Source organism: Chroicocephalus ridibundus, chromosome 1 (assembly GCF_963924245.1).
Source record: "Chroicocephalus ridibundus chromosome 1, bChrRid1.1, whole genome shotgun sequence".
Classification (NCBI taxonomy): domain Eukaryota; kingdom Metazoa; phylum Chordata; class Aves; order Charadriiformes; family Laridae; genus Chroicocephalus; species Chroicocephalus ridibundus.
The window spans coordinates 136,416,846-136,525,577 of record NC_086284.1 but is presented as its reverse complement, the minus strand read 5'-3'; the positions used below and the strand labels follow the sequence as shown (position 1 = coordinate 136,525,577).

The window sequence follows — 108,732 nt, the reverse complement described above, 5'->3', positions numbered from 1 at the left end:
CTTCCTTAAGGAAGCTCAAATGTCACCTGACTAGGTCCAGCATATTTTAGTTAAACTCTACAGCTGTTGTAAAGTCTGTAAACACATACTCACACAGGTTGGACAAATGAAGACAATTTCATGGACTTTTTAATACTTCCTTTATTAATTTTTTCTGTCAGGTAATTAAAACTTTGTGTTAAAGAGAAGAAAAAAGTCAGTGCCTGAGATATTCAACACAGATCAAATCCAACTTTAGTTAAATGAAAACTACTATAGATAGACTACTGTTTTATCCTCCCACCCCACTTGATAGCCTTTCTATTCTGAGATGAGTACCTGCACTTCTGAGATTGTCAATTTAATACAGTATTTGGTAGTATTACAAAGACATCCAGCCATGTGTGAATCCCGGCCTGACAAATAAATGGATTTCCAAGTACCTATCACATTAGAATCTCTTGAATACCATCCCTTTTTACTTCTCTGTAATCTGGTTCATCATTAACGGTGCAAGTGAGATCCTCTCTCAGCTCTATCTTCCAACTTTTCTGAATAGCGCATTCCTCAGTTCCTGTATTCCAGACACACAGCTTTACTACCTAGTTTCTATCTATACTGCAATTAGTTCCAGTTGTATTAATATACTAAAATAGGGACATACCTTTTTGCTATGGGTTATCCTGTCCCAAGACACTTCTTTACCTATTTTTATATTCTCCTTACTTGATTCTCTTCCTCCTCTCCATCTAGAGGGATTAACACAATGGTCTTTTCCAAACTCTTGTTGTTATTACCTGGTTCAAAATGGTAATTGGTCTAATCAGCCTGATCCCACAGGGCCACTATTTCAGCTGAGCAAACAGACCTATTTGAAGAATCCCCTTTCAAGGAATGCAAACAGATCTGTTTGAACAGTCCCCTTTCAAGGAATGCTTCCTTCAAACATTTCAAAATCCTCCTAATAGTATCTATATTGAGAACCATGCATTATTGATTACTTTCACAATGATGAGAATAAGTCATTAGAGTTTACCTCAGCCTCAGTTTCTTTAAATATCTTTCCTACTTAGCCTGGTGTAGTCTTCTTCAACCTGTTTCACCAGAATTCAAAGTTGTCACTATCCTGATACAAAGAACAATTAGCAGACTCCATGCCAATATCACGAGGATGTTTTTTATGCCCAGTTCGCATACTAGATTCTGGCAAGCTACACATACTTATTTCAAGATCTATCGTCATAAATGGCCTCTCTATTTTTACTAAGGGTTCACAATCTTAGAGGTCTTGGATGTTTAGCTGAATCTCTCATTCTTTCTTCTGTTTTAAATCATTAAGTCTTCTAACCCTTTTTCCAGTCCTCGGTATGTTGTCTCTTTCCCTTCTAGATTTACTTTTATGGTTATCTCCACCACCCATTTCTCTTGTGCTTTTAGTTTCTTGCATTGCTGCTTCATATTTTCTTTCCGTGGGTTTCACTTGCCTATTTTTCAAATATCATTGACTGTCTCTTCCATTGCTAAGTCAAATCTGTAACTATAAAGACAGGAAGCAAACTGTTTCCCTGAATTACCCTGCACAAGCTGAGATTTTTCTCCTTGATTTTGTTTGGTACATGCCTGCTTTTTCCCCCCTCTTCCATCACATCTGTAAACTCTTCCTCTTCTCTCCCTCTTCTTCAGAGGCACACTACCCTTAAATTTTCTCTGTTATTTCTAACAAGTGATGGTGTACGTAGGAATACTTTCCCCTCATACTTTTTGTCCACTTAAAATAACACACATTCCATTTTTGTGTCATACCTTGATGCTAAAATCACCTTGGTAAATGTCGAAATCTTCTTATTCCTAATATTCAAGAAATAAAGGCAGTATTTCTGACCAACTTGTCCATTTTGTGTCTGGCTGCTTTTTTTGCTTTTAAAAACCAAACCCAAACAAAACAAAAACACAAACAAACAAAACCAAAACTTTCTACCTAGGCCATTTTTATTCCCTCACATAGAATCTGCTAAGTGTGCATCACTTGTGATCGGGCAGCATTCCCCTCTGACCAAGTTGCATAAAGTAGCATTGTATTTTAAATTGTGATTCCTTCCCAGAAATCGATTTCTAAAGCCATGGATAATGTAAATATTACAGTTAAGCCTGAGACACAGTAGTCAAACAACCTACTACTGAATTAGTACTTTTTAGAAAAACAACCAAGTTTAGAAATTATTACAATGTTTTTCTCTTCTTTGAACAGATGTGGCCTAGCAGACTGTCCTTTAGTTTGAGTGCACTGTTTGAACAGGATAGGGAACAGATAAAAATAATAAAACACGGGATTACTCAATTAAAAATTTTAATATGTCTACATACTTCTGTATATTTCAGGTTGATTATCCAGAATGTCATCGGCTGGTTGTATTAAACTGTGCGTAATACTGGCTTGTTGGAAAATTTGAATATGCTTCTTCTTTAAGATAAATGTTCCTAGCAATAAATTAAAAAAATGCAGTTAGTAAGTGTTTTCTCATAATATAGAAGTAACCTGAGACACCGGAAGATGTAATGCATAAACTCTCATAAATGCTCATAAAATTCAGAATTATTAGAAATGGAATTTCATTTAATTAGATATTTTTTCTCCAAAATGTATGCCATGTCCCAAAATAGCAAATTTTTTTTCATCATAAAATAAACTTTCAAAAATCTCACAGTGAAAAACTAGATCAACACAATTCTGAATTTTTGCTTTCCTAATAGGAAAGCATCAGGCACTTGAAATACTTTTGCAAAATGTATGTATGCATGCATGCATGATGAAAAAAAAGAAAAAAAAAGACTGGAAGAATAGAACACTGAATGACTTAGTTTGATTATTTTTTTCCCTTCACATATTATCTTTGTCCTTTCCCATTAGAGCAGACAAAAGACCTGTCCACCAAGACACATCCGCTAATTAGCTAAAGTATCACCTACTTTTGTCATACATAATGGAAAAGCTCCATTTGTGCCATTAGCTTAACCCTGAGCTATCAGAAACTGACAGTTCTACTGGTATCCATCCTTTTTTGTTTCAGAAAACTAAGGTAAATTAAAGAAACATGTACTGTTTTACACCTGATAATAAAATAAAATAGTTAATTCTATTTATTCTCCGTTTTGCTATCTATATAAACTATCTGTTGTCAGTGTAAAACTTTTAAGAATTCCAGCTACTAATTCATACATGTAAGTCAGTAACAATCATAACCTACTCTTTGAAGATGTTTAAATAGTACTGAAAAACATACTTAAGCTGAATTGTTGATTTTTTTAAAAGTATAAACTTGTAACAAGTATATTAAAAAAGTAATAAACAATACAAGTAAAAAAGCTCTTTGACAGCCAAGGTATTGTGTTAACGGTGAAGTGTTTTATTTGAAAAGAAGAAAACTCTTTTGGTACTTACTTTGATTTCTGCTCCTGAGATAGCTCTGCGTTTATGTTATCTAAAGCCTGGCGGCGTTCCCGATTCTGTCGTCGTTGATGCCTCTCTAAAACCAACTGTGCTCTTGCAACCTGTATACTTTGCCTGTCCCATTCAGCATCTCTTTGGCGTTCTTCCTCTTTTAGTCTCTATGAGAATGAAAAAATGCTTCATTTTCTCTTCATTCAAAGATGAAACAGTCTATATAAAGTCCCATTGGTAAATTCATCCAAACAAACTTGCTCGCCTTTATTGAACACTAGGGGAAGCATTTGAAATAGGGAGAAAAAGTAACCACTTCCAAACCAGGTAGGAACCCATGCATTAGGCAGAGGTAAGATACTGCAGATGAGAAAGCTATCCTTTTCCAGGTAGCAAGACAATCCTAACTCTGCACGGCTATCCTTTTCCAGTAGCAAGACAGTCCTAACTCTGCACGAGGTATGAAAATTAGGATCTGCTGCCTGGCAGAAGTTAAGCAGTAGATTACTATTTCTTTCTGACATACTAGCTCTCTAAAAACACAGAGCAGCAAGACAGATTTTTTAATTTTATTTTTTTTTAAAGTTCTTGTTAGGAAGGGTTGTAACTTCTTGAGGTCAGAAGTTAGTAGTCATCATTATGACTTATAATACGGGTAACTGAGTGTACTAACTGAGCCATCAAGACCAGATAAGTAAATCCAAACCATTTTTTCCTCTACTCCATTATATTGTACCTCACTTCCCTGACATCACATTTAACTGATTCAAGAAACCAAGCCTGAAAAAACCCTCACTTTTCTCGATGGGGTTCATTTTCTGCTAGCTTAACTACTTGAATGTGTTCACTTCAGGGTCATAAGAGAGCCGGGAAAATGACAGTTCTACCTTCACCTTTAATAACAGCAGTAGGTAAGACATGGTGTAGCAAAAGGTATTGTAGAGAATAAAAAATAAAATTGAATAGCTATTCATTAGCTGTTATGAATCCAGCCTCTACGCTGAACGAGGTAAGTAGCTTCCTACTTCACAATACCTAGGCCTGCACACTTGTGACTGCATAGGAAGGGTAGATTTCTTCATTTTGACTGCCTGCTTCCATACACCTTTTGACCGTTATTGACATTTAGTTTTTCTATTGTCATTTCATCCCAGAGCATGGCTCATATTTGTGTGGTATGATAGAAAGGAAATTCTGTCGCATTCATGAACTCTTAAGACTACGAAATATGCATAATTAGCATCACTGGACCTGCTCTGTTTGTCTTGCTCGAGTACCCTTGAGCATAAGAACAATACTCTGGCCTGCCCTGCTCTCACCCTCAGCTCCTGGCTCTTCTTCCCCTGTGGAGCAGCCCACTCCTGCTCATCCCTTGCAGGAACTGCTCATGCAGTCCCAAGTCCTAAACTGTACCATGAAGCCTGGCTCTCAGGCAGTGCAGGACCTTGCTCCCCAGCTGGGCCAGTCCCCTTGGCCCTGGGCTCCACAGCAACCTTCTTCCCAGTCCAACCCCAGGGCTCCAGCCTGCTCCTGCTGCTCCATGACATTTCCCAGCTGCTTCAGAGACACTGTGTTCAGTTTGATTAATTAAAGTTTGGGTAAAATTCAGGTCAACAGAAAACAGTCTCACAATGGGACACGCAGGGCAAACAATATTTTCTTCTACAAACTATAATATTATGAAAACCAGGAATACAGAATATGCACAGAAGCTGAAATACCAGTTTCTCCAGAACTTGTTGCTGTTGAGAGTAACGGATTGCCATCAGCTGATCCTGATTCATTCCCTTCCATCGATCTGTGATCACACGATGTCTACCAAAGGAACTGACTGCTTGTTCAGGGTTTTCGGAAAGTAAGTCTCCTTGAAGAAGGCTGGAAATTTCATCCATGTCATCCTTCATTTTTTGATACTTTTCCAACTTCTTTCTCTCAGCTATTTCAGCAGCCTAAATTCAGTGAAAGCAGGGAACCGATAATTTTTCCCAAGAGAAAATATTAACTAAGGGATGCAACAAAGCGCATCACAATAGATTTCTTTCCAACTTGCATACTGTTGTCAACAGCATGACATAGGAATACTGTGATCATGGTCCTATTGACTAAGATTTAATATCTAACTGAATACCTTTCTTTAATTTTGTCATATCAGATACAGCAAGTAGTTTGGGGAAAAATAATTTTTTTTATAAGAAAAGCCAGAATTAAATAAAAATAATTTCACATTTATCCTCAAGCAAATACCAGTTGATATTTGGAGGCCAGACACAACATGGAAGAAATTTATGATATAAATTTACAATCTTGAATCACTAGCCTTGGTATATATTACATATGAGATCTACGTAGAGAGCATAGTTAAGCAAACAAACAAACAGATAGGAGATGCCTACGTTAAGCCTGAAGATGCAGCCTTGAATCTGTTCCCTTTGCTGATACAAAATGCAAACTTGAATCATATTATGTGAACATATCTGTAGTATTAGAAATCATAATTTGCATTTCCTATGGAAACCACTGTTCCTAATGTCCACTATAAGGTCATAGTCTCCTATTCAGAGGAAATTTTCCCCTTACAAAACTTCCAAAAGCAAATATGATGATTTTATTTTAAAGTAATTACCTTCCAAAAAAGAATTAGACTAAGTAAACTTATTTGGAGAAAATGATAATGCTATACATCATCCAGTTCTAATCCTGTCTCATTCTTCCATAACGCGTAAACTGAACCATCTGGAACAATGCACAGTGCCAGCTTCCATCTGGACAGAGGATAGGTAATGTCCTTCTTGCTAGGGCACAAAGAGCACAGGTTGCCAGACCTGTCCCTTGCATATGTAGCTTTACACATATATCTTGACTGCAACAGATCAATGGATACTTATCTCTCTGGTTTGTCCAAGATTGTCTCATGCTCTGTTCAAAAATCACCGGCTTGAGAATATTCACTTTGCAAGTTAAGTAGAACAGCTCTTTACTTTTCTTGCCGATTTTCTTAAATCTAACAAGCCTATAAATATGAGGTCATTAACTTAGAGATCCTCTGTAATCACAGCCTCTCATTTTCTTAACATTATCTACAAAGTATCTTGGAAAGGATTCAAGTCCTGTGCTATGTAAAATGAGAAGAAACTTTCTTTCTGATTTCAAGAACACAATCAGTCTATCTACCGCTGTACTGCTAAACTGTGCATTCCCAAGTGTTATTATCCTTGCTGAAGAACCTCTTTCTGCCAACAGTAAGATTCTGCTATGGAATCACAATCACACCAAAAGAAGCAAAAAATGTATATTCTAGTCAGGACTCTGGGTAGCCTTCATTTCTGTTACCTGGCTGGCAAATTAAAGTGATTGCTACTTATGTATGAATGATTTCAGAAGGAACAACTGACAGTTCAAGCTAGTAGTAAAGGTCTTCTCTCATACCAAAGACAAAAGCAATGTTGGTATTCCTGGTTAACGCATACTAAGGTGAGAGAAAATCTGAGCATTAATTAAAAAAAGCACCAGTTTTCTAGAAACTACACACACTTAAATGCTTACAGTACAGGACCCTTCACCACTGGGAAATATGGTACCACATAATCAGTTAATTGTCCTGCTAATTAATTCCATAAGAACAAAAAGAACCCTTAGCAATAAGCTTGTCAGCAATAAAGTCATTAGTAAGCAGAGGAAGCTGAACCACTGTCACAGGGGGCGGCAACATCAAACCCTGTAATGAAGACAGGCTGTGATGAACTGAGATATCCTACTTTCAGTCATCTGCTGGAATTCTTTACCAATTGACTAGCAGATTGACCAAAAAACATTTCTCCTGGAGTACATTACTTACTGGGTTTTATGTTTGCGGTTTTTTTGTTTGGGTTGTTTTTTTTTTAAAAAAAGAATAATCTTTTTTTTACATTCCCTAAAAATACTGGCAACCTTAAGGATTACAGATGATGGCCACAGAGATAATGACTGATCCAAAATTAAATTCTAGGAAATTTCTTCCTCTCTGACCATGTATTTCCATATTATACTTTATCCAAACTACCGTAACTGTGGGTTGCCTTAGAAAGGGTGGGTTTGCTTTCTCCCTTCCTTTACTGCTACCTCAGACTGCGCATTCACTCCTCTCAGTCACATTTATCAGTCTCTCATTCTAGACCAGAATTCATTTTCTTTTGGATTTGAGAAATGATCTAACACATCCTGAAGCTTTGTGATCATTAGATTTCTGCACAGCAGAAAAAGTGGAATGAAACGTAGGGAACAAGAAAAAGCTCTTTTGGCAGTCACTGACAGGTAGAGCAGATGTGGGTAGAGAAAAACGCAGTGTCAGACTGCACCCTCAAGTGGTTAAGGTCTTCAAACTGGCTACTCAGAATGCTGAAACTGCTGAAGACTTCTGTTTGATGCATCTGAGGTCAGATCAAGAGATTTCTTCTGTGAAGTTTATCCTTAGGCTGAATGCCCTAGTTTTCTCTCTTGGGAAAGAGATGTACAGAAAATGCCTCTGTAACATGGCTTTCTCTTAAAGACAAGAACACTGAAAGGACAGGCGACCTGAAATCTCTGGGTAGCATCTTTAATACAGAAAAGCTGCAACTGTGCCAGCACATCATTTCAGGGAAAAAGAAGAGATTTTCTCAACCATTCAGCAAATTAAGGAAATGCTGAAAACAGTATTGTGGTCTTAACTAACTATGTTAGGAAGAAAGACAAAGAGCTGCAAGCTGTAACTCAAATCTATACAACACAGCAAGGGACAGCAGAAAATAAGAGGAAACTGTTGCCCCAATCTCCATTATCATGGCCTTACGTTAGAAAAAAGCAAAGAGCAAGTCTTTTTTTTGATATTTACTATGCACGCAAGGCAAATAGAATGTATATGCCCAAACATTAAAACCCACAAAACCATCCCATTCCCAAACCCTGTCACAAAATCAGGAATTTTTACATGGAATCAATTGGTATGACAACAATTATTTGGGATACTACCACTACCCTAAGTGCACCAGCCATTTAGGGTACTTTTGTGGCTATTTATATAAAACATGGTTCAACATCCATGACTTCAAGAAGTAAAAGCCTTTTCAATTACCTTGGGCTATCTATAAACAAAATTATACACCAAATGTACCTTGAAATGCTCAAGCAACACTTACAAAAAGATCTGCATGCTTACATACTTAAAGCAAAAGATACCATACTTGATGTAGGTAATTTAAATGTGACTTATTTTGATGTGATTTAATAAATTTAAGCTAATTCACTCCAAATATAGTTTAACCAAACTAACAGCATCCATCTTGTCCTTTGAGCTGTAAGTACAAGCTGAACGGAAAAAAAAATCTGTACCGTAAGATAAAGGGCTGGAGCATGACAGATAATGGTACTAAGACAGATAAAGGTTCATATCATGTTTCAATAGGTTCCAAAGCACGCTTGCTAAACAACCAAGAGACAGGTACACAAATACCAAGGAAGTAGTCAAAGTGCCAAAACCAGTGGTTCTGGGGAATTAACATAAGCAATAAAGACAAAAAGCTACTGGCAGTAATGTGCCCACACAAGCAAAAAGAAAAGCAGGCGGACACAGATAAGATTGTCCAGTGACTGATATAAAACCAGAAGGAAGCATAGGAGGCTTTTGCTGTACCCTGATTGACAGACTACAAGTCCTTGAGAGACTGGAGAGTTGTTGCTGCCCTCTAGTCAGCAAGCTGAGAACCAGGAGGGAGATCTTTGACAGAGGGTAACTCATAGAGAACAGCTAGATCCTTGCAGAGGACAAAGTGAATAAATTCTATCTTCCAATTACTGAAACAACTTTGGAAGTTAGCTGCTAAGAAACCTCTGTGAAAACATCATTCGTCATTACTCATTGTACTTTTGCTCATCTTGTTTTCCTTCTGTGACTCCACTTTTTTTAAAAACAAACCATCAAACCCTACATTAATTTACCTGGGTTCTATTGAAATCTTTAATAGCTGCACAAACAGCACGCCTGTTTTCTTCTTCTTTTCGTTGTTGCTCCATAGTCTTTTGGTCAAGTGCAATCCTATTCTTGTCATAAAGATCATCTAAAGTAGATTAAAATGAAATTTAGTCAATATTCATGGGCATGATGTGCCATGTGAGTAAGACACTATAAAACAGAGAGAGACAGAGGAGCTACAGATACAGTAGGCTGAATTACATAACTATTTCCAAATCCTACCACCAAAGCTTTACATCTAGGAATCTCAGGTGACTCATGAAATCAGTTTATTAGGTAACCAATCTTCTCTTAACAGTTAAAGTTAAAATGAAAGAGTATGTTAAAGCCTGTTATGCAGAAAAAAATGTTTCATGACAAGTTAAAGGAAAATCAGCATTATTTTTTCTGCTCTGGAACAGTAAAGATTGGACAATTTGGTCTGATGAAGTAAAACATACCATCTACCATGCAAAACATGGATGGTTTTTCAGAATGCTCTGATACTTCATTTGAGGCGTAAAACAGAAATGAAATCATCATGTTATTAAATACAGATTTCTTAAGTGACATATTGAATACATTAAAGCTTGTGAAGTGAAAACTGCTGCAGGTTTTTTTCGACTAAAAGCCAAATGCTGAATATACTAAAATACTGCTATGTCAGACTCTGACACAATAGGCTACACCAGAGATACAGATACACCAGAATTTCAGAAAAAGCAGATTAAAACTGTGTTATCTTCTTTTGTTACCTGCAACTTTTTGATCAGCTAATGCATTCTTCCAGTCTCTCTGTTGCTGAAGAGACCACTCTCTTAACTGCTCCTTTTGAAATTTCATCCTCTGATTATAGTTTAAGTCTTCGCCCATAAACTTCTGCAAGCCAGATACGGTACATCGAGGATCATCATCCGAAAGTCGAGCAGGTTTATCCTTCTTTAGGGCTTGCGGATCAGACAGGTCAAATTCACGTCTTGTTTCTGGCTTCTGAAAATTCTTCTGAAATTCAGTGATAGCCTTATTTATGTTTCTGATATCATTTTTCTGTCGTTCTTCTAACATACACATTATCTTGTCATTTTGCTTCATTTCATTAGCTACAGAAAAATGAACGCAATGAAAATACACTTCTTAGAAGTGCACATGTATCATGGAAGTGCATATGTAAGATGGAAAATAAAACTTTGAAGAGGAATAAATAGCATATAAGTCTTCAAACTTTTATACTTTAGGAAAGAGTATTTTATCTATGAGTATCAGACCAGGAAACACTCTAATGTTAATAATATTTACTTATAAAATACTTTCAGTTTTTTAGGAATCAATTATCTTATTAATGTTACTATGAAATATATGCATGTGAAACAAAAGCAATAATAAATACTTGTAAAACTATGAGGTTTCATTTGATTAAAACTTGCAGTAGCACATGAAGTGTACTGTATACTAATTCTTCCCATTTACTTTTAGTTTACAAGTGAAATACATTAAGTTGCTTATTAAGAAAAAAAATATTGGGCTCCCAATGAAATGAATATAGATAGTTGTTTCATAGTTCCAATAATTTTTCTAACCATAGCACTAAACGAACTGAGTGGCACAAACAGTTTGTGACAAACTTAATAGCTCTTGTCCATTTAATCAAAATGCTGTAATTGATTTAGTTTTAAAGAGAAATAAACAATCAACAACAAAAAAACCCATCCAAAACTCGCCATTCTTGCCATTTAAATATAATTCACAAGAAAACGTCATTTGCTCTGCTGCCAGACTACACATTGCTTCTGGCAGTTTCCTAGGAGTCAAAGTCTGACAGGTAATCTGCCAGGGAAATCACAAGCAGACGCAGAAGCACAGCATGGAAGTTGGCAGCTCCATTCCAGCTCTTCTTGAAACCCACAGAGCGCTGAGTCTGTAGGACCTTTTCACATGATACCACAGGAAAGCATTCCTAACACAGAGGGCCACAAAGGGTTTTGAGGTCGGGGGACACGGCTGAAATATTTGTGTGGCTATGTGTTCTGATTCGGCAGTGGCTCTTACTTACTGCCCTGTTGTACATGACTCATGCCTGGAGCAATAATAATCCATAGAGGATTCTATAGATCTAGATATTCTATAGAAGAATGACTAGACAGAACATGGGCTTACTCTACAAGAAAGCAATCAAACAAATTTGCGACTACTATTCTGAAAAGAACAGCATTAAGTAATTAAGTTTTTTTTAAATGCTCCCTTATCTTCAGGTCTCTGAACAATGCTATTCATCAACACTTATTAGAAGAAAACACTGAAAATTCTGGCCTATTAGGAAATGTATACCAATTTAATCATCTCAATATAAATCTTCAGATACTGAGGAAAACAGATACTGTACCAATGCAAATGTATGAGCATAAATAAGACTACATATTATGGTATTCGGTTTGTATGTCTGAATTTAGAGAAAAGCCTTTAATTGTACTTTTATATATATATATAAAAATACATATATATATATCTTGACGGATAGATTTATATAGATAGAGATATATAGCAAGACTCAAGGAGACAGGCTCCATTTGGAAATAAATATGGCAGTTTTAAGTACTTGAAGAGAAAAAGCAAGCAGGAAACAGATGGTAAATTACATTTAACTCTTCACAGAAATATCAAAGTATCTATGAATATACCAAGTTCTTCATTTCGTGCTTTTTCAGCTGCTTCTTGAATTTTCCTGTCCTTGACCTGGGTATCCAGTGCATCTTTATCAACCTATTAAAGTGAAAAAAAAGCAGCTCTTTAAGAGATACTATGTTTGAATGATTAAAAACAGGCATTGTCAAGCTGAGTTGATTCACAGTTGTATGAGATAGATATAAAACCACTACCAACAGAATATATATACATCTCTATTTAATGTAGGCAATATAAAAAGAAAATCCAGAAACAGCAAAATTCTTATTTGTTTGCTTTCCTTTAATAATCATAGATATATTCTTCTACCGAATCAGAACAAACCACAACATTTACATGATATTTAGAGCTATAAATGTAAACATTTTAAGCTGCATTATACAGAACATGTTTGCACCATCATATCTGGCATTTTTACTTAGTTTTGGTGGGTTTTTTTTTTGCTTTCATTTATAAAGTGGGTAAGTATTTTGACAGTCAAGATGACAGGAAGTTGTAACAGTTCAGATTTGAAAAAAATACAGATTGTTCACTATAAGTACATTGAAGAAATAACAGGGAACAGAAAGAAATTTTCCAGTCCTATCTGATAGAGTGTGAGATTCACCTGTTTGACCAAATGCAATATTCAGTGCCACTTGAGATACATGCGGACATCTACAATCAGCTGACGGATACAATCCGTAATAGTCACATCCCTGGAGAGGGGTAGCTGAGCAAGGCATAATAGCAGCCACCTACATTTTAGGCAAAAGAATCGGGTCCCGTATTTGTCTACAGAAGGTGGCAAATTAATAGTCAGAAACATGGATTTTATTTCTTCTTTTTTGTTTCACTGGTCAAGTCACTTAATGTCTTTGAAAGATTTATCAAAAAACAATGAAAATTCTTCGAGAAACTGGTAAACTACTTTGATAGTCTTTGACTAAAAACTATTCAAGACAGAAAGACCTAAACAGATCATGGCTGAAAATATATGTTAATGCTGTAAAGGACTACTGACTATACCAATCAGGCAAAGAGGTACATCTGTAAGCAGGAGTGAAAGCATAAAAAATTCTATAGGGTATAATTGTCCAAAACCAATGGAGTTGTGGGTGTACATATCAACTCATTTAGAGGTCTCACTTGGGAAACCAAGCTTTCACTGTACTATAGGAAACCCTGTTAAGAGAAATTCAATATGACTCCATTAGTAACTTCTGGCAATAATACAGGTGAGTCATTGTGAGACTTGTGTGTGTAAGTTCAGCTACACTATCAGCTCTCCCCCTTTTGAGCAGCTTTCACTTGACAAGAATAGATCCCTAAAACAACCATTCTTAGTCCCATTAAGCTACAGATTTAACTTTTAAGCATTAAAATAATAAATCCCTTACTATGAACAGTTTGAAGCAGCTGATTTTTAATCTACTTGTATTTATGTATAATAGTTCATATATAAATGGAAAGTAATTTTTCATTTGGACTACTCATCTGAACTCTTGGGAAAGTACTGATTGACTGAGGATAAACTCTTAAAACTCTAAGTGAAGAGAGCGGTATCTTACTTCTCCATTACTCAGATGAGGAAACAGATACAGAAGTCAAAGTAATAATAAAACTAGTCAAGGAGAAAAACCAAAATCTCAGTTCCTGTTCTGCTTTCCAGTCAGTATATTATCTCCATGTTTTTAAACTACTCAGTTTAAAATTCAATCAAAAGGATTTGTGGTCTAAGCCAAATATTGCCTTGAATTTTTAATTTTGTTAGAGACAGCTGCTCAGCTAAACTGGTGAGAAAGACAGTGAGAAAGCAAAGAATCTAAATCCACATCAGAAATGCTGATGTAGTATATCTCTGTATAAATTTGTGACTCTTCATGCTTTGGACTTGGCCTAAGATCAAAGTAAAAGAATAGCCCCTTCTGTCAGCAGTCATTGCTCAGGCAAGCAATAAGGTACATCAAATGACGTGAATCAAAATATTTACTAAATTTCTCCAACGGGCTCTCCTTCATTTTAGATGTTTGTCTCATGTAAATGGACCTATCAAAACCTGTCTGATAGTTAGTTCTGCTAAAGTATTTGAGAAAGACCTTCAGACGGTGTAGTTCAGTATTGCTCAATAAAGTACATAGAGAAATACCGATTTTCATTAGTTGAGAATTTCTGTATTACATTGTCAGGAAAAATCAGACACATCAATTAATTCCATATACATAAACATGGCCTGATGGATCTGTCCTATTTTGCCTGATGCAGACTAGGAACCAACTGCAGGATCCCTTTCAGCAATAAATCTCTCACAGCACCGATTCTAGCTTCTAGTGAGAAACAGATGAGGGAAGTATCTGCACCGCAGAAAGGTAAAAACCACTTATTTATTTACACCCCATTGCGTGAGCTGACTCCGCAAGGATTCTGGCTTACCCCAAAGCAAAGCACAGAATCACAGAATCGTTTTTGTTGATGATCTTGAAGTTGTCTCTTCCAAAGTCCAACCGTTAACCTAGCACTGCCAAAACACCAATAATCAACGTTGCTCAGCACTACGTCTACATGTCTTTTAAACACCTCCAGGGATGTTGATTCCACCACTTCCCTGGGCAGCCTGTTCCAATGCTTGGTAACCCTTTCTGTGAAGAAATTTTTCCTTACATCCACTTTAAACCTCCCCTGGTGCAACTTGAGGCCATTTCCTCTTGTCCTATCATTTCTTACTTGGGAGAAGAGACCAACCCCCACCTGGCTACAGCCTCCTTTCAGGTAGCTGTAGAGAGCGATAAGGTCTCCCCTCAGCCTCCTTTTCTCCAGGCTAAAGAACCCCAATTGCCTCAGCTGTTCCTCGTAAGACTTGTTCTCTAGGGCCCTCACCAGCTTAACTATTCTTCTTTGGAGATGCTCCAGTACCTCAAAGTCCCTCCTGTAGTGAGGGGCCCAAAACTCAACACAGTACTCGAGATGCAACCACGCCAGTGCCAAGTACAGCGGGACAATCACTTCCCTGGTCCTGCTGGCCACACTACATGCGTGCTACATTAAACTCCTACACAGACACTGAAACACAGGTCTTGATCTTTCCTTCCTATTAAGGAAAAATGAAATCTTGCCTTTGAACCCTATAGCATCGAGACATAAGTCCCCCTCGTGCTCTCTCACACACAAACAAACTCCAGCAACAGCTGCCAAAAATAAGTGTTGACAATACCCGGAGAATCTCAAGTCGCTTTCACCAGCACAACTTTTTCAAAGCGCCTCATCAGCCCTCTAAAAGACCCACCAGGGCGTTTTCCCCCGGTTTCCCGCCCTTACCCGGGACCGCGCGTGCTCGCAAGCACTTAGAAGGCGCTGAGGGGGCGCGCGCTCCCTGCAACCGCTGGGGCAGCTGCATCACCCCCCCTACCCCAGTCTGCCCCAGGGGTCCCCCCAGCTTTAGACCGGTCTCCTCAGGACGACATATCGTAGCAGGGTGAAGGGGGGGGGGGGGTGGCGCCATCCCTTCCCACGCTGCGCCGGGGGCTTGGGCCGCGCCCTCACCCCGATGGTCCGGACTCGCGCGTTGAAGATGCGGCTCTGCCGCTGCAGCTCCCGCTGCCGCCGCCGCTCCAGGGCGGCGGCCTCCTCCCGCAGCTCCCGCTGCAGCCCCGGCCTGCTCATGGCGCCGAGAAGGGCGACCGGGAGCGAAGCGCGGCCCGGCCGAAGCACCCGCCGCCGGGGCAAACACAGCGGGTCGCCGTGGCAACGGGAGCCCCGCCCCCTCCCCGCTTCCCCCGCCCCCTGCGCGCGGAGAGGGTGGCCGGGCCGCGTGGCCAGGAGCGCGAGGCGGGCGGTCATTGCGGGTGTGGTGTTGCCGCCTGCTGAGGGGAGAGGCCGGGTTGGGGGGTTGAGGGCAAGCGGAGGGGGTTTTACCTCCCCCAGAAAATAAATTAGTAAAATACGCTCGTTGGTTATTTAAATCTTGGTGGGGGGAGTTCACGGGCTACCGGTCTCTGTGCCTCCTCGCCCAGTGGTGCAGGGATGGGTTACCTGAAGCTGCTGGTGGTGAAGGACTTCAAGTCATGGCGGGGGCAGCAGCTCATCGGCCCCTTCATGAGGTTCAACTGCATCATCGGGCCCAATGGATCAGGTAGCAGGCTGGGGGGTGGGAGGAGGGGTCAGCAGGTGGTAGGTAATCCTGCTTCCTCATCAGGATTTAGGTTTCCATTTTGGGGTATTTGCTGTGTCTTTTCTGTGAACACCCTGGGCCTGACAAGGAGGAAGTAATAGCTACATGGGTGCAGGCCCAAGAATAAGGCCAGGATGGCTGCACTGCATAGGTGGTGATAGCTTGCCCACGGAGGAGTAGAGTTGCAGGGCTTTGAGGAGGGGAATTAAAGACTTATGGGCCTGTTTAAAGTCTCTTCATATGCACCCGAGGGAGTGGCAGCACAGGCAAAGTTTTGGAGGCTCCTGATCTACCATTGCTTCTTTAACTGAAAGTATAGATTTTTCCAGCATGGAAGGACAGAGGCAGGGTGGCTGAAGGAATTTACATTTCTAGTTGTCTTCTCTGTTTTTTCCAGCCATTGTAGAATGAGTGGTTTGCAAACAGCACACCTTGCCTGTGCCACTCCAGTTTGTAGTTCAGCTTAGTAATATCACATAAAGATGGTTTTACTTTAATACTCTGGATTGTAAATTGTAGTAATGGAAAGCTCCTTCTTGATTTGAGTCTGTGGTATTTGCTGTGTGAGTAAATGCCTCTGGGAAGGAGTAGCTTTGCAGGATGGTAATAGCTCTAATTTAGCATGCAAGAGCCTCCACTTGTAGAATGGACTCCACATTGTTATACTATGGGTACTGGAACTTTTTAAAATTTGATTCACTTCTTTTGAAAGTTCCATTCAACAAATGGGATTTTATCTTTTATATGCCAGAGAAAATAAGATAGGAGGTGAGGGCTATCCTAACAAAGAGCCACAAGGGGCTTAGCATTTGGTCTTAGTTTTCCCAGCCTGTTAATGATTAAGTTCGTGAGTTAGATTTTTAGATCACGTTGTTTCTTTGCTTATCTAATTAAAGTGAGTTCTATGTATGTAAATAATTTGCTTAGCTTTATTATCATATTCTTTGTCATCCTGTCCTCACTGTTTCAAATTGGAAAGTCTCAAAATTATGCATATGTTTTCCAGGTACTCTTCCAGTTAAATCTGAACACATTTTATAGATTAATCCAGGAAGAAAAATTGTTAATAATGTGTAATGTCTGAATTGAGTTTTTTATTCATCTATTTACCCCCTAGTATTCTTTCTTTTCTGATATTTTGTAGAATAAGTCAAAATATTGCCAAAGTAGCAAGGTTGAAAGCAGAAACTAATTGAGCTGTCAACAGAAATGCTCAGGACTAAAGGGGAAAGGCAAAAAGAGGATTCAGTGAAGAGAATTTTTGTCTAAGGGGTATGATCAGAGAACTTTGCTGTGATGAATGGATCTCGGATAATACTTGTGTTCTTTAGAACACTGGAGTTCTAGTTATATGATAGAGTGGTTATGCAGCAAACCTCACTGACTGCGTTATATGAAGGAAACTGCCAAGTAAGGATTATGATGTTGCTCGCTCAGTTTAAGTAGGGACCTTTAGATATGCCTGTGTTTAAAAAACCAATATATATATATAAAAAATTATTCAACAAGGCTGAACAAAGAACAAATTAGTTCTGTGATGATTTTTATTACAAACAGGCTTATTATCTGCTGCCAGTGTGTTACATCTTAGAAATGTGTTTCTTTATTATGTGCAATACTTTTTCCTCAATGAAATATAGAATTAATAAAGACTGTTGCATTTATGCATATGTTTTTTAGTTAATTGTTAATCAAGGGCCTACTTTCATTTCTGCCATGTCAAAGCAATTTTTTTAATTTTTATTTTTTGAAGGAAAATCTAACATAATGGATGCTGTTAGTTTTGCGTTGTGTGAAAAGGCATCTAATTTGCGAGTTAAAAGTTTTAGAGAACTTATTCATGGAGCGCATGTTGGAAAACCAGTTTCTTCTACAGCTAGTGTGAAGATGGTATATTGCGAAGAAGATGGGGAAGAAAAAACATTTTCAAGAGTTATCCGTGGTAGGTACTAGGCTCTGTTGCATGTAAGTTCTGTTGTCTTATGTGTAAAAATGGAGACCAAGAATATTCACTTTGAATTCCAGGTGTCTAATATTCTTTTGTATTTGGGCGGATTAAGCCCATGAGTATTGCAATACTTCTTATGGTACTTCAGTAGCATTTTGACAGCCAAGTGTTATAGTTGAAAAAACATACTGGGGCAAAGTTGAAAATTAAACAAGTGATTAATATATGTTCTTTGCTTCGTACTGTGATCTGTAGATTTTCACTTGGAATGTGTAGGTGGTGTAGGCTCTATAAAATGGGGTCTGACACCTTGCTGCAGGCACGAGCACTTAAGCAGCTGTCAATACCTTTTATAAGTATGCAACTAGAATTTTCATACAGAAAAATGAAATTATTGAAATGACTAAGGGAAGAATTGAAATCTATTTTCTTCTTTGAGGAAATTGTTCAGTTAAATTGTTCCACTAGTTTTGTTCTTTGCCTATGGATTTTGTGTTTTAGCCATTTTATAGTAATTTTTTTTTTCTTATTTCCTGCTCTAGGTAGTTGTACTGAATTTTTTTTCAATGATAAATTGATCAGCCGATCTGCTTATGTATCTGAGCTTGAAAAAATAGGCATACTTGTCAAAGTTAGGAACTGTCTTATTTTTCAGGTGAGCATTTAAGGTACTTCATAAGGAAAATAAAAGCCTCTGGGGTTATTTCATGGGAATACACAGTTACGTATTTGACAGAAAAGAGGGCACCCTTAGCTAACTTCAATATGTTTTTTCCTGACCTCAGCCATGGTCATAATGGAAGTAATGGGGTTTGTGCGTATGTGAGTGCACTGGTAAGAAAGCAGCTAATCTGGAAGAAATTGAGTACTTGTGTTATTCAGAGTATATAAGACAATGTGAGTCTCTACTTATAAATGTTTAGTGTATTAAATTCTAGGAGTATGATAAGTTTGAAAAGATAATTTCATCTTAAAACAGTCCTATTAGTCAGGATCCATAAAAATGTATAGGGTTTTTTGTTAAAATTGAGGGATCAAAAATCCTACTGGGTTATTAGGTCACAAGTATTTAATGATACAGGTCTGAAATGTCAGGTACTTACGATGAGTATAATCCACAGGATTGTCTTCCTCACAGTTGCTGAGGAAAATTCCCAAGTAGGAACTGTTTTTTCCCCTCTTATAGAAACTGTATATGTGGATTCTTATTGTGATAATAATTTCTACGATAAGGGCATTTACCCACTATACAAGTAGGATAAAATCACAAAGCTTATTTCCTACACTTTACTGAAAATGGTAATTCCTTCAGATCAGTGAAGATTTGAGCAGCTAACACATGGACAAAAACTGTGCACCCATTAACTTTGGGACTTATGTAGTCTTCTGGTGCACTGATTTCAGCTGTTTTGCTTTTGAAATAATATGGGGGGGGAGTGTTAGTTTATTTTTCATTGAAAATGAATTTTAGTTCCTTTAAAGAGGCTAACAAGATTTGTCATTCAGATACTGCTCACTGATTTGTGCAGGTTGATTTACTTTGAAGGTGTTTTTCATAGCCCTTATCTGACATTCTGGAATTTTTAGTGATGTGATTTAATTAGGTGAGGTGGCTATGTGATAATTCTTTTGGTACTAAGCTTTTCATTGGGTTTGAATCTAAAAGTATTTTCATCCAACTCTTAACCATATCTGTATCAGGGAGGTAAATCTGTACTACATGCTCTTAGAGAAAAAATTAATCGTTAGACAACGTAATGATCTACAGTGCTGTGTTATTTATTTTTTTTTTGGCAAATTTGTGTTAGGGCACGGTAGAATCAATTGCACTGAAGAAGCCGAAGGAGAGAACTCAACTTTTTGAACAGATCAGTAATTCATGGGAGTATGCTGAAGAATATGAACAAAAAAAGAAAAAAATGCAGCAAGCAGAAGAGGATGCTCAGTTTAATTATAACAAGAAAAAAAGTGTTGCAGCAGAACGCAAACAAGCAAGGTTAGAGAAAGAGGAGGTAACTCAAAGTTCCATCTTTGCATATTAAGATCTTTTGCATATTTTATGAACTTAAATACAGGTTTTCTTAAAAAAAACCCAAGCCAACTTCTGTTGTTTTTCACCTAGTATGTATGCCATAGTATGGCATAACATATAATAATTTAGTATAATGTGAAAAGATAGAGGAATACATATAATCTAAATAAACAAAAGTAGAATTGCCTTTATAATTGTTAACTTACATGTTTAAGTTTTATGATTAGTGCACATAACTGGAATTATGGCTACTGGTACCTCATCTTACATCACTTTGGACTTGAAATTAGATCGCTAGTGATTAAAAATCCTTTTTATAAACCATAAATAAAATTTTAATGTTGGTAGGCAGAGCATTACCAGATGCTTCTCAAGGATCTGGATGAAGAGAGGATACAGCTGAAGCTTTTCCGGCTTTATCACAATGAAAAAAACATTAATTTATTGAAAAATAGTTTGGATGAAAAGAATATGGAGGCTAGTATCAAGAAAGAGTCTCTTTCTACAGCAGAAGATGAATTTAGAGCCAAGAAAAAAGTGCTTGGTGTACTGAACAGAGACCAACAGCACATGGAAAGAGAAATGAAGTAGGTTTTCCAATTAGATTCTCCGATAGTTGAGTTAAAGCATAGCCTGCACTGGGAATTGCTTGGCAGGCATGCATTTCCTGTTAAAGCAATTGGGTGATAACCTCAACACTATGGAAGTCAGTTTGTAGCAGTTTACTAAACTAATATATAGATATTGATTTCACCTCCACCACCGTGCCTAAGTTGTCAGTAATTTCATTATATAAATACCTGTTTTCTATTAAATTTTTTAAAAGGTTGTGCTTCGCTTCTTATGTTCCTATTTTCAGTGGATAGTGGGGGGAGGCAGGGGGGAATCACCTGTGGGTATATAACCTTGCAGGCAACAGCTGATTATTTGCTTGCATGTGTGGTTGGGAGGAGGTTGTTCCTTTTCTTTTTTTCTTTTTCTTTTGGTGTGGTTTTGTTGCTTTGGATGCGTTTTGTGGTTGCTTGTTGGGTGGGTTTTTTGTTTGTTTTGGGTTTGGTTTATTGGCGGTTGTTTTTTTGGGATTTTCTTTTTTAGGACTCTGGAAGCATCACTGATTCAGCAGAGACCCCTCTATATAAAAGCAAAGGAAAACACTTCCTACCAAATTAAGAAAGTAGAAATGTCTAAAAAATCACTACGGGACAAAGAGAAATCCTGTGATAAGGAAAAGCAGAACATAAAAGAACTAGAGATAGAACTGAATGATATTGAGAAGGCATGGAGAACATTTGAGAAGAAAACTGAAGAGGAGATGTTGCAGAGAGAAGCACGTATTGAGCTGAGAGAAAGTCAGGTGAATTGGGAAGCCAAGAAGTACTGTTTACTAGCAAAGTCCAAAAATCCCCGCTGATGATGGAGAAACCATTGTTTTACCAATAACCTGGAATTTCTAATGATCTCTTTGCTGTTGTCAGCTGAGGTACAGAAATACTGTCTTCAATTAGGAAAAAAGAAGAAGACAGCAAAAATGCAAACAAGACTTGCTGGTATACATACCATCTACTGTGGGTCAGAATCTAAAATTGAGGTAGCTCACTTGTGAGCTATTTTAAATTGTTTTAGAAGAAAAGGACTGCATCGCTCTACAGTAAATTCACATTTGAAGAAGCTATTATTGCAACCATATAGCCAGAAACACTTTTAAAACTGTTAGCTGCTTTTCTCCTCTCTCTTCCTTAAAATAGTTTCTGATCAATTCATGGAGAGGTTGCAGGGTTTTTCTTTTAGTTTGTGAATCTTCCTACTCTGGACTTCAGAAGCGTTTGGTCAGTTAGTCATAACTTTGCAGGATTGTTTAGAATGCTGTAAAACCAAAAAGACATGAGAATGCTGTAATTTTAAATACCAAAACTTGCACTAATTTTGGGCTGTGGAAAATCTTGCTGTTACCTTAACTGTGAAGTACTGTAAACTTTATGAACTTCCCTGACAAATAAGTCATTAGAGGTCTAAAACAAGACTGTAGGCAAGAACTACTAAGTGTAACCTTCCAGTTGAATCTTCCTCTGGTAAAATATAACTTCTGATAATGCAGTTAGTAGCTAGAAGGGTTCTGGAAAATTGGGTGATTTTCATAATCTTAATTATGATGAAGTAGCAATTACTAATTGAGGCTGTAACAACATGAGTCTTCCCACATTCAGTGGATGGAGTAATTATTTTTTTTTTATGCTATTTGTCCAGTTGGAGCGCTATAAAGAGCTAAAGGAAATAGCAAGAAAGAAAGTAGCTACACTAACCCAGCAGCTAGAAAAACTTCGTTGGGAAGACAAAGCGGATCAAGAAAGGCTGAAACTTAATTGGAGGAAGAAAAAAGAAGTTGAGGTATTTGTATGAAGCTAGAATTGTCTTTTAAGGAGAAAAATGTTTCTCTACCCCTCCCTCTGGTATAAATGTCTATATAAATGTGTTTAGTGCTTTGACATAAACAAATCATCAGCAAAGGAGATACATTGCAAGTGTTAGTTCAGTTTTCATATTGCAACACATTGAGCAAAATGGCTTCTAAATTTGTTCAGATAGTGGTTGCGTGGGCCCACACTGAAGATTTGGTTTTGAAAGCTTTGCCTCTAATATTTTATGGTTACTCAGAAAGTGTGCTGAACTTTAATCAGTTCCTGTTTTTATAAGTGTAGTGTTTCTTTCTGAGATGTCTTACCACTGTTGTCTATCTGTATGACATTCGCCCTTTCAGGGCTCATTTTGATCACAGCTACCTTTTTGCTGAGATGGTTTTCAGGTCAGTTGTGTGTATTAGTGTGTTGCAGTTGGAAAAATCTCCTTGGTGTCTGCTGTTCTATTGCACTTCATAGGCAGGGTATTTGGTGTGAATACAGATCATTGCTGTCATTTTGTTTCTGATTTCTTTTATCATTGCAGATCCAAACAGGTAATAATAAAATACCTACATTTTTCATTATGACTTGGTCACCATGCCTGATGCTCTCTTTTTAGAAAAATTATTTCGCAACTCGTTGTTCAGCCTGGCATTATGCTTCTGATAGAAGAGAGTGAAGCTTAGCTGATGATCTGTCTTTTTCTATAAACCTTGCTCTATTAGGTGGTTTTTTTTTTTTCCCAAACTATGTTAACCTTGCAGTTTTGTCACCTAATAAGAAGTTAGAAAGGCAGCATGCATTTCTTCACCGTTTAGTTATGGAGTCAAAGTTTGGAGGGGACTTTTTATGTTGAGAAAACTGAAAAATCCATCAGACGAGACACTACCAGTTCTAGAGTTCCTAACACCTCATTCTTGTACATATAAACTTGCTTGTATGGAAAAGCCTATATTCTATTGCATATGAGGATGTAGAGCCATCCTTGCCATGATATCTAAGTTAATACTTGGTACATCCATTTGCTCTTGATAGAGTACTACTTTTTCTTTTTGAAATCCTAGTTACCAGGAAAATCTAGTTAGTATCTAGAAGTGAAATAAATTCTATTGCTTGTGCTTCTAAAACTCTGCAAGTCCCATTGTGTTGTTGAGAGGGAATACAGGGATACTTGGGAATTCATAAAATGCATGTCTGACCATTCAATGTTGGCATTACTTACCTGTACTACTGACATTTGGTGATCACTCTTCGCAATTCAGCATGTTTGTGACCGCAGCTGGCATGCTGTGTCTAGCTCTGGGCTGATAAACATAAAAAAGGATACTGCCATACTGCAGTGAGTCCAGCAGATAGCCAATGAGTTGGCTGGGGCTGGAGCACCTGGCTTACGAAGAGAGGCTGAGAGAACTGGATCTGTTCAGTGTGGAGAAGGAGAGGTGAAGGGGAGACCTTATCGCTGTCTGCAGTTACCTAATGGGAGGGGATGAATAAGATAGAGCCGTGCTCTTTCTAGAAGTGCAGAGTGATAGGATGGGAGACAACAGGCACAACTTAGGACACAGGAAATTCCAAATAGCTATTAGGTAAGCTATTTCATCTCAAGGATTGTCAAACGTTGAAGTGGGTGTACAAAGAGATTGCGGACTCTCCATCCCTAGAGCTAGTCAAAAGGTCACAAGCAGTTCAGAAGTAAAATTAAGGTTTAATAAAATGTGTAGGTAACAACTGTATTTTGTCTTTCATTTGCTTTAGTTAATGTATTTTTATTCAATTTGAGTAATTGAAAATACTTATTTCACTGTTTGTTTTTTAGTACAGTGCTTTTGTGTCAGGTTAGAACCTCTACATCAACTTCTCTGTCCTTAGGAAAAAGCTTCTGTTAATCTCGGGCCAAAAAAAGCACATTGTTATTTTTTAGCACCTATAATTTACTAACACTGTGTTTAAAGTTGTTTTATTTGATGGTGACATGATTCTTCATGCTGAAGAGGCTTTCTCTGAACTGTAGCCAAACATGAAAAATCCAATAACGGCCTTAATAAAATAATTTTCCTTTATTATTCATGGTACAATTCAGTGTCTACTGTTGAAAAAGAGATGCTATTACTTCATCATGAAATATCAACAAGGCAGAAAATATCTGTCTTGGTACTTGTTCTGAATTAAGAGCTTTGTATCGTGCTATAAAACTCATTTTCCTCTGGTTTGTTTTTAACAAGTTCTATTTGCAATTGCATAGGAAAGCATAAAACAGACTGTGGAACGGATAGAAGAGCATAAAAAACGGATAGAGAAGTTGGAAGAATATGTTAAGATATGCACGTATGTTAAGAAAAATTAAAACCTGATTATATTTCTTGTGTATTATGTATTTTCAAATTAATGTAGCAGGTTTCTAATTATTTTTCTTTTCAAACTTTAATAAGAATTAGAATTCATACTAATTCTAATTAATATTTCAGTTACTTCAGCTGTCAAAATAAAGTAGGAAATATGATGACTCATCCACATTTTGTTTGAAACCAATGTCATAATTGCTTCTGATTTCTTGTAGGTGTGCAAATTGTTACTACAGGTAGGGTATGGATCTATTAGTGTACAAATTCTGGGTGAGAGAGCAAGGCAGTACTGTAGTTGTGCAGCTCTAGGAAGCAATTAATATTTACATTGAGTATTAGGAGCACAGTTCAGTTCTTGCTTCCTGAGTCTTGTTTTCTACCTGATTTTTACCCTTTGTGCAATAAGGTATATAAGCCTTTCATTGAGCAACCTGAAATAACTGTGATGTTTGCCGGTGTTTTGTGCAGGAGGTCGGAGTTGGTGATCTCCAGATTTTTTTTCTCAACCTCTGTTTTCTGTGTCTGTATCTTTTCTACGCATCTGTAACGCGTGCTTTGGCTTAATGCTGTCTGTGTACTGAATAAATTTCTGCCACAGACAGGGAGCAGCAGACCCACTGTGATTGGTGTGATGCAAAGTTATTTTAATTAAGTAGTTGTAGTAGAGTGTGGTAGAGCCTTAGTGACTCTGGAAGTGCATAAGGCGAGTTGTAATTTTACATAAGAATTCTCAGTCCTTCTTAGGTTTACAATATCAGACCTTCTCCTGATGGAGGATAAAACAGTATGGTTGCATATTGCACAGGTAAAATCTCTCACTTGAACTCAATTTTGAAACCTTAAAAATAGCTTAGACTATAGAATGCAACATGTATAATAAGTATCTTCTCATAGATACATAAAATCTTTAATGATTATCATGGTCTGTGACCACAGAATGACTAATTTTATAAGCTAAAAGCTTGTATAAATGAAATAGTAAATCGCTCTCCTATTTTTGCTTCCATTCAAAGAGAGTCTTTAGCAGAGAAAAAACAGCAAGAGGAAGTGCTAACTAAGGAAATTGAAAATTCAACAATACGAATAGCTGAAGTGAATGAAGAATTGAACAAAATAGTTGCTGAACTTCAGAATGCCAAAATTGATTACCATGAAGGAAGGCGTCAGCAAATGAGAGCAGAGATACTGGAAAGTCTCAAAAGACTATATCCAGATTCTGTGGTAATTGAATGGCCTCATTTAAATGCCTTATTTTAGAATTAAGATTTAAGAGTTCTGTCTTAGACTGAGTAAGCAACTAGAGTAAATTGGACTGTCTTGAATATTATTTTGAATTGTATGCTTGCTTGAGTGTACTTAGTGAAATAGTATTACTGAAGGAATAGTAGCATATGCTATCATTATTTTTTCACAAATAGATTACTGCTTACATGAAAGAATAATTTTGATCTTGTTTGATTTTGTGGTGTTTTGATTTATTTACTTTGTCTTTTTGGTTTTGTTTTCTTCTGTCCTCAAACATATTTTTTACTTACTTATTTTAAACAAGTGAAGGGAAGTTCAACTGTGAGACCATTTGTTCCAGAATGAATACTTCTTCCAAAGAACAATTTTTCTTAGATGCATGACATTTTTTATGTTACCAAGTGGTCTGTCTTTGTTTATCAGTACTTAAAGTACTCTTCAATAATGCCATTAAGTGTTCTGTGTATTGATTCTGAATTGTCAGCAGACATTGGTTGGTTTCTGAGGCATATTTACTTAAACATGTTTACTTCAAGGTTGGAAGTCATTCCAAATAAAAACTTTTTGATAAATCTAATCAATTGAATAGTTGGTCCCTGAGGATGTCTCAGTAAAAGCAGTCCTCTTTGATATATACAGTCAGTTGAGCTGTACAAGCTGGGAATCTTCTTTTTTTTTTTTTTTTTTTTTTTTTAAATGGTTAGAAGATGATATATCTCTGCTTCTGTGTACTGCCATAAGAACATTTTTAAAAAAAAAAAAATGTTTTCAATTGTTCTTTTTCTTTGCTGCTTCATGTTTTGCAGAACCTCCTCAGAATCATGGAAGTCTAATCCTATTGTTTTCTCAAGAGATTAAGAAACTTGTTTTTCAGCTGTTCTTCAGAATTTTTTTATCCATGTTAACAAGGCGTTCCAAAAAATCAAAAACATGTTTGGTATATCTCTTTTTGCTCACACTTTGCATTGTATCCCTATTTGAAAAGAACTGAATCAGACTGGCGATACCTTGCTGGCTTAGGGGAGGGATGAAGTTCAGAACGTTCTCTGTCATTTTCCTTCAGGAGCTGCAAGTTTAAGAGTACATACAGATGTGATGGCTTCTAACAAATAAAAACTAGATAAGTCAAATTGATTACATAGATTATCCTATCACAGAGAGTCTTAATGATATCTGCTTCAACACCAGCATGTGAGGCATCAGAGTTGCTTCTGAGCGTCTCCTTACGCTCTGGTGTACTAGTTCCAGATTACTGAATGCAATCCAAGTTAAAGTCTCAGGATGGAAGGGTCATGACGCATTTCATCTTCTGGTAGTCCGCAAAGTACTCAGGCTGAACTGGAGGAAACCTTGGTGCCTGTCCTCTTGATTTCATAGGCAAAAAATGGCATACTGTTTCTAAGTGTTCAGTTCTTATATCCATTTTAAAGCTTCTGTTCTTCTGTTAAAACATTCTTGTAATAGTTCGTGAACATTCCAGTTACTGGAATAGCCATGCAGCAATGTGATTGCTGCTGTATGAGTGACGCGTGCATTTTCATGGATTTGCAACAAAGTACATTTTGCAGCTGATTACAGTTTTTACAATAATTTTCAAAATTACATTCCTATACTGGTAGTTTTAATTGGCAAGATTACTATTGTTATAGATTCAGTTGGGCTTTCAATATTTGTTTTCACTGAAATTTGGCATTCCATCTGGACTTAAATGCGTGTGTCTGAACTGAATGTATATAGATCCTCTGTATAGTTTTGCGTGTCTGAAACATTATGTGTCTGAGCTGCAGATAGAATCATTAAGTAGGTGACACTGTGTAAGAAAACCAGGGAACTAAATAAAGACCTTGGTGTTGGGTGTTAGCCTTGCTTCTGCTGTTTTTCAGAAATGGGAGAACATTTGTCAAGAGAAAGGAAGGAAAGTAGGTCATAGTAGGCTGTGATTTGATCTACCGGTAATTATCTCAGTTACATCATTCATGAGAGAATACTGCTGATGACCTGTCATATACAACTCTTACCACTTGTCTTCCTGTTCTCATTTGTTTAAATTTGAGAAGGCTAAAACTGTAGATATGCAAGAGGAGACCAGTAGCTGTATGTCAACAAGCAGAAAAATTGATCTTGCATAAATGTACAGGTTCTAATGTTCAGAAAGTGCATTAGTAGCTTTAATCATTCAGGGAAAGGTCATTTTTACCTACAATTACAGAAATGGAACAAAAGTATCTTTAGGGAGCATGTACAGCAAAGAACTGATTAGTTTTATCTGTGGAGGTGTTATTTCAATATATGGCAAAACAGGCTTGATTATTTGGACTATGCAGTACAAGAAGACCAGTTTTCCTTCTTTTCATGCTACTAAAGTAGGCAGATACTTCCTTTTTGTGTTGAAACTGGAATACTGTCTCGCTTGCTACCATTTTCCAGCTTACAGTTCTATTTATTTAAGACCTTATTGCCATTCAGAGATCTTATTGTGGGTTAGATTCTTTCTTTCCAAAAAAGATGCTTAACTAACATGGCTGTTTTCATACTTCTAGAAGTGTATGCTAGAGAATGTGAGTAAAACATTGAGATACGTAACTGTAACCTCAGGGACAAAATTAAATCCCTTCAGATTTTGATGGCATGCTTTGCTGTTTGGATTGATGACTGCTACAGTTTTTTTTGAGATGTCTTTTTTTTGTATGTTTTCTGATACAGTTTTTTTTCTGATATGCAGACATTGTAAGAGAGTGCAGATGGTAGATAGGTAACACATTCTCCTCTTACTCCTTTAGTATCTTGTATGCAGTAATATTATTTGATATCTAAATAACATATTACTATTTCTCTATATTTCTATCTTCAGTTTGGAAGGCTGCTCGACTTATGTCATCCTATTCATAAAAAATACCAGCTTGCTGTTACCAAGGTATTCAGCAAATACATGACTGCTATTGTTGTTGCCACTGAAAAAACAGCAAGAGATTGCATTCAGTTCCTAAAACAAGAAAGAGCTGAACCTGAAACTTTTCTTGCTTTGGATTACCTTGATGTAAGTACATTTTTCTTTTTTTTGTCATCAGCAAGTTAATACACTTATAAATCTTGGCTCGTTTAAGCTTAACTAAAATAGGCTTAAGTGTTAAGGCAAAGCACTTACGAGGTAAACTTCATGGGGTTCCTGTCAGCCCACTTCTCCAGTCTGCCCAGGTCCTTCTGGATGGCAGCTTGACTATCTGGCATATCAGCCATTCCTCCCAGTTTGGTGTCATCAGCAAACTTGCTGAGGGTACACTCTGCCCCATCATCCAGATAATTAAGGAAGATGTTAAACAGGGTTGGTCCCAGTGTTGACATGGCTAGTTACTGGCCTCCAGCTGGGCTTTGTGCCACCAGTCACCACCCTGTGGGCCTGTCTGTTCACCCAGTTTTCATTCTATCTGACTGTCTGTTCATCTAACCGATATTTCATCAGCTTCTCTATGAGGACCCTTATGAGAAACAGTGTTGAAAGACTTCCTGAAGTCTAGATAGACAGTATCCACTGCTCTCCCCTTGTCTAACAGGCCAGTATTTCATTGTAGAAGGCTATCAGGTTGGTCAAACATGACCAACTTGGTGAATCCATGCTCCAAGACTTTCTTGTTGTTCATGTACCTGGAAATAGTTTCTAGGATTAGTTGCTCCATCACTTTTCTAGACGTCAGGGTGAGGCTGACAGTCCGGTAGTTCCCTGGATCCTCTTTATTGTCCCCTTTTGAACACAGGAGTGACGCTTGTTTTTCTCCAGTCCTTAGGCACCTCTTTTGGTTGCTGTGATCATTTAGAGATTATTGAGAGTGGCCTTGCAATGACATCAGCCAGCTCCTTCGGCACTGGTGGTTGCATCACATCAGGGCCCATGCATTTATATATGGCCAGTTTGCTGGAGCATTCCCAGACCTGATCCCCTTCCATCAAGGGGATGTCTTCCTTGTTCCAGACTTTCCCCTGGTCTCTGGAACCTGGGATTCCTGCAGGCCAGTCTTGCTAGTAAAGACAGAAGTGAAGAAGGAATTTGGTACCTCAGTCTCTTCCATATCCAGTGTTGGCAGGTCCCCCGGCTCATTCAGCAGCAGGCCCATGTTTTCCTTAGCCTTCCTTTTATCACCTTTATAGTACAGAAGCCATTTCTTCGCCATCCCTTGCCAGATTCAATTCCAATTGGGCTTTGGCTTTCCTAACTGCATATTGTTGTGCTTGGACTGTGCCTCTGTATTACTCCCAGGTTACCTGTCCCTGCTTCCACCATATGTATACTTCCTTTTTGTGTTTGAGTTTTGCCAGGAGCTCCTTTTCTTTTATCCATGCAAGCCTCCTGGCATTTTTGCCTGACTTCCTGCTCATTGGGATCATAGCTCTTAAGGTCAGAGAAGGTGGTCCTTGAATATTAACCAGCATTCTTGGCCCCCTCTTTGTTCTGGGGCCTTATCCCATGGGACTCTATGAAGCAGATGTTTGAAGAGGCCGAAGTCTGTTCTCCTGAAGTCCAGGGTTGCAAGCTTGCCTTTTGCCCTGCTCCCTCCTCTCAGGATCCTGAACTCTCCTATCTCATGCTCACTGCAGCCAGGGCTGCTATTGACCTTACCATCCCCAGCAAGCTTCTCCTTGATGGTGAGTAGGAGGTCTAGCAGAGCACCTCTTCTCATTGGCTTCTCTATCACTTGGGTGAGGAAGTTGTCGTCGATGCTTTCCAGGAACCACCTGGATTGTTTATACTCCACTGCGTTGCCCCTGTAGCAGATATCGGGATGGTTCAAGTCTGTCATGAGGACCGGGACCTGTGAATGTGGTGCTGCTTGTAGCTGTCTGTAGAAGGCCTCATCCACTTGTTCCTCCTGGTCAGGGGGCCTGTGGGGGACTCCCGCTACAATGTTGCATTCACCTGTTCTTTCTTCAGTCCTTACCCAGGAGCTCTCAATGGCCTCATCATCCTTCTCCAGGCAGAGCTCTGTGCATTCCAGCTGTTCTCTCACACATAGGGCAACTCCACCTCCTCATCTTCCCAGCCTGTCTTTCTTGAAGAGCCTCTGTCCCTCTGCTGCAGCACTCCAGTTGTGGGAACCATCCCACCATGTCTCCATGATCCCAAGGAGATTGTAGCCCTGCAACTGCACACAGATCTTTAAGTCATCTTGTTTATTCCCCCATGCGTTAGTGTATTTGTATTTCATGCACAGTGAGTAGGTGTACAGATTTAAGGACTATAGTATATACAGACTATGAAAATGAGATCTGTTTCTGGTCTTGCAGTGACTGAGACCCCTGTTCCGTTGATTTGTACGTCCTGTCCCCAGACAGATTTGGACATCCTTTGCTATTACAACATGGATTCTCAACACCGCTTATTTGCTTTACAGGTGAAACCAATCAACGAAAAGTTAAGAGAGATAAAAGGAGCTAAAATGATGGTGGACGTTGTACAAACTCCATTTGCTCCACTGAAAAAAGTCATTCAGTTTGTGAGTGGGAATAGCTTAGTCTGTGAAACAGTTAAAGAAGCAAAACAAATAGCATTTGATGGACCAGTGAGGTTGAAAGTAAGAAGATTAATTTTGTTGCATATGTTTTTCATTTGCAGTTATGCATTCGATGCCATTTACATAATTCTTCTATAAACATACTACAAAGTATTGGAGATAAACACAGAAGAACACTACGCTGTTTAGTCTATTCCCACACAGATAAACCCCCAGATGTTTCACATGGTTGTATTTTCCACTGTATGGTTTAAGTGATTTCCTAGGAAAAGGAGGCAAATTGGAGGATGGTTAGTGTCCAAATATGTTTCTTGGTATGGTCCTGTTGATGAAGAGGAGGAAGAGAAAGGAAGGATAATCCTGTTCTTAAAACTGACTGATGTAAAATTACAAACTTTACCTTGCTGGCTTTTCTGCGAAGAATTACTTTCAAAAAATCTTTTAAATATCTGACAGAATCTCTTAGTTGTAGATGTAGACTGTGTTGAGTACTGGAAGCTGCTCTGTCTCTTCTTATCCATATCTCTGTTGCTGTCACAGTCTGTAGTGCCCTTTTATGCACTTAGTAAACCGTTTAAGATCTTGATTAAAGCAACCTTAATTTGAAAGTGAGTATGAAATCGTGTTTACTTGGAATCCAGTTAAGTCACAAAAACACCCACATCCTTTACTAAAATTTACTCTTTCTGTTTGCAAACAAGCTGTTTTCCTTCACTCCGTTATCACACTGCTTGGTTTGCTCTACCGAGCCAGATGCAACCTACCAAGCCAGTGTGTACACAAATGTCTCATAGTAATTTCCTAAATGCAAGGAAATTGTACAATTTCATTTCCTCTTCTGATCATTTGCAATAGTACCAAAATGTGACTAGTGCCAAGAAACAATAGACATTTTTTGTGGCTTCGTGTATCTCATTGTAGCAGGTTTGGAACAGGGGAAGACAAACTGGAGTCTAACTCAAATATGATTGTCACTCGTTTAACTACTGTATCTTGCTGTAGTAGTTCATGGGATATTTTGGCTGCTTTGTGTTCAGATTTATTTATTTGTTTTTAATTTACTTTTTTTCTTCCAGACAGTGGCTCTTGATGGAACTTTATTTTTGAAATCTGGAGTGATTTCTGGAGGATCAAGTGATTTAAGATTTAAGGCTAGATGTTGGGATGACAAAGAAATTAATAAAATGAAAGAAAGGAGAGATAGCTTGATTCATGAGTTAAAGGTAGGTCTCTTAAAAAGCACTTAACTGCAAAAGGTATAAAGGAGAAGTTGTATCTAATTTAATTCAGCTATGGGGAGATGATTTTCTGAAAAGGTGGTTTTTTAAAACTTCTAGAGGATGAAGATAGGACATAAAAGCTGTTTATCCTCTTCTAGTTAATAATAATCACCGTGAGTCTCTGTCCTAAACTGGTTGGTTGATTCATACATCACAGAGACAGAAAGCCAGGACAATATTGTTGATAAAAGTTCCTTCAAGGAAAAAGAGCTGTTGTTCAAAGTACCTGAAGATTTGTAGTGAAAAAGATGATACGTTTTGTCAGCGTGAAAATACGTGCACGGATCAAAGCTTGTCAGTGTAAAACGCTTTGTCATTACCTCCAGTTAGTTTGGAGGAGCGATAGAGTAGGAACTCAGGAATTTGCAAGCGTGTGCTTATAAATCTGTTACAAAAAGACTATTGAATATGACCAGTGCTATCCACATTTACCATAAATGGGGCCTGTGTCAGTGAAGCTAGCTTTATGTAGTGCATGAATCTGAAAAATTAGTGATTTCCAAATAAGTCACCTTTTTTTTTTTAAAATCCTTTTTCTCCCATCCTAATATTTTTCTAGGACTTAATGAAGATCAAACGTAAGGAGACTGATTTGAAGCAGTTGCATACTCAGTGCCATGGGACTCAGACACGACTTAAATATTCACAGAGTGAATTAGAGCTTATTAAAAAGAAACATCTCGCTAATCTCTACATGGTATAGTTCTAAGCCTTTATTATTTTTATGTTGAAAACTGTATTTTTTTACCTAAGCTGTAATTACCAGTGAAGTAAATACTAATTCCTTATATAGTGGGGTTTTTTAAATTCAGTTTAAGTTTTACAGACAGCAGTTATGACTCATGAATTGATAAGATATATAGAAATTAACTTACATGAGGCTTTTCCTATTTAGTTTTTAAATTTGAATTTCTGGTAAGCGTGGTTTATCATTTAGTAACCTTCAGAAGTCTGTAAGTCAAAATGCACGTTAAATGATACTTATAATGTAATTTACTTTTCTACTCATTAAAACTGTAATCATTGCATGCAAATTAGTAATAATAGCGGGTAAGTGGCATTTGAGAAGAAAACACTTAATGTTAACCAGAAAAAATACAGTTAATCTGGAACAGAACTGTCTCTCAATTTGTAGAAAGTTGACCATCCTATTAAGAAAAATTGCCGTCTTTTTCCTTTCTATCTAGGAAAAATCAAAACTGGAAAGTGAACTGGTAAATATTGAGTCTCAGCATGATATGCTGAATGAAGGAATAGCAAAAAGAAAAGAAAAAATGGAAGAATTTCAGAAAAAAATTAATGAGGTAATGCCTTCTGTCGTAGTCATATATAACAGGTTATGCTGTGGTACTACAGAAATTTCTTTCTGTTCCTGCTAATTTTTAGAACTTGGACCACTTCTAACTTTGTAAACTACTTTGTCAACAAGGGTTATAAGTTACTCCAACACTCTTCCCATATTCTCTACTTTTCTTACCAAGGTAACTGGGAAACAGAAATGCACTTGAATATATGTATCATAGCTTCGCAAATCAATTTCCTTAAAATTCTGTGAATTCTATGTGCCAAGCACCAACCCAACCAACCAGATGCATCTACTTCTTGAATATTAGATGAAGCTTTGCTTAATATTTACACTGTAATTTCATTTGGTGTAGGAGAAAATTTTTGAGTTTGAAGAAGATGGGTTGGTTTTCCCACACCTTTTCCTGCTCCCCTAATAAATATGATTTCCTATTTTTTAGTTTTGAGCAGGGACAGTCCATTAAAGTTTGCAGCTTTAAAACTGTCAGTGCAAACTTTCACTATAGATCAAATCCGAGAAGAATACTCTCTAGGTCTTTCATGGCCTGAGGGTAACATTTGATAAGTTTCAGCTTGCTCTTTCTCAGACTCTATTGTCTAAGTTCTTTGTAAGAAACTGTAGTTACAGGATCTTTCCTTTTTGTGGAGAGGTAGTTATTCAGTGTGACTGCATGCCTAGACTGTAACTTTCTTTTGAGGTCTTCCTGGACGGTGTGGATCTGTGACAGCAAGTACGTACCTAAACTCTGTATGTACCCACAAGATTTGCAGATCTCTCACTAATCAGTGTACCCACTAGGTAGACAGTCTGTGCATGGGTGACTACTATTCTGAAAATCGTTCTCATTGCAGTTACAGCAGGACCTATTCAGTATCTACGTGAAAGTGCTCTATCAGTGTCTCTTAATCTGGAAAAGATCCATCACTTCTGCAACCCACAGGCAGAATAGATCAGGAATGCCCATACCATTGGGAAGAGAGCTGGGTATCAGTTTTCTAGAGCTGCGAACAGTTCTCGGCACTGCTGGACTGCTTTTATCTGAACTCCACAGGTGTCATGTCTAGATAATGACCTATTACACCACCATACACTAGAAAAGTAGATGAAGAGCAGCTTAGTGTGAAGATTACTTTTTGTTTCTGAGAAGTAGCCAATATCTCTGCTTTATTTTCTGTGCACTGTGATTACCCTGGGAGAGTGAAGTGAATAGTAGTAAAGCCTAATCTGGTAACAAGAGGGGTTTAATACTGTGTTCTACTGGAGTAGACAATAACTCTGACCTCTGAGAAATAAACACCTCAACTCTACTTCTCTCTGGAAGCTGCCTTGTTCCTACTCTGCCAAACAAAGGAATCTGGTACAAACTATAGAAAAGTGGTGCTGCAGTTCTATCTGGAAAATCCTCATTCCTGCACCTAGATGCTTGTGTAAATGTAGATTCTTAGAGAAAGAGAGATTCTTCAGCACTATCTGGAATTACTTGAGGTGTATAGTACGTATCTAACTTAGTTCCTGGCCTCTGAACCTTTCTCATCAGTCTTTCTTGGATTAATGTGTGGCTGGAGTTCTGCATCTAAAAAGGAGCCAAAACTGCTGCATGTTCTCTGTCTTGCTTGTGGTACAGGCATGAGGGAGTGCAGACATCCATCATCTGCAAACACTGAGATAGTCATTTATGTTTGGGCCTTAAGAATTCCACATGGAGAGAGCTTTTCTTTTGCTTGTTCTGCAAAAAAAAAAAAAAAGGCAAATGGAGGCTGGTCATCATTTTCTGAAGAATAGTGTTACTTGAGTAGTAAACTTGATTTGATGTAGTATTTGATATCTGGTTAAACAAGCCTGCATACCAAAACAATACAGAAGATACTGGGTTTTGACCTGTAAAATTCTCTTAAAATTTTGTTCAGTCCATTGAGTTTTGTTTTAAAGGCTTTAAGCTGTTGCAATTTCTTTCTTCAGTCCTGCCATATACCCTATTTCCCTGCTTAAATGTTTGTTAAAATTTTAGGACTGGTTTTGGCTGAAGCTTTTGTTAGTATATACTGTATAATTAAGAAATGAGAGATTCTGTGCTGTGGCTTTGCTATAAATGGAACATAATAATTCATACTTATGGATCACCTGAAATAAAATGAATTAAAATGAAGAATGGAACTACACCAAGAAACCTGGTGTATCTGATTAGCATCCTGTATACCACTCAGCTTTCTCTTCTTCATTTGACTGGGAACTGCAGGCAAAACCGGGGTAATTGGTTACACTGTGATGACTTTAATTGTCTTTGGAATGACCAGGTGCTGTCAAGAAGAGCTTAGATCATAGCTACCTTTTGCAGATCATATGCCTTGCATCTGGCATTTGTACTGAAAGTGTATTTTGAAAATGTCAAGTACAGATTACTTCTCAGTAGTTCAATTGTCTGGTTTTTAAAGTACCTTGAAACTCTAGCCTGTAGCATGAAGTGGTTGTCTAAATGTTTTACTTCCGTGACTGCCAGAATAGTATAAATGTTTTCTGCTCCATTTCCCTTTATTCAAAGGTTGAAGATGCTGTTTTCCGGGAATTCTGTGAAGAAATTGGTATAGAAAATATTCGTGTATATGAACAAGAACATGTGAGACAACAAGAGGAGATTGATAAGAAAAGGTGGTATTTGTACTCAAAATGTTAAAAAGTGGTTTGTATTAGATTGGGCACACTGGTAAATGAGCAACTCCATCACAGGAAATACCACAAAAACCTAGAAGACTGTAAAAGGTTATATTATCTCTGCAAAGATTAGTTAGTAGTTTGGGTTTATTAGACAGTGAGAGTCAGTGACACTTTTCTTTGCCTTGTTTTTCTACACTAGTGCTACCAAAATAGTAAATATTACCTTTCAAGTTTATAGCATAGTTTTCCAAAATCCACATTGGGAAATGGTTATATCACAGATTAAGCATGGCATGAAGGCTCACTCACATCAAAAATTTTAAAGGAGAAATGCGTGTAAGATGCAGTGATTTGGTCTAGGAACATACTATTAAGGAAAGCAGGATCTTAATTTTCTCACGGGCAACCTCAACTGGTATTCCCCTCAAACAGGCACACGTCACAGGAAAGCAAATGTATATCTTTGAGAATGTTAAAATGAACTATCTCTTTGTACTATAGGCATTTTCAGGCAGATGATAGTTCGTGCATTTCCTGACATTATTTATAGAAAAGACACCTTTTCTACCTGACTAGTGTAATGGCCTGCGCTGAACTCCATTTTCTTTTCAGCTATCTCTTCAGCTGCTAAGAGACTCTCTGACTGGTTTTTGGAAACTGGTCCAAACGTATGTTTTTGGCTAGGGCTGCAGTGAGGTGGTAGTGCAGTGCATTCAGTTATAGTTAAAGCACCTGCTGGCTGAGGTGATTTGGTCATTTATTTATGTTTGCAAGTGATGAAGTCTGGTAAAGTGTAAGAAGTTAGTAACAGAACAATGAAAAGAGGAGCTTTTTGCGTGGCCTTGTGCTGCGCTGCACATACAGCCTTGGCCTTGCTTGTGCCCAGTCTGGCCATCATTAGTCCTGTAAGCCTGTGCTACGGTGCCTTCTTGCCCAGGTCTGCAGAGCCTGGAGCTGGTGTTGTGCCAACCCGTCTGCCTCAAAACAACAGATGCAGCACTAGTAGTAAATCATATGTAAAAACAAATACAGGTCTCTCAATTGAGAGATGATAAGCAATACTGAATATGGCTTAAAAAGCTCTGGTCTCAGGCTTCTTAATTGCCATCTCCCAATGGAGACAGATTCTTTATAATATTTGGATAAACGTACATGCCAGCTAACTAGGAGGCTTACAGAGGCTGAGCAGGGAGCGCTGGCATTGCGTCAATACACAGCATCAGTGTAGCTTTTGCCCAGCTCATATCTGTTTCATTTACAGGTACGTCATTCCTACTGAGATAGTTGAACTTTTAATGTTATTTTCCATGTTGAATGCGGCCATACTATATTTTTATATTGTATTTTTTGAACTATTACTACTGTAATTTTTTTTTGTGTACTTTTCAGTATACCCACATGATGTGGGGTAGTGGTATTGATGATCGAAATGCATGCAAAGTTTTGTGTTCACGTAGAAGATATAATAATGCTATCTAAATAGTCGAAGTGAAAATACATCTTGTAACAACTTGAAATTACAGCTACCAGCCTGCTTTGTAAGTGTTCTTTTGAAATACTGTACTTTGACTAGACTGGAGTTTGAAAGTCAGAAGACACGACTGAACATGCAGCTGGAATATAATCGTGATCGTCTACAAAAATCAACAAACGCAATCAGCAAGTTGAGGGAGACCATTCATAAAGATGAAGCTGAGATTATCAGGCTGCAGAAGGTAACTGTAAAATATATATATATCTCTCTCTCTCTCTGTCTGGGGCTGAGAAGAAAGAATACACTGAAATACAATTTTGAAAAAACGTGGTTGATTCTGTTGAGTAATTCTTCTAGGGCTTAATTCAGTGTTGACTTTGTTAAAATGCAGTTTCGTATTGTCATTTTAACCTTGGAATAACCTATCATATTAGGGTAATTATTAATTATTAAAAATAAGCTTACTAAAAATTACATTTGTGATTACTGTATGTACACTCATATATTGTGTTTAGTTGATATGAAAATGCAATATATGACTACAGATAAAACTAGTATAATGTGGCTGAGATGCTTTAGAAGATACTATGAGTAACAGTGAACAACTCTGGTGCTTTGCATCTTTAAGGTGCTCCACAGCCAACAATAGGCTTAAAATAATTATATGAAAACTAATTTAGATTTTTAGTTGAAGTAATACGGATTCTTCCTTCATAGTGTTCTTTATTCATAAGTAAATTTTTTTCCTGTGTTAATGTTGCATGTTAAATAAACTGTGTTTGTGGTGCGCTGGAAAGTGAAGGAGAAAAGATGTGTAATAGTGCTTTGAATAAAAAACAAAAGTGAAATGTAAAACTGCCCCGCAGTGGGCAAAAAATGCCACATGCATTATTTGAAATCTGTGTTTTAACGTTAGAAGACATGTATTTCTGATACTGAGGAAAACCAATACATCCTTAAGTCAGTGATGTGCAAAACAATGTCTGACTTCATGCCTGTATGCATAATTCTTCTGAAATACGACTTTGAGCAAGTTCAGATATTTTTGTCCTGGAGAGGGATATTGTGTATTAAATTCTGAAGATACTTTGTCCTGATACTGCAACACCAGTAAGTCTTGATTCAAGCTCCTGTAATATTAGTCTCTTAAGGACCATGTCTCCATGCATGTAGCATTAGTTTTACTATATTCTAGCACCTCATTTCTACCAATTTAGCAGTGGTATGGGTTACACAGGAGGAGACTTTTCTAGAGCGCCTCCACAGGTTCTTTGTTCTCTGTGGATTACCTCACAATTTATCTTTAATGAACGATACTTTTTAAAGGATTTCAGTTTAGCTTGGGTGTTGCTAAATATGTTGTAGGTGTGCAGCAGATGGGATCCTTCTTGCAGGGCTAAGGGACTAATTGAGGAAAAGGGGGTAGCCTGCGGATCATAGGCATCCTAGGATCCCTGCCTTGTTTGATGTTTTTATAGTTTAATCTGGTAGAGTCAGAAATATAGAGCTGGCTGTGCCTCTGTATACAAAACAACTGGATCTGCCTGTGTATAACATGGGCTGTTTTCTTAGTGCCTTTCAGATTTGGTGCTGTAACGCATTTGAATGTATTGTAACAGGTTTAAACTTTATCTCTTTCTTTCTGTGTAATACAGTTTCCATAGCAAGATTTTTGGTGAACAGTTAAAAATGTAAATATTTCTATGCAGGATGAGGAAAAGCTTCTAAAAACAGTGAATGAAACTGTGGAGGAGCAGCAACATCTTAAGGATAGATTAAGTGCTCATAAATCTGAGGTTATAAAAGCCCAAAACGAAGTTGAAGAGTTCAGAAAGACGTTGTTAACTCTCAATAGGTAATTACTAATTGTACTCCTGGGAAAATGATTAATGTGATAATATTTAGAAGAGTTTTAGTGATCAGACGTTTGAATTTCTCTTGTTCTGTTTTCTTGTGAAAGATTCATTAGAGACACGGTAATTTGCATTTATAGTATGTATTAGTTAAGAAGTGTTTCTAATTCATTATATAGTTCCCAGAAGTAATGTGAATGAGATTATTTCATGAGAACTATCCCGTAGACCATACAGAAAACATTTATCTTCTTATCTGCCTAGTGCTAGGTCTCATTGTGATTGCTGATAAATATATAGTGACTTCTGATAAGTATGTATTAAGTTACAACTTGATTGAGGGAGGCATATTAAGTGTGCTGGTAGTTTCATATTTTTGAGTTGTGCAGTTGGTTCAGTTAATGAGACATTTTTTTTTTCCGTTTCAGTGTTCTTATTTTCTCCAGCCCTTTCAAGTGTTGGATGCCTTAAACTAATATTAATTTTAGGTCACTATTATATCTTTACTGTTCTTTTAAATCAACTGCTTTGGGGACAGTTTATACTTCAGTTTTCTTAATTTTGCTTATTATTGATGTGTTTAATGTCCCTTAATCAGGAGTCGTCTTTATGGTTAAAAAAAATCCAACATGTTGGCACATATGTAAACTTGTAGAATTTCATATAAACTCATAAATTATATGCCTAGTAATTCATTTTATAAGCATGCAATTTTAAAAATATAAGACATGTCTCTGTCTTATTTAGCAACTTAATGCTATCAAAGGAATTTGTTGCAAAGAATCAAGGTGTATTTCAAGTAGAATAATGATAAAAGATACTTGATTAAATTTTAAAAGGATGAGATCTCCATATATGTTCAGCAGAGCTGAGCGGAAGAGAGTTGAGTTGTAGTTAGGAAAGGTGGATATTTGAACGTGCTATAGTGTGAACTTGGCAATGTACTGAAGCTGTGTCCGTGCTACTGGCATTTACTTTGCAATAGAGTTTAGAGTTAACACAGAATAGCAGAGTGTTAGCTTCTGTGCTAGAATAGTGCGTGGTTCCCAGCTCCCTCTTGAGTAATTTGGGAGAATGAAGGGGATGGAAGAAGTTAAGTACCATTCTCCTTCATGTTTGATGGTGGTTATAGAGGAAGAAGCCCTCTGTGCGTCATAACCGTTTTTCATGCTGTATGGCTGTGGATGTTATTGGCAGTGATGCTTCTGCTCTCTAATTGTTTTGTGCCTTTTGTGTATATAGGGAAGCTACAAAATTACAAAAAGAAGCTACAGCTTTAGAAACCTCTCTGGAAGAGAAAAGACTAAGACGACATAATCTACTTCTTGAATGCAAGGTGCAGGACTTGAAAATAAAGCTCTTGTCTGGATCACTGGATGACATCAGTGAAGTAGAGGTACTTAAAATGTTTACAGAATATGGACGTTACAGAGGAGCAATTATTCTGTCTTGAATTTAAATAATTTATCTTTTTCTTACAGGACTGATTGTCTTAGATAGTAATGTTAAAATAAATACACTGTTTTCATGTGATCAGGCCTCATCCATTCAAGAGGAGGATTTTTGTAGACAAAAATACTGTTTGCAGGTATTTTTGTTTGTGCCTGAAAGGTATTCCTGTGAAATATGTAAAACTGCTGTGGTACAAGAAAATTGGTATGTTGGAGTATTCTAGATATACATATGTAAGAGGACACACAGGAGTCAATTCAGAAATGTAAATAAATAAGGCAGTACATGGATTGAGATAATATTTGGTTAATCATCCATAATATAAATGCTGTCTAAAATCCTTTTGTTTTCAGTAGATGTAGATATTCACAGAAATCAGGCATAGGCTAAAATAGAAAGACTCCTGCTATCAGAGGATTGACCCTCGTTATTTTTCTCCGTCTTCCCCCTTTTTCCAGTATACCTTTTGTGAGGAGAAATTAAGCTTTCTCCACTGTTACAAAAGAAAAGAGCTATGGATTTTGAAGGACTTCTCACAAGTCTCTGAATTTGGAAGGAGTCTTGCTCACCCCATTCTCTAGAAAAGTACTTTTGCTGGAGGATAGGTATGAATGAGTGGGTCGTAAGACAAAGTGAAGGCAATGAGGTAGGCAGCCTTCAGAGGAAAGGACATGAACTGCTAATCATCAGAGTACGTAGGAAGCTCAGCTGTCACTGTTTATGAATAAGGAAGAGATAAAACCAAGGAGGTGAGCCGTAGGAATAACAACTTAGATTCCTAATTAATGGCACTGAGAGGACCAGTAAGATTTGGTTCTGAGAAAGAATCTTGGTGGGTAAGGGACTGATAACGACATGCAGCACATGTTTCATTCAAGGGAAAATAGCTGTTTGAATTCCAAGCTTACAGTGTCCAGAAGATTTTGCCATACAGAATTGAAGCTACTCATTTCTTCTGAAGCCAACTGAGTGGAAGAAATGCATCGACTTGTGCACTTCAGAGCTTTTCCTTGAAAGGGGATTGAATTATCATGGGAATGTAAATCTTTCCAATCAGGAGATTTACAGTATGACATTGTTCTAAATATATTACAAATAAAGCATTGCTGCTTTCATCTTAGCTTCAAATTGAAATTAGCAGATGTTTTCATTTTCATTTAAAAGGTGCATTTTTTTTACTTAGACTCATAAGATCTTAACTGACTGTTAATTCCATTTTGGCTAGGGGAGGAGCTATGGAATAAGTTTACCTCATACCATCTTATCGTTGTCTCCTCATTTTATATCCTTTTAGTCTATAGTTCTAACAGTTTAAAAGTTAACGGTCATATTTTTGAACTGGAATGTCCTTCATGTTTATAGCTAGGAACTGAAATAGAAGACACTCAGACTACATCAAGTATCTATGAAAGGGAAGCGGCAATTCAGATCGACTACAGTAGCCTAGCAGAAGACCTGAAGGTAATCTTTTTTGTGTGAAATTATTAGAGATCAATTTTTAAATTTTTATTTAAAATATTTTATTTGTTGAAATTATTTATTCCTCAGCCTAGTCTTTGAATGAAACTTACTAAAAACACTGTTAAGCTTAAGTATGTGTGTGTGTGTTTTGTTTTTGCAATCATATATAGCACTAATGTATGGGATTCCTGGATAGGTCAGTTTTTCCATACAATTAAATTTAATTTAAAACTTACCTAAACTATGAAATTAGAATGGAGAAATAGTAAATATAACTCTGATTTTTCCTTCTTCCTTTACCTTCTACCTTTTAAGTTCCAGCACTAAAGGTTATGACTCAAAACTCTACAAACCAGTGACTGGCTGCCAGGGGGGCTGTACCACCTTTTCTCTGTAGTATTCTCAGAGGCTGAGATTTAACCATACTTCCCTCTGTCACAGTCTATCAGGTCATGTTTTCTCAGCAGTTTTTGTATTTCTTTTTTTTTTTTTTTTCCTTTTTAATCATAAGGAAAATAATTAAACGTCAGAGGCTAGGTACAGAGCAAGGGATGAGTTTGTTGTCACTGGAACTTGTCTCGAAGAATTCATTGAGAACCTGTCTTCAAAGGTTTTCTTTACATTTCAAGTAGTGAAGCCAGCTAATTCTTCTCCTGTGTTGTATTTTAAACCTGACTTCTAGGCTGAAGGGAATTTGTTGTGTTTTTAAAGATCTTGTGGAACAATGCTTAGGACCTAGTAAACTTATTCTGAGAACTAAGTCTCAGAGTGGAGTTCTTAGTTTTGTTGTGTTTCCAGTTCATGCTATTAGATGAGTGGGGTATTTCTTCCAGAAACCATCAGTGTTTGCCGTACATGTTGAAATGTCTTGGCGTAAAAGCAAATTTGATTGCTCTGGTATTATTTTTTTTTTCTTTAGGACCTAGAGTCTGATAAAGATATAGAGGATCAACTGAACCAGATGCAGCAGGAAATAAAATCTAAAGAGCGTACTATAATGAAGACAGCTGCTCCAAATCTGAGAGCAGTAGAGAAATTACAGATAGCTCGTGACAAGTTCCAAGAATCAGTAGATGGTAACGCTGAGTCTTTCATATTAATCTCTTTTGTGATTGTGAGAGTTTTCACCTGAATTGAAATTCCTCTTTCTGGGGTTAGTCCTACTGGCTTTGCTTCTTTCAGATATTAAGGTATTTTTTGTGCTCAAGTGTTTATCCTCAGTTGTCTTTTTTTAATTATATGTAAAAAATTTATTAACATATACTTTACTCTGCAGTATTTTATTGCAATACAGTTTGAATAATTAGAAAGATACTTTGGCCAAATGACATCATATTTTTATTCCTTTCCTAAAAATTATTGACTTCAATCATAAAATTCTTTAGTTTTTTCTTAAATAATTGAAGGAACATACATATGTTGTCCAGAACTCAGGCATGAGCATTACTGCAAAATTATTGGTATCCTCAAAGAGCATTGCAGACATTAACATATAAAGAAAACCAAGGAGTTCTGAAGCTGTAACGGGTAAATGCTGGTGCTGTTTAAGGCTACTCACCTTACAGAAGGAATTAGGAGAAGAATTTTGTTAATTGCTCCAGACAAATGTGGCATAGACTGGATTGAATACATCCCAGCTTTTCAGGTTTTGGGGTTTCCATTTGAAATCTGGAAGAAAACTCATAATATTGATATGCTCCTTGTACATGCTTTAGAAACTTGTTCTGCAGTAAATATTTCCCTTGATGCTTGTTAGGTATACAATATTTATTTGTTCTGTGTATTTGCTTAGAAGCTTATTATGGAGTAATTTCAGTAATTTTTTTCATAGCTTTTGAGAGCAGCAGAAAGGAGGCCAGAACATGCAAGCAAGAATTTGAACAAGTGAAAAAAAAGAGATACGAGCTTTTTAGCCGGTGCTTTGAGCACACCTCCGTAGCTATTGATCAGATCTACAAGAAACTTTACAGCAACAGTGGTGCTCAGGTGTGTCATGTTCTTAGATGCTTGGCTTAAAAGGCCTACTTGATGCTTTGTTATTCGGAACAAGAGAACTTAGTAACACTTCTGGTTTCCAAAGACAGTTTCAGTCCTGAAGAAAAAAATTACACAAGTAATAAAGACTTCAGAAATTGAGGGTCAGAGGAGGAATAGGTAATATGCCAAAGCGTGCTTGACATTAAACAGGGAAACATGATCTAAAGTGTTAACGAAATTGGTAGCTGCTCAGTTTGGGTCAGTTTTACGCTGTATTCAGCAGACTTGGAAATTATCATGACACAAATGTGAGATATATTTGAGTACTTCATTTAAAAATAACATTGGTTTACAGATCTACTGATACCAATAATAAGTAATTAAAAACAACCATTAGTATAGATAAAACTAAAAATCATACATCACTATTTCAGTGCTAGTGTTTTGTATGAGGTTTTGAAGCTTCTTATACCTCACTTAAATAAATGTTTTTCGAAGATAGACTTAATATGTTCACAGCTTTTAAGAAACCTGTAGAAAAATTGTGTCACAATTGTATTAATCTTTGATAGTGTTCCAGTATTAAGCAAAGAGGAAACTCCCAAATGCTTTGGGTACATCAAATTCTGTAGATGGCAGAATGTTTAAAGGGTTCAGGCTTGAACTCTTGCCTGTCTTAAAATTCAGATTTTGTGTTTTCCGTCAGAGTCAGATATTCAGTGAACACCTTAAATATCTTTAAATATATCCTTTCTGCTTCTAGGTTGGACAGGATAATAATGAAGCATTTCTTTATTCATGATTACTGGGCACATACCTTCTCCCCTAGACTTTACATCAGGCAGGTCTTGACTTTGCGTCACTCTGAAACAACCAATATTTTCCAGATGCATTGCCAAAAATAATTAGTTGGGTGCTTTCTTTCTGAGGTCTGCGATGCTGTACTTTGATTTGAGCCAAAGTGGTAACCTGGTCAAAAGATTATCCTGTGGTTAGCTGGGAAGCTAAAACTGCCTACTAGATACTAACGTAGCAGCTGAAGGAAGCTGGTCTAATTGCATTGGAAGAGAAATGATTGCTCTGTGTGTGGCGACTGCTCTGGTTAGCTAAGGAAATGGTTAGCTCTGAGTTTTGCCATCAGAGAAGGTAGCCTAGGTTGCAACTTGAACCGATACTTTTTAAGCAACCTTAACTATTTTTAACATGATAATTTCTGATATTAAAATTAATATTCATTAAAATTATTATATTAATAACATTTATTAATAATGCTTTACTATCCAGCTCAAAAAAGAGAGGCTTTCGTAGATTGAGTGAGTAGTTTAACTTCCAGAAATTCTGGACTCGGAACATTTGTGCACTGAATATACTGCTCAGGAAAATTTTATTTCATCAGTACATTGTGTGTTGGAAGTACTTCAAAAGAAACTGCTGCCTAAGAAATTGTACATACACATTCACTGCTGGGTTCACCATCAGTTCTCTTCCCTCCTTCTTCTGGGGAGCGAGAAGTATTGTTCCTTTCATATCTTGATAAGCAAGAAATATATGTACCCTAGTAAGCCACAAGATGATTTTTGCTAACAGTGTCCATACATCTGAAAACCTCCTCTTGCATAGATAAAAGCAGTGGCCTACAACTGGGAGTTCCATTGCAAGCTATTTGACTTGTTTACAGTCTGAGGAACAATGTAATAACAATGACAGGCATTCTCTCAGCAGAAAAAAAGAGGAAAATATGCATACCTCCAAGAAAACAAACATACTGCAAGTGCTATATCTTACTTCCAGAACTACTTACCACAGAAAATATTTTAAATGAAAGTACATGTAGTGTTTTGGGTTGTTTGGGGTTTTTTTATGTGTGATCCGAGAGGAGCTATTTGAAATGAGTGTCAAGTATGGAAATTTTTCTTTTCTCTATATCCACTTGTGTGGAGAGGAAGAGGCTGTATTATTTTATTGTCTCTTCTATTTAATGGGAAAAATAAACCGTGTAGCAATTAGCTTATCCATCATACTTTTTAATGGTTTGGTAAAATGGCCGTTCCTTCAAAATAATACTTTTAATTTTTGGACCTGGGAACCAGGATACAAATTACAGAAAAAGGCTACCTATATTAAAATCTGTCTTCAGCCCAAAACTAGATTTTGTAAAACTAACATTTCACAAGAAAGTGTAATTTTGGAAGTATATTTACTTCCAAACAAAAAAGAAAACTGCTTTTGAAGTGTAAAATTTTAATGATTAAAAAAATATTAAAGCAGTTACATAAGAGGTGATAAAATCAAGTTTATTTAGTGGTTGAAAGTTTGTAAATAACAAATATGTGGAGCCATTTCACAAATGGTTTTGTTAACAAACCATGAGCTAGGAGGCTAATTAACAAAGACGTATTCACTGGGAAATTTTATAGTATAGATGAACAGGTGTTTCCTACAAATGAAGCTAACTTAGCAGTTTCAACACTAGCTTAGTCAGTATTTAAAACTAAAAAGTATTCATCTTATTAATTTTGTAAATGTCACTATTAATAGTGAAATGTGTGCATTTCCAGGCATTCCTTAGTCCTGAAAATCCTGAGGAGCCATATCTGGAAGGCATTGGCTTTAACTGCGTGGTGCCAGGAAAACGCTTTATGCCAATGGACAGTTTGTCAGGAGGTGAAAAATCTGTGGCAGCTCTGGCTCTTGTGTTTGCTATACACAGGTAAAAGAAATACGGGATTATCTGAGTATGCAGCTGAGTAAGTGGCAGGAAGATACACAGTGTTGCACGTAAAAGCATGTTTAAAAAAATCTGCTAATGGAGTGTTGAAACATTACTAAAGTCCTTACTCTTTAACTGTCATTACCTTTCATAAAAATTTTGTGATGGAGTTAGTGAATCTCTAAAGTAATTAGAATGTTTATTAACATTTTTTTGCATCTAAATGCAAATACTGTCTTGTTTTCTACAGTTTTCGGCCAGCACCTTTTTTTATTTTAGATGAGATAGATGCTGCCCTGGATAACACAAATATTGATAAAGTAAGTTGGTCCCTTTCACCTTATCCTTTTATCAACAATACAGTGATACCTTTTGTAGAAGGATGGCTACTTTTCATTACAGGTTGTTGGGATAAAGAGATTGATTACACTGTCTTAACCTGTTTTAAAAATACATTTGGTTTATGACTGAGATAATGGTTGTATGAGATCTTTAAATTCATGAATCTAAGTGTGTTTTAATCAGTCCCTGAACTGTGAAGCTGAGAAAAATAGGTCATGAGTGTGAACGTATGCCGCATGACTACGCATGGTACAATTTGAGACGAAGGCCACTGGTGAATTGCTGGTTGGGTTTGTTTGGTTGGAATTTTTAATGCCTTTGAGTTCCCTTACCTCTAAGAAGCAGGAAGGAGTGTCCTTCTGTCACTGGAGTATTTATTTTATATAGTTGGCCTACTAAATATTTTTACATTAACACCAATTAAAGGCTATCACTCCCATCATTTTAGTCACATGAATTCTTGCTTGATTAAAATAGCTTCCTGTCCTCCTCTCAATTTCTCTTTCCATTTTTTGCTAATAACTACTTACTGTAACAAAAATTTATGATAGAATACAAACAGTAAAGATTGCCAACTGTAGATGTCAGCCTCTGGGAGGAGGAGACTCAATACAACAAGATTGTATGTAGGAGAGGAATCAGAAAGATCTTCAAAGCTGTATTTCTACTTGCATTAATAGTGACGTCAGTCTTGGTAGAGCTTAAACAAAAGCAGTTTTATAAACACCAAACTATTTCTTTCTTTTTTTTTTTTCTTCCCTCTCCTAATGGAGTTAACTGTGATGTATCAAGTACACCAGAGTTTGCTTGGAGGGTACTTCTATAATAGAGAGCTGGGGAAATTCCACTCCTTGTGACTGCCAGATAGAATTCCTTCTCAGAGATTGCTGACTCTGCATAACATTTTTGAGAAGTATTTTCCTGAACCTGAGTTCCTTAAGTATTCCTTGGGATACAAGTCCATGAAGGATATACCCATCATCCAATATTTCCGAGCAGATGATACGCCCTGAGTTTGTTTTAACTCAGTTCAGTGTGTTTCAGCAGCACCAGATTAGAAGTAATGGGACTATAATGAAAATAACTAAGCGAGCTTTAGGATTTGGCTCCCAGTGACACGATTAGAAACAATATTACGTGTCAGGTGATCACTTCCTAACAGGATACTTTTCTAGTTATTAGTCTTTCACTCAGGACCACTATGAGTTGATGTAACAGTTGAGGATCAGGTATTCTGGCTAAATACCAGTATGGTGTTTTCTGGATGTTAATTCTGGAGTTAGAATGGCTCTGATTCGTTGTATCTTAGAGTTACACAGGCTGCCTTCAGGTTTACTGTCTTGTCCTCTATTACACTATTTAATGCTAAGTTTCACATTTTTGCTTTTCATCAAAGCTGCAGTCTATTGGTGATTAGTACTTCCTATCTCTGCAGACTTCTGAGGTTGTCTTCTGGATAGAAATGTAAAATTTCTCCACGGTTCTGTCTGGAGCAGGGCAGGGGTCCCAGTTCATGCTTAACAAAATTGCAGGTCACTTCCTGGATGACTTTTGTTTATCCACATAAGTTCCTGTTGCAGTTACAGATGCACCAGTCATTAATGATGTACACATTCCATGAAGTTCATGATTTCCAGTATGTTGCCAACTTTCCATAGAGACTACAAATGATGCATTAACACGGCTGATGAGAGACACAGTAATGAGGCAGTTTGCCTTTCAGAGTAGGCTCATTCTGACATATCTGGCAGAAGAGATGTCCACTTTATACCTAAAAATATGCTAAGCACCATTCTTCTTCAGAACACTATAAAAAAAAATAGCTGACTTTTCTTTTATGCAGCTGTTTCTCAATTTCAAATCTGTTTTACTTTTCTTCAGAGGAAAATCATATTCTTAGCTGACAAAAGATGGTCATATCAACAGTTGTTAGCCAAATGGTTCCTAGGCTTATAACCTTCAATTGGTAGTATTTTTGCAGTTTGAAAGTATCATATTTTGTTTTGACGCATCAGCAATAATAATGTGTGGTTTTAAGATGCATATTCACAAAAATAAAGAACATTAATGCAGAAAGTTTCAGTATTTCAAGTTCTGGTCTGATGTATCCTATAAAAATCGCATCCATAAATGCCATTTTGTGTCCCAAGAGCTATTAAACTTGAATTATATTACACATTAGGGTTAACCCTGAAATTGCCTTAGTAGGCAGTTAAGCCTTGAGTTGAGTCTTTGGGGCTCATCTAATCTGTCTGGAAAGTTATGCTGAGCTTCATGCTTTGAAGTTGAATAGGGTTTCTACCCGTTTTGTAACCTTCAAGGCTCGAGATGCCCGTCTCCTGTCGGGCTGGGGCATCCCACCTGCATAGCCCCCATCCAGAACAATCCCTTTGGGCTTCCTGTCCTTCTAAAGTCACAGGAGCAGCAGGCAGGAAAAAGACAAGATGCAGTGTGGGGGGGTTGGGGCAGGATTACTAAAAGGGCTGCTCTTCTCACATAAGCAACATGAAGCAGGCAACCTGTGACACAGGCTGGGATGTGTAACATGCTTGGACGGCAGCTGCCTATGTAATGCAGGAAGAGGGTGATAAAATAGTGGTTTCCTAGAAAATCCCTTTAACTGCCTTCATTGTCTATCTAGGTGTTGTTAAAAGGAGAGTTAGGTTGTTTTTGAAGCATGTGTGAAAAGTGTTTTAAATTGCAGAAAGAGCAAAGGCAAAATTGCAATGATCTGCAAGTACAATGCCCTTCACGTTTCCCTGCTCCTGGGGTCTTTCTTATCTCTTTCCTTATCTGTGAGATGCAGTTGTTATTGGAAAGCACCAAAACCTTCAGACAGGGGAATTAAATATTGCAAGTGAGCAAAAATGATCTATGGAAAAATTTATGTTGCTAGTACTCACTGCTATCCAGGTTTTATGCTTAAACTAAGTCTTTTTCCTTCCATTCTTTCCGTTCGAGGATTTACTAAAGCAGATCTCCAATAATGTAGTTGTAATTATATTGTAAAATGAATGTGAATTATGTAACTCACTCAAGGCAGTTCTTCCATTAAAAAATTACTTCCATATCATGTAGATATAACTGTGCAGACAAAAGTCTAATTAAAAATGTACTGGTTTTCTTTTATTCAGCATTTAATTTATATTGTGGGATACTGCCTTATTCAGTCACCAATTTATAACTTAATATTTGTACCCTTATTTTGCTGATCATTGAAAAAATTGTTGCTGTCTGCAGTGAACTAGTATGTACTTAAGCTCTTAGTATACAGCCAGTAACAACCTTTTCACACTTTTTTTCCTTACTCAGGAATTTCCACCTTCCTTTGCAGTTACATTAAGTAAAACATTTTTCATTGGCACTGGCCTTTTTATATAAACATTATTCATTGGAGTGAACGATTATTTTCTTACACATTTTTCTAAAAGCAGCAAATCTGAGGGGGTTGTCTTAAGAACATGCAAAGTATGTCTTAAGAGGGTTTTATTTCTCACTTTGTCCTGCTTATTTCATAACTGAATTCTGCAGCTAACGTAGTTCAGGTCTTTCCTCCTCATTCCCTAACTATAGCATGGTTTAAGTCTGCCAGAACTAACTCGCTGAAATATTTGGCTTCTTTCCAAAGGTATCAAGTTTCATTAGAGAACAGGCACATGAGCGGTTTCAAATGATAGTTATTTCTCTAAAGGAAGAGCTTTATTGCAGAGCAGACGCATTGATTGGAGTGTGTCCAGAGGTAACAATTAATTACCGAATTTTGTTAAATAATACACACTGGGTTTTGTTGAGGTACTGATTTACACCTTAAGTATTATGAGGGTGAATCATGTACATAGTTGTGTTGCTGGGTTTGAATTACTTTTGTGTTCAGAAATAAGTGCGGGTACTAGCTTGATGAAAAGATCAGTTTGGTAACTCAAGCTCATTATTGTACCTCATAGTCATTTATGAAACACTTATTTCAAGTAACAGAAATGTTTGAAATTGTATGCTCCTTCCTCTTCTCAGCACGATGACATGATGTTCAGTCGAGTTCTGACTTTGGATCTTACTCAGTATCCAGACATCGATGAGCAGGAAAGAACAGAGAAGCACAAACGCAGTTCGGCTTCAGAATAAAGCATGGATGATTTTGGGGCCAGGTGACGACAGCAAGAACCGGGTATAAAGCTGACTGTTACAAATTCTGAGTTTGAATGTGGCTGTTAGAGGTTGATAGAGAAACGTTTACCTTTCAAACAAAGCAGTTTTCTAAAATACTGAAGGAAGTAACTGTTATTCATTGATACAGCTTTGTTAACAAGTAAGAGATGACCAGCGGTTGTGACTGAAGCGTGTACATTCAGGTATGCAAAGCTTTCTCTTCAAATGTTTTGGGAGCTTTTTGCCTTAAGATAAAGCATTACAAGTTCACATAAGCACACTATTACAAAGAATAAGCCTCTTGCTTTTCTTAGGAAAGGTAATGTGTTTAGCCATATCGCTAGTGCACTGCTAAAATGAGTGCTACCACTGGTCAAGACCTTTACAGTCCCTCTCTTTTGTGTTGCAGCTGCATCTGTTTGCCTTCAGATGAGATTATTTCCTGGGTTTTAAAACAAGAGATTAGAGTCTGCCCACTATCTTATGTAACTCTTGTGACACCCAGTAAGACTTCCATCTTACACTGCAACCTTATGAAAATACTAGTTAAATTTACAAAAGCTCATGGTCTATCTCTATAGGTGTGATGTAACCTGGAAAAAAATTCACCTTTGAGGTATTTTACCCCACAGAAAGGTGGTAAGAACACAACAGGTAGCAGCCGTAGAAAACAGTGTCTTTGTTTGCAGTTGAGATTGTTACGTAGCTGTCTCAGGAAAGTCATTTACTTTAATGGCCGTGCTTCATCTAAGCAGCAAAGTTAACAGAGTTGGTTACAGAAGACTGGGAGGGCTTGAATCGCTTCACCTGGCTTACGTTTCACCTTGGTGTATACTGAAGAGCTTTATTTGGTTTATGGTTGTTCATAATGATTAGATTTTCTTTCCTTTCATCCACATCTACCTTGTGTTGCTAATACTGTGCTTGTTGCACACAACTGATGATGCCTGGACATGTTGGGTTACTGTATAAGAAGGCATGACGTACAAACACTTCAACAACATAATTGTGTCCGCTTATACTGTAAGACAGATGTTTATCAAACATGTTGCTGCCCCGCTTTATTTAATAAAATTATTTACTCTGGTTGTAAGTCATGAATTAGCATCAGTCTATTAATTCATAATCCATTGGCAGATGTGGAAATACTTAGAGAGTGTGAAGGATAAACAGAAGAGCAGCCTGTGTATTGCAAATACAGAGGTCTTGTTTTGGTTTGTTTTGGTTTTTTCAACCACTTGCTAGGAACAGTTGGTTGAAATAAAAAAATACAGTAAAGAATCGAACAGTCTGAAGAATGGTAAAAGCTACATATTTTAGCTACTATAGAAGAATGGTCTATTTGGTTTTAAATATTTTATTAAAAGAGTGCATGCCATCATCAGAGATGTCCCATCAACTTAATTACACAGCTTGAGCAAAACAGGATAATAAATGGTCAACAAGTTTGTTTTCAGTAAATATCTTACTCCCCTTTTAAAAAAATGAATGAAGTAGAAAAAGCCATCTACAGTAGAATCTGCAAACATCATTTAACATGTCAATTTGTGTGGTTAATTCTTTCACGGTACTCGGGTAATAATTTGAACAGGGCCTTAAATGAGTTACTTCTTCACTTAACAGATAAATAGAACAGACAAGTTTCAGGTTCTGTCCTTTTTGACGGTACATTAAACCCTGAGGAAGCTGCAAGACAGTCCCATCCCTAAGATGGATAAAATATATTCTTTGATTTCGGGGTGGGGACAGATGCAAAACCAAAGCCAGGCATTTCTACCTTCTTATTGTGTACATTAGAAATTAAAATAATCCCTTACTTAACTCGTCTGCTTTTCAGGATAGAAATAAATGGCATTTGAGTCAGGGGAGGCTGAAGTTGCAGTTCAGCAGTGTCTGTCTACAAAACGAAAGAATCGCCAATGCTCGGTTGACCCTTACCAAAGGGAGGGGATGCAATTTCCTAATGTAGGTCTGACTTCAGGCACAAGATAAGGAGTTACATGCTTTTAGAGTTGGCTTAAATAATTGCAGTAATCAGGGTGATGAAATAGCTGATTAATTTTGCTGCAGCTCGAGGCAGCAATTTAAGTGTTCTAAGCTGATTCATTAGCATCCAAAATAGCATGACTGATCACTTTTCAAAACAGCCCATTCATGCTGACTAAAGAAGCAAATTTTAGGGGTTAGAGTCTTAGAGATAATGCTATACATGATGTTAAAAGACTTAATTTTCAAGAGTGACGTATGCATAAATATGGTCTCTGAAAGGGAGAGGGTAGGTATGGTCTGTGTTCAGGCTGGGTTTGGTTTTGATTTTTTTATCTTTTAAAACACACAGCTGAAACCTTGAGAGCTGATATTTGAGGTCCTTAGCAGTTATATCAGTTACTAAAGCCCAAGTATGGTTTCCAGACTGTCAATCATTAAAGATGACTGGGTGTTTCCTTCTAGGGGAGAAGAAACAAGAGCGAGTGCACATGCATTGTTTAAGATTGCTTTTCTAGGCAAAGTCTCCAGATCTTTACCTACTTCAGAACTGGGACAAAAGACTTCCACACCACAAAAACTCAACCCATCTCAGCAGCTGTTAGTCAGGAAAGATTTTGTGACGTGGGAGTAAAGAGCTGAGGTACCACAACTCAGACAGAAAGGTCAGCTGATGGACCCATCACTTCCACTCCCTGTAAAACCTCATTATAGCATGACGTGACCTCAGAAGGCCTAACAAATCAAAGCATAAGCAGAGAAACCTGACTGAAGCAACCCTCCAGGATCTGCCAGATACAAATGTGCCAGTATCAGAACAAAGAATGGTCCTGAAGGTGCTCTCCTGCAGCCACTGAAGTGAGAGGCAGCTGACAGGAAAACTGCGGATTACCAGTGTTATCGACTGGACCGGGAATTACGTCATTTTAGTGCTGAGACAATTCAGTGGTAGGTGAAGTAACAGCACCTCAGAAAAAAAAAAACAGTTAATGCAGTGCTTAAGCTCAATCATTTGAGTAGTTCAAATGAAGTCAGACACTAGAAATTGTCTGCAGATACATAATTAGATACTAACTGGTTTTAATTCTGCTGCACTAAGAGTATCCATTATCTGCTTTCTGAGATAACTGGCAGCATACTCTGATTTAAACAACAATATTTAAAACATTTCCATAGAAATAAGCTACAAAGAAGTCACTAAGCCCCCACGTATGTATGGTATATCCTTGCTGATACATTAGTGTTACATCCTTTTCTCCCCACGTGATCTCATGCCTTAACAGGCTGACAAATGAAAACAAATCCTCGTGCTAAAAGTGTAAAATAGGCAGGTTATCCTATGCGGGTTATATAAATGTGCAACAACAATTCCTGTTCCTAACAGCTTGCAAGCAGCCTTGTGCTGACAGACCCCTGAAGAGTTCAACCTCCAGCAGCCCAACCGCAGTTCAGTTGATGAGAAAATAATAGAAACCCCTTGCTTTCGAAGGCAACTACCAGACAGTCGTAGGTCTGCCAAGAGTCATTTCTGACAGATTCAAACATTACCTCTGTTGTGGCTTCACCTTGGTAAGGAGCTCGCTCCAAGTGGCTCGATGCAGAGGCAGAGAAAAGTTGCGCCTGCTTCTAAATGACCCTGCAGATACAGTTTCAGTAGGGTGGAAGTGCTTGGAGGTGACTAGAACAACTCTCAAGCTTTACATACGTTACACATTTACAGCTCTAGAAGAGAAAAGGCTAAGGTGCACAATTTTTCTTCCACTTAAAACCTTGGAAATGCTCAGCTCAAAACCTTCCACCTACTGTTAAGAAGCTTCTGGGTTGGTTTTTTTTGTCGTTGGTTTTGGGTTTTTTTCATTAAATAGTGGGTATACCATTGTCTGACTGCTTGGGTCTCTTAGGGGAGTCAGTGCCATTTTCTCCTAACTTCCTTTTAGCACAGTCCACACATGAAGTTCCTGCAGAGGAAGAGGAGTGGAGAAAAAAAAAAAAGAAATATTTCAATGTTGCTACATACATGTGCTTTATATACTTTTTATTACAAGCACCAAATATTAAAATAAACGCAGTACTGGTCCACCGAGGATCTTGTGTTTGGATTCTGAATTGTAACACTAATGCTACTGAAAGTCTGTGCCAGTTCAGTGATCTTGAGCTGTTTCCCAACGCTGAGCTCTGGTACTGACATGTAAAACAGGAAGCAGCTAATTATACAGCTGCCTTTTGAAGAAAATAATTCTTGATTTTATGTGATAACGCCTGTGGACTTCACAGGTGAGAAGCTTTTTTAAAAGTCTGGATTCCTTATTCAGAGGAAAAAAAAATCTTGGTGTGAGCTACTCTTGAAAGTATAAACAGCACAGCTGGACAGTGAAAATGAACAGAAGGGAAATGCCTTCAAAATCTGGACATCCATCACTTAATATCTAGATGGTGTTATACAAATCTGTGCTAAGGAACAATTCTCTTTTTTTTTTCTTTACTTGCTATGTATTCCGAAATACAAGTAAATGGGTGCTAAAATTACTTGCAAGGAAGGTGCTAATAAGTTAGTAAAGGAACTTTACGTTAAGTGGAACTGGAATAACTTGTGCTCGTGTTTTTAGTTTCTTCTCCACTGATGCCTGATTGTACTTTACTGAAAAAGGGATTTATGAACTCACCTGAAAGACAGATCAGCTTAAAACCTAGTTGGAATTACAAAAGTAATCTCTGCCTTTACACCTGCCAAGAAGTATCTTGGACCCTGTGTACCTTTCAGTTGTGAAAAAGTGGGGGTTTTAAATCTCCTGCAATGCCAAAGACCCTTATAAGCAATAATGAAGTGATACTTTTATACAATTTTGACATCGTTTGCAGCAGTAGCACAAATATCTTAGAAGTGTAATCATTTTAAACTGAAATGTTGTTTCAAAGGGAAGTTTTGCTATTTTATACCATAAATTGGAATGTATTATTGCTCTGCTTATTCACAGAAGTGTCACAAAGATACCTGAACAACACTCAGCCAAAAATTCCCCTTCAGTACTACACGCATCAGCTTCAGATTCAGTCTTCTATACCTTCTTAACAAAGGCATTCGAAATAGCCAAACATATGTTTGGAAATTTAAGCCAAAACCTCATGGATGTTAATACTATCTTAGAATACTCTGATCAACATCATAATTTTTAATACACATTTTCTGGAGCTTTTCCATTCTGTCATTTTATTGACAGCTGAAAGCCAGCAGTTATCTGCTAATACGTGGAAAGAAAATAAGAGGGTAAAAAGAGAATCTGTTAAGCAGACTCAGATCTAAATGAGAGTGCTGCACAATCGTAATTTAATTACTTTGTAAATCAGAGACTCATTTTTATCCCTCTGACAGATTATGGAACTTTCTTGGAAAATAAGAACATCACGTACCCAACGGTGTTGTGCTGTCCACTCGATCAGCATCTAGAGAAGCATAAGAGACAGCAACAGCACAAGTTAGCAACCGAAAAGTTTTTATACTTTTATGCAACATCCCAAAACAGCAAGGTTGTATCTAGAATCACAGAATGGTTCGGGTTGGAAGGGACCTTGAAGATCATCCAGTTCCAACCCCCCTGCCATAGGCAGGGACACCTCCCACTAGACCAGGCTGCTCAAAGCCCCATCCAGCCTGGCCTTGAACACTTCCAGGGATGGGGCATCCACAGCTTCCCTGGGCAACCTGTTCCAGTGCCTCACCACCCTCACAGTAAAGAATTTCTTCCTGATATCTAATCTAAATCTCCCCTCTTTCAGTTTAAAACCATTACCCCTCACCCTGTCGCTCCACTTCGTGATAAAGAGTCCCTCCCCATCCTTCCTGTAGGCCCCCTTCAGGTACTAGAAGGCTGCTGTAAGGTCTCCCAGAGCCTTCTCTTCTCCAGGCTGAAGAACCCCAACTCTCTCAGCCTGTCTTCATAGCAGAGGTGCTCCAGCCCTCTGATCACCTTCATGGCCCTCCTCTGGACCTGCTCCACTAGGTCCACATCTTTCCTGTGCCAAGGACTCCAGAGCTGGACACAGTACTCCAGGTGGGGTCTCATGAGAGCAGAGTAGAGGGGGAGAATCGCCTCACTCAACCTGCTGGCCACAATTCTTTTGATCCAGCCCAGTATACACTGGCTTTCTGGGCTGCTAGTGCACATTGCTGGCTCATGTTCAGGTTTTCACCCACCAGTACACCCAAGTCCTCCTCAGGGCTGCTCTCAATCCATTCTCTGCCCATGCATCCATGTTTGGGATTGCCCCGACCCAGGTGCAGGATCTTGCACTTGGCCTGGTTGAACTTCATGAGGTTCACACAGGCCCACCTCTCAAGCCCATCAAGGTCCCTCTGGATGGCATCCCTTCCCTCTAGAGTATCAACTGCACCACTCAGCTTGGTGTCATCCACAAATTTGCTGAGGGTGCACTTGAGCCCACTGTCCATGTCCTCATCAAAGACGTTAAATAATACTGGTCCCAATACAGACCCCTGAGGGACACTGCTTACTGGTCTCCAGCTGGACATCGAGCTGTTGACTGCAACTCTTTGAGTGCGACCATCCAGCCAGTTCCCTACCCACCAAGTGGTCCACCTGTCAAATCCACGTCTCTCCCTTTTAGAGACAAGGACGTTGTGTGGCACAGTATCAAATGCTTTGCACAAGTCCAGGTAGATGACATCAGTCGCCCTTCCCTTACCCACCAATGCCGTAACCCCATTGCAGAAGGCCACCAAATTTGTCACACACAATTTGCCGTTCATGAAATCATGTTGGCTGTCACCCATCACCTCTGTTTTCCACATGGCTCAGCATAGTTTCCAGGGGGATCTGCGCCATGATCTTGCTGGGCACAGAGGTGAGACTGACCAGCCTGTAGCTCCCCAAGTCTTCATTTTTTCCCTTTTTAAAAATGGGGGTTACGTTTCTGCTTCTCCAGTCACTGGGAACTTCCCCAGTCTGCCACGACTTTTCAAATATGATGGATAGTGGCTCAGCAACCTCATCTGTAGATTGAAAATTCTACCAGGGCCCGATTGCTGCAGCCCAGGCTACCTCCAATCTTGACCTCTCTGATAGTGAGCAACAGATCCAGCAGTGCGTCTTCTCTGGCCAAGCTCTCCATCACCTGTACCAGGAAGTTGTCCTCAATGCACTCCAGTAGTTTCCTGGACTGCTTGCAGTTTGCTATGCTGCTTTTCCAGCAGATTGTCCGGGTGGCTGAAGTCCCCTATCAGGATCAGGGCCTGCCTTTCTCATTTCTTTCATACAACCCTTTTAACAAATTCCTGCTATCTTTTAAAAGAGAGTTTGTAAATAGAAGAGCTGTGAAACAGTATTCTTCCCAAGGTCATTTACTCTAGTTTCAGTTCTCTGGATAAGCCATACTAGAACTGTCCTTGTTTGGAAAACATGAAAGAAATTTCTTTCCTTCAACATACAGTTGTTTTTCCCTGGTTTTGTATTAAAGGCTCTTCATTGTTACAGCTAAGGAATGTTATGAGTTGAGAGACAACAGGCTGGAAGAGAGCGGGGAGGGAAAGTAGATGAATGGCCCTAGTTAGCAAAAATTTAGCTCCCTGTTGATGCAGAACTGTTAACCGTCAGCAAAGGTACTGAGTTGTTTTCAATTTTAGCATTAAATGCCTCTACGGAATGCCATTCACTGTCACAAATGGGGTATTATTCCACAACCTCTTCTATTTTATTGTCACAAAACAGTATCCTCACACTCAGGTTTTCTCCCCGTTAGCCCTAAATGTGTGAAGCCAAGCGCTATTGGGTGTACTGATTTAATTTCCCGTGATATGCTTAATCACATACTGTGGCTCAAGCAGCTTATCCCACCAAGTAGTTCCTTCAGTTCTTTTAGTCTCTTTTGCTGACGTGTCATATTTCATATAATGTAATACTCAATATACTGGAGTAGTTCACGCCAAAAGATACACAAAGTAAATCTCTTAAACAAATGCTAACAAAAAGACAAATTGAGAATTAACGTTACATTAACATTAAAAGAGGATACATTACCTGGACTTCTCTGCTTGCAGATTTGAGCAGTCAGATCTTCTACATACTCTGGGAATTGTTTAAAGCAGTCCCCGTAGGATACGACTTTTATTCCGTGAAGCAGCATATCTGCCTGGAGCTTAAAAAAGTGGTCTTCGTTTTCTTTAAGCACCAACATATAATGTTCTAAATCCACTTTATTCTTTAGAGTATAAAGAAAAAGCGCTTGGAATATCTGATCTCGCAGAGTCTCTCCACAGCCCAAAAACAAAAAAGACTTGGTTCGATACAAGTTTTGGAGAACTTCCTGTTAAGAAACAGAAACACAAAAGAGCTACGTTTACTTCAGTAGTCAAAAGACCAAGGTAAGAACTTTCAAAATACGTCAGACTTAAAAGGAGAAGCAGAGCAGACACCACTATTGAACTGAATTAAGTATATGTTTTAGGATCAGCACAAACTGACATTTCAGAAGCACTGTTTCTACAAAAAATTTTGTATTCAAAAATCAAAGTTACCATACAAAATGAAGTACACGTGTAAATACTTCCAGTAAGGAAACTTTAAATTGAAAGATTATGGTGACAGAATATTAGACTCCCGTTAGGTCAATCTGTAAATAGGGAAAGTTAATATTCTTGACTAAATATTTGACTTCTTAAAATACCTAAGATATGACATTAAGTCCAGGATCCAGAGCTAGTAACAGCTTAAGCCCCTAAAAGATGAATCCAAGCAATCAGACGGTGATGAATCCTCGTTCTTGCGTCTGGTATTTTGGGGCTAATGTTCTCTCATGAAATAAATACAAAGATCTCTAAAACCATGAGATACAGCGGAGGGTTTTGATTGTGATTTACGAAGAAGCACTATGCAAGAGCACACCCTGCCCTAGCGACACAGCTGGCTTTCTGAATAATGCTGCCATTCTTCTGGGCCCCAAGTATTTCATCTATATGATCTGACAAAACCCCGGCCCCAGGTAATGTGTATACAGTGATTACAATAAAATAGTTCGGCAAAACATAGTAAAAATTTTAAAGATCACACAAACCATGACTTCAGGATCTTGAGTAACATCTTTATATCCCGAGGGATCTAGCACCATTCCACAGGGATCCGTATATAAGCCGTGAATATGAAGAACTCCATATTTTATATGGCCTCTTGCCCACTGAAGAACCTAAAGCCAATCATGCAAGTTACATTCTTTTGTTATACTATAATATACTACAATAACGGAAATTCTGCAAAAATATACAGCTGTCCTAATTTATAAACCCACTTACAGTAGAAATAACTTCTTTTGCACTTTTCTGCAGCAAGAGATAATTTTAATTACTAATTACACAGCTTACTTTAAATTATAATACAGAGGTGATTGCTGATACTGAAGATACCTCTGGCTTTTTGGTCTAAACAAGGTAGCAAGTTCCAGCAACGCTGACAGGAAAGACGTGACCAGCAAATTAACAACCAGCTAGGTGAAATCACATTTGTGATTCTAACAATTACTTCACAAAAGTCAAATAAGTTTGTGGGTTTTTTCCAGAGAGTAGGGGGGAAGTGGTTAATAAATAACGTCACTGAAATTCTGTTCGGTAACTGTTAGCAGATTATTCAGAATAAAGAGACAAGTAAAATAAATGTCTGTGCATCTGCTGTTAGCTTATAGACATGCTTTACCAATTAAGAAGCTTTAGCCTTGACACTCTTTAAACAGGAAAACATCTTTCAATGAAGCTTATGAGCTGCCTTCTCTAACAACTCTAAAAATTTTACTGCTCTTGTCATACCTTATCCTTATCTTTCAAGTCTAAAGATTCCATAGGTTTACCCTGTTGCTGACCAAATATTTCAAGTAAATTATCATAGTTTGTAGTCAGAACCATCGTGCCTCTCTCCATGAGCCTCAGGATTGACTGCAGAACAACAGGATTCTGAATGTGCTGTTCTAAATTATCAAACACCTCCATTAAGCAATCCTGGAAGAAGTTGGGCTTCGTGTCCCCAGTACGCTGAAGAAAGAAAAAGATGAACATTTCGTAAGAACGATGTGCACCATTATAACTGCCTCCAACAGAAAACCCGTATCATTTGTCTACTCAATGCCGCAGCATTTCTTTAAGAGAGGGCTTACATAGTATACAAAGCATAAGGCTCTGAATGTACAAAACCATCAAAACCAATCCCAAATTATTCAGGCGCTCCTGCCTCCACTTAATCTAGCTCAAAATACTAGCCTGGTTTTCTCAAGGAAGCTTGTAATACAGGTACAATAAAACAAAACTATTTTGCTACAGTTAAATCCTCACTCGTCACTTCTAAACGAACAGGAAGGAACGCTTTCCTAAAAGCGCAGGCTGCCTTTGCCCAGAGTATCTACTGAGACTGACAGGAACACGTAAGGATTCTATAAAATATACAGGCTTCCTATTCAATAAATTGTATCACACACAGAACAAATGTCTGTTTATAAGCCCAATATGGTTACTGGCCTAACTACGTGGAAACTTCACCTTTCTCAGTATGCTTTTCCTGCTTTGAAAATCAGTTAGCGTACTAAAATTATCATTCCCTGGATTCAGAGTCTGGAATAAGGGTGGGGTTTAGGAGAGGTGGTGGGGTTTTCTGGTGGTGTTGTGGTTTTTTTTTCTTGCCGGTTGAGAAAAATGTATTAATCATTAAATCTGCTACAAAGCCTAACCATACACGCAGACTCCTCTTAAAAGAGAGAGGTTGTTATTACACTTTGCCTGTAGAGAAGCTCACCGCACGTTGCGAAACACTCAATGCATCCTACAACTCAACGGTACGTATGTCGCCCTAATTATTTCAACTAGAAGACTTGGCAACCTATTAGCACAATCTGAAAATCTCTGGAACCTAAGATGAACGGCTGAGAAACGTACGGACTGTCTTCAGTGAAGCCTGAGCTGCAGGGGTGACGAAGTCTGGGTGATCCGAGGCTATCAGCAGGGTCAAGGTCTACCCGTATTTTCAAGGTATCTCTAGCTTTAGACAGCAGAGCTATAAACTCCTCTTTCAGTTCCAAGAAACGTTATGGCAAATATTTAATAGTCAGGACTCTGGCTTGCATTAATTACAACAAATGCTTACTTACGCTAAAAACCAAGGATTTTTTAGCCGCTCCAAAATGTACAGTCTACTGTATGATTACCACCAAAATTTCAATTTTTACCAGAAAAAAATCAAGTTTTAGAAAGGTGAAAAGAATTTTTGTTTATAACAAAAGTATATAATAACTTTAGAAATCAATGTAAGTTATAAACATACTCACTGGTGACATTTTCCTGATGAGATCATGTGCAACCACCAGCAGGTCTCTATCTTTGATTACTTTTTTGCGAAATTCAGCAACATCTCCCGGATGAAGCACCTCCAGCTGTTCAGCTGCTTCAATTACAGCCTCAATGCAGCTTCTCCAGGAGCACAGCGCTGGGATTCCTGGTGCTACTGCAGCACTTACCCCGGTTCCAATTACAAGAAGCAGGTCCTGTGGCTGCTTTCTTACTAGACTTTTTAAGAATTTTCTTTAAAACAGAAAACAAAAATCTTCGGTTTTTACAGTGCATTTTCTAACTTGTCTGAAGATCTCATGGGTGACTCAAGAAGTCCATACGAACTATTAATGCTTGTGGAAAATACCAACCAACCAAAAAGAACCGAGTTCTCCATTTCTATGCAGAAGAAGGGAATAGCAGCAGTTCACAGCCTTCCCCAAACCGAAAACGTACTTTAAGTCTTTTTGTCATTTTAGACAAGTATAATTCATACATAAATAATTTAAGCCAAAAAATGGCAACAACTTCAAATCACTAAGGCCTAATGCCTCTGAGATCCAAATTGACAATTACCAATTTTCACTCCATTGGGCTAGCCAAACACCATTTCAAATGAATTTTTGAAAAAAAAGTAGTCAAAGGACTGTCCAATGATCTACTTACTACATGTCTGACAGAAAGTAAGTAGAACTATTTCAAAGGGACAAGTGACAATATTTCAAAGAAACAAATTTTTGTTTTTCTGGTAAAAAGTAGTATCTTTTATTCTCATTTATTCTTACTTTAGGATAGATGAACAAAAGAACAGTCATGCTTGTTCAGATCAAGAGTTCATCTAGTTCACTATTCAGATGTTACTAACCACAGATTACTCTCAAAGGCGTATTTGGTTCTATGTCAGTATTCACTGCGCGAGCCAGCACAAGAAACTGTAGAGAAAGTCTGGCTTTTGTGATTACTTTGCAAAAAAAGTGAAAACACATTTAAAGCACACAGCTAAATCACTGTATGCAAACAAGGATTTCAGTAATACAGAACCTTAGAATTCCCTTGACTTTCAAACCTACCTTTACCGATTTTTAATTCCTGGTAACCTGGTAATACGGATGTTTAAACACCTCTTATTTCACAGTCTTCTGAAACTACCTAGCTAAAACTATAACGTTTAACTTGAAACAGCCACAGACAAAACAATTAATAAACGTGTAGATAAGGTTGCTAGCTAAAGCCTACAAAGAATATGTTGCTGATAATCCCCATGCCTTCATGCTACATTCAGCACAAATTGTTTCCTCTCAGCAAGGATATTATTTTTCCTCACGAACGGCTTAACTGAGTATGAAGCACTCAGTCAGTGGAGAAACTAGTTTCTGGGATCATTTCAAGTTTTCAAGCATGATGTTGTTCTCATATCCAATTTTCAGTTATGGATTTCCGCTGTGTTTTCACATTTTCATGGAGAGAGTTTTGTATAACCTTTGCAACACAAATTACCTGGATTTCTGTTCACTTCTAATTGTTGATCGTTCTGACGAATCCATCTCTGAGCCCTAAGTAAAATGAAAAGTAAAATAATTCTTAATGCTTCTGCCTTAAAAAAGGCCAAAATTAAAACCAGATGTATCACTATTAGCACTTTCTATTCATTCTTACCAAGTATTTTAAAATCAAGACACTGTATGTCACACCCCAGTTCAGCAACGCACTGACATAAACAAGGCTGACAAAGTATGAGCATGTAAGCCTACCACAGCTCCATTTAAGCTCAGTCGATTGATGTTTTGAAGCTAACGGAGATATGGCTATTCAAGCAGCTGAAAAACACTTGTGTCAAATTCAAGATAAAATTTATCATACCCACTAAAACATTAATTCATTTCAAGTAAAGGAATGCATTTCTTGAAGTTATTTTTTTCATAAAAATCAGTTGATTCAATCAAGTTTGTGGAAACCAGACTTCTGCAACACATAATGATCATGGGAGGCCCCCTGCTAGCCACCTGGCTACTCTACCAGACCATATAACATAAAAGATTTTGGTTTTCTCAGCAAGTATTTTAAAAAAACAAACTTATCTCTGCATCGTCTGTATTGTCTTATGTCTAAAGCATAAAAGGGCTGCACCTTGGCAAAAGAACTTGGCTACAATATCGTCACTTAGAAATCCCCAAGTTTCATTACATTAATTCTTGGTTTTGCTTTTGTAAGGATGTATTTTTTGTTTGGCTTTGAAACACATCTCAGTTTGTGGTTGTGAAGACTGCAGACCGCAGACCTTAATCCCTCAAATAAGCATCCTGCCAGACCCTATGGCTCATAAGGCTACTTGCCAGCTCTCAGGTTCACATGCTGGAAGCTATTTTGGAAACGAGGCCTAAGTTTGGAGATCATTTAACTGAAAAAAAAAAAAAAAAAAAAGAAACAAAGCCCATAAAAACCCAATGAAAAGAACAAAAACCAAAAAACCCCTACCCTCATCAGCATTTCTGAGGAAAACACACAGATCTCTTCTGCAAATGCACCCAGGACATCTTTTCAAGTAGAAAAATCTTTTCTTGTTGTAATATTTATTTTCTCCACGCTCCCTTCCTTCACTGACAGTATCCTACAAAGATGCTACACTATCATTTGACGAATGTTAGCACGTTCAAAATTCAGAACAATAATCTATCTAGAGCAAAACACTCGAAAATCTAGAGAACAAGATTCCTCTATATCCGGAAAAGTTGAGTTCACAATGCAAAAACAACACGTGATGGAAGTCCAACTTATTTATTCTGAAAAAGACTGTATTATTTTACAACCCCACCCAGTGAAGCACTTGGGAAAGAATCCCCAAGAAAGCTTTAATAATTACATTAGTAACTTACCAAAATTAATAAAAATAAGCATCTCACCACAGGATGCTGTCACTACCAACATTTTAGACCTCATTGTTTCCTTTTATCCCTTAAATTTGCTTCCTGGAAGTAGAAGCTGTGCAAATGTGGCAGCAATTATCAGCAACCCATAACAACTAAATGAGCGCAAATGAGAAAGTTCAAATTTCTGCGCGCCTTTCAGTACTGAGTAATTGCGACTAGTCTTGAATATTCTCTTATTAGACGTAACAAACACTTTTTCAATGAGCATACCTAGAAAAACAGAGGACCTGGTCACCTGCATTCAACACTGTTTTACTTTTAAAAAGACACGCTGGAATAACCAAAGGCACACGCAGTTGCTTTTCAACATCCTTTCCTGATGGCAGCTTGGAAACTGAACCCCCCCTATTATCCAGATATGCCTGAAAACGCTGAATGGGAGCTGGGTCTTTACTCCAAACACAAGGAGGGTTCATCAGAAGAAAATCTAATTTCATATTTTCTTCCTGTTCAAGAAAGAAAGAGCTAAAAGCATTGAGTTTGTTCAGCCTTGAGAAAAGGCGGCTTCGGTGAGACCTTACCACCACACTCCAGTACTTAGAGGGTGGCTACAAAGAAGATGGAGACTCCCTTTTTACAAGGAGTCACATGGAATAGGCGACAGGTAATGGGTACAAGTTACTCCTGGGGAGATTCCAATTGGACACAAGAGGAAAATTTTTCACAATTAGAACAATCAGCCATTGGAATAATCTCCCCAGGGAAGAGCTGAATTCCCCAACACATTTAAGATTCAGATGGACAGGCTGCTGGGCCATCTTGTCTAGACCAAGCTTTTGCCAAGAAAGTCTGGATGATGATCCCTGCGGTCCCTTCCAACCTGGTATTCCAGTATTTTATTCCAGGATCTACCCATGACATAAGAGCTCTATTCTCCGAATGAAACTTCAAGTCAACGGCTTGACTGAACCAAACTATTTCTCTTGGCAGTTTAATATATGAAAACAGCCTAAAACGTTCAACACAAAGGAAACACCGGGCAAAGCGAAGCCTCTTCCCCCTACCCCAACCCACGGGCCCGCCGATTCCCTCTGGAATAAACCGGGCTGGGCTGGGCAGGGCAGTGGTTTCTGCCGAGCCGCATTCCCCGTCTCCCTCCGGTAACGGAACCGGGGTTACCCGGCGACCTGCGAGAGAAGAGGAACCGCTTACCCCCGGCATCGCTGCCGGCGCCGGCTCCCCGGGCAGCAGCCGCCGCCCTCGCCGGCAGGGCCGTCCCCTCCCCGCTGTCCCCGCCGGCTGGGAAACAGCCGCCGAGAGAGAAAGGTTCCGCCCGAGAACGGTTCCCGGTGGGCCGGGGGCCGGCGGTTCCCGTGGTGGGCGCTCGGAAGGCGGCAGCAGCTTCAGGCAGAGCCCGGGGCGGTGGCGGAGCGGCAGCTGAGGGGAAGGGACCCGCAACTCCCCCACACGCACCCCCGGCCAGCCGGGCGGTGGCGGGCTCCTACGCCTTGCTTAAAAGGGAGATGGGCAGCGCTCGGGCAGCCCTGAAAGTGCCTTGAAACTCTTTCCAGGCAAAAATACAAATGAGCAGTCTGCGAGAAATGGGAAGACTCGACTCTCAGCCACAGGAGAAAAGGAAGCGGTGAAGACTCACGGGGTTGGCGCTGTGAAAGCTTACAGGCGGCAGAAGTACCGAAGACGGGCGGTATCGGGGTGAGGAGAAAGCAAAACGCCAGCAACGAGAGAACAGCGAAGAGAGGTGGCGGCGTCACCTCCCGCGGCGCTCCTGGAGGCTGGGCTTGACCGCCCGAGTCGACCGAGGCATAATTAGGCACAAGGCTGATGTGATGAGCTAACGGCAGGTGGCACGGGGGGCCGGCAGGGGCGGCACCGCAGCCCCGCTCGCCTGGGAAAGCCGACAGCCAGAGCGCTCCGCCGCCCCGCACGCTGCTTTGCTTTGATGTACTTTTCGTCTTTCTTTCCTTTCCTCTGTCTTCTTCTCCTCTTCTCTTCTCGCTTTCTTCCTTTCTTTCCTGTCGTGCTTTTCTTTCTTTTCTTCTTTCTTCGCCTTTCTTTTCTTTGCCTTTCTTTTCTTCGCCTTTCCTTTCCCCTTTCCCTCCTTCCCTCTTTTCCCTTTCTTTCCTTCTTTCCTTTCCCTTTCCCTTTCTTTCCTTTCCCTTTCTTTCCTTTCCCTTTCTTTCCTTTCCCTTTCTTTCCTTTCCCTTTCTTTCCTTTCCCTTTCTTTCCTTTCCCTTTCTTTCCTTTCCCTTTCTTTCCTTTCCCTTTCTTTCCTTTCCCTTTCTTTCCTTTCCCTTTCTTTCCTTTCCCTTTCTTTCCTTTCCCTTTCTTTCCTTTCCCTTTCTTTCCTTTCCCTTTCTTTCCTTTCCCTTTCTTTCCTTTCCCTTTCTTTCCTTTCCCTTTCTTTCCTTTCCCTTTCTTTCCTTTCCCTTTCTTTCTTGTTTTCAATCTCTTAAAGCCAAAGCCTAAAAACTCAAAGTTCCTTCACCATGGCGTATTTACCTCATTTGATGCACAATACTTGGCTCAGTTCCACCACGCTCTTTAACAGCAGCGCCCAGCTCTCTCTGGAAGGCCACCGTGAGTCCAATGAGGTGACCTGAGGAGAGGAGGCGGCCCTGCGTGAGAACCAGGGAGTCAGGTGGTAAAGGCAGCTGATGGTGCCTGAGGGTACTCGCTGCTCAGCTGTACCCCCACAGTCCAGTTGCACGACTGCGTGGAAAATGGGTCATTCTCTGATTTAGATTTCTTAACTGAAGTTTTCAAAACTGGAGTCCAGTGGTGCTCATGGTACCATTTTACAGGCTTTTGAAGACCTGAAGTACTTATTGGCATAAGCTTCCCAAACATGGGTCTTAAAAAGGCTTTCTTTGTTTCTATAGTCAATCACCTCTAGTCAGTCAGAATTCACAGGATTAGCACACCTATATGACAGCTCTGAACATTCCCTTTTGTTTGCTAAATGTCAATGTTGTATTAATATTCTGGCATAGTTTTAGGAAGATTCTTGGTAAGGGTGGCCAGTTTTGCAGACGAAACATAAACCCACTGTTTCTACTCCATATCCGGTGTTACTTTTGGCAAAGAGTAGTTGTGCTGACTGCACTGACTTCACTAACTTTCAATTTGCATAAGAACATTGTGTCCTTGTAAACTGCCCATGTAGTATTCCCCAGACATCACTTCTCACTTTGTCATTTTATTATATTACTACATTGCAGTGTCCCTAGAAAGACTTAACAGGCATTTGGAGAATCACGCTCGTTGTGATAAGGAAGATGGAGGATCAGAGAGAAGAGGAAGGGAGAATCACAGAATGGTAGGGGTTGGAAGGGACCTCTGGAGATCATCTAGTGCAACCCCCCTGCCAGAGCAGGGTCACCTAGAGCAGGTTACACAGGAACACGCCCAGTGCTCTGCCACCCTCAAAGTAAAGAAGTTCCTCCTCATGTTTTGGTGGAACTTCCTATGTCCAAGTTTGTGCCCATTACCTCTTGTCCTGTCTCCGGGCACCACTGAAAAGAGCCTGGCCCCATCCTCCTGACACCCACCCTTTAAGTATTTATAAGCGTTGATAAGATCCCCCCTCAGTCATCTGTAAAAAGAGTGTAACTACAGTCTCACCTGAAAACTGGAGTTTGGTTGAGTTAGAGAAGCTCTGCAGCGCTTCTAGCTCTTTGCCTTTCACGCCTCGCTCCTGCCAGTCAGTCAGCAAGGTATTTTATCGTGCTGATATTTAGGGTTCAGTAACCCTGAAGGTCAAAGATCTTGTGTTTTAAAAGAAGCAGGTGATAGTCTGCTCCCTAAACCCCAATCACTATGTGGGAAATCCAGCTTGGAATGCCATTTGACACTGCTTTGTAATAACGTTGGAATGTATTACTAAATGATTTGCTGAATATCTTAGAATATTTTGTCAGCTGTAGATATGAGTCACAAAGGCTTGCTAAATATTTTCCTGAGCTTGGGACTCAAGGTCAGACCCATCCTGTAGATTTGCAATACCTAATATTCTTCTTTGTTTCACATTAATTTGAAAAGTAGTATGAGAGGAAATATTTGTGAAGAAAGGCCCTTGAAAGCTTTTCCATTTTTCAGTCTGAATCAATTAATCTGATAAATGTTATTATCTTTTCCTGTAAGTCTTGCTCCTTTTATATCCTTAGACTACAATAACTATTATTTAAAAACCCCAATGGTCCTCACAACAATAATAAATTACATAAACTCTGGATTCTTTTGCAAGGGGTTAGGAAACTCACTAAGGACAAAGAATATCAATACTTTACAATCCAATATGGTACAAAAGTAAGCATATAAAATACATTCAAAAGGAGGGTTAGTATACTTTCCAAATGTACAACAAAAGGTAACATGAGGTATTATTTTCCATTGTATTTCCTTGTTATTATTCAAAATGTATGTGACAGAGACAAGCACACACCATTACAAAAACATTGGCGTAAAGTTCAGTAGCAAAAGTCACAGTGAGAAGAGGATGCTGAAATGTGTTGAAATCTGTAAGCTTTGAAATAAGAAGGAGTTTCAAGAAGCAACAAAGGCAGGCAAGTACTGTTGCTACAATCGAGAAACTCTGAGAGGTAAAACACACACTTTAAATAAAATAACTACAGAAGCTTAGCACTTGATTCAACCTAAGATTTATCTCTTATATTATGGTAAATTCGTATGTTTATCCAAGTGTACCAAACAATATGGTAATTCAGTTGCTTATTTTGGGCTTTCTTGCAGACTTTGGAAATGTTACTCGAGGTGAGGTAAGCAAGATAAGAAATGCAGCTGGTTGGTTTTGGCTGGAAGAGGCAATGCGTCCGATTATTCAGCTGTGTTTTTATGCACCGAGATGTAATGTTGATTTACTTTTGACATCTTGCTGTTTAATAAATTATAGTAAAGTAAATCTTAGTTTATGTTATCTCAGAACCTGCTGGTTTGGAAGAAAGCAGGTAAAACTCATAATGAAAGTTTATTGAGCTTGCTGAAAAGTATCTTTAAGACACCAACTAATTCACGTCTTAATATTTTTCGTAGCAGGAAGCCAATTTGCCCCTGTTGATTGAGATAAAATTCCTTCTACACGCACAATGGAACTGCTAGTTACTCCCTGATAGATGATTACTTTTTTCTACCTCAGAGCTGACTGGATCTTACTAGTTTGTCATCTTTGCAAGCAGAATAGTGTATGAAATGCTTTGAAGAAGAAAGATAGTATCAGAAATTCAAAGTATGTTTTCAAAAGCCGGTGTCAGTTCACTTAGAGTTTACCTATGATTGAGTATAGAGATCAACTTTCAAAGGCAACCTTTTAATTTTACTTCCAGCACTGTACATGTATAAGCCCTGCGGAGTTACATGATCTGTAAAAGAATTCTGTATGTAACTGAGCTCATTTTTAGAAGTGACAAGCATGTCTTTAGTGACAGATACCAAGAAGGTCTCCCTACAGTCGACTTCTTTTACTTAACAGAGCAGAACTATGTGCAAGTTCTGCATTACCTTGCAGCTACCTCTCTCACGCTGTCTGGATCACAGTCAGTATTACTCCACGTGTACAACTTGCTGCTGCTGGCCTATGCTTTTAAGGAGATGGGGAAGAGATGATAAACTACAGCTTCTTGGGAAGTTTTTTTGAGGTCACTTTTGAATAGCAGTATAAGCTTTAATAGCAAAAGGCTTTAATAACAGATTTGACTCTACACTGAATACAGGACAAAATGCCAGTATATAATTTTATAGTATGCTCCCTTTTAGGATTAAAGACAATCTGTTCAATCCATGTACCGTGGCTTTCCCCCCCCCCCCAATAATAAATTAATCCAATAATTAATAATTATTAAATTAATAGTTATTGAATTAATAATAAACAAATTCCTACAATTAAAACCTGTTTTCTAGAGTTCAGTAACATTAGCATCAGTGAGAGTGTAGTCGTTTCAGTATAGTCATATGTGGAAAAAATATATATTGAAAAGGGTAAATGATGGGGGAAATGAGCTCTGTTAGCTGCAGTCTTTCTGACCTTGAATTTAGTTTGAACTGTTTATAACAAAGTCTGAATGTTTGAGTTTGCTTTGAAAAACTAAGGAGTGTAACTGACAATGTCCTTTGATTAAATAGGTCATCTTTTGCACCTTTCTGATAAAAAAAACAAAGGAGCTCTGTCGCAAGGCCGCTTTCTGTTCTGAACAGTAAGGCGTAAAGCAGTGCGAAAGGGAGAAAAGTCATTTAGAAGGAGAGACAGAACTGTAGTGGAAAAAAGAAAGAAAAACAAAACCAAACAGAAGATAGTACCAGAAAAAAAAAAAAAAAGATAAAATAGGTAAAAGGAAATAAAACATTATAGAGACTATGTTGCTGCTTGGTGAAAACCAGAACTAGGTCAGAGAAATGAACCTTGGGAATATTATTTTAAGAACTTACTGGTGAACTGGCATAAAGGTTTTTCTCGTTTGTCGAATACCAGATGGTGAAAATGTTTATCAAAATATCTGCAGAAATAAAATAAGGACAAAAGTAGAGGTGTTACTCTGCTCTGTTAGAACATATCAGACACTGAAGAAGTAATGAGAGTTTTTTTCCTACTTGGCTGGGCTTTTGTGGTCCAATGGCTACTTCTTCTACCCAGGTGTATATTTAACAAGCCTAAAAATAAACCATCAACAGATCAGCAAGCAGAGAGCTATAAAGGTGACAAGCACATGGGTCCAGTATGCAGTGCAGAAGTGCAGTAGAGAAGCATAGGTTGAGATCTTGGACGACTTCTGAACTGCAGCAAAAAGGAGCCCTGAGGACAGGAACCCTGTGACCCTGTGCAGTGGTGGCCAGTTAGACTGGCTGTCTGATCCAGCATAGGTATCACTGGGGAATTGTTTGCATAATCATGCTATTGACTGACCAGATTTAATGTATTTTCTAGAAAACAAACCTTTGCTTTGCGGTGGTTCATAATATGATCTCTCCTGCCTCTTGAATCCTCAGTGGCCAAGAAGGCCAACAGCATCCTGGCCTGTATCAGGAATAGTGTGCCCAGCAGGACTAGGGAAGTGATCGTCCCGGTATACTTGACACTGGTGAGGCCACATCTTGAGTACTGTGTTCATTTTTGGGCCCCTCACTACAGGAGGGACTTTGAGGTACTGGAGCATCTCCAGAGAAGGGCAAGGAAGCTGGTGAGGGGTCTGGAGCACAAGTCTTATAAGGAACAGCTGAGGCAATTGGTGTTCTTTAGCCTAGAGAAAAGGAGGCTGAGGGGAGACCTTATCGCTCTCTACAGCTACCTGAAAGGAGGCTGTAGCCAGGTGGGGGTTGGTCTCTTCTCCCAAGTAAGAGATGATAGGACAAGAGGAAATGGCCTCAAGTTGCGCCAGGGGAGGTTTAGATTGGATATTAGGGAAAAATTTCTTCACTGAAAGGGTTATCAAGCATTGGAACAGGCTGCCCAGGGAAGTGGTGGAATCAGCATCCCTGGAGGTATTTAAAAGATGGGTAAACGTGGTGCTGAGGGACATGGTTTAGTGGTGGTTTTGGCAGTGTTAGATTGATGGTTGGACTCGATGATCTTAAAGGTCCCTTCCAACCAAAACAATCCTATGATTAAATAGTTGTGCCTAACTCCTAATTTGCCGTACAGCTGAGGTTATCTATATTTGTAATTCCTGTGAAGTCAGGACCGAGTCTACAGGGGAAGCTGCAAATGTAGCACTTAAGTCCAGGGATGTAAGCCAAATGAAATCTTACTAAAGAAGCAAAGTTCTTTGTGTCCAGCCAGCTGTCGTGCCTTATATCCTGTAGTATGTCTAAAGAGAAATTAAGTGTTACACCACATTTATGTTACACTTGCTTGGATTAACATCACCGACAGACGAGAACCATATTATGTATCATATATGATTTTTGATGTGAGATATCTCACTTACAAATCTCATTCCACACATGTTATAACAAAGTGTTTTGCTATAATGCATGCTATCATTCCAATAAAGATTACAGGGCCTGGCCCAGGGATATTTGGACACTGACCTTCCATTCTTTGATTTGAAAATCTGGGCCTTCATGCAGAAACTAATAGATACTGTATCACAGAAAGGAGACATTCAGGCAGGATTATGTTCAGGCCTTAGCCTTAACTACTTAAATACTACGTAACCCATAAATGCTTGAAAAGTTATAGTAGGCAGGTCCTGCATTCTATAGAAGAAAAAAGCTATAAGGTTATTTTTGAGTTTTCATATTTTACTAGAATATGTTACAATAAGAAATTTCTGTAAGAAATTTTCAGTCTGTTATTTTGTTAACTGGCTCCAAGTCTCTTTAAATTGATGACACATAAAAGGCTTCATAATCTCCAGTTTTACTGGATTTATTGTGCAAGCTATCAATTCCAATACTGACTCATACTGCAATATGGCTCTCTCCAGAATTCCTCATTTTTAGTAAGAAACAAGAAAAGTAAAATTAGGTTTATTATACTAATGCAATCTTGATTATAACAAATGCTAATTAATTTGTGGGTAACTTTTTTAAAACTCAGCTTTCTAGTGCCTTCTCCCACTTCATCCCTTACAGTGAGTCTTAGCAGTAGAGATGGGAAAAAAAAACAAAACCAAAACCAAATCAAAACCAGTTTACTTATGCAGCGTGTTCCAGGCTGAAAAACTGGCTTGTGAGAAAAATCCAGATATCTCCAGATAGTTTCACCTAGATGTTAGTCCTGTTTTTTGTCTAAAGTAAGATAGTTAAAAGGTCTGAGTAACAGGAATTTCCCAACATTTCAGTCTTGTTCAGGCTCATTGTTCATTTCCACTCGCTATCTCCTCACCTGCTAGCTAGAGCAAATACTTGCACTGCACACATGAGATGCCACAGTCAGAAAAAATCCTGTGCAATAGCATTCTATTACTCCTCCATAAAAGACTAAGATTTGATTTGGTGTCTTGAAGTGAATTAAAGCTATAATTAAAGCTTTTCAAAGAGTTTTAGTACAAAAAGCCATTGCCTTTTATATTTCACTCTTCAGTTTCTCAGAAAACTAAAAAGCCAGTCTTTAGATTCTTTTTCTACAACAAAAGGTCTGTAGAAACAAAAAAGAAAATCTGTACTATCACTAGACTAGACAGCATTAGGGTGTACGCACCACAGATATCTGTCTGGTTAACCTTTATAAAAAATATTTGCAAAGACAGGCATGCCAGAAATATTTCCTGGAAAGGCATCAGACTATGTTGTAGTAACGCAAGCCTGTTAATAATCATGGAAAGATCAAATTCAGTCTGCAGCCATCCTATCGTGGGCTGTGCTCCTGTTATGTAGCAGAAGCTACAGAAATTGGTATTTGGGCAAGGGGATCCAAAACAACAGTTAGTATATATAGAATTTAGTGCCCGTAGGTAAGTCAATAAGATCTTTCTTTTGCCCATACTAAAATAAAATTCAAGGAAGGCAACAACAAACAACTGTGCTATTCTTCTGACGACGCAAAAACTTAATTGATGTAAGTATTAATACTTATGACTTAGTCAAATCCCTATTTGAATAGTTCAGTTCTGTTTAACTTCCTTTAGTAGTTTTAATTGGATACCTCCTGCCCATGTGCTTAAACTGTTCCATGATTATATGCAGAAACATAGTGAGTAAATTTAGAAATAATCCCTTGGGTTTACAAGTCCAGTTCTATATTTTAGCTGTATTACTAAACAGTAGGAAGCTGAGTTGCACCGGTGGGCATAGCAGTCACTGTCTGACTTAAATGCTTCAGAATGAAAGCATTATGTAGATATACTCATAGATGATTAATCTAGAAAAGGTGACTGAAAGTGAGCAGAATAAATGATTTAACTAGAGACTGAAGAGAATTGCAAACTAACTTGGAGAAACCTCTGCAAGGTTTGTACGTTTATACAAGCAAATTTAAATAAATCCCTTGCAAAACTGTGTTAAAAGAACATTACAGTAAGGGTCAAGCTGAAATGCTAAAAATCCAGGAAACAGAAAAGGAAGCATTGCCTGTGCATCCCTCATTTGCTTCACTGTGGATTTGCACTGTGATGCTACTTTATAGGAATGCATGGTTCTTTCCCCCTGTCCTACCTGTCTTTTAGTACATAGGACAGGTGGCGCTTGCTTCAAAAATTTTTTCTCATTATTGTCAAATGTATAACCTTTGTGCTTCATATAGTGCACATCCTCTAAACCATCACTGAAGATGAAGCTATTTATTTGCAATGAAATATTCTCTTTATATAATGTCTTGTAATTTATTTTTAACTTCCTGTGAGTTGAAGAGGAAATATAATCTCTATTTGACCGATGGGAGAAAAAAATGACGCATGTAGAAATTAAAGTAAAATTGTTTTTATTAATTTGGTTGTCTATTTTTAGATTACTAGAATCTGTTTTGTTCTACTACTTTGCATTTTATAGTACCTTAAATATTCAAAGCATGGTTTCCACGGACTACAGTGTAGCTGGGAGTGTTAAGTATTTGTCCAAATCAGATCTGGATCCTCAAACTTTGTACTCAGATAACAAAGAACCAAGTACTACTGATCACACTAAAAAATTTTGTTGAGGTGTTTTGTCCAGATTAGCACAAGAGCTCTATGATAGCTGAAGAAACTAAATCTACCTCCTGAGCAGGCATGGACTGCCTGAACTTTGAGATTGTAATTTTCTTTTCATTCCTTGTTTGAGGCAAAGCGGTGGTGTTATCTGTCATACAGACCTTATTCATTCACAGAGACAGGAACATGCAGAAGAAATAATCTGTGACTGTGTAATTCAAGACAGTGCCATAACACCTTTAAGTAAGATGCTAAATTAACATTGCAGAAATATCCATAATACAGATTTCCACTCTTAACTAACTTGACTTTGCATCCACAGCATTCTTTTAACACTGTTATGAGTGTAAGGTTAGTGAAAGACAAACAGATGAAATTCCATTATGTGTTTTTAGCATCAGAGACTTTAGAAGCAATTCAAGGACCTTTGTCACCTGAGTGAAGAAAGGAACTGATAAGAGGAGAAAAGTTAACAAGGTCTAAATACACAGATACTTGTGATGGGTGGAGCTCTTTCCCTCCATGTTTCATAGATAACAGGAATAGCAGAGGAATGGTGAGATTCAGGGACCCTGGGTTCCTGTTCAGGTTTGCAGGGAAGCATTTTATATTCTGTATCTCCAATTTTATGCATGCAGCACCACTTCTCTTCTGTTCCTGCCAGTCTGTTAGACAGCCTTGCCTCTGTCCCAAGTTGATCCTTTGTCCCTAGTTCCTTCTATGTTCCTCATTCTTCCTATTCCAATCTTGATTTCTTTATCCATCCAGTCACACTCTCATTTTGAGAAAGATTCATTAATTCTCAGTACATTCAATAAAGATTTTTTGCCAGGTCACATTTAGTTTCCTCCCTTATACCTCAGCACTGGCCCTGTTCTTGTCCTTCCTTTGCACAATGATGTGCAGGCCTACTTTGTCCCTTTTCTGGCTCTTTGTGCCAAACAACCTTCTTTTCCTTGAGCATCTTGGCTCCCTGTCAGACATGTAATTTCTTCCCCAGGCTCAACTCCCAGAGTCCCTCCTTCTGTTTTACATACAGACAAATAGATCTGGCTGTCTCCTCTCCTTCTTTTCCCCTGCTATCACCCCAATCCATGGTTTCTTCCCGTCTTAGTTACCCCACACGAAATGTTTCCGCCTCCCATTCTTCCCGTTGCTTAATTCTTGTCTGTTTGCTCTGCAAATCCCGTTCACAATCACTCTCCCTCCTACCCTTCAGCATAGTTTTACCAATCGATCCCACTTTTACTGGATTGTATTGACCTCATCTCTTCCTTCCTCTCCCATTATGCACTTTTCCCCTTGAGACTTTTAAACCAAGTGGTTTCCTCCCTCCTTTGCAGTCGTGTAGCTACTGAGAAAAGATCACCCCTAGGAGATCTTGCCAGGCGTAACCTCAGCCCTTGGGCAACCATTGCAGGGAAGGGCAGCCTCCAAGTTGTATTCCTGAGGTGAGGCACCCCCGCTGGCTCCCCTCACAGCCCACCCAGGGTGAGGAACAGGACAAGGCCCACAGACACCTGCTGCAGGAAGGAGATGGGCTTTCACAGCCGCAAACAATCTCCCAGTCTAACAGGGCATCGTGCACCCACACCTGGGCCACCAAGGCCACTGCCACCACCACGGCCTCAGCCAGGGAATCAGGCAGGCCCTGTGGGAAACATCTCATGACCCATCCAAACCCTTATGCAACCACCTACCAGCAAATCCTGGTCCATAGCACAGGGAGCGACGGCAAATGAACAGCAGCTGCCACTGCAGCTCACAGGGCAGTGAAACACTGGGGAGAGCCTTTTCCAGTCGCCAAATGGAAATAAACTGCGATAAATTACTTCTTCATCAGCAGAACTAACAAACCTGCTCTCCTGTACATTGCTGTCTTTCCAAAGACTAGTTATACCAGTGCAGCCACCGGTTTAAGGCCAGATTCATGTTGCTTCGGCTGCCAAGGGAGAGGCAACAGTTTCTGCCTGCCTTCCCTGCAGGAGGGCACTTACCTCCTGTGCCCAGCTGCTGGCATGGCTGATAATTAAGTGGAGTCATAATTATCTTTGAGGTCACCACACTTCACTCAAATTTGGCTGGAGGTACCCAGTGGGTTCAAGAGCTGTTGGAGGAGCTGGCGTGATGGTATGCGCCCTATTTCCCTAGGTGATCAAGCTGAAAAATAACAGTAGGCTTAAGGTCCTGGCCCAGAGACTGGCAGAGACCCCTCGCCCCAGTGGGGCTCAGCTGTTTTGTGGTGTGTTTTCAGCTACGGTGGCCATTGGCCCCCGGCTGTAGGCAGGGGTGGGCATGGTGGCCCTGAGCTGCCCCCCTCCCCAGGAGCCAGGCAGCCCCTCTGGGGCACTGCCAGGGCCCGGTCACAGAGCTGGGCCCTGGGAGATTTGCCTGTTCGGACCTCGCCTGCCCTGTCTGGTGGCTACCAGCCACAGCTGGTACCTGCCTGTTGGGGCCTGGGTTGGCCTGTCTGGTTCTCCTGCCTGCGCTCAGGGAAACTCAACCCTTCTCCTGTCAGGATGGGCTCAGCCGCCTCAGCAAGCTAGAGAACGGTAAGTACGTGGGACTGGTTTTTTGGTTGGTTTTTTTTTTTTTTCCCCTCAATGGGAAAAGCTGCATTTTATGAGATTAGTTTCCGTTTCTCACTGTTTCTGTACTCATCTGCTGGAGAACCAGCACCCACACCCCAGCCTGCTGCCAGGGTGGTGGCAGTCCTGAGGAGCCATCTATCCCCCACAGCACCGCCATCTTGCCTCAGCTGTCCCTTCGTGCCTGGGAACCAGGGTCCCTGCCAGCCTCCCCTGCGGTCCCCGAGCTCTGCCTCACCCCCACTTCTCCAAGAGATATCTGTATTTGCAGTTCTATTGTATCCCAAATACCAGAAAAAGAGTACTTCCGCGCCCTGCTCTCCCCCACAAGTGGAAGCTGGTTATGCAGCAGCCAAACACAAAGGCCCACAGCGGAGCCACCTCGCCTTCAGCCCCTGGGCTGCCAGATTTGTCGGGCCCAGCGCTATAGGTGACAGCCACGCTGCCCCTGCCACCAGCAGCAGTTGCTGTCCCTCTGGTGTCTCCAGCTCGCTCTCCTTTCCCTGTTTTGGAGAAGGGGCACTTGAAAGGTGAGAGCAGTCGGATGGCAGTGTGGGAGATTGCTAGGTCTTACTGGGGGCTTGCTTAGCCTGCCCCACATAGAAATGTATTTAAATATGTTTTAGCTTCTTATGGTTTGCTTTTAAGAGGAGAATAAGGTGAGGTTATTTCTACTCTGCACATATGCTATGCCTTTTCTCCTCTCTTTCTCTCTCACGTGAAATTTCAAGCTGCTGGCAGAAAACACTGGAGTGCTACCAGCACTCAAGGGGAAAAAACAGGGACAAAACAAACTATTTTCCTCAGCCTTGATCTTGGAAAGTGCATTTAAGCCTAATTTCTGGAGTATTTTTTAGCCTATTGCAAAACCTCAGCCAGAATGGTCAGATATTGGGAAGATCATAAAATTGCTAAAGACTGGGTCCTTTAATGGAAAGTGGTGGGAAAAGTTAGCGTATATGTTATTATCAATGCTATTATAAAAAAGATAGGCCACAGAATAGAGACAGGGTAGAAATTCCAGATTACTTCTGAAGAAACTTCTGCCAGAAAGAAACAGTGAGATACTGTACTGGATTCGTATTTGCAGATGATCAGCAATAATACATAGCATGTACTGGAAATACGTGTGTTTCTGCTGTACGTGAGCAAGCTTGCTGTAGGTAATGCACAAAGCCGATGCAGGGTATAGCTTACCAAATCAAACTAGAACACTACCAGTAAAAAATTTTAAACATCTCCCAGAGTTTTTTCTTGTTAACTAAATGCATTTTAAAATTTTACTGGGTTGTCTGTTTTCCAACAGCTCAAAAGTGGTTTTAGAATTCTCCCAGAACCCATTGCTTCTCTAGGAGCAAATCCAGGACTTGTGGGATGAGTGCCCAGGGGGCATTGTAACTGAAAAAATATACGCTGGTTCAGCTACAGATGATTCAGTTCTGAGTGTAGATAAGTCTTTGGAAATAATGATGTAAATATTCCATTTCTTAGAAAATGGTGCATAACATTGGGAACATGCCAGACATATGCAATACCCCAGGTTTCAAACACAGCGGAAGAATGAAAAGAGAAGTATATGCTCTTGAAGTAATAAAACGTATGATATAAATGTTTACCTTCAAGCAAATATCTTTTTCATGCTAGGGTGAAGTATCTTGAATAATATAAGGGGAATCCTGGGTTCCATTTATGTTATTTAATTCCATACTAATAACCTGGTGTATAAAAGTATAGCCGTTTGCAAAAATCAGTCTTTTTCAGGTGTGGGATCTGGAGCTTTTCTCTATTGCATGGAATAGATTCTGTGGTACCAAACAAAGCAGCACTGGGACATCCTACAGTGTGTGCCGGGTTTGCTCTCTGCAGAACATATAGCCCAATGAACTCATGTTTTTACAAGGGAGGATCTCTTAAAAGTTGCACAATGCAAATAAGGGCAACAGTATATACACAAGTAGTTCAACTCTCGATGCCTTGTGTATCTTAGTAGTTCCTAGGAACCATAACTGTGTACTCAAGCAGAAATAATTCCCTTTAGAGAAGGGCTCTGTGCAAAGTGATTTATGACTTCTAAGACATTTTAAGCATATCTTGGCATAATGCCCAGCAGTGGAGGCATCTGTCAGATGGTCTTCAGAGAAAAGTAAAACCTATCATGCGTTGTGATAATAATTGTTTGGATGATGCACTTTGTATTATAGTTTATTTGTGTGGCAACTGTACTGTATAGCTTATGTACTCTGTTCATATCGTATTTATTTTTAACTGTATAATTGTGCATTTGTGGGTAGTTTATTTCTGTATTCCAAAACCAATACACACTTTGTTCCTGGTGTATATATATGAGCATGTAAACAGTATAATATCATAAAATTTAGGTTGGAAGGGACCTCTGGAGATCATCTAGACTGGACTGTTGCACGGGGTTATTCCATCTCAGGCACAAGACCTGGCATTTGCCTCTGCTGAACTTCATGAGATTCCTGTCAGCCGCTTCTTCCAGCCTGTCAAAGTCCCTCTGAATAATACTTCTCTCCCTTGGTATATTGATTGCTAATTCAAATTTGGCGTAATCCGTAAACTTCCTGAGAGTGTACTGCATCCTATCATCCAGATTATTAATACATACTTAGAGTCTGATGGTCTCATGTAATTTATTGGCAGCTTGCTGTGATGAAGCTATTGAAATATACCCTGTATCAAGATTCTCAATTATAAGAAGGGTAGGTGCTCTTCTCTCACTTTGCATAGTAGAAAAACCTTCCAATCATCAACAAAGATAAAATTCACCATGAATTATCAAAAACAGGAAAGAAAATCCGGAGGCAAAAAATACAGTGCAATCTTAAATTCATGGAAGCTAATGGAGATCTTGCCAGTTATTATACCTTTAAAAATCCCAGCTAGCTCTTATTAAAAACACTTATATGAAATTTAAATAACTAACTGGCTTCTAATGTGGCTTTTTATGCATGGCACAGATTCTTCTACACAGTTTAGTCCTGTTTAATTTAACCTTGAGTCGATATAGTCATATCTGCAGATTTCCTTATTAATTGAGAACCTTTTAGATTTCTCTGGAGAAATTCTTTACTCTCCAGGATCAGGTACTAATTAACAATACACCAGTCGACTTTGCATATCATTTATTTCAAAATGGTCTAAGTAGTTAACACCTAAAAGCACTAGAGAAACAAGCTAACAAGACTCCAAGGCAATATTTGGAACTATCATCAGAGTTTCTTGACGCCTAAGAAATGCTACGGTGCCTTCACTCGTCTTTGCTGGGGTTAAAACCAGCCCATCTGCTTGAAATAAAGTATATTGCCCTCCGTTATTATGTAGGTAGTATAGAAACTTATACTAGCATGATGTTAGGGTACATCTGCAAGAAGAAGCGTAGTCAAGATTTTTACTTGCAAGCATACTCTGAGCTGGCCTGCCACCAGCCGTATCTGGTTCTAGGGCTGTGAATTAGCTGGAAAATAAGACATACCGTTTACAGGTTCAGAGCTAGGATGTAGTTGGGCCTTACAATTTAGATATAGAGACTATTGCTTGTGAACAAAGGCAGCCAGAAGAGAGAAGGCTGACTCCTAAGAGGCCTCTGCATTTGATCTAAGCTGGAGCAGGAGCTGTGATGAAGACTATAAGATGTTGGTTTAGCTCAAACTAACTTGAGTGGGCAGGAATCAATGCTGGATATCAATGCAGTCATAGCCACCAGCTACGACCTTACTAATAAGCAGAATCAAGTTACAGACCTGAGCTTTTCCCCATGGTTGTCCATGCTGTCCTACTGTTCGGCTAGTTGCTGGCAGAGTTTTGGCTTAAGACAACTAGCACTCTCAAGTCAATGTCCAGACAGAGTCTGGAGGACACTACTAGCCAGGTGTCATTCCCAACAGCAGCATGGACAGGGCTTCTCTATTTTGAAAGGAAAGTTTTTAGCCACATGGAAATGAGCTGTGCTGTGTTACTTCCTCCCCAAGGCCAAAAAAAGGGCTGTGATTCATTTCATTTACCAGTGTGGGTGTAGCCAGGGATCTGACTCTGCAAAATAAACATGCCATTTCAATATAATAGACATGTAAACAGTTATGCAAAGTGAAGTGTAATAGAGTGGCAGAAATTTTGCAAGATTATTGTTTAGAGAAGGATTTCAGTACTCTCTGTTTAGTGCAAGATGAAAGCAACTAAAGAGTATTGAGTGCAGCTGAGGGATTACATTGTCATTTAAAGACTGGCCAATCGGTGTGAGCCCTTATTATAGCTCTTTCATCCAAAGTAGAGAAATTAACCCTTGGAAAGACCTAAGAGGGTAGCAAGTCCCCTTAATAGAGTCCTATGAAATGAGCATAATTTATTTGTTTTATTCATTAGCTCTGCATTGTGGTTTTTTTCATATATTATGTCACTCCAGTCGAAACAATAATAAATATTGTTTTAATAGAGGAAGACTGAAAATGATAGGCCCATGTGATATTAGTCATTTGAAGAATCTAAATCAAAGCCTTCCACAGGATTCAATTTACCATTGTTCATAAGGAGTTTTGGAAACAGAATTTGTGTTAGATATGTCACTATTTCTTATCCTGTTAAGAAATGTTTATTTTTACTTTCAAATGTACCCTAAATCTGTACCTGTGCTTCTGAGTTTATCCTAGATATATTCACACAATCCATTTTTACATTATCCATTTAAAAGGAGTCCTTTCATCACTCTACTGGCAAGACACTTCAGGAGTCTGGTCTAAAGCCATACATCTTAAGAAAGACTCCTATAGACATTAGTGTGTTTGGAATTAGGCTATAGATCTCATGCACTTGAAGTTGGAAACTGTTACTTGTGATATTTGCAAAAGGGACAGGTTTGTGAAGTTGATGCAGTACAACATGAAAAACAGCACATATCCTAGGCACATAGTAATACATGAGCAATGAGTGTTCAGATACCAATGAGCAAGAAAACATCTCTCTGATTTTAAGAATGAACTGGCCCTGTTACTATCAGTTCTGCTGTAGATTTTTAAAGTTCCTGACTGTGGACTAGCTGTTCCTGTAGTTCTCTGGTACTTCTCCTAGTTCTACGAAAGAATTGAATGCAATCAGGAAAGATGTTTGAGCTATAGGCAGATAGATAACCCCAGTCCACCACAAAACCTTGTACCTTTCCTATCATCAGTTCTAATGTGAGGGATATTTTTTTAAGAGGTAAAAGCTTCTAAAGAAGTTAAATGAAACAACAATGATGTTCTTTCATTTGGCCTGATGCAGTACAATTAAAGTGATGTTGACTTCAGGACTTGATTGTGGAAGAGCCCTACCTGATAGCTTAGAGCAGTCATCATTTTATAGTTCTCATCAGTGTCAATTTTGAAAAAACATCCCTAGCTGCTATAACACAAGACACTGTAATTCTACCACAAAGTATATTTATATAGTAGAGAAATTATGCACAGATGTGATCTGATGCATGTCCATCACAGCTTGCAAAGAATAGCAGGGAAAAAAAAGCGTTAGCTATGCAATTGGAGGAGCACAACAAAACATTTATAGTATACTATGAAAACGTTAGCTTGGGATGTAATATAAATTGTAGTAAAGTGAAGCAGGAAAAGGCAGCTATAGGAAGGGATCCTTTGTGTAGGCATTGAGAGTGTCAAAGTACGAGGGGAAGCAGTGTCCCTTGCAAAACTTCCCCACCCCCACCCCGCCCCCCGCTCCAAGACACAAAGAGCAGCTGGCTGAGGGCTGGCACAAGGAGGGAAGCCAGCTAAAGATAGCTGTCACAAAAAGCATAATCCGAACAGTGACTCTGTTAGGATGGTGTGGATGCTGTCAGGCCTGGAAAGGGCTCCTACATGGTGATAACAGGCGTCCATCCGCTCTGGGTGTTTGCTTGCTGGCAAGGGTAAGCACTGCGGCACTCCTAACTGCAGAAGCAGGCTTGACAAGTGTGGCAACATCAGAACAGGTTTGGTTTATTGTCCTGCTCCAAGCTACAATGATCAAACATAGCGCTGCCTGTGAGCTATGGACAGCCGCAGTTACAGTATCTGCATACCTTGTTGACCTTTTTGTGTTTCTTAACTATCCCTTTCTTCAGCTCAGCCCTCTCCTAAATAAATAACCTGACTTTTCCCTACTGGTCCTAGTTTTGCTACACACATGCCCAAATATGTAATTTCTGATATGATTGCCTAGGTTATCTTAGCCTTATGATGTTACTGAGATGGCCAAGTGAGTGCAGTTGTTCCTGCAAGGTTCTGCTCCCCTAAAGGTCCCCAGCACTGCCCTCCAATAGGCCATGAAGTTTGTCCATTTCTCATACAAGTCCCCCATTAACCACATGTGAAGTCCAGGCACTCCTCACAGCACTATCTGTAACTTTTGTCAGCTTCTCATGTCATTATCTGTCACGTCCAATTTCTCATGTCATGTTCAGTAGTTTTTCACATCCTGAGTGAGCTTAGCCTTAGGCCAGGGACTAATCAGTGATCTAGTCATCTGCTTGCATCTCCAACAGGCTGAGACATACAGTTACTATTCCTCTGACAGTATCCATCTGGGGTTTGGGTTTTGTTTTTGTGAAAGACTACAGGGTGTTAACTTAGTTTAACTGTGCATTTTATTGATAAAAATAAAGAATAGACAGACTTACTCTGCTCCCAGGATGCAAGGTGAGGTGACTGGTGACCAATGTATTAAAAAGGCCTGGACTGAACATGAGAACAACTGGTGTTGCACCAGTAAATGATTAGCATTGCTTTTGGCATGATCCCATGCTCTTCCTACACAGTGATGATTTCAGCAGTAGATACCTCAGAGTAGTACACTGGAGGTGTCTGTAGACTGTTGTGGGCATGTTCTTGATTAAAGCTTGCCTGGGACTACTACTGGGAAACAGGTAGGACACATTGACATCTGAAATTATCTAAATGGTTTTCATTTAGAAAACGAAAAGACTGTGAGCTGTATGCAAGAAAACTGTCAAATTATAACTAATTCTTAAATCCTTTGGAGCAGCAAGGTGTGATGGACATTGAAGAAAGGCTGAAGGATTTGGGTCTCTTCAGTCTGGAAAAAAGAACAGCGAGGGGGGATCTTATCAATGCTTATAAATACTTAAAAGCATGGGTGTCAGGAGGATGGGGCCAGGCTCTTTTCAGTGGTGCCTGGCGACAGGACAAGAGGTAAAGGGCACAAACTTGAACATAGGAAGTTCCACCTAAACATGAGGAGGAACTTCTCCACCCTGAGGGTGGCAGAGCACTGGAACAGGCTGCCCAGAGAGGTGGTGGAGTCTCCATCTCTGGAGACATTCAAAACCTGCCTGGACGCGTTCCTGTGCAACCTGCTCTAGGTGACCCTGCTCTGGCAGGGGGTCGGATTAGATGATCTCCAGAGGTCCCTTCCAACCCCTACCATTCTGTGACGTGAACATGGAACTAACCTTTTCCACATAGAAGCGATCTGCTAGAAGTCATAGATGAGGAATAGACTTTCATTGCCTTGACTTTCAGTGAAGATCAGAAACATGTTTGTAAGGTGGCAATACTTTCCCATGTTTCTAATTGGTAATGCTCCAATAAGTTCAAAACCACCTGCGAATCCAAAAATAAACAGGGCAAACATGAAACATTTGGTACAGCAATTGAATCTGCAAGAACAGCTACTGCTGCCTTGATGATTGGGTATAAACTGAGAAGAGGGAGTACTTTGGGGAACATGACCAACAGAACAAATAACCATTCTTGTTGCTATAATTTTGTTCATAAGTGGACACAAAGGCAACATTGGAAATGAAACAAGATTAGAGCATATTTTTTTTTCCACACAAATGTGTGACAGGCAGAAATCTAGTAAAAGATGAGTATAAATCTCTACTTCAGCTGGTCAGGAAATGTTTCTGCTCCCACCCCCCAAAAAAAAAAAAACCAACAACAACCCAAACTTGAACAAAGTGTTTTGATGTTCATTGACACTGTTTGGGTTCTTTTTTTCCCTTCTGAAAACACATTTCTGATGAAAACAATATCTTTCCTAGAATTCTGTGTATTGAAAAGTCTTTTTCCAATATTCACAAGCTTAAAACTAGGTTCAGGCTGAAACTCTTAATTAAACTGGAGTTTAAAAGTGATACAAAAATGCATAGAGTTAGTCCCATCATATTATCTTGTAATTACCTCGTATGCTATCAGTAATGCATGAATATTCACTGACACTTAAGCTGAGATTTCCTTTCCCTGAGCCAAATTTGAGATAAACCCTAGGGTTCTCCTGCGGCTGCCAAGAGCAGATCCACCATTTCGGAAAGACTGCAGAGTGATGTTCTTGTACGGGACTAGTCCTTGTGTGCTCTAGCTGCGCTCTGGCCAGTTGTGCTGATGCCAGGGGGTAGGAGGAGTTGTGGGAGAAATTGTATACTGATAAACTGATTCCAACGGTGCATAATCTTTCAAACCGTAGGCAAATCTCAGTGGGGATATTTCCTGAGAAAGGGCTGCAGTCCTGAATACATTCTGCTGCTAAGTAAACGCAGAGAAAACAGGCTTCAGTGGATTTGGCTTGGATTACACTCTCAAGTGTGGAACAGAATCTATCCCAAATTTACTCATGCCATTAAAGAAATGACAATCCATTGTATTTAAATAACTCCTTTCATCCAGAAATAATTTACAATGTTTTGAAGAAAACACGTATCTTTCTCCAAAGTCATGATATAAGAGCTATGAAAAAAAAAATCGTCAATGGAGAGACTAACTGAATTCAGCTGGTGATTCATTTTACAGTTTACGAGTACTAGCTTGAGTCTAAATGAGGAAACAAAGCATTACCCTCAAAAATATCAGATGCCTAGAATATAATACCATCTCTGTCTCTCATATTAAAATCACAAATAAAACTAAGCAGGTAAATTAATTCAGGTGAATAGAAATAGCAGATCTACATGCTACACCCATATACCTCTGTACCTACTTTTAGTCTTCAACCTGTTGATGTAGAACTAGGGATTGTAAACAACTTTCCTTTTTGCCTTCTTTCATCATGGGAAAACTACTCCCAGTGCTTTTAAACCTTCAGATCTCTACTGGTGAATTCTGCTTGGACTGGGGAAAATGGTTATACAGCAGTACATGCTTTTCCCAATCTTACTCTTGCAAGCTAAGAAAGAATTTCCTGTATTCAGGCCAAATTAATATAGTTATTAGGAAAGTACAAGATTTTTTTTTTATTATTTCCTTTTAGTCACATATGATGGCATCTCAGTCCTTTTGTGTTCTGCAATGGGTATGCTGTTATTATGCAGTTTGAAAGATCAACACGCCTTATCACTGGATGTATCTGTAATTAATATTATTAATATTTTTAATACCTTCAGAAGAAACCATAAAAATGATTGTACAAGTTACTTTTTAAATATATGCTAGAATTTCTTCTCCAGCTTGCTAGTTAATTTGACATCAGTAGAAATACTTCAGATTAATAGAATTTGGTTGTATGTGAAGTCTGTAATGTATACAAATACGTCTTACAAATAATTATTTTAAATGGAAATAAATTATAGTTTCTAATACGGCTGTCTATACAACTATAGACACACACAGAACTAGGTATCTAAGTGTTGCTACAGAATATAAAACTAAGTATTGCCATTTCCTTGTCCTCTAGATTTCAATTACCCGGTTACAACATATTCTTTAACAAACTCCCGAACAGTAGTTTGGTGTATGTTATTGTATAAAATGCAAATGTTATTTTTTTACTGCTGAGATGACAAAAGGACACGTACAGACATTGTCTAAACTGAACAGCCCTTCCTATTGCAAGGCACAGTGGGGGAAGTAGCCCAGCTAGTCCATCAATTTAGAGGTAGTTTTGGGGCTGTTAAGTTGGCATCACAGGGGAGAGGGACAGATTTGCATACGGTAAATAGAAGAAAAGGAACTTAGAAAAAGAGGGAAAGAGAAAAGGCTGATGCATGTACTCTTTAAGAAAATACTTATCAAATGCAAGCCTTTAATAAAAACCTCAGTTTTGATAATAGATGCTAAAGACTTAATCGGAAATTAGTAAAATTTTGTTCAATAATTCACAGTAAACAATACTTAGATAATAGATCCATGTTGTAGCAGAAGCCAGAATCCTTTTTCTTTTTAAAATGAAACAAATTCTGCCTGACAGAAAGCATTTGCTTTTAAGATGTCACATCTGATTTCAAGAATAGGACAATCCAAAATTCTCAAGTCAAAAATCTCACCAGGAAATGCATTTATGGAAAAGAAAACACAAGACAAGGCAAATAGAGGTAAAAGATTCTGCAGTTCCCTGGTTACTACTTTTTGACTGGGGGAAACTTGAGCTGCGTTTGTACAATTTGTAGGAAAAAACTATAATATTTTCCTAGAAGTACAACATTCTTGTTCTCTTTCCAAATACTGTGCGCTGTTTATATCAATAAGAGATTGGGAATCTTATCCTGGAAAGAACCAGGATTATTGCAAAATGACTAATATAATGAGGTCCTTATCAACTAGATATCAGAGAACACCACATTACCCTCTGATCAGAGTTGTATTCTTTCGGTTTCCTTTACCTTATATGGAATATAGTTTGTTCATACATTTTAACTTCAAGACATGAGACCATGGCTTAAAATCACACTTATGATGTCAGATCAAAGGACATTTACAGTAATCGTGATCTCAGTGTGTTGATACTGCCATCTTTTTTTTCTGTCATTAAATCTTAACTGTCTTAGTATAGAGGTGCTTGCTACAAACTTCCCTTTAGAACAAGGAATCAGAACAGAGTCAATTTAACCAGAGGCCTATCCATGAATTTATATAATATATGAAGGGGGGAAAATTCTACCTAGGATTCAGAATACACCAAACTATTATTTTTTAATCCAAACAATTGCAAAAGCTCCTTATACATTGACTCACCTACTGTGAAAGCTGAATCATTCTGTGAGAGACAACCACATACATGAGTCATGATCACTCTTCAGTCCAATTATTTTGGTCAGACAGGCACGTAGCCCCTTCAGGCAACTATGTAAAAGGTCAGAGGATTTCTTCAAGGAACAATGTCAATATTAGGATTGACAGCTATCATACTTGACTTTGTCAGGGCTAGAGCTGTCAATAAATCGTATATGGAGTCCAGTGCATTTTACCAAGTGTAGCCAAACAAGGCTTGAATGCCATTTAAAATCATTTGAAAGTTGGTCATTCTGCTGAGACTTTTGCCAGTGAAAGTGACAGATGATATTAATTACAGGAGAGGATGTATAGTATATGCACACTGGTTCTAATGGGAATGGCTGGAAACTCAAACTTGTCTCCTAAAAAAGCAGCCAGATGATTATAATAATTTTTGGTTACAATCAGCTTCAGCTATACATGATCTGTACATAAAAGAATTGCTAGGCTGTTACTATTTTTCAGTTGGATAATATCCAGCATACTTTTCTCTTCAGGACAACTAAACATGAAGCTTACCCAGGCAGATGTAAGAAAGGACAAGGTGCAGGAAGGGAGGGGAGTGAAAAGACAGCTGCTTACTTAGGGCCAAGAGCTCATTCCTATAGCTGAATAGAATTTAGGTTTGGGGGGGGACGTTGATGCCATGCTATTACACTTTCTCTGTAGTTGCTAGATGTTTTGATCTCTCATTTGTCTGTGACCTTACAAACACTGAACTAAACTGTAACGAAGTAGAAAATCAAGCACCAGCAGTTCAGCAGCACACTGTTATAGTTTATATTGCAAAAGCACTTAAATTTTTTCTCCAGAGGTTCACCCATGCTCTAAGTAGACTAAAAATACACCAGAATCTCTCTGAAACAATAGGCAATATATTCAGTTACAGCCAGAATTTTGAAATAATTTCCAAAATTTGAAAAAACAATAAAAACGCTTTAAATAAATTCCAAGAACAGCAATTTATTAATAAAACTGTATATATTGCTGAGACCAGTGTCTTCCACCTTAGTACTGTTTCGAAGCATTAGAGGGTAAATCAGGTCAAAACATGAGTTCACTTCACCAGTGAATGATAGATGTTAACACTGTTTATGTATTACTACATTGGCTGTAGTGACATGGCCATGGACAAGGCAGTAGAAGCAGGAAAATATATGCAAAGAGCAGTCTAAGCCATGAAGGTAATGTAACGACCAGAGTGGCAGAGCTACACTTGGGAGTTGGTACTTTTCTGAGGAAGTACCGTACACAATTATTTTTTTTCCGGAGAGGTTTTTACATTTTACTGATACAAAGCTTAAGGAAATATGAGCTGCTGAGTGTTCAGTCTGCTTCAAAAATCATGCTTCTGATTTTTGAATACCTGATTTCCAGAGCAAGTTTTCCTCCCACAGGCAAACTTGTACTCTGTTTGGGTTTTTTTGTTCCCTCAACAAACTTGGAAACCCTTTCTGGTTTACATGCCAGGTAAACTTCGTTCATTAGTAAAGCATCCATCACTGCACTGATGCTCCGTACGATTAGGCACTGATAAATGCCTTTCACGATTTGGTCCTGATTTTGAGGTAGGTTGCCTGATCACAACTGAGCAGATTATCAGGAATACTGATCCAAAAATCCTGTGACTCTTTTACAGCATGAGTCTCACTAGCATCCTTGTCCTCAGGTTCATTCCCCAGTTCCAAATATACCTAGAAAGTTATCTGCATTTATACCCAAGCTAATTCATTAAACTGGTCATGGTTCTTTCAGCCTCTCAAATAACCTCATGCCACGTACCCCAACTTAACTGAAAAAGAGCATTAAATATTGCTCTGCCAGGTTCCTGGCCTGGTTCTCATACTAGCTTAATAGCACACAACTGAGAGTATAATACAGAGTTTCTTACCAGCAGCTTTGAGACTGCAGATTTTTGTGTACTCTGCCCCCAAAACATAACCTTTTACAATCAGACAAGCTGCTTCCTTTTTTATCTAAGAAGGGATTTTTAAAAAGTATCTGATGTTACTAATGACCAATCAGTCAAATAAACTGCAGAATCACTTACTGAACAAAGACAAGCAGGTCTGAAGGCAATTACCTCTTCCTTCACCCTGCCCGTATATTTATTCTGATTAATTACACATTTCTCCTGGTGAAAGTAGAACAGAAAAGACTTGTTTGAAAGTGCAGAGGGTATTGTCTTCATGAACACACTGGGTTCAAGAAATGCAACATAACATCTCTCCATATTCATGTCTACTATCTTTGTGCTTGTTTATCTCCCACTAAAAAGTTGTTTTTATTTGGTGTGCTACAGTTTAACAATATGCATATAAATGCTTCACAAAGGTTATTACAATTGACACAGAAAGGACTCTTTTAGCCAACCCAAGACAGCACACAAGCAAAGGAGTGCTTGAAACCACACAAATCTTGTCTAGCTCTTTTCCGCTTTCCTTCTGCAACCAAGCTCGGGCAGCTCCACAGATAGGTTGGGTCACATAGTAGCAAGTGGACAACTTCAGCTTTCAACTGTAGCGAATCTTAGTGTGGTCAGTCCATCTGCTAAACAGGGCTAAAGCAGCATTTCTGCCAGCTGAATGAGTGATGCAAAGAGAATTTAATATGATTTGTCTTTCAGTCCTGGAGGCTGGGCATTTGCATCTCAACCTAGACCACAGGTGAAAATACGACCAATAACTTCATTCTAGCACTAGTTTTTCCACAGCACAGTTTGTATCATTCATTACTTTCTGCCTAGAGAAATACCAGGACCCAAGTAAAAGGTACCAGAAATGGAGTATACAACTATACTCTTAACAACTTAACACTATTAGGGTTATATTCATCTCAGCGCAGACCAGCAGGCATGGGTCAAAGTCTTCTTAGAGCTTCTCCTGAAAAGAGATCTTAATTTCAACTTGTTCATAATTATCACACGTAACATTGATAAAACCTAAGCACAACCTTGAAGTCTTAGATGTAAGCAGGACCTCAATAGTGGCTCCTAGACTCTCTCCATAGATGTGATTTTTATCTTTATTTTCTACCACATAGTGGCACTTGCACTCATCATTTTCAATACATTTTGCAGAGTCATTGAAGGAATGATGACTATCACTCAGTGCCCAAAACAGCAACTAGGAATAGATGTACAATACCTAGAAAACACCTAGCAAATATCACTGTTCAGTTTTGTCTCACTTCGGTTGATGCTTTTAATGTAAATACACATAAGGTTTGAGAACTTTTTGGTTTATCCATACATATTCCTTTGTTCAGTGTGGCAGGCTGACTGTGAAAGTCATATCTGAACAAAAATACGGACAATAGGACAGTTGCTATACATACTCAAGAGGTATAAGATAGGGCTTTGAAGTTGGGTCTTCCTCAAGTCTTTTGTAGAGACTGGATGTTGTAGAGAGGGAAGCTGCCATCAGTGGAAAAAAGCAGTACATAACTCAAACCTGAAGCAAAGATTTTTTCCTAATCATCAACTGGAATTTAGAATTCAGAATTTATTTCTCATCATCAACTGAGTTCATGAAATGAAGAGAATTAGCTCAGAAAAGCATCACCAACCTAGATATTAAGACATGAAAAGTGCTGGCTTGCTGCTGCCTGAGGTAAAGGTCAGAAGTGAGGCTAAGCCTGGCAACAATGAATATACTCATGTTTCCCATTAAAGCAGTATCTCCTCTTTACTATCCCACCAACAAATTCTACAGCCCTCAGAAAGAACACACCTTCCTTGAAGCAATTTTGTTAGCTTTCATTCTTGCAAAGCTGTTTGAGGGCATTTAAGTATTCACGATCAGAATTACTCTGCTACACACAGGGCAATTGGAACTTGCTTGCTTTCTTTTAGGGAAGGAGAGGAAAAAGGGGAATTCTTATGACACAAATAGTGACTAAATCCTCAGGAAGCAGCAGTAGCTCTGTGTTGTCTACCTTTTAATCCCTAGTTTTCTCAAAGAACATCTTTTTCTAAAGCAGCCTGGTTTACTTTAATTCCTCATCGATTACTATATAGAAAGGTTGAGACACAAATGGCTACATCATGTTCATCTGATCACGAGAAGCAGATCAGAGATCTGCAGTAATGCTTACTGCAGATGAGATGTATACATTACACAACCTCTGATCTCACCACTGAAGCTGAAGGATCTTGTGAAGATTCTTTCTTCAGTCCAGGCATTTGATTTGTGCTATACAAGGCAATTAACTAAACCAAATCTCATTAGGAGAAGACAGGATATCATGTACTGCAAGACTTCAAAGAAGTTGTCCTTATTTCATCTATGACGTTCATCTTCAGTTGCCTGGTTACGTACAGTAGCTTGTTTTGGACTAGTGTTAAGTAGGAGAGACAGTTCTGTAAGTCTTGCACTTGTAGCAATTCAGTTGCATTTCCACCCTTGACTTGAATCAGGTTGTTCACTCAGAGCTTAACTGTGGTCTCGGTTCACTTTGTTGAATGGTCTGAGACACGTGCTTTATCTCTGCAGAAGAAGCTTCTGATCCCCTGGTGGGCAAATGAAAGGCTTATTAAGCTCCAGCAGAGACTCAATAGAGCTTACTGTCACAATGTTTTGCAAAGGCTGATTGCTACTTATATCATTTAGCATCATAGAAGCCCATAGATATTTTTTTTTAAATAATAATTTGCAAGGAAGTTTTTGCTTTCCACGTCTTCAATCCAGGAGAGCCTGGCAGAGCTGGCTGAATACAGAGCACTCGTATCATTTTCAAGTGAACAAAAGAAGTGGGTGTTAGCAGCCCTGATGCCCACCATTTCTAAAATTTAGTTCATTTGCTCCAGAAGTTCAGTTTGAATCAGTCAGGCCTTGTTGATTTCCCAGGGCAGGGGACATAGAAGACTAGGGAACATGCATACACTAGTTCAGTTATACAGCTCCAGCAAAGCCTCACTTATTAATTCAAAGGGGTGACTTATTTCTCCTGGGGAGGAGGAAAATAAATTAAGAATCAGGGCATTAATTAGGATATTATGTAATCTCTACAAATGCCTGCACTCCTCAAGACAGTTTCCAAACTCTTGAATAGATGGAAAGCTGCAAATGTAAGAAAGAATATACAGGCTTTAAGTATGTGCAACTCTACTATTGTTTGTTGGTTTTTTTCTAGTTGTCCTTACTAAAATCTGGCAGCTAGTAAGCTTAAGGCTGTGTAATAGTTAAAAGAGCTGCTGATCTTAGGGAACATTATGATAGCCTTTTCCTGTTATGAACTTCAAAATTTGGAGGTAACAATCCGGTCTGTCATCTCAGACAAGCAACAGTAGCTTGGAGCCATAGGGAAGAATGCTGATGACTAAGGGTTTAGGCACTCTTACTGGAAGTAGCAAAAGTGTAGCAGTACTTACATGACAGCAGAGGACACAGAAGCAAGAAGGCCAGCAAGCAGAAGGAACACAAGAACACTGAGAATTGATGTAATGACAATCATGCCTCCACTCCTTCGACCAGGCCAGGTATCAATTTTCAAGGGAAGTTTAGCTAGAAAAACATGGAAAGAATGCTCCTGCAATCTATTTTTGACCATGAACACCCCCACCAAATAGGAGAAAGTTGATGATTTAAGAGAGGCAAACTGGTTATGTCTATACCTGAACTCTTAGATAATTTACGGGAAATGGGTTTAAGACTCAGTGTCAGCATTTAGAGTTTAAGCTTTACTCAGCAGGTTAGCCAGTATGACGAATATATGTATTACTGAGAAGTGTCAACAGCACCAGATACCATGACATGGATCAAATCTGAAACCCTATGCACAAATTTATCTTTACTTGAAGTATACAAAAGAAGTAGGGAATTATTCCATATTTAAGTCTGCTACTCCAATATTGAAAGGCTGATAAAATTGCTAAAACTTTAGGAAAGGACTAGGTATATTACTCATAGACCAATAGCGTTTTAAGGCAAGCACAGCTACTCAAAAGACCTGAACAAAGCCACAGACTTACCTCTTCTGGTTTTGATTGGATCAGACCAGAGAGTTTGGTCTTTCATGATACCTTCAGTGTTATCTACCAACACATATTTAAACCTGTGCGGAAAAAGTGTTAAATTAGGTATTTCAAATTTGAACTTCCTTACTAGAACATTTAAGATACTGGATTAGCTGTTCAGACTTCAGGTTTTGTCAAAGGATTAGATGGAGATAGTCAAAGGTAACTGACTATTTCCAGAGACTGTATAAAAAGCAAATAGAATTAATTATGGAAAAGCATTCTGTGCTATGTCATGCACAGTTTGCACTTTGTTCTTGTGAGCTTTCCAACAACAGTTTTTCCCAGCTTGCTATTCCCTGTTGTGAAAAGCCTCATTATTTAAGACAGCAAGTGGTTTTGATTTCCATGTGGAAGTCAAAAGTTTTGTCCAACAATAGAGATCTCTGGCACTTTCCCTGCTAGAAGAGAGCACTGAAGAGACAGACCAACATCAGATTTGGCAAAGAAATTAAGTTTCCATTCCACAATAGTCTGAGTTTTTAGAAATGTCCTGAAGAGACAGAGGAGGCAAGACAGTTTTTGCCAAACTAAGAGCCCATAGTATTTTGTTTCAGAAGCACATTAGGTCTCTGCAGCAGATATGGGTCCACACGACTGCCATTTTCACTATGGCTTTTAAACAGCTGGCAACAGCAAAGAAAGTGTTTTGAATAACAGCTGTCAGGGTGCCCATATTCCCCAGATGGTCAGCTTCCACAGACAACAGGGGTCAGACAAGTCTGCAAACCACCTGGCCCTCACTGGGAAGTCTGCAGTCACATTAGGAGCTTCTTGGAGCTGGAGACCAAGGAGAACTTTGGCTCCCCAGATTCCCATCAAAACAAAGTAAGCAGAGCCAGATCCATGTCTGCAATTTGGCAGAATCATCTAACACAAAATACATGGTGAATAGTCTCAACATCATTTTCCGGTCCTTTCCTGCCAGCAGTTTCTAATCAGATGTTGTCACAGGATTACCTACTCCAACACAGGTATAGATCCAGGAGTTCACACGTGAATTTTCCTATTAATCCTTGAATTTAACTTAACAGAGCTCACCATTGCTAGAGCGCCATCTGTGGGATGCTAGTCCAAAGCCAAGCTATCTGCATAACTACCCTTGCATTAGACCACTTCAATTCACACTGTACCATTATAAAGGAACATCACAGTCTCAGTTTTGTTTCTTGTGTTTAAAAGCAGTAATCGCCTTGTAAGAAATGAAAGTTATACCTGTATGTTGTATCTGGTGTAAGAGGTGGGTTACAGACAGCTAGGAAGTTTGGGTCATATAAACAGCTCCCATCATCCCCAACTCTGAAGAGGTATTGTTTCAGGACATCAGAAATTTTGTTGACATCTCCTACATCAGTGAACTTGGGAGGCGAAGCACAGTTGGGTACATTGAACATGGCAGCCTTGTAAGGTCCAAGTTTTCCCCCGCTTGTTTGCTGGAACGTGCTGTTGAGTGGTTTGCTGTTGGTGGTGGTCACTAGGGAGCTTATTGCACTTGCTGCAGGAGAGATGTTTTTTAACAAGGCTGTTAGAACTAGTTCAGCCCTTTCTATTCACCTTGTATTTACTCGTCAACTTGCTACTCTACCCCAAAACACCCGAAAGAGAAACCAAAAATCAGCTACCAGTTTGGCTGTGTAGTGATCCTACCCCTTCCTCCTTATTTATTGATGAAGCTCTCGACGCTCATCCACCAGAAACTGTAAAGGATCCAAAGCATACCTCAGAGCAATACTTTTTAGTAGCCACCCTCACAAAATTCCTCTTTTCCAAGGAAAACCTGATGCAGTGGGGAGGGGACTCCCCCAAAGCCTGCTCTTCCCCCATACCCCACAATGCTCCAGTAAGCATCCAGTAAGTCCTGCCATTTCAGATTTGATACTATAGCCAAGGCAGAGTACCTCTAGAGCCACAACTCTCCCATCTCCTCAAGCACAAACCCTCAGACCTCTGGTCACCCAACAGCTGGACCTCCCAGAACCACACAGTATGCAGACAAGTGCATAGGGGCTGCATGAACAGATGTGGTATCTACATTTTTGGCCTGCCAGGCATGCCAGTGCTTCCAGACAGTGTGCCACGGGAAGTCTGAAAGTCCTTACAGCTTCAAGCAAAGTGTGGGTCTGCACCCAGCCCTACAGCATAGTTTAGAAGCTCAGCTGCAGCTCTCAGACCTTTCCTGCTGCAAAGCCAAGGCACAAGTCCCCAAGACATGTTACCAAGTTCTGCAATTGTGGCTTAAATTTTTTTTGGGAGCCCCCTCCAGCTGTTCAGTGCTGTCAGCAGCAAAGGAATGCCATTTTTTCCAAAGCTGCAGTACATTGGGAACTACTTCAGTTTGGAAGTGTTCTGCCGTGCTCTAGGCAGAGCAGAGTTCTTGCAACTGCTTGGTCATGAGAAGTTTTTAGCAATGATACAATGCAAAATTATACCTGTTTTGAAAGAGAAAAGTTTCTAGCACAGGTTAGAAATACAACTTGAGGGTCAGTGCTCAATTTAGTTGAGCCCTGACACCCCTCTCTTAAATGAGAGCCAATAACATGAAAGCAAATACTAGCTAAGACATGCTCTATTCTTAGGCTTGCCTTCCCAACTTATAATATTTCTCACAGCTAGGCCTTCCTGGTCTCCCAGTCTCCATGTCAATAACTCTTAGCCTAGTTGCGATGAGCAAGTAAGAGCTAATGCCTAAGCAAGTTTGATTTGGTGTTGGTTTTTTTAATTATTACTATCATTTGGGTTTTGGAAGGGTTGGGTTTTTTGTTGGGTTTTGTTTTTTTGTTTAAACTTTACTAGGTAGATCAAGTCTGATAGCAACATTAACAAGAACAAAGCTAAAAGTTACATTACTTCTTCAGACATTTACTAGACCATCAGCTGTGTAGTATGCTGACACATTTCCTTACCAGCAGAGCTGAACATAAGGTGTAAAGAAAATTAAATTCTCTTAAATTTCTCTTCTCCCTGCTCCAGGAGGCATCCAAGGGTGAGCCAATTTGCTTCTCTGCAGACCAGAGACAAATCCAAACAAAATTCCTCCCAGTCTGCCAAGTAACAAGTTTGTATCTGCTTGCCTTAAAAGCAGCAGCAAAGATTTCTCTGTACATGACCTCTTTTGTAGAGGTTCACCCATCTGAGTAGGAAGCTTTTACCACAGAATCTGCAGAAGATAGGGTGGCTGATGTAGTTTCTAACAGAAAACAACAAATAGATTTGCACATTTGCAGTTGTAACTAGGCTATCAGGTCAGTGTAGCCTTTTATAGAATTATAATGCACTTGTAGTCTGTTTAATATGCACAAAGATGCGCACTTCAGTCTTGGGATGTGTCTCAGGAGGCCACGCATTCACAACTGTCTGTGCTAGCTATATGGGATGGCGTCTCTGGTTATGGTTTCTACCTGTCTAAGGCCTCTTCCTTCCACCTGTCCAAAGTGGCAGCAATCAGCAGTGGAAATTTTAGACTGTTTTGGCTGTTGCCCAATTTCTCTACCGCCCCCCTCAAGATCTCTTCTCTGTGCCACTCAGAAAAGGAAGCTGCATACAGCTTTCAGGGAAGGAGGTTTGATATAAGGAAGTAATTTAATTCTGTCAGTTTATGGAGTAGCTCTAGCTGGCATTCAAAACAGTCTGCCAGAACAGCAGGGAACAGAGAAGGCAGCTCTTCATCACTGCCAGAAATGTTTCATTGCCAAGCAGTTATGAAATTCAGTTTATGAATGAACCCATGGGCCAGGCATCTTTGACCACAAGTCTAGCATGACTTGTCTATGTCTACAAAAAAACAATGTAGTCCTTGCAAGGGCTGGTTACCCTAACTATGAAGCAAACAGCAGCAGTTACCCAGTTTCTCTCAGCAGGTTTATTTAGGAGAATTCAGGCTTTTATACAAGGTATTCATGTTTAGACAAAGATAAGGTTTCGGACTGTGGATCACTTCGTTTCATTAGCAAGATTTGGGCAAATGTTTATAGCTGATGGTGCTGCTCCACACCTAGTGGGGTCAGCTAACACAGTACTAACACTGTCATTAATCAGCCTTATTGAAATACTGCGGTTATTTATATTATATTTTATAATTATACCCCAGAGAAAACTGAGACCAGAGGCTCAGCTTGCACATAACTTACAGCTGCAGATTTTCCTCTTTTCCCCTTTTCCCCCATTCTGACCCATCAAACCGTGAAGAATTGTGTGCAATGACCACATCGTGCAGTTATCTACCAGAGAGGCGTAATGCTGGATACTCACCCGATTCCTTCATTGTGTACAAGTAGATGACATAAGATTTATTTGGATACAGTGAGCTGTCAAACATACAGAAAGGTTTTTCTAGAGCGACTGTAGTAAGAGTGGGATTGTTTGTAGCAAGCTCAGGGGCTGCAATCTGAGGTTTCAGGCTTTGACCTAGAAGAGAAATTAGGAAAAAAAGTATACCAAAAAAAAAAAAAGTCTTTCTCCTCTCCCTCTGCAAGCTCTGACTCATGAAGGGAGGACCTGGCAGTGCTAACAAACACTGGCATAAAAGGGGGATGTGAACTGCAGCTGAGCAGGAAACAGCCTACCTGTCCTGTGAAAGTTTGAGAGTTAGTGGTTTTGATTTAATGCAAAATGGGGAACCCAGGGATTTGGGGAGGGCAGTAAGGGGTGTTACTCCTACAACATGCTGGTCACATCACCTCAAAAGGACAAATACAAAGCCTCATTAAAGGAGAGGCTTGAACCTCTGTTTTTAGGGTCCCATGTACAGCCTCCCCCCTCCAGTGGCAGCAGCAGAAGCTGTAGTCAGTTCTCGAATCCTTTACTGGCAAGGAGTCTTAACAAGGTTTTTCAGACCACACTTGTTAGCATATGCAGTGAGAGATTTAGCAGAGCCTTACAGAAAGGAAAACTGTCTGGGAGAGGCACTGGAGAGAGTAAGTGGTATTAGAATAAAGTTTATATCAGACACTTCCTCCCTCCCCACACAAGCTCATCTCCAGTCTCTGGAGAAAGATTAACTAAAAACAAAGAGAGAGGTTCAGCAGCTCCTCCTGCTTCCCAGCCTAGCTGTAGACACACTTTAACAATCTTCCAGCAGAATACATGTTTGAAGCTGTAAACCCTCCCAACACAGGTTCTAGAGCAGAGAGTTGACACCCATGACAAAAAAAAAAAAAACCCATAAGAGAAACAGAAAGGGAAAAGATAAAAACAGAGGAGCAACAAAATAGGAGAAGAAGCTGCATATAGATGCCTCTTTACCTGCACACAGCTGTCCCAAGCAGTAAAAGGCTAATACAACCCAACGGCTGCACATACTTGAGCCCTCCAGAAACCTGCCACAAAGGGAAAAACAGTGCTGGGAGGCAGCCCCTACTGAAGAGCTCTCCCATCCACTCCTTCCCTGAAGTCAACCACACCTGCTCCTTTTCACAAGGCCCCTGTAGTTAGGAGCTGACCCTCCCCCCAGCACCTCCCTGTATGCTTATTGCCCCTCCTGGTCAGGTGTCACCCACCGCCCCCAGTTATTATCTGCTTCCAGGTGAGGAAGGGTGTTGCAGGTTTGATTTCCACCTGATATTGGGTACTAGTGTAGCTCTCAGCAGTGCTAGGGGTGGAAAGAGAGTTTTTCCCCCCCATCTGTGTCATTGATAGGTGGTTTTGTTCTTTACCTTCTTCTGTCTAAAAACTTTTGGAATCTCTCAGGTAGGGAAAATTTGGAACTGAATATCTGAACCTTGCATCCAGTCTGCATCATGGACGGTTCTGATTCAGAGCTCTGAATTTGGGAAGCTTTAACAGAGGTTACAGTTGCCTTCTGAATTGTGTTTCCTGGCTTACATCCTGAAAAACATAAGCCTTCTGCTTCTCGTTAACCCTAATGTGAATTAGGGCAACTACACAAAGAGCAAACTACTGGGAAAGCTGAATCTGACCTGTTGTACCGAACTGTTCAACTGAAAATAGTCTTGATAAGTAATTGCTATTACAAATGGTCTATTACAAAAGAGCTGAGATTACAAAATTATTAGTTACCCACTTAAAATAGGCTAAGGGGAAAAAATATGTATCAGCAAGAATTTGCAAAATTAATGGGGCTAACATGATGTCACTGCAGCAACTCCAGATTCACACTAATATCACTACTGTTAGATTACCAAATCCATCTCCTTTATGGATATGCCATGGGCCCCAGAAATCTGTTCGGAATATGTAATCAAATGATTATAATGCAATTTCCTCCCCATATGTGTCCCATTTTGTTTCAAACTCTGCATGTCATCTTCAGCGTGTTTGGTTTGACTTTTTTCTCACACTGCTTTTGAAGGAGAATATTGAATACAGGAGTTACCCTACATTTGCACTGCTATAGAATGAGTTGTATTATTCCTTCTCACTCTACAATGCACTCTAAGCTTGTTCTGGCATAAATACTCAGGTAAATCAGATTAAGCCAGAAAAGATCTTACCCTTCTGTCTTTTATTCCTAGGAATCTGATTTTTAGGTGTACAACCTTGGTACTGATCTGCTCAAGAGTGTTTTTATCCCTTAAAGCAATATAATAACGCACAAAACCTGTAAGGTTTCTGACTCCACGGTAAAAGCAGAACTTAAGAACAACAAGATCTCTTTCTCCATCATAAAATCAATACTTTCTCCGAACAGTGATTCCTGTAAAATCAGATCTTGAATTCTTTAGACACTTAAACCCTCCAGAGCAATCAGCAGTGCCTTTTTTTTTCTTAAGATGGAAAATAGACACATTATTTGTCCAGTTAAAAAAATTAAATAGACAGCAGGACACATTGGATGGCAGAGAAAAAGAAATATTCTACTTTGTGGCATGCAGGCCAATTGCATGTGCTACAAAATACTCTTCCAAGTCCTGCTCCCTCATTTGCTTTCTAAAGCATCAAAATAGACAACAGAAAAAACTATTGATTTTAATAATCAACAGATTAAGGCTCAGAATCACAGCAAAATTTTTGATTTAAAGGTAGCAATTATTTTTTTTTTAGATTCACAGCCATCAAGCTATAAATTCAGCACTTAGTACTCAGGCAAAAGTCTGCATGACCTTCTTGGAGTCTTGTCTGGATGAAGAGTGTGGCAAACTGCTCCTTGGGCTACAGCCATGCAAACTATTGCTTGGGTGATTAGTTTTACAAGAGCCAAGAGTATGTCCATAGAGCTGTTCATCACAGAAAGTTAATCACCTTTCAAAGTGGTTACAGGATGACAATTTTAGACATTATTTTTAATGAGGCTATTTTTCTAAGCTATCATGATTTAGTTGAGTGCAAGGCCATCTTATGCTCTAGTGGAATTCACCAGACACAATAAGGGGGGATAACATTGCCTCTGTTGCAAGATTTTAAAATTGTTGGGTTTGCCTCATGCTCAGAAAAATCTCAAGCAAAAGTAGAAAATTAACATGACAATAAACTCTTTCAGCTCCATCTGTGCTGGCAGATGTGCCCTAAATTAGGACCAGATCCTATCCTTGCTTACACTTGTGTAAATCTATATTAACTCCACTGAAGTCAGGGGAGCTGGTCTGGATTTAAAGGATGTTACTGTGAACAAACTTAACCTCAGTATAATTACAGAATTCCCTAAAGAAAGCACAAGAGAATACATCAATGTAAATTCCTATGTCTTTGTTTAAGCAACAATGCCAATTTTCTTGCTCCATGTTACCTTGTGGGCAATTCTGGAGTAATTCATAGAAGCCTAGAATTAGTTTGGATTGATGGCTCTGTGAGAACAAACCTTTCCTGTAGCCCTGGCTTTCCAGGGCTCTGTGAAACTCATGTTTGGGGAGGATGGGACCTGAAATCCTGAAAGGCCATGAAATGCATGGAACCCTCCAGGATCTGAAGTCCAAGCCTTCTTTACATTCTTGGCCGTAGGAGTAGTAGAGAAAACTCTCCATACTCTGCTGTGCTCCACCTCTCTGGTCCACTGCATGGTCTGCAATTTATGGGCAACTTGCAAGCCTAGCTCCATGTAGAGAAATTACGGAGTTTAATAAAGAGATTAAAAAACATGGTGTTGACATCTACCTGTCAAGAGATAATCTAATCCAATGGGTGAGAAAGACGCATAAAACACAGAATTCATTTTAAAGTACTTTGACGATCTTCACAACTTTTCTGCATAGCTATTGCTAGCTTGTAATTTCCTGCAGATATCCTGGTGGGTGCAGACCTTGAGGGATGAGCTGAAAGAGGAGAGGAGTAAAGCCTTTGTGAATTAATTTTTTAAAAGCATTCCATGAATATGGAAGATCTGGAAGAGAATGCAAAGATGGTTAAAAAAAAGTTGATAAAACAGGTGATCAAGGTTTGGGAGAGTGGCGGAGAGCTGACACTGTTTAAAATGGAGAAGTACAGAGACGCAGCACTATAAAATATTGTGAAAGTGAGGACAAGTTAGAAGGAGAAACAATGGAAAAGTTTTTCCTTCTGTCCAGTCACTGTTCATCAGACATGATCTGGCAGGAACTTTAACCACTTTTATTGTTCTATTTTATGCATCATCTGGTCTGCAGAGGTTAGCCGCAAGGGAAGCAGCTGTCATACTGTTGGTATGATAAGAACATCTGCCCATTTGAGAGTGGCACTGAAACCAAAAAATCTATTCAAAGAGGTTACTGGTCAGCTACTACAGACTTCAGAAGTGATTGTTATGGGGGCTGGTATTAGTAACAGGTTGTCATGGGCAGTGTCTGGAAATACAAGCCATCCTGGCAGCAGAAGGTTTCATCTAAAGGTAAATAACTTTCAGTCACTACTGCACTGTATTTGTATCATAAGGCTGTAGATAAAAGGGAGAAATTTCCCATTTATTCAGGGAGAAAACTCCTCAGTAATGCAGGAGGTGAAATGCCTCTTATGACATTTCTCTCTCTCGAAGTCTTCTCAGAATACTTCAATGCCGTAGGAGATTCACATCTCACAAGACCTGCTGCACAAAAGCCACATGGATGCCTGGTACTGTTGTGCAGTTCTGAAATCTCTTTGATATGTCTTTGGCTTCCTGGAGAAGTATTTCTGTCCATTGTTGCTGCCACAATGGACATTCGCTTCTGGTCATAAAATTGATGCACTTATTAACATGGACTCAGGATTTATTTTCAGGGTCCCTTTTCCTTCTTTCCTAATCAAGTCCCTTTCTATGTACAGATTAGGAATCTCCAGAAGAGCTCTGCAAACTGCTTTGTTAAAAAGGGACCGGTGTGATAGAGATAAGCCCCATCCTACATTCACTTAGCACAGGAACAGACATGTGCTGAGTTGGGGTCCCATCTGTGCACAGATCAGAGTAGCATGACTCACTGAGCCATTGATCTCCTTAAATTAGAAATCTTTCATGTGTCCATAAGAAAATATGAAGGCTCAGTTAGAAAGACGAGAACTTGGAACTTATTTTATCATCTGTTGACAATTAATTTTGTGCAAACCTGAAAGGTCAAGCAGTGGAAACATCAGGAAGGGAAAAATAACTTTCTACATAAGAAATCAGGGCCACACCATTGTGTAATATAAATTGGCATGGCTTCATTGAGGTAAATTTCTTATGAACAGAAGAACTGGTCCTTCTTGCATTCCCCTCAGAAATCATGTATAAGATCTTATCACTGCAGTAAACCCTGAATAATTGCAGAACACTGAAACATTTGCAGCTTGGAGGAGCCAGGGGTTAAAATGAAAGACCCCTTTGTTACACAGAGGTTACTGTTTTCTTTGCTGAGGAAATGTCTTACTATCTACAGTTATCCACTTGAACATTCATCTCATACTGTTAAGAACCACTAAGTACTTTGTTTTATGGAAGTTCTGGGCTTACGTGATAGTGTAGATGTACCTAATAAAAGCAAGAACCATTTGCTGCAGCCTTCTCAGAACTGCCCCTTGTGATGGATCACTTGTGCCAGGTGGGTCAATGTAGGATGGTCCCACATTTCTTCGCTTAGAAAATGATATTTTCCTACTTCACTGAATCCACTGTTGATTGAAGAGCTTGTTCTAAAGATCAGTTATAATGAGGAGTCACACTGGTGTAAAAGAGGAAGAAGATAAACTATCTTTGTTAATTCAGAGTGGTTGGGTGTTATATCTATGACCAAAGTAACATGGATTTTGGTGAAAAACTAAGCAAAGATGACAGGGGATGGAGTTAATCTTCCTGGCCTGTGAACTGGCTATATTTCCTAAGCTGCAGTTTCTGTTAACTGGCTTCTTGCAAAAGTAACTTGACTGTGTTTGGCATGGCACGGGTCAGTGCAGTGACGCTCTCCCTGGCTGATGTGAGGACCCAGGCCTCCCTAAGCAGTGGGTGTAATCCCTCACCTTTGTCCTCGGGTTGCTCTTGATTATTTCTATATTGGAGCCCTTTTAATTTAGTTTTACCAGGTAAATAAAATTTAGCTTTCTGGGTTTGCAAGCAGGAGTGAATGTTAATGGCACGCAACTTGATTAATATTTGAGGTCTGAGAAGGATCTCTCTGTAATGGATGAAGAGTAGGCTCTTTCCTCACAAAGATTTTATTAGGGCTTGGAATACCTCTCTAAATCCAGAGTCCTGAAATACCACTTCATGGAGCCAGTTTAATACACTTGAGACTTGGCTGAACTTTGGTGCAATAGCTGTGGTTTTATATGAATGTGAAGTACAACACAACCAGGCTCCTGTACTGATCAGTGTGCCAAATTCCACTGCAGTCAGGCCTGGGTGAAAGTTTTCTAACAAAATGATAAATTAGGTCCATAATGTTGTAATTAAAAATGGAACAAGGTTTCTGTTAGGACTTCCTTTACTCACTGAATTGTAACCCACTAGCTATTTCATCATTCCCAGAAGGACAAAAAGTATACGCTGGTTTTGACTACAGTCTTTATGTTGTAGCTGAAGTGCTTTACCCTGAATTCTGATAGATGCTGTTTGAAGTTAACAACCAGGTAAAAAACCCTAAACCAGAACTACCCTCTAAAAAGAGGCCTATGAATCAGATGTTGCTTAGTCTGGATCCTCATTCTTCAGATAATGTCACAGAAATGCCCCATTAATTTGCCTTCCAAGAGGTGCAAAAGGACTTCGTGAAACAATTCGGATACACAGGTCTGGATATCCATATCCATGATTCCAGTGCAGACTATGCAGGAAGATGGAGAAATCTATAAGCTTAGGTACTGAATGCCCCTCTGCTGCTAGTCAAAATTTATGTTCTAAACAACATCCATATTTCTAGTTACTTATACTCATTTTTGTTTGCTGTTTGACAATGTAGTCCTCTATAGAATTTGAATATAGGTTCCTACTGATAAAGTTTAGGCAGCTCGGTTTCATCTCTGTTCCTCTTCAGCATTCAAAGGACTGTATTATAAAAAATGTGCTTCTGAGTAGTGACTTCTTGTTCAACTCTGAGTTGAATGGAAGCCATGAGAACATGTCAGGCAGGAATGCTGCCAGCCCTGTGTGGAGTTATCTCTGTAAGTCAATGAGCAGCACCAAAAGATTGCTTTTTTAAGGAGTTCATTCTCATGGTTTGATAACGTGATATACAGCAACTTCTCATGTTGGAATATGACTAGAACAAGAGACTGGGGAAAAAAGGATCCTGCTGTAGTAAACCACTGATTCACAATTGCTCTAGAAAAGGGAGAGAAACACTTGACCCAGCTATGTTTGTATGGTTTGTAGTTTAACATGACATTTATAGTTTCAGTTTACAATAGACTGAGATGCTTCAATGTTTTTCTGCACATTCTTTGACATCATGTGCATGGTGGATATGCTTAGTAATAAATAGTTTTGATCAGATTGAAGGTGGAAGAAAAGTCAATCTGATGCTGTAGAAGGCATTTGCAAAACTACATCCCAGAATAATTTTTTTTACATTGAGAAGTGAAACAACCACTCAAGAAACAAGAAGAAAAGGAAGACAATGTTTCTCCTAACTCATGTGCTTCTGATGTTCTAAGCTTTCAGCTGATATTAGTGGCAAATATAAGTCTATAATTATTAATAATTAATAATAAACAGGCAGGATTCAGTGTAA

The 108,732-nt window shown here is 39.0% G+C and overlaps 4 protein-coding genes across 7 annotated transcripts; 1 reads left to right on the top strand and 3 right to left on the bottom strand.

Moving 5' to 3' along the window:
• Positions 1-207: 207 nt before the first annotated feature.
• RIBC2 (RIB43A domain with coiled-coils 2) lies at positions 208-15,733 on the bottom strand. Of its 2 annotated transcripts, none has more exons than XM_063322609.1 (7): positions 15,582-15,733; positions 12,059-12,140; positions 10,139-10,483; positions 9,371-9,489; positions 5,140-5,367; positions 3,419-3,585; positions 208-2,457 (listed from the first exon to the last, which is right to left on the bottom strand). In XM_063322609.1, exons 1-7 carry the CDS (start codon positions 15,699-15,701, stop codon positions 2,376-2,378), a joined length of 1,143 nt encoding a protein of 380 aa, XP_063178679.1. In that variant the 5' UTR covers positions 15,702-15,733; the 3' UTR covers positions 208-2,375. The 2 variants fall into 2 exon arrangements, with proteins under 2 accessions (XP_063178679.1, XP_063178686.1); XM_063322616.1 differs by lacking the exon at positions 15,582-15,733 and adding an exon at positions 14,475-14,487.
• A 328-nt stretch (positions 15,734-16,061) lies between these two features.
• SMC1B (structural maintenance of chromosomes 1B) lies at positions 16,062-53,314 on the top strand. Its single transcript, XM_063322596.1, has 25 exons — positions 16,062-16,170; positions 17,963-18,151; positions 18,700-18,812; positions 19,966-20,169; positions 20,538-20,776; positions 21,285-21,543; positions 22,434-22,574; positions 24,828-24,910; positions 25,941-26,148; positions 29,024-29,209; positions 31,557-31,736; positions 32,753-32,899; positions 33,516-33,653; positions 34,144-34,260; positions 36,802-36,908; positions 38,488-38,629; positions 40,098-40,243; positions 41,484-41,637; positions 43,056-43,154; positions 44,074-44,230; positions 44,986-45,140; positions 47,690-47,841; positions 48,092-48,161; positions 51,812-51,922; positions 52,195-53,314. Exons 1-25 carry the CDS (start codon positions 16,062-16,064, stop codon positions 52,303-52,305), a joined length of 3,717 nt encoding a protein of 1,238 aa, XP_063178666.1. The 3' UTR covers positions 52,306-53,314.
• Positions 53,315-53,480: 166 nt separating this feature from the next.
• Positions 53,481-69,087, bottom strand: FAM118A (family with sequence similarity 118 member A). 3 transcript variants are annotated; one of them, XM_063355035.1, is made up of 8 exons: positions 69,016-69,087; positions 65,126-65,181; positions 63,628-63,880; positions 62,123-62,344; positions 61,381-61,509; positions 60,348-60,633; positions 57,724-57,756; positions 53,481-56,273 (listed from the first exon to the last, which is right to left on the bottom strand). In XM_063355035.1, exons 2-8 carry the CDS (start codon positions 65,170-65,172, stop codon positions 56,173-56,175), a joined length of 1,071 nt encoding a protein of 356 aa, XP_063211105.1. In that variant the 5' UTR covers positions 65,173-65,181; positions 69,016-69,087; the 3' UTR covers positions 53,481-56,172. The 3 variants fall into 3 exon arrangements, with proteins under 3 accessions (XP_063211105.1, XP_063211096.1, XP_063211087.1); XM_063355026.1 differs by lacking the exon at positions 69,016-69,087 and adding an exon at positions 68,150-68,282 and having other exon boundaries at positions 53,482-56,273; XM_063355017.1 differs by lacking the exon at positions 69,016-69,087 and adding an exon at positions 67,708-67,785 and having other exon boundaries at positions 53,482-56,273.
• Positions 69,088-95,094: 26,007 nt separating this feature from the next.
• Positions 95,095-101,984, bottom strand: UPK3A (uroplakin 3A). The gene is made up of 6 exons (XM_063322584.1): positions 101,930-101,984; positions 100,937-101,092; positions 97,904-98,183; positions 96,644-96,726; positions 96,044-96,176; positions 95,095-95,182 (listed from the first exon to the last, which is right to left on the bottom strand). The coding sequence occupies exons 1-6, from the start codon at positions 101,982-101,984 to the stop codon at positions 95,095-95,097; spliced, it is 795 nt and encodes a 264-aa protein (XP_063178654.1).
• Positions 101,985-108,732: the final 6,748 nt, after the last annotated feature.

Coding starts and splice junctions, on each gene's coding strand:
- SMC1B (XM_063322596.1), top strand. CDS start 16,062: ATGGGTTACCTGAAGCTGCTGGTGGTGAAGGACTTCAAGTCATGGCGG. Junction 16,171..17,962: donor CATCGGGCCCAATGGATCAG/GTAGCAGGCTGG, acceptor TATTTTTTGAAG/GAAAATCTAACATAATGGAT. Junction 43,155..44,073: donor GCCTAGCAGAAGACCTGAAG/GTAATCTTTTTT, acceptor TTTTTTCTTTAG/GACCTAGAGTCTGATAAAGA.
- RIBC2 (XM_063322609.1), bottom strand. CDS start 15,701: ATGAGCAGGCCGGGGCTGCAGCGGGAGCTGCGGGAGGAGGCCGCCGCC. Junction 5,368..9,370: donor AAGATTTCAATAGAACCCAG/GTAAATTAATGT, acceptor CACTGAATTTAG/GCTGCTGAAATAGCTGAGAG. Junction 2,458..3,418: donor TCTCAGGAGCAGAAATCAAA/GTAAGTACCAAA, acceptor ATTTATTGCTAG/GAACATTTATCTTAAAGAAG.
- UPK3A (XM_063322584.1), bottom strand. CDS start 101,984: ATGTGCAGCCGTTGGGTTGTATTAGCCTTTTACTGCTTGGGACAGCTG. Junction 96,177..96,643: donor TCCAATCAAAACCAGAAGAG/GTAAGTCTGTGG, acceptor ATGTTTTTCTAG/CTAAACTTCCCTTGAAAATT. Junction 95,183..96,043: donor TCTGTGTCCTCTGCTGTCAT/GTAAGTACTGCT, acceptor TTTGCCCACCAG/GGGATCAGAAGCTTCTTCTG.
- FAM118A (XM_063355017.1), bottom strand. Junction 63,881..65,125: donor AGAAGTGAACAGAAATCCAG/GTAATTTGTGTT, acceptor TCTGTTTTAAAG/AAAATTCTTAAAAAGTCTAG. Junction 61,510..62,122: donor ACTTGAAAGATAAGGATAAG/GTATGACAAGAG, acceptor GATTGGCTTTAG/GTTCTTCAGTGGGCAAGAGG.